The sequence below is a fragment of the Budorcas taxicolor genome, chromosome 12 (genome assembly GCF_023091745.1).
Source record: "Budorcas taxicolor isolate Tak-1 chromosome 12, Takin1.1, whole genome shotgun sequence".
NCBI lineage: Eukaryota > Metazoa > Chordata > Mammalia > Artiodactyla > Bovidae > Budorcas > Budorcas taxicolor.
This window is the reverse complement of record NC_068921.1, coordinates 16,509,037-16,653,215: the sequence shown is the minus strand read 5'-3', so window position 1 is coordinate 16,653,215 and position 144,179 is coordinate 16,509,037. Positions and strand designations below refer to the sequence as shown.

General features: G+C 43.4%; 2 protein-coding genes across 2 annotated transcripts; one reads left to right on the top strand and one right to left on the bottom strand.

The window, feature by feature from the left end:
* Positions 1 to 45,489: 45,489 nt before the first annotated feature.
* Positions 45,490 to 68,935, top strand: RUBCNL (rubicon like autophagy enhancer). The gene is made up of 13 exons (XM_052650250.1): positions 45,490 to 46,018; positions 49,817 to 49,899; positions 50,373 to 50,583; positions 52,702 to 52,803; positions 53,263 to 53,323; positions 54,079 to 54,211; positions 55,822 to 55,967; positions 57,648 to 57,712; positions 61,368 to 61,606; positions 62,921 to 62,982; positions 65,913 to 66,066; positions 67,252 to 67,342; positions 68,823 to 68,935. Exons 1-13 carry the CDS (start codon positions 45,490 to 45,492, stop codon positions 68,933 to 68,935), a joined length of 1,989 nt encoding a protein of 662 aa, XP_052506210.1.
* A 26,162-nt stretch (positions 68,936 to 95,097) lies between these two features.
* Positions 95,098 to 124,696, bottom strand: LRRC63 (leucine rich repeat containing 63). The gene is made up of 9 exons (XM_052650364.1): positions 124,603 to 124,696; positions 117,400 to 118,077; positions 116,900 to 116,968; positions 112,844 to 113,004; positions 107,861 to 107,959; positions 103,681 to 103,817; positions 97,731 to 97,814; positions 96,544 to 96,783; positions 95,098 to 95,341 (listed from the first exon to the last, which is right to left on the bottom strand). Exons 1-9 carry the CDS (start codon positions 124,694 to 124,696, stop codon positions 95,098 to 95,100), a joined length of 1,806 nt encoding a protein of 601 aa, XP_052506324.1.
* Positions 124,697 to 144,179: the final 19,483 nt, after the last annotated feature.

Below are 144,179 nucleotides of genomic sequence, written 5' to 3'. Positions count from 1 at the left end.
TTTTACCCTTCTGTTTGCCATGAAGTGATGGGACCGGATGCCATGACCTTAGCTGTTTAAAAAATTTAATGTAGTCATTTACACATGATGAAAAATACCAAGTATCCCCTAAACATACTCACCCACATTCTCCTTGCTGATGTACAGCAGCCAGAAAATACAAAAGTGTTTATTGAGTCACTTGGATTTGCAGGTTGATTGGAAGTTTCACTGCTTTTCTGTGATTATTGTGGCTACTCAAGATGATGGCAGAAAAATAGGCCTATATGTTGAAAGTCAGCAGGCCAGACCCTAGTCTTATCTCTACAGCTACTGCTGTGGCCTCTTCCTGCATGTGTGGTATGGCAGGAAGTGATCAGGGGAGCCTGGAAAGGGAAGCATTTGGAAGAGGATAACATTGTCAGATTCCCCAAATACTCAGGATAGGTCAGTATAGGACCAACTTATCTAGATAAGTTGGTATAGGACTGATAAGTGCGTGGGGCTTTTAGAAACAACTTTATTGAAGTACTGACATGGAGTAAGACATACATATTTAAAGCACATAATTTAAAAGTTTTCCTGTATTTATCAAAATTCTGGTGGTACAGGGCTGTCAGTCCTAATTTCATTTATTATTCAACTTTTACATTATGTACCCTGTCATCTTCTAGGCCAGTGATTTTCAAATGGAGTTTTATAAAAATGTCGATATCTAAACTTGATCTCTTTCTTACTGAATCTCTTTTCTTGATATTCTTGGTATAATTCCTGATACATTAGGTCTCAGGATTATTATGTTATATCTCAAGACTTTTCATCTATAAAGAGTTATACTCATTCATATTTGTAAAACAGATGGAGGAATCACTCTTCTCTTTGAGAATAGACTTCATCATCATCTGTAGAAATATTCTTGTTTAGAAACTGTTTTGGAATACAGGCATAGCTCACTTTATTGTGTATCACAGATACTGTGGTTTTTATAAATTAATAATTTGTGGTAATGGATGATTTGTGTGGTCAGATAATAGTTCGCATTTTTAGTGATGAAATATTTTTAATTAAGACAAAAATAAAGCATACAGATAGTTCTCACATATGTACACCCCCTAAAACCCTCACCTCAATGAAGCTAATGAGCACGTCCATCACCCCCCAGATTTCCCTCTGCTTCTTTCCCCTCCTCCCCACCCTCTCCTACCTGCCCTCCATAGAGAGCCACTGTGACCTGGTTTACATTTTCTAGTTTTATACAGCTGAAATCATACAGGTTTATATAAATAAAATCATAACTCTTTTTTTAATCTGGTTTCCTTATTTTGAGAATTGGCCTAATTATTTTGAGACTGAGATTCATCCTTGTTGAAGCATCTGTCAGACAGCTCTCTGTCTTTCTTCAGCCCTCACGCTCTCCCCCGCCTCCCGGTCCTGTCTCTCTTCCTTTTTGCTGAGTGGTCTTCCATTGTAGATATACCATGGATATCTGGATATATCTTTAGTGCTTTTTAAGTGTTTATATCCCAGTTTGTTTTTATTTATTTTTGTTTTGCCGTGCTGCGCCACGTGCAGGCTCTTAGTTCCCTGACCAGGGATTGAACCCAGGCCTCTGGAGCGGAAGCGTGGCGTCCTAACCACTGGATTGCCAGGGAAGTCCCTATCTCTGCTGAGCCGTCCTCCTGTTAGTGGACACTTGTTTCCAGTTTGCAGTTAATACAAATAAAGCTGTTTTGAATATTCACGTTCATGTTTTTGCATAAACACATGCTTTCTTTTCTCTTGGGTAAATACTTAGGCTGGCTTATACAGGTATTTGTATATTTAACTTTTTCAGAAACTGCTAAACTGTTTTACAAACTGATTGTACCATTTTTCCTTTCCACCAGCAGTGTCTGAGAATTCCAGTTCCTTCACATCCTTGCCAGCACTTAGTACAACAGGCTTTTTAACCTCCAGTCTTTCTTATATGTGTTCTCCATGAACTCTGACAATCAAATGTCTGATAACCTTCAGAAAACATCAGTGTTTTAACTGTGGACGCATAAATAAGACAACAGAGGGGGGAGACAAGGAATAGAGGCTGTTTTCAGAGACTTTGGTTATGAGGGCATGCTCCACATCCATGCGAAAATCCTGGATATACTTAAAATAGGTCCACTCTCCATCTGCATCACAACAGTTTAAAGTTTATTATTTGCTCAGTTCCCAGTATGGTAGTTAGGTGGGGACTTAGAGGATAAAATATCTCTTTCTTAATTTTACCAAATCATAAGGCCACATTGCTTCTTAAACAGTATCTAAGTATGAAAGTTGGATAAAAAAAATCAGCTGAAATTCCTCACAGTCCTTTCACCAAGCTATAAATATGTCCCATGTGTCCTCATCCTTTTCAACAGGGCACACCCACACGGATGACAAACAGGGAGGCTGGACAGGAGCGATGGAGACAGAAGGAGAAACAGATAGGGTGACCGGCCATCTGTCCCAGTTTGTGGGGACTGGCCCAGTTTTAGCACAGAACACCTTGAGTCTGCGAGTGGGTGTGCCGCTTCAGTCAGAGCGAGAGCAAGAATCAGATCAGTAACGCCTGAGGGCTTGGATGGAGGAAAGGCCATGTCAGGCAACCTCAGACTGGCTTAGGGAATGCTTCTCATTGCTCCCTAGAAAGGGGAAGCGTCGCTTTCATAAATCACCAGTGAGCTATGTGTGGAAGAGCTGACTAATGAATTCCAGCTCTGCTTGTTCTTCAAGTCAGATGTATGATTTTCCTTACTATTTAAACTGTGTGCCCTCCCCTTTGGCCAACAACATATAACTTACATTTCTTAAATGTGTATATCACTCCATTTCCTTGTACCTGCAAGCAGTTTTGTGAGGAGAAAAAAAATCGTATAGAATTGTGAGATAAGGGAGTCATGTTTGAGTGGAGACAGGAGTAGAACTACCCTCACGGGTTAAATGGAATTAGAATGAGCACACAAAAAAAAAAGAATGAGCTCAAAGCTGCAGTTCCACAGCTGCTCCTTTGTTGGGCATCAGCTGTTTTCTTTTCGGCTTCTCCATACCTTAGGGTGAATGGCTGCATAGTTAGGAGACACAATTATAGCTCCACCTATAAACTAAAGAGAATGTAAAACTCCCTTGAACTCCAGTTTGGAAAACCTCTGAGGAAGGACTCTGATTGGCCAAGCTTGGGATGCATGTCTTTGCGGCAGAAGATGGACGGGGGCACTGTGACTGGGACCCTTTGTTACCCCGTGGACGGTAGCCCACCAGGCTCCTCTGTCCATGGGATTCTCCAGGCAAGAATACTGGAGTGGGTTGCCATGCCCTGCTCTAGCCATCACAACAGGTGTGTGTAATTTCCAGGTCTACCTCTTTCCCCTTCCCCAGCTCAGTTGGCCAAGTGTCAGGAGACTCCGCATCTCATCTCCTGAGCACTAAGTTTACATTCTGAAAATCTGCCAGCATTCATACATGTCCAGACCTCTGCTTGCCTGTATAGACTGTTCTTACCACCGATAGCTCTACCTACTGGGTCCTCAACTGCACTGTGACCTCAGGTGTCCTGGCTGCACTGTGCCTTCTGCTTGGCGTATCTTCAGTTCAGTTCAGTCACTCAGTCATGTCCAACTCTTTGTGACCCCATGAACTGCAGCACGCCAGGCCTCCCTGTCCATCACCAACTCCCAGAGTTTACCCAAACTCATGTCCATTGAGTTGATGATGCCATCCAACCATCTCATCCTCTGTTGCCCCCTTCTCCTCCTGCCCTCAATCTTTCCCAGCATCAGGGTCTTTTCAAATGAGTCAGCTCTTCGCAGAGCTGCCTTATCTTAATCTCCCACCATTTGGCCAACCCTCCTCATTCCAGCACCTGCTCTGGCTGCTTGTGGTCCCAGGACAGCTGTGGAGAAGACAGCACCAATGTCAATGTCACTCTCAGTTTCTAGTCCTAAATATGAAGGGCTTTCAGAGATCTCCAAATGAGAGCTTCCCTCAGATGCACCCCAGAGTTTGCCAGTCACTGGATAGTCCATAGTGTTCACATTTCATCCTTGTTATTGTTCAGTCACTAAGTCGTGTCTGACTCTTTATGACCCTGTGGACTATAGCACGCCAGGCTGCCTGTCCTCACTACCTCCCGCAGTTTGCTCAGACTCATGTCCATTGAGTCAGTGACGCCATCCAACCATCTCATCCTCTGTCAACCCCTTCTCCTCCTGCTCAATCTTTCCCAGCATCAGGATATTTTCCAATAAGTCGGCTCTTTGCATCAGGTAGCCTAAGTATTAGAGCTTCAGCTTCGGCATCAGACCTTGTAATGAATATTCAGAGTTGATTTCCTTTAGGATTGACTGGTTTGATCTCCTTGCTGTCCAAGAGACTCTCAAGAGTCTTCTCCAGCACCACAGTTTGAAAGTAGAAGTTCTTTGGTGCTCAGCCTTATTTATGGTCCAACTCTCACATCCATATATGATTACCAGAAAAACCATAGCTTTAACTATACGGACCTTTGTCAGAAAAGTGATGTCTCTGATTTTAATATGCTGTTTAGGTTTGTCATAGCTTTCTTCTAAGGAGCAAGTATCCACAGGGATGATTAAAGTAGCCATTTGTTTCATATTCTTTTAAAAATTGTGGAATAAAACATGCATTCAGAAAAAAATGTATAAAGCACATATGTGGCATTTAATAATAATTATATAGCAAACACCCATATGGCTACCACCCAGATTAACAGCTAGATCATGAACCAGCAATCAAGGAACCCACTGAGGCTTCTGCCTAGTCATAACCTGTCCCTATCCCAAGTCCTACCAGGAACCACCCCCTGACTTTTGTGTTTATTTCTTCATTTTCCTTTATAGCTGTACCACTTATGTATATATCTCGAAAAACTGAAGTTGAGTTTTGTCTACTTTGAATGTCATATAAATTTAAACAGAACACATTTATTTTTTTATGCCTACTTCTTTGATGGTGATTATCTTTTCCAAGACAGAAAAATTGTTGTTGTCATTCTTAAAACACATTCTCCTTTTTTGCCGTTCTGCCTGTACTATCCAGATCTGATCTGGCAAGAAACACTTGCTGATTTCACTGTTGCTGATTTCACCGTTCTGTCAGTCCAGGTTTACCTTGAAATGTGACTTGCAGTTTCCAGGTGGAGTTGATTGGCATTTTCCAGATTGCTTGGTAGCAAACCCAGTTCCGTCACTTAGACTCTAAATCCCCACCGGCTGCCTACTACCCATCCCTTCAACCAAACAAAGAACATTAGATGCTTTCTGGCTTTTTTCTTTTTTTTTATCCACACCATGAGCCATGTGGGGTCTTAGTTCCCCGATCAGGAATGGAACCCATGCCCTCTGCATTGGAAGCAGGGACTCGTCCACCGGACCACCTGGGAAGTCACCTGTAAGATGCTTTGTTATCTCTGCATCTTCAGATTTGGAATAGTGTTCAATGACTTGCATTGGTACCTAGTATGTGAATGTACAGGGCTTCCCTGGGAGCTCAGATGGTAAAGAATCCATCTGCAATGCAGGAGACATGGGTCTGATCCTTGGGTCAGGAAGATCCCTGGAGGAGGAGATAGCAATCCACTCCAGTATTCCTGCCTGGAGACTCCCACGGACAGAGGAAGCTGGCAGGCTACAGTCCATGGGGCAATAAAGAGTCGAATACGACTGAGTGACTAAGCGCACACATACGGGGAAATATACAAGCTCTTAGTCTATAGACAAAGAAAGAGAATTCTTCAGGCCATTTTCCTGAGGTAGGAAAAGGATATTGATGAGTTGGCTAATCTTGGATTAATAACCACCAACCTGGAGCAACTAACAATCTCTTATGAAGAGAAGCTTTTCTCTAGGGCTTTAAAAGGGTACGCACTAACACATTTTGAAGTACCCCAATTCTAGAGTATATTCGTATCACTTAAAGAATATTAAGATTATATAATTCTAGGTTATAACTTTTTGAAAGTAGTGATGTGAGCAAGTGTTTGGTTCAAGCTGAAACTTTTGGGAAGCCTGCATGTGCAACTATATTTATGTCACACAATTTTATCAGTAGGACCCAAGTGTGTTCTCTGTTGCCATGAGTCATGAAAGTCTCGCCTCTTGTCATTGTTCCAGACATAGCTTTCTGTATCAATGGTGTCACCCAGAACTGACTTAAACTGAGTGTGGTCATTTTGAGGCAGAGAATGAAAAAAATAAAATGAGAAATTCAAAACCTCTTATATTGGCAATCAAGTCAGACACTTCCATTGTGGTTTGGAGAAATTGTTGCATAAATGCACCCACTGCTCCGAGCTTATTCATGCTCTGCACTGGGGCAGCCTGGGCCAGAGTGTGGTGGTTACAAAGGCCTGCATCAGCAGGTTCTATTTCTTACCCAAGCTCCCAGCTGCTGAGGTCTGAAGAGGGATCTGACTGTGCAATCTTAGCAAAACACTCTTTTTTTCTTCTTCTTCTTCTAAATTTATTTGGCTGCACCAGGTCTCAGTTGCACCACTCGGAATCTTCAGTTGCAGTATGCAAACACTGAGTTGCAGCATATGGGATCTAGTTCCCTGCCCAGGGATCGAACCCCAGCCCCTGGCATTGGGAGCATGGAGTCTTAGCCACTGGACCGCTAGAGAAGCCCCCAAATACTCTTGACTTTCAGGAATAAGAACCTGCAGCACAGCATTCCCAGGCCTACCCACATGCCCCAGTTTCCTTGCACAGCTGAAAATTCTCTCACCAATAAGATAAGGAATGGGTGAGATTAACTTTCACATACCCTTTTGTGGGCTATCAAATACAGGAAAAAAGAGGAAACGAAACACGAAGTTTATGATGACTTCTTGTTCTCAGACAGACTGCAAGTCAGGACCTCTCCTTCCTGAAGCAAAGACATCAGGTGGCTCCGTGCAGAGGGACATTGGATGACTGCAAAAAGCAACTGAAAGTTGTCTGCGTTAGCCTCGGAAGTGGGATCCTGTGGCTTCTGGAAACTTCATACAGCAGAATTTAATGTAAAAATACCCTTCAAAGGGCTTCCCTGGTGGCTCAGTGGTAAAGAATCCGCCTGCCAATGCAGGAGACTTGAGTTCCATCCCTGGTCCGGGAAAGTCCCTTGGAGAAGCAAATGGCAAGCCACTCAAGTACTCTTACCTGAAAAATCTCGTGGACAGAGGAGCCTGGAGGGCTACAGACCATGGCAAAGAGTTGAATGCGACTGAACAAGAGCAACCCTTCAAAGAGTCGGTGCTGGGACTTCCCTGGTGGTCCAGTGGTTAAGAAAAGTGAAAGTGAAAGTGAAGTTGTTCAGTCGTGTCCAACTCTTTGCGACCCCATGGACTGCAGCCTACAATGCTTCTCCGTCCATGGGATTTTCCAGGCAAGAATACTGGAGTGGGCTCCCATCTCCTTCTTCAGGGGATCTTCCCAACCCAGGGATCGAACCCAGGTCTCCTGCATTGCAGACTGACACTTTACTGTCTGAGCCACCAGGGAAGCCTCCTTCCAATGCAGGGAGTTTGAGTTCAATCCCTGACTGAGGAGCTAAGACCCCACATGCCTCCAGGCCAAAAGACCAAACCATAAAACAGAAGCAATATTGTAATGAATTCAATAAAGACTTTAAAAATGGTCCATGTCAAACACACACACACACACACACACACACACACACACACACACACACACATCAGTGCTGAGAGTTTAATTTCAGAGCTGATTTTACCTGTGCAACCTGGGAACACACCCAAGCGGGGGTGGGAGTTGCGTTCTCTCTGTCCTCTCCTTGGCTGCCATCCGATTAAGAAAAGAAAAATCCCAGCACAAAGTGATTAGATGTCCTTCCCTTCCTCCTGCCTCCTTCTCATCCCTCCCCCAAATTTCCTCTTCATTTCCGCTTGCCCTGGATAAAATCTAGTCCATGCACATCCCACTCCACCAGAATGTAGTACAACTTTTTTTGTTGTTATTACTGAATGAAAGATTATTTGCATTCTATAGCCCTGTATAAGTTTCAAAAGTAGTGTAGCTGGGTATATGGCTTCCTTTGAATGTTTTAGATAAGGATAAGGAGATGTTTGCAGTGATAGGGTTTTATAGTCAATTATTCTCACCCTTAGCTGCTCTATCAATAAGAGACTATGATCAAAATGAGCAGAAGCAGTGAGCAGAAGGTTTCTCATAAACCCATCCCTAGAGGGCCAGGCAGAGCTCACAGCTGGAGGTGGTGGGTACAAGGGGCTGGCATGAGGCAGAGAGTGGGGCTGGGGCTGATGGCAAAGCTGGGTGATGCCAGAAAAAGAGTTTTGATGAAAGAAAATCAATCGACACCTCACCTTTGAAAATAAAAGGAAGAGCTAGGTGTGTTTAGGATTTATAGGAAGAGCTTACATTTGTTAGGTTGTTTTTAAAGCTTTGTATTGCTTTTAAAAAAGATTTTAAAATTTTTATACAAAGGTTGTTTTCCATTTGCAGCTATTCCAAAATATTGGCTATATTCCCCCATGTTGTATAATGTATCACTGAGCCTCTCTTACACCCAACAGTTCGTACCTCCCACTCCCATTTTAACCCCTGAACTGCCCCTCCCCACTTTCCCGTTGGTAACCATTAAAGAAGGTGTGGTATATACGCACAATGGAATACTAGTCAGTCGTAAAAAAGAACGAAATTTTGCTATTTGCAGCAACATGGATGACTTTGGAGGGAGTTATGCTAAGTGAAATAAATCAGGTAGAGAAAGACAAATCCTGAATGATATCACTTATAAGCAGAATTTAAAATGTACATTTAACTTAGTTTGAGAATTCCTTTTCATTCAACGGCAAATACCAATCTCCTCTTACATTAAAATTCATTCGTCTATAACTCAGCACAGGCGAGAGGAATAGCAACAAATGGTAGGAGTTAGTTTCTCAAGTGAACTAATAATTAATTGACAAATGGGGCTTTATTATTTAGGATCCTCTGGGAATACGTGAGGGAAAAACTAAGTATGGGAATCAAGGTAAAAACTTACGAAGTGTTTATCTCCATAGGTAAATGCATCAGTCATCGTGTGACCCCCTTCAAGGCAAAGTTTAGGGACTGAAAAATGGAGATCTAGTCAAAGTACTTCTTTGCTGTCATTTCTTATACATCTTCCACTTCAGGTATTTAAACGATTACAGTATCCTTTGGCCTTTACCTACAGAAATAGAGCTTGACCCACCCTTTGCATTAAAAGACCAAATTCTATCCCCAGAAAGAGAATGTATATTAGGCAATACGTGAGATGCATTTCTTTCTTCCTATTAATACAAGATTCCCTGTGGTGGAACAATAATTTTATCATCTGAAGAAGTGAGTGTTGTGGAGAAGGAAATGGCAACCCACTCCAGTATTCTTGCCTGGAAAATCTCATGGACAGATGAGCCTGGTGGGCCAGTGTAAGGCATCGCAGAGTCATACACAACTTAGCAAATGAACAACAACCACACACAATCAGGCAGACTGTGATTTGGGGAAATAGTTCTTGATGGAAATGTGACATAAAATGAAGAGGGAAGTGACCTAGCAATATGGAATACAGAGTTTTGTAAGAAATTAACATTTGTGTATAGAATAATAATTGCAAATATTCAAACAATAAAGTCCGTGGCTAAAGAAAAAAAAGAAAAGAAGTGAGTGTTGGTTAAATAAACTGTGTATCAGTCGTGTGATGGGCTGCCACACAGTCACTCAAAATCAGGTCTTTTTCAAAGATATTTCATGAAGTGCAGAAATGTGTATGCTATAGTATTTTTAAAATGAATAATACTGTATGTACATTTCCTATTTGTAATATGTGTGTATACATATACATAAACATACATACATACATATGTATGCAAAAAAGATAGAAGTAATATAACAAAATATTAAGCATGGTGGTTTGTAAGTTGTAAGATCATGTATGGTTTAGAAATTTAGGATATTTTTTCATGCCAACTATCCTATGATGGATTCATTTTATTTAAAATCAGGGGGGAAAAATCCACATTTTGAATATTTTAAAGAATTGTAACACCCAGATTAAATAATATATTTTCTGGAGCCACCAGCGAAGGTGATTAAAGTAGATGTCATTAAGGCCAAGAAGATAAATTTCACTGTGTTGTGAACTGTTCCCTTTGGTTTCTGGGCCACGTGCTACAGAGTTGTCTGTAAAAGAAAAGCTGCTGAAAACTGCTGAAGAAGCAGGTCAAGCTCTTTTCCTTTAGAGGGTCAATGGCATGATCACGGCCAGGAGATAAGTGATGCCCAAGAATAACCTGAAGGTGCTTACTGGCTTACAACTCCATTGAACACCCTGCATAACTGGTGTTCTGGCACTGAGGGGATTCCTCCCAGGAAGTCTAGAGAGTGGTTTGGACTTGCACTCATGGTGTAGGCTCACACAGGAACTGCAGGAACCTGGTGGCCCTGCGCTGCACTTCAGCTCGACCTGGATCCACACAGAGCACTGCAGGACTCTGGAAATGGTGACCACGAGGATTAATGTGTAGTGACTCTATGGGAAATAGGAAAACTTTCTGTCCTATGAGTTAGATGCCTTTGACAGATGATTAGTTGTCTAAAATAAGAATAGGACTGTACTAAATGTTCATACTATCAAATTTTCAGTTTTAAACCAAGACTTAGAGAAATTAACCATCCTGTCCAAGAGAAAAAAAAAAATCCACATTATTTATCAGTTCAGTCGCTCAGTTGACTGTTTATAACTCCATGGACTGTAGCACACCAGGCTTCCCTGTCCATCACCAACTCCTGGAGCTTGCTCAAACTCATATCCGTAAAGCTGGTGATGCCATCCAACCATCTCACCCTCTGTCATCCCCTTCTCCTCTCGCCTTCAATCTTTCCAAGCATCAGGGTCTTTTCAAATGAGTCAGCTCTTCACATCAGGTGGCCAAAGTATTGGGGTTTCAGCTTCAGCATCAGTCCTTCCAATGAATATTCTGGGTTGATTTCCTTTAGGATGGACTGGTTGGATCCCCTTGCAGTCCAAGGGACTCTCAGGAGTCTTCACCACCACAGTTCAAAAGCATCAGTTCTTCAGCGCTCAGCTTTCTTCATAGTCCAACTCTCATATTCATACATGACTATTGAAAAACCATAGCCTTGAATAGACGGACCTTTGTTGACAAAGTAATGTCTCTGCTTTTTAACATGCTGTCTAGGTTGGTCATAACTTTTCTTGCAAGGAGCAAGCATCTTTTTATTTCATGGCTGCAATCACCATCTGCAGTGATTTTGGAGCCCCCAAAAATAAAGTCAGCCACTGTTTCCACCATTTCTCCATCTATTGCCTTGAAGTGATGGGACTGGATGCCATGATCTTAGTTTTCTGAATGTTGAGTTGTAAGCCAGCTTTTTCACTCTCCTCTTTCACTTTCATCAAGAGGCTCTTTAGTTCTTCTTCACTTTCTGCCATAAGGGTGGTGTCATCTGCATATCTGAGGTTATTGATATTTCTCCCGGAAATCTGGATTCCAGCTTGTGTTTCATCCAGCCCAGCATTTCTCATGATGTACTCTGCATAGAAGTTAAATAAGCAGGGTGACAATATAGAGCCTTGACGTACTCCTTTTCCTATTTGGAACCAGTCTGTTGTTCCATGTCCAGTTCTAACTGTTGCTTCCTGACCTACATATAGGTTTCTCAAGAGGCAGGTCAAGTGGTCTGGTATTCCCATCTCTTTCAGAATTTTCCACAGTTTATTGTGATCCACACAGTCAAAGGCTTTGGCATAGTCAATAAAGCAGAAGTAGATGTTTTTCTGGAACTCTCTTGCTTTTTCCAGGATCCAGCAGATGTTGGCAGTCTGAGCTCTGGTTCCTCTGCCTTTTCTAAAACCGGCTTGAATATCAGGAAGTTCACGGTTCACATATTGTTGAAGCCTGGCTTGGAGAATTTTGAGCATTACTTTGCTAGTGTGTGAGATGAGTACAATTGTGTGGTAGTTTGAGCATTCTTTGGCATTGCCTTTCTTAGGGATTGGAATAAAAACTGACCTTTTCCAGTCCTGTGGCCACTGCTGAGTTTTCCAAATTTGCTGGCATATTGAGTGCATCACTTTCACAGCATCATCTTTCAGGATTTGAAATAGCTCAACTGGAATTCCATCACCTCTACTAGCTTTGTTGTTAGTGATGCTTCCTAAGGGCCACTTGACTTCACTTGACTTCACATTCCAGGATGTCCAGCTCTAGGTGAGTGTGAGTGATCACACCATCATGATTATCTGGGTCGTGAAGATCTTTTTTGTATAGTTCTTCTGTGTATTCTTGCCACCTCTTCTCAATATCTTCTACTTCTGTTAGGTCCATACCATTTCTGTCCTTTTTTGAGCCCATCTTTGGATGAAATGTTCCCTTGGTATCTCTAATTTTCTTGAAAAGATCTTTAGTCTTTCCCATTCTATTGTTTTCCTCTATTTATTTACACTGATCACTGAGGAAGGCTTTCTTATCTCTTCTTGCTATTCTTTGGAACTCGGCATTTAGATGCTTATATCTTGCCTTTTCTCCTTTGCTTTTGGCTTCTCTTCTTTTCACAGCTACTTGTAAGGGCTCCTTAGCCATTTTGCTTTTTTGTATTTCTTTTTCTTGGGGATGGCCTTGATTCCTGTCTCCTGTACAATATCATGAACCTCCGTCCATAGTTCATCAGGCACTCTATCTATCAGATCTAGTCCCTTAAATCTATTTCTCATTTCCACTGAATAATTGTAAGGGATTTGATTTAGGTCATACCTGAATGGTCTAGTGGTTTTCCCTACTTTCTTCAATTTAAGTCTGAATTTGGTAATAAGAAGTTCATGATCTGAGCCACAGTCAGCTCTGGGTCTTGTTTTTGCTGACTGTATAGAGCTTCTCCATCTTTGGCTGCAAAGATTATAATCAATCTGATTTCGGTGTTGACCATCTGGTGATGTCCACGTGTAGAGTCTTCTCTTGTGTTGTTGGAAGAGGATGTTTGCTATGACCAGTGCATTCTCTTGGCAAAACTCTATTAGACTTTGCCCTGCTTCATTCTGCATTCCAAGGCCAAATTTGCCTGTTACTCCAGGTGTTTCTTGACTCCCTGTTTTTGCATTCCAGTCTCCTATAATGAAAAGGACATCTTTTATGGGTGTTAATTCTAGAAGGTCTTGTAGGTCTTCATAGAACCGTTGAGGTTCTATGAACCTCGAGGGACTCTCAAGAGTCTTCTCCAATGCCACAGTTCAAAAGCATCAATTCTTTGGCACTCCGCTTTTTTATGGTCCAACTCTCACATCCATACATGGCTACTGAAAAAACCATAGCTTTGACTAGACAGACCTTTGTCGGCAAAGTAGTGTCTCTGCTTTTCACATCATTTATACTCAATTGCTTTGTGTCATTGACCCAGAACAACAGAACACAGTTCCTTTCCTAAAAGTATGTGGAGGAGGAAAAAATGTATTGAGTAATTACTATATTTAGCTGCTGAAACAAATGTTCCTTTGTTAAAAAAAAAAAAAAGACATTTATTGGGACCCATTACCACATTACCAAGTTACTCATACATCTCAGCATAAAAGTCTGTGAAAAACGATGATGTGGATTCAATAAGAGCGAAATGCCCTGAGGTCTGATGGACAGATACCACACCAGTCAGGCTTTATGAGCTGATAGATGGGAAGTGACTGGCTTTTTATGACAGTGACTTGGGGAGAGAGAGCAAGCCCATAGGGAAATCTGTGTTTCAAACAGATTATGTGGTTTATGATTTCCATTTGGATTAGGGGGGAAAAAGTCAATGGACATAGGATAAGTAGAAATGGCCCTTTTATCCCTCAAAGTATAATCTTTTTGATGCTTTCAGGAATTTTATTTTATTTATTTTTAATAAGCATAGTTGATTTACAATGTTGTGTTAGTTTTAGGTACACAGCAAAGTGATTCAGTTATATATAACATGTATCTATTCTTTTGCAGATTATTTTCCCTTTTAGGTTATTATAAAACCCCCAAGTGCAGTTTTATTCAGGGAAAAGAATACATTAAAATGGACACCCCCTTTTGGCCTTTTTCAACAGTATCAATGGTGACCAAGGAAAATGCGCATACAGGTGTGTGTGTGTATGTGTGCCTACATGGCTAGTGAAATAAAGAGCTCACAAAAGTTTGTTTTAAAAAGCTAGCATTTATTAATTTCTTACAGTGATCAGAAACAGTACCACACATATCTTAAAACATTATCTCATCTAATATTCATAAAGACCTATACAACAGGTATTTTATCCTCCTTTACAGATGGAGAAATTAAGTCATAATGAAATCATCAGCATTAAGAATCAACAACGTTTTGAGTGTTTACTATACAAGACTATAGTAAATATTCATATATGAATTTTAATCTTCATATTCACTGTTTTGAATTAGATACTCTTCTCACTGAGCATTTATGAATAAGCAAATGGAAGCTTAGAGACCTTAAATGTCAGGTCTAATGTCAAACATACATCATTTGTACTATTATTTTTTTATCCAATTAATAATAGGAACTTTATTATAAGATCTTCCCACAAACTGAACTATTCCCAAGTGCAATTATAAGATTTTTATCTTATAAAATCTCATAATTATATCCCACAATTTTAAGGATTTTATCTTATTTGCACGTTATGTTCATAACTGCAGTTCATTAAAAATTCCAAACCTGAAGGCTGTGAATTCGACTTTACAGCTGCATCAGGTATAATTTAGAGTCAGTCGCTCAGTCGTGTCTGACTCTGTGACCCCATGGACATTAGCACGCCAGGCTTCCCTGTCCTTCACCATCTCCCGGAGTTTGCTCAGCCTCACGTCCATTGAGTTGATGATGTCATATAGTGTAGTATATACTATTGATTACTCTCCTTTCTTGATTAAAAAAAAAAAAAATTAGTCCCCTTTAGTCCTTGGCCTATCTCTGTGAAATACATTCCAAAATCAATAGACAAATTTGGGCAAGTTACTTTTCCATTGATGATCATCAGTGAACGGCTGGGATAAGGAGGATCCCATATCCTCAAACTGGCATCTCAGTCTCTTAAAGGTGTCCATTTTTCTGTAGTTTCCACAATAATGTGATGTATACTAGTGTTTGGGACACTGAGAAGCTCAGACTCTAGGAGTTAAGGAAAGTCTTTAACAGGAAGCCTTTGGGGGTTGAATCTTATGGAGTCTGAGTGTAAGGTGAAAAGAGAGTGTAACTCTGGAGCATCAGAGAGGTCTGATCGTCCCCTGAATAGTTAGCTTCCCCACTCCAGACCTTGTGCTAAGATCTGGATGTCTAATGCTATGTGCTAAATGGTTTTAGTATTAGGTCTGTTTTGCAGATAAGGGAAGTAAGGCTCAGAGAGAAGTATTTTGCTCAAGGCATATAGCTGGTAAGTGACAAAGAGGATGGGAACCTACAGATGTTTGCCTCTGAGCCCCAGCACTAAACACCCCACTCAGCGTTTCCAAAAAAAAACAGGAAGACTGCTGACTGAGGAAGAGAGACTGGGCTTAGATACCGACCCTGTTTCAGCTTGTTCTTATTAACTTTGAAAGGATTTAAGGAGGGAACCAAAAGTCATAAGGGGAAGATGAGGATTTTTGGAAAAAACTAAAATGAATAAGGTGGTGTGTGAAGTCAGTAAATCAAATTTTAGCTTGGAAAAAAGCAGTTACCGTGATAAGAGATCAGACTTTCCTGATTAAGACTCTGTGCTTCCACTACAAGGGGGACTGGTTCAATCCCTGGTGGGGGAAGTTCTGCCCGTTACACGGTGCAGCAAAAAAAAAAAAAAAAATAATAATAATAATAAAGAATCATGATGTTACAGGGCTTCCAGAAATTATCTACTTTATTGTCCTATTTTTCCGATAGAGAAATCCAATGTACCATTGCACAATCATGGTCTTGCATTTTATTTAAAGACTTCCCCAGAACTACCCACCTTTTAATATTAGTAAGTTCATCCTTACGTCTGATGGTGAATCACCTGCTGAAAAAAGTTTGAACAAAGCAAGATCATCCCTCCAACAGCTGGGAGGGTCCCATGACTCAAGTCATGCTGACACCCCATCAGGAGCTCTGTGCACTGAGAGGCGGTTTTCTTTCCATCCTATGGCCTTTTTAGGGGGATTCTAAGAGCACAACTGATTCCTCTTTTTTGTTCTCTCTCTCGTAAATCATGAGTTGGGAAAGGTCTGGTATTTTGCAATTGTCATGCAGCCATGAAATCAATGTGAAATGTAAGGCTTTGTGTGTGTGTGTGTGTGTGTGTGTGAGAGAGAGCATCTGGATCCATCTGAGTAGTCATTCACAATACCTTGTGAATCTCTAATAAATGAAAACCACAGCTGATACAAAAGACAGCTAAATTGTAGGTATTATTGAATATATCATTTCAAATACCATCATATCTTTTATGATTAGTGCTTCTTATGTCCTGATTAGGTAATCTCTGTTCACTTTCAAATCACAAAGGTATTTATTCTTCTGTGTGAGAGAGCTTCCCATGTGGCTTAGTGGCAAAGAATCCGCCTACCAGTGCAGCAGACACCAGAGAGGCAGATTTGATCCCTGGGTCGGGAAGATCCTAGGGAGTAGGAAGTGGCAATCCACTCCAGTATTCTTGCCTGGATAATCCCATGGACAGAGGGAGCCTGGTGGGCTACTGTCCATGGGGTCACTAGAGTTAGACACAACTGAGCAACAGAGTACATAGAAATGCAAATAGGATTGAGCTGTTACCAAATCATATTTGAGCCCTTCAATGACTACTTTAGACAGGAAATAGGAGAAGGCAATGGCACCCCACTCCAGTACTCTTACCTGGAAAATCCCATGGGCAGAGGAGCCTGGTAGGCTGCAGTCCATGGGGTCGTGAAGAGTCGGACACAACTGAGCGACTTCACTTTCCCTTTTCACTTTCATGCATTGGAGAAGGAAATGGCAACCCCCTCCAGCATTCTTGCCTGGAGAATCCCAGGGACGGCAGAGCCTGGTGGGCTGCTGTCTATGGGGTCACACAGAGTCGGACACGACTGAAGCGACTTAGCAGCAGCAGCAGATAGGAAATAGAAAAGAGAAGAAGGCTTCATATGTGTTAAAGTAAATCTGTAGCCATTTAAATTTGAGAAGAAAGAAAAAACAGAATCCCAAGCATATAAGCTGATGTGGAGAATTTGAGCTGCTTTTAGAATTAGGCCCATTGGCTCTTGAACCAAACCCATATGGGCAAGGTAGCCTTCCTTCATGGATTTTCCAGGTAAGTGTGATTAACTTCCATTGTTCTCTTTCCAACAAAAGCAAACTAGTAAATGTTTAAGTAAGTTTTTATACAATTTTTTATAATTTTATAAATTCTATGATTACAAATCAGAAGAAGTCATTTATCAGACAGTCTCTTAATAACATATTTAAAGAGATTGCAAACCTCTCTTGAACTCCCGGCTATGCTTTTTTCCATCTTTTTTCCCCAGAAGTGTTATCTAATAGCCTATTATAATTGTGTTAGGGCCAGCTCCTCCGAGAGCTCTGCTGCTGTGATGTGATCCAAGGGATCCAAGACAGGAGCCTTCACTCATCAGAGTAGTGAGAGCCGATGCACATGTGTATCTGGGTTGATAGAGGTGATGAGGAGAGGTTAATTTGCACAATGGGATTCAATTCCCCTTGGTAGTGAGTTAAAAAAAAATTGTGGTTACCTGGATACCCCTGAAAAAGTAGGCTGTGAACTTTTGGAGAGCATCTCCTTACACCCTAAGGAGTTAAGAGCATTCTAGAGCTGGAGAGAAGCATCCACACCCTGCCTTTGAACTTAGGGCACTCCCTGGTCACCATCCTACTGAATTAACCTAATAGGCTGGGGAAGGACCGATGTGTCATTATGTCAAGGAGATGCCCACAACCTGTTCCTAGGGCTCATTTCTGTCCTGTGTGCTTGAGAAGTGACTGAGGTTGAAAGTTTAATTTTTTGATAAGAATTAGCCATTTAGAGACTTGCCTGGTGGTCCAGTGGCTAAGACTCTGAGCTCCCAATGCAGGGGGCCCAGGTTTGATCCCCGGCCAGAGAACTAGATCCCACATGCCTCAACTAAGACACAGCACAGCCAAATAAATAATTCTTATTTTAAAGACTTGTGACTCAGCTGGTAAAGAATCCACCTGCAATGCAGGAGACCTGGGTTCAATCCTTGGGTTGGGAAGATCCTCTGGAGAAGGGAAAGGCTACCCACTCCAGTGTTCTGGCCTGGAGAATTTCATGGACTGTATAGTTCACGGGGTCGCAAAGAGTGGGACACGACTGAGAAACTTTCACTCACTTCATTTTAAAGATATAGCCATTTTCTCTAGTACTCTTGGAGCAAGAATGCTGTATTCTGATACAATTACATTCAGTTCCACAGATGTTGGCTGAGCCCTCACTGTGTGTATCAAATACTGTGGAAGCCATGGTCAGTTGAGTAACTCAAAGTGGTGGCAAAAAGTGGTATTTGGAGAGAGGGGATGCTTGGGTGTAGATTCTGGGTATAATGAGTTGGAGGGGAGGGGGAAAGGAATTCAATGAAGTGGGGGTGGGGGTAGAGAGTTATGAGAGGGATCACCTTTGACCACACTCAAGAAATGCCAAGAAAGGGTTTGACTTGGGTTGTAATTGTTGCCTGTCAAAATGAGCTTAAGCATGTTACCTTCCCTCCTTAAGTGCAAGCATTAGTTGCTCAGTAGTATCTGACTCTTTGCTAACCCATGGGCTGTAGCCTGGCCAGGCTCCTCTGTCCATGGAATTCTCCAGGCGAGAATACTAGAGTGGGTGGCCATTCCCTTCTCCAGGGGATCTTCCCGACTCACGGATGGAACCCAGGTGTCCTGCACTGCAGGCAGATTACCTCCTTAATCCTCCTGAAGTCTCATCTTGGGAAGATGATTCTATTGAGAGAAAAGGGAACGGAAGCTCATCATCGTATACCCTCTTCTTCATTATCATCATCACATGATTATAACCAAGCAGGACCCTATGGTTGGATGGCATCACCGACTCAATGGACGTGAATCTGAACAAAAACTCCGGTAAGTAGTGAAGGAGAGGGAAGCATGGCCTGCTGCAGTTCATGGGGTTGCAAAAAGTTGGACAGAGCTTAGCGACTGAACAACAACAAGGACCCTATGGGGCCTTCTCAGGACAGACCCCCCCAAACACACACCCCCAGTATTCTCTGCTTTAGCTCCTCTCCGGAGTACCTAGATAATAGTACCTGATGGACATTTCCTGAGCTGTTTTTCAGATGGGAACCACCTGCCCCCTCAAATGGAGAAAGTACTTGCTGACCATGAGCACACAGCCTCAGGCCTCCTGGAGCGCAAGGACTGATAACCCCTGTGATACCACCTGACTGTCTCACCATCAGCCAATCAGAGAATCGTGCACAAGCTGATCACTACCTTGCGACCTTCTCCTCACCTGCCCTTTAAAAATGCTCTGCCAAAATCTTTGAGGGAGCTCAGGGCTTTTCAGGGCATGAGCCACCTCGTCTCCTTGTGTGACCTCGCAATAAACCTTTCTCTGCCCCAGATTCTGACGCTGCAGTTTGTCTGCTCTCACTGTGCACAGGGGCACACGGACTTGGGTATACATTTTTGCTGTAGTGTGACTGGCATCTGCCATGTGCGATTCTAAATGCTCTTCACATGTTACTTCCCTCTCACAGCTTGAAAAGTATATGCTGCGAAGTCACTTCAGTCGTGTCCGACTCTGTGTGACCCCATAGACGGCAGCCCACCAGGCTCCCCCGTCCCTGGGATTCTCCAGGCAAGAACACTTCCTTCTCCAATACAGGAAAGTGAAAAGTGAAAGTGAAGTCGTTCAGTCGTGTCCGACCCTCAGTGACCCCATGGACTGCAGCCCACCAGGCTCCTCCGTCCATGGGATTTTCCAGGCAAGAGTACTGGAGTGGGGTGCCATTGCCTTCTCCTGTATATATTTTGATAATAATAGCTGCTGTTTGTCGGATGCTTCCTGTGTGCTAGGTGGACACCATGCTAAATACTTTACATTTATCATTTCATTTATACTATACAACGGTGTATATATGCCCTATATTGACAAAACAAAGGCTGGAAGAGTCCTGTGTGTGTCTCTGCACTCTCAATGTAAAGGAACCTGTTTATTTATTTGCACCCTTCCTTCACATCCCTAAATTAACCAAACCACAACACAGTGATCATTTCTGAAGAATGTGAAGTTGTTGGTTTGGTGTCATCCTCAAGAGTTCTGGAGAAATCTATCCTGCTCAAGACAGCAGGAAAAAAGAATTTCAATTCTGTTTGGTTACTAAGTGTACGGAGAGCAAAGACAAGACAGAGAGTTCTGAGCTCAAAGTGCAGAGAGTCCGAGTAATTGTCCAGAACAAATGAAGCGCTCAGAATGAATGACTAAGGACATTGCCACAATGTTCTCTGCTCAGCCTATTAGATCACCCCAGGAAAACACACAGCTATTTTTGAGGATGGAAAGGAGCTTTGTGTGTGCCCTCCAGCTGCTCTCTTGCCTTCTGGTAGGCTCTGAAAAAAATCCATGATGCATGCAGACAAGCGATTCTCTTCCAGCCTTTGCTACTGAAAGCATGGTCCACGGCTCAGCAGCCCTGGCTTCACTCAGGAACTTGTTGCAGCCTCTGGGGCCCCACCTGAGAACTACTGGATTGGAATCTGCATTTTATGTAGATTCAGGGTAATTCCTACACACCTGAAAGTTGTTGTTCTGTCGCTCAGTCTTGTCCAACTCTTTGCAACCCCATGAACTGCAGCACTCCAGGCTTCCCTATCCTTTGCTATCTCCCAGAGTTCGCTCAAACTCATGTCCAATGAGTCGATGATGTCATCCAGCTGTCTCTTCCTCTGTCGCCCCCTTATTCCTCCTGCCTTCAATCTTTTCCAACATCAAGTTCTTTTCTAATGACTTGGCTCTTCACATCAGGTGGCCAAAGAATGGGAACTTCGGCTTCAGCATCAGTCCTCCCAGTGAATACTCAGGTCTGGTTTCCTTTAGGTTTGACTGGTTTGATCTTCTTGCTGCCCAAGAGACTCTCAAGAGTCTTCTCCAACACCACAATTCGAAAATGTCAATTCTTCAGCGCTCAGACTTCCTTATGGTCCCACTCTCACATCCGTACATGACTACTAGAAAAACCATAGCTTTGACTATATGAACTTTTGTCAGCAAAGTACCAGTTAGGAATGATGAATATACAAAAGAGGTTTCCTAGCTCATAGGAGCCTGGTAAGTGTGAATGTGGTCAGGTTCAGGGCATTAGCTCTGCACACAACTCAGTTTGAGAAGCACATCTCTTCCCAGGAGGGCTCTTGAGTCAGCAACTTGCAACTGATGACATTTTCCAAGGGACCTTTTTATTTACGGACTTCCCTTGTGATTTGAGTGGTAAAGAATCTGCCTGCAATGCGGGAGACCTGGGTTCGATCCCTGGATTGGGAAGATCCCCTGGTGAAGGGAAAGGCTACCCACTCCAGTATTCTGGCCTGGAGAATTCCATGGACTGTATAGTCCAGGGGGTTATAAAGAGTCGGACACGACTGAGCGACTTTCACTTTTTTATTGACCTTTGGTTTGACTCTCGGACAGCAACTTCAGCTCCAGAGAATGACTACAGGACTCTTGGGAGCCCTTCTTAGCTGACCAAGTGTTGTCATGATTAATTGATACGCTCTACTTGCCTTTCCTCCTTAAAAAAGGCCTAATGTTTAGTGCTGGAGGTGATATGGTGTCAGCTGTGTTGACAAGAATGTCACAAGCTCTTCCACCAGCCTGAAGAGCTTCCACACGCCTCAGAATAGAAATGAAGCTTCCTCTTGCAGAGGCGAAATTACTACTGGAGATGGAGACTAGGCATTGATTTTTTAAACTGAATCCACATTTTCCCTGTAACTGGAAAAGAGAGCCGGTCATTCTCATCACAAACTCTCTGTTACTTCAATTCTGTATAATTTAACTACAAAATTTTTGATAGAGGAGGCATTCATACATAACTGGAGAGAGATAAGGGTAAGCCTTAAATTTTTTAGACTATCATCAAAAATACACCAGTTATGGCTCACAGTCTCTATATTTTGCCAAAAACTCATTGATTCACAACCTATTTTTAACAGTCTGTATTATGTTTAGAGGGCTTTGATGATCAGAGAAGGGGGAAAAACATTGAGCTATCTTCAGGGGAATCCAGGAACCAATTTGGCAGGGATACCATACTGTAACTCCAGGAATAGTGTTCATCAGTGTGAGTAAAATCACTCAGTCCCTTGGGGTCTGTACTAGTTTCTGCCTGCTCATTGTGATAGTAATAGTTCCCTATCATAGAGCTGTAGCAGTCTCCTATTGCTGATTCACACCATCAATAATTTAGTGTTTTAAGGGACTACTCTGGTGGTCCACTGGGTGAGATTCAGCACTCCCAATGCAGGGGGCCCAGGTTCGATCCCTGTTGGGTATATGATACTGCACACTGCAACAAATACCGAAGATCCCACGTGCCACTACTAAGACTTGGTGCAGCCAAAATAAACAAGTAAATACATAAACATTAGGGAAAAAAAGAATTTAAAAGGATACAAATTTGCTGTTGCACAGTTTTGGAGGTCAGAAGTCTAAAATTAGTCTCCTGGAGCCAAAATCAAGATGACAGCTCGGCCACAGCAGCACTCAAGCTCAGTAGCTGTGGGGCACGGCCTTAGTTGCTCCAAGGCATGTGGGATCTCCCCAGACCAGGGATTGAACTCGTGCTGCCTGTATTGGCAGGTGGATTCTTAACCACTAGACCACTGGGGAAGTCCTCTCATTGGATAAGTCCAACCCACTCTATCTGCAACCTAAACTCCCCCTTGCTGTGCAACATAACTACATCCTAATCCCTAATCTGGGGACTAGGGTGTGGACATCTTTGGGGGACCATCATTCTTCTGGGGCTTCCCTGATAGCTCAGTTGGTAAAGAATCCACCTGCAATGTGGGAGACCTGGGTTTGATCACCTGGGTTGGGAAATCCCCTAGAGAAGGGTACTCCAATATTCTGGCCTGGAGAATTCCATGGACTAAGAGTTGGACACAACTGAGAGACTTTCACTTTTCATTCTCCCTATCAGAGGATCTGATTTAATCTGAAGAAATTTCTTGGAGATTTATGTATAAGCAAGAATGATAATTTATTACTATTTACTGTAACACACATAACTTTGGGGGAGCGGAATAGGTGGGAACGCCCATGTTGGCTGATCAGCAATCTCCTTTCCCTGTAGGCAAATTGACACAGAGAATCAATTTTTAAATAAAGATAGCTTGAGGAGCATGAAATCAGAACATCAAATTAAGCTGAATGATTTTAAAGGCTATTGAAATGAATTGGTGAGAGAGAAGATGTTGGTTGGATCCATCTGTGTTATAATAGAGATATAACTTCCACTCATCCATTGGTATTCATTGTACTGGTACAACACATGTGTTTTAATTTTTAAATTTCATGTGGCAAAATATTGAGAAACTCAGTTGCTGCGTTCTTACTGCTTTGCAGAAAAACTTGAATGAATGAGATCACTTTTTACTTACCTCCTTGAAAAGGACGGGCCGGGATTTAAGTCCCCCAGGGCAGAATTAAGAGGTTTATATATTTGGTGTAATTGTGATTTTGTCATGTGATAAGCAGAAAGGCAGGAGTCACCTGAGTGGGAACTAGCTTCCTCAAGAAGCAGCTAAGAAAGAGAGGTTTTGTTTTGTTTTCTCTGTTTTGAATGGAAAAGACATAGACAGCCTGTGTGAGAGAGGCAGATTCTCTGAAGGGGCATTTGGTTGCTAAATAAATGCATTCCAAAGAGTTTGGTGAAGGAGTCTTGCACCAGTGTTTGGCAGAGAGTGATGGAAATTTCCAAATTAATAGACTTCAGAGCGTGCAATGAGAGGACTTCCCTGGTGGTCTAGCGGTTAAGAATCTGCCTGCCAATGCAGGGGCCAGGAGTTCAATCCCGGGTCTGGGAAGATCCCACATGTCTTGGAGCAACTAAGCCCGTGCCCCACAGCTGCTGGGCCCGAGTGCTGAAATACTGAAGCCCTTGCACCTGGCGTCCGTGGTCTTCAGCAAGAGAAGCCGTTGCAGTGAGAAGCCCGTGCACTGCAGCTCGAGAGCAGCCCCTGGAGAAAGCCCTCGCCAAGTAACAAAGGCCCAGGGCAACCAACAATTAAAGGGGAAAAAGCAAACAAACACGCAATGGCCACGATGCAACAAAGACCGGAAATCTTCCCTCGGATGTTACGTAAGCATCTGGGCTCTTGAGAAACTCTGGGAGGAAACAAGTCTCTCCGCCACATGACAGATTTTTCTTCCCACTTATTCCAGTGGGAATACCCAGTCCAACTTACTTTACTTTAAAGAAAATTTTAGAAAAATAAGGTAACTTTGTTATGGTAACAGAATTATGGAGAAAATTCAATGCAAGCCATACAGGATTTTTCTTTTTTTTCTAGGTGTTTTAGCCTTCTTTTTAATCAAATAGTTCATGGGGAAATGACTTGAGGTATTGTCTACCCTGGGCTAGGAGGCTTCCACAGAAACGGATGCAGTGTCAGGCATGAGACTGGGAAGCAGGTGTGCAAAGATGTGGCTTGAGATACGAAGGTAGGAAAATATGAAGAATTCTCCCAGAGCAATTGGTGAGCCTTTGTGGATCTTAGGGTAAGTGAAGCAGGGGTGAAAATGAAGTGAAAGTGTTAATCGTTCATTCTTGTTTGACTCTTTCCAACCCCGTGGACTGTAGCCCACTAGGCTCCTCTGTCCATAGATTTCCCAGGCAAGAATACTGAAGTGGGTTAGCATTCTCTTCTCCAGGGGATCTTCCCGATCCAGGGATCGAACCAGGGTCTCCTGCATTGAAGGCAGATTCTTTACCATCTGAGCCACCAGGGAAGCCCTGAGGCAGTGGTAGAAGAGACTGAAAACTGGGTTGAGATCACAGTGAAGAACATTTTCAATGTTGACTAAGACACTGAACTTTGGACACACCAACTGTCCCCGAACATGGGATCATCTTAGCTGAATGTCTTCCTCTTTTGTAAGACGGCATTTAACCCACACCCCATAAGCCACATGAATAGTTACAATTTTTCTGAAGCACCTAAAACATATGAAGCACAGGACTAGGTCCTGGGGAGGAAGCAACATGAGGAAAGGAATTCAGAAATGAATAAGGCCCCCTGGGGCCACAATCTAGTGGGCAAAACAGAATACTAACAACTTAATTTTTTTTAGCACTAATGCAAACAACTGTTTCGGTGAGAAAGCCTTCTCTAGCGATCCGAGAGGGAGCCTTGGGGTACCGGACCCCCCAGCCGCTGCCCCTCGCACTCATGCGAGACGTCAGGTTTTTATGTATACCACATTTTTTGTCATAAAAATAGACCGCAGAACAGGGGGAGCTTCCGGTTCTACTCGTCCAGCTAAGGGCGTCTTCAAAGAGGAAAAGCAGGACCTGTGTAATGAAGACAGAGGAGGAGGAGGACTCGGGGACAAGAATTTCTCATTATCTGTCAGACAAGGGCACAGTCCCTCATCCTAACATCTCAGTAGAACACGCTGACCCTGCGGATCAGGGTTTGCTTGAAGCTGCCAGACTGCCGTGTATCTTTTGTCTTAACTGCTTCGGTCACTTGAAAGTAAAGAGGCTCTTCCGGGGGTGTGGCATCTCTGTGAGCCTCACAAAGCTCTGATTTGAACATGGCAGGGCTCTTCGTCCTTCTGAATGGGGGACGTGCAACAAACAACCTGAAAGTTGGGCTGTGGCATCTCTCAATGAAAGCAAAAGAGAGAAGGTTTGTTAAAATTTAAGAAACTAAGACCCAGGGGTCAGAGCCCCTCTCTTAGTGTATTGCTCTTACCTGGTCTTCCACTCCGGAGAAGTGTCACATTATGACAGTAGATTTTCTCTTTTCCTTTTAAAATATTGTATTTATTTTTTGGCTGAGCCACTAGGCATGAGGGATCTTAGTTTCCCAACCAGGGATTGAACTCACATCCCCTGCCTTAGAAATACAGAGTCTTAACCATGGGCCATCAGGAAAGCCTCGTGATAGTAGATTTTCAATACACATGTATGTATTTATTATAAAATACAATAAAATAATTATAAAATGCAATAAATATTAAAATATTTTATTATGGTAAGATATGAATGTGTGAGTGCTCAGTCGTGTCCGACTCTTTATGACCCCATGGACTGTAGCCTGCCAGGCTCCTCTGTCCATGGAATTTTCCAGGCAAGAAGACTGGAGTGGGTTGCCATTCCCTTCTCCAGGGGATCTTCCTGACCTAGGGATCGAACCCATGTCTCCTGAACTGGCAGGTGAATTATTTACCACCACGCCACCTGGGAAGCTAAAATAACCTTTACTATTGAAACTATTTCCCCCTTTTCAGTCTGTTTTGACTGAATATTCAAAAATCTTGGAGTCCAGTCTCACCGAGTCACTTGGCATGAAGTATAAATCAAAGAAGATAGCAAGTTGGACAATCTTTGTTAACCATTTTTTAAGACTATAATTCAGTGGCATTTAGTTCACTTGTAATAATGTGCAACCAGTTATCAGCACCATCCATTTCCAGAACTTTCTCAGCATCCTAAACGGATGCTCTGTACACATGAAACAACTCCCCCCCTCCCCCTCCCTCAAGACCTGGTACCCTCTGTTCTACTTTCTGCCTCCATGAATTTGCCTATTCTAGCTTCCACATGTAAATGAAATCATACAAATTTGGGGTTCTGTGGATTTAAAAAAAAAGTGGGTATCTTTCAGGCAGACAGACGGGAGGAAAAGAAAGGGAGACAAGCCAAATGCCGCTTTCCTTGGCTCTTTCACTCCCTGGCGCGTGTCCTGGCTTCACTCCCACACAGGATGGTCCCTCCTTCCCTGCACGTCTGCGTGGCGACGGTGCCCATGAGGCTCCTCCTTGCAGCCCCTTCTGCCGTCCATCTCAGCTCGTTTCGTTTCCTTCCTGTTTTGTAAGAGGCTGATTTCCCCTTGGCCGGCTCTGTCAGATGAGCTCAAAGGCAGGGTTGCCTTTCTCCTGCTGGCACAAATCCCTTCTTGTGCAGCCTGGCTGGGTTGGGGTGGGTGGCTGCCAGGCTTCTAGTCTCTTCCGAGGGCGCCCTGGCCACAAAGGAACTTTGTGTGTGTGACCACCGGGTGCTGGCGGGAGCCCGGCCGGCTGAAGCGGTGAGTCGTTCCTGGTACTCGCTTTCACTGCCCTTGAGACCTGGGGCCTGGGGGGCACTGCGACCGGGAAGAAGACCTTCTCCAGGAAAAATAAAATCGGCCTCTGCTTCTCCTGCGTGGTTCTTGGTTTGTAATTACCTGTGACTTTCATAGGATGAGGCAGTCGAATCCTGGACTCAGATGTTAGTACACACCCCATACCCTTTTCCTTCTTGATTTAATTTAACGCAAGAATCCTGGAATGGATTGCCATTCCCTTTTCCAGGGGATCTTCCCAACCCAGGGACTGAACCTAGGTCTCCTTCATTGCAGCCAGATTCTTTACCACCTGAGCCACCAGGGAAGCCCATATACCTCTCTGTGCTGCTAAGTTGCTTCAGTCGTGTCCGACTCTGTGCAACCCCATAGATGGCAGCCCGCCAGGCTTCCCCGTCCCTGGGATTCTCCAGGCAAGAACACTGGAGTGGGTTGCCATTTCCTTCTCCAATTCATGAAAGTGAAAAGTGAACGTGAAGTCGCTCAGTCATGTCCGACTCTTAGTGACCCCATGGACTGCAGCCCACTAGGCTCCTCCATCCATGGGATTCTCCAGGCAAGAATAACTGAGTGGGGTGCCATTTCCTTCTCCAATGCATGAAAGTGAAAAGTGAAGGTGAAGTCGCTCAGTCGTATCCGACTCTTAGTGACCCCATGGACTGCAGCCTACCAGGCTCCTCTGTCCATGGGATTTTCCAGGCAAGAGTACTGGAGTGGGGTGCCATTGCCTTCTCTGATATACATCTCTACCTGTTAGTAAAGATGATTTAAAATTGGCTTCAGAGGGAACTGACAAAACCATACCATCTTGGTCTAAAATCTCCTAGTCTCCCTACAAGAACACTGTCCTTACCTGGGACTCAGTTTGTTTATTTGTTTTTTGCTTTGTTTTTTTGACTAATAGACTCTCTGATTTACTTTGCATGACATTGGCCTCCTTCATTTCCTTCTTCTTCTGTGTCTTGCTAGTGACTGGGTGGCAACTGAATACACAGTTTCATGTTAGATACCTGCCTTCAAAGCCTGACTCTGCTACTTCCTAGCTGTGTGACCTTGGGCAAGTAACTTAACCTAGCTTAGCCACAGATCCCTCCTCTGTGAAAAGGGAACAAATGATTTGTTATTCTCAAGGATGTTGTTAGGACTGCTGAAAATAATTAGGAAAAGTATCTGCTGCATACCAGACTCAGATGTTGGTAGGCACCCCATACCCTTTTCCTTCTTGATTTAATGCAAACTGTTCCCAGCCGGCATTCAGTGGACTTGAGTTCCTGGGACAGAACACCAAGCATCCCGAGTTCTTTTAGGTCAGGCCAATCTAGGATCGGCAAAAGTGCAGTGTGTGCTAAGACGCTTCGGTCGTGTAGGAGTCTTCCTAACCCTATGAACTGTAGCCCGCCAGCCTCCTCTGTCCATGGAATTCGCCAGGCAGGAATATTGAAGTGGGTTGGCATCGCCTCCTCCAGGGGATCTTCCCAACGCAAGGATCCAACCGGGTCTCCTATATGTCTTATATTGGCAGGCGGGAAGCGGGTAATTGATAGCATGCACTCATTTGGCTCGTGATCCTGATTCTCACTTAGGGCTTCATCCGAGAACCCACGTCTACGCGGCGCTGCCCCTTAACTACTCCATGGCAGGCTGCACCTAGGAGGGGGGTGTTCCGAAGAGACACCCGGCAAATAAAGCCCCAAATACCTGCGACGTGGTTACACAACCTGGAACTGACAAAGGGCAAAGCCAAAGAACCTAAAAGGAGTGCGATGCGGGTTTGGTTTTACCGAGCAGAAGGGCCTCTTCTAAGCAAGCCGGGACTGGCTCACCTGTGTGTTGTTACCGGGCAGGTAACTGGGAGATTCTTTCCCCAAGAGACGCTGGGGGCGCTGCTGGAGCGCGCTGAAGCTCCCCGGGGGGGTGGCGTGGGACGTGATGCATTCGGCCGTAGGAACTGTCAGGGCTTGGGTTTCTATTTGTGAAAACTTTCTGTATTGGTTGGTTGCTTCTCCCCAGCCTCCCCCGCGATGCGCTGTGCTCCCCGCGGCACAGCTGTGATGGGACTCTAAACCCTGGCTGCCAGCGGACAAGGACGATTAGGTTGGACGGATGCTGACCGTGGCGTCCTCCGGCTTGGGTTCCGCGGGGTGCAGCCGGCTGAGGTCAGAGAGACGTGGCTCGCGCTCCGGGTAAGTTGCAGATCCCCGCCAGGCCCACAGCTTGCAGCGCAGACTTGAAATCAAATTGCTAAGATCATCATTTCAGGCAATTGTACTGATGCTAGAGACCACCCGTCTGGGACTCGGGTTGGGCGTGGACGTCCGCCAGATCTGTGATGATCTCGTTTCCACCCCGGAAAGCGCGGTTCCATCCGAGTCCCCCGGCTAGGGGTAGGGAGGGGTTTCCGGAGGCAACCAGGCGGAGAGCGGGGGAGTGCATAGCTGCTCCGGCGGACCCCAGCCCGCGCCACCCGGGGCCCGGGGTCGGGAGGAGAGCAGGGGGCCCGCGTTCCCTCCAGCTCGCCTCCGCGTCGCCTCCCAGCGAGCAGCAGGCCGGGAAGTGGCGCTTCGCTCCGCTGGAGGCGTTTCTCCGATTTGCTGCGGGAGCCCGGGATATTTTTGGCTGGCGCGGGGAGATGTGGGCGAGGGGCGGTGTCAGGGCGCCGCTTCCCCCTCGTCGCCCCCTCTCTCGGTCGCTGGGGGGCGCAGTGACCTCGCCACGCCGCTCGGAGCCGGGCCCGTAGAGGAGCCGACGCGCGGAGCCCAGCTGGCTTTTCCACCGCTGAGGTGAGCGGAACCGGGCCGGGGATGCAAGGGCCGCGGGAGGCGGGGGAGGGCGAGGAGGGCGGTGGGAGGGGTGCCAGAGAGGCGTGCGCAGAGCGGAGAGTGCGCGGGAGGGGGACCCCAAGATAGGTCAGGGCAGTGCTGAGTCCCCCCGACCCCGGGAGATCTTTGCGGAGTAGACCTGCAAAGGGATGGGGTGCGGGGTGGTGGGAGACCCTGTGCTCGGCTTGGGTCCGGAGGGGCGCAGGAGCCGGACCGCCAGGCACCGAGGGCGCAGAGCGGACTCTTCGGGGAGCGCAGAGCCTGAAGCGGTCCCGGACGCCGAGTGGCTTTTCTCGGTTCCACAAAAGCGCGTACCCAAATGGCGAGGGCCCCCCAGAGGACCACCTCCCCAACACACCCCAACAAACTACTGGCACAGCCACTTTCTGCGGCTTAACCGAAGTAGGTGAGAGCCCCAAAGCGGCACACCGGGCTTCTCTTCGGCCGAGCGCCAGGTGTGGGATCCACCTGCTGAGGTTGCGGCGGGCACCGCCAGCTGCGTTTCACCCTCACCCTGCCTGCCGGGTGACCGCGCGGGAGGTTTGCTACCGATCTCCTGCGGAGTTGATGCTGTCAGCTTGGGGAATGTAGAGAACCTTCCGAAGAGGGGTCATTTAGCCTCAGTGGGAATGAAGACCCAAAGGAAAGGGGATGATCAAGCGCTGCCCTGTGTTACTACAGTGCAATTTGAAAGGATCTTTAAATAGGCTTGCAGGCGAAAGTGCAGAGGACTGGGGTTCAGCCTATTTGGGTGTCTTGGACCCTGTCCTGAAGTCGAATAATAGCAGGGGGATCTCGACAAGTCAGGAAACCTCGTTGAACTTCAGTTTGCTCGCGTGAGACGTGGGAGGATCGGAGGTGCTCCACCTCCCTGGGTGGTTTGGAGGATAACAGAGGGAGGGTGGTGTTTTGAAAAGCATCACCTGTGGTTTCTACAAATTTAGCATTGCAGACCACACCTCCTTCCTGGCCCCTAACCGAACCTTTCTTGTAGCGATGATAAGGACTTTCTCAGCAGCGCGGGAGTTTTCCTGGTTACCTGCCCGGGTGAGATGTGTCGATTTCTCAATCTCTTGTTGCAATTCCTCTTCACGGCACAGAGCCAGTTACTCTGCCCAACAGAGTGTGACGTCAGGGCATGGGAACTTTGCTTGGTTCATCAACTCCTTTAGGACGTGTACAAAGTGGGGGCGGTTCTCGGAGAGTTGAGGAAAGTTGAAAGTCGTTGTGGAGGCTGGGTGAGGGGGACTTGGAGGTTTTTAAAATTTTTTATTTATTTGTGGCTTTGCGCGGGTCTTCCTGTGTGCAAGCTTTCTTTAATTGCAGCGAGTCGGGGCTACTCTTTGCTTATTTTAGCTGCGTTTGGGGGCTTCTCATTGCAGTGACTTGTCTTGTTGCAGGACACGGGGCTCTAGAGCACAGACTCAGTAGCTGTGGCCCGCTGAACTTAGTTGCCACGTGGCATGTGGGATCTTTCCCCATCAGGGATCCAACCAGCCTCCCTCATTGGCAGGGAGATTCTTTACCACTGAGCCACCAGAGAAACCCCTGAGGGGTTAGATTTGATTGGGCATGTTTTCTGGGAGATCAGTTAGCTCCAAAAACATTTTCTGAAGTTGGAGTTCTTGTTTTCTGACAGGGGAAAATTCTGTCAGAGCCAAGGGTAGACATCCAAGAATAAGCATTTTAATTCGAACATCTTCAGAGGAAGATAGGAGCTCTGGAAATGTTTCTTACACAAGTCACACACAGCACACTATAATAGCAGGGAGGAATCTGAACAGTTTCTCTTATTACTAATTTTAGATTCCTATTTCTAATACTGAAAGAGATTTGCATGGTTGGTTGGTTGCCTTACTGTTAAAATTTAAGCAGTCCTTTTTAGATAAGCATGTCCAGCCTTCCAGAGATTATAAACGTGAGCAATACTAGAGCCCTTCTGTCATATTTTATCTTTTTATGATACCAAATAGGACCTCTGATTGGCTTTTGCATTTTAACTAAAAGGAGTTGAAAGATGACTCATTTAAAAGTTTGGGAAATACAACTGAGACTGTCTTACACAGAACTGTAAATCTTATAAAATAACCCTGATGGTGATAATAAAGCCAACTTTTAGACTGTTGTGTGCCAGACTCAGATATGCATATTACAATCCATTTAGTTCTCACAACCATCTGTAAAGAAACTGAAGCACAGAGAGGCTGAGTGCCTTGCCCAAAGTCACACAGTGAGCAATGAAGAATTTCTCTTCGATTGGCATAACAATTATATTTGATTGGTACTTTTTTTCTTCTTCTTCTTAGCATCTGCACTGGGTTTTTCTCCCAGCCGGGGTGAGAGAGACTGAAGGCTTTGGAGCAGGCATCCAGGATGCTGAACTAGTTGCCAAATTGCTGTGTGGTCTTTATTTATTTTTTTATTTTTTTTGGCTGTGCTGGGTCTTCATTGCTGCTCCCCGGGACGGCTCTTCAATGCGGCGCGTAGGTTCTTGTTGTGGTGGCTTCTTTTGTTGCCGGAGCATGGGCTCTAGGGCTCACCGGCTTTCGTAGTTGTGGCCCTTGGGCTCAATAGTTGCGGCCCATGGGCCTACCTAGTTGCTTCGGGGCTTGTGGCATCTTCCCAGATCAGGGGTCGAACCTGTGTCTGCAGCATTGGCAGGCGGATTCTATACCACTGAGCCAGCAGGGAAGCCCTGCTGTGTGGTCTTTACTTCCTTTTTCTGATCCTCACTTTTCTCATGCACAAAACCGTGCTAATAATCCTATTTTGAGTGAATACTTTATTTCTCACTGGAACATGGAGTGTGAACTGGAAAGAAATACTTCTCAGGGTATAAAGGGAAGTTTCAGAGTCCTGTTTTTGTCAGCTGTAACAAATGACTGGCAGATGGCAAATAAGTAAAAACTACACATGGTGTGATTCGCCCAGCAATTATGTTTGAAAATTGTTTTTAAAAAAGTCTTTAGTTTCTTTTCTTAGATCCTTAGCATTACCGTCATTAAAAGAGAAATGCAAGTTAGACCTCAAACGTTTTCTGGCAGGGAGCATTGAATGGCACCTAGGGCCAACTCATGCTTTTCTGTGGTTGATTTCAGGTGATAAAAATTGGAGGGTGGAGGGTTTTGTTTTTTTATCCTTATATTCTTCTACATTCTTTTATTCCAACAAGCTATAGTGGGTCAGAGAACAACTAAGTCCTGAAAATATATGTAAATTACTCCTGTGTTCTCTCTTTGTTTGGAAATTGAGGATGGCCACTTTAAATCTGGTAGGTGAAGAAACTTGAACTTCTGAATATACTTACTTTTAAGGGCATTTTTTTTTTAAGTTTGCTTTTTTTTTAATGTGGACCATTTTTAAAGTCTTTATTGAATTTGTTACAATATTGTTTCTGTTTTATGTTTTGTTTTTTTGGCCTGGAGGCCTGTGGGATTTTAGCTCCCCAACCAGGGATGAACCCACATCTCCTGCATTGGAAGGTGAAGTCTTAACCACTGGGCAACCAGGGAAGTCCCAAGGGTACTTTAAACAATATGGTTCAATTGTCAAATCATTTGAACTGTCTATGACCTATATAAAATCTTTTTCTGGGGCTGGGGTTCTCACTGTTAATTTCGACTCTGGTCTGTATGGAGATTTGGGCTGGGGGAGGTCACCATGTCAGTGTTACCGATGTTACCGGGCTCCCAGCAGCTGCTCCATGCTTGGTGACTGAGGATCTTCTGGAGAGATGGTTAAGTCCATGAGATTTAAAGGTCTTCCCTTCACCCCTGTGCTGCTGAGGATAAGAGTGTGGACTTGGAGCAAGACTAGCCTGGGTGGGAAACTGGCTCCGTTGACTGTGCCTCAGTTTCTCTTCTGTAAAATAAAGATGGTGTGGTCATATCTACCTCATAGGTTGTTAGGAGGATCGAGAGTGTGTGTGTGTGTTTAGAAAGCTTAGAACCATGTCAGGCATATAGTAAACGCCCTCCAAGAGTTAGTAATGAATGACTGCTAATGGGTAAGCAATCAGAGGCGAAGTGCTGTGGAACACAGTAGGTCAGTAAATGGGGATGTGTACACTTGGAGGGATGCAGCTTTTAGAAGGATGATGGGGAATGTCTCAATCCAAAGGTAAACTTGAATAAGATCAGGATGGGGGTGGGAAGAGGAGGGTAGAAGGGTGTAGGGTGCAGAGGGGTATAGAGGCATTGGTTGTAGAGATGACAGGTAAGGAGGAAAGACAGGCAACTCGGGTACACAGAAAGACATAGCACATGTTGAAGGTTGGTTGGTTGTTTTTAACTTGGGGATTGTCTTATGGAAAATTTCAAACAGTAAGTAGAGAGAACAGTCCACGTGCCCTCCTCCCATCTTCAACAGTGATCAGTGTGGCCCATCGTGTTTCATCCATATCCCTCCCTGGACCTTCCCGCTGTATTATTTTAAAGCACATTCAATAAATTCTGTCAATTCTGAATCCTTCTGTATATGTTTCTGAAAGATAGGCACTTAACCGAACACGACCATGATACCTAACCTCTCTGACTTTGCCGGCCAATAGAATATAAATTGGGACCAGGAGAAGCTCCCCTGCAGTGCTGGTGTGAAGAGAAGGGTGGGCGCCTGGAACCCTCAGTGCAGACAAGCAGTGCCCCGGAACTCAGCCATCGCGCCGGTGGCCTTGTCGTTACCGGCCCTTGGGGTTTTTTCCCGCATAGTTCAGTCTTGGCATTCTCACTTCTTCTTGCTCTCTCCCTTCTCCATACTAACTTTCGGCACATTTATTCCTGCTGCCTTTGTCTAGTCTCTGTTTCCCCTTGTAACTTTCAGTTCCATTGTTCTCGGCCTGACTCTCAGCTCATGCTCCTTTGATGCCCGTGGTCCGCAGAATAACAGCATCTCTTTCTAGACCTTTTGGAAGGGAGATGGCCGTGGCCCATTTCATTTTTTCCAACAGCATTATTGAGATGCAGATAGAATTGACATCACATACATTCACCCATTGGAAGTGTACAATCCAGTGGTTTTCCTATCTTCACAGATATGTGACAGCATTCGCATAGTTGATTTGAAAACATTTAGAACCCCAGAAAGGTATTTTTACCTGTCGCCCCTATCTTCCCATCCCCCAAAGGAACTGCTAATGTACTTTCTGTCTCTATGGGTTTGCCTATTCTGGGCAATTTCGTTTATTCATAAAGAAATAAGAAATATTTTTGTCAATGTCTTCTTTCACTTAGTAGGGTGTTTTCAGGGCTCACTCATATTGTAGCATGTATTAGTACTTCCCTTCTTACTGTGGCTGAACGATGTTACACTGTATGGCTGTTTGTCTGTCCAGTTGCTCAGTTGTGTTCAACTCTTTGCGACCCCATGGACTACAGCATGCCAGGCTTCCTTGTCCTTCACCATCTCCCAGAGTTTGGTCAAACTGATGTCCATTGAGTCGGTAATGCCATCCAGCCATCTCATCCTCTGTTGTCCCCTTCTCCCCCTGCCCTCAATCTTTCCGAGCATCAGGGTCTTTTCCACTGAACTGGCTCTTCACATCAGAGTAGCATCCTTTATTCATTGATCAATGGACATTTGGGTGGTTTCTACTTTTTAACTGTTCTGAGCAATGCAGCCATTAACACTCATGTGTGTATAGAAATAACAAATCACTGTGTTGTGTAACGGGAACTAGCGCAGTGTTGTAGGTCAACTATACTCCAAAGACACATTTTAAAAGAGGACATCAGACATTTGGTTGCCAGTGATGACAGTGGAGGGGGCGGGGAGGGAAAACTGGATAAAAGCCGTCGAAGGTACATACTTCCAGCTCTAAGATAAATAAGTACTAGAGTTGTAATGTGTAACAGGATGAATGTAACTTACACTGCTGTGTGTTATGTGTGAACGTCATCAAGAGAGCGACTCCTGAGCGTTCTCATCACAAGGAAAAATATTTCTTTCTCTTTCTTTAATTTTGTAACTTTATGAGAGGATGGATGTTCACTAAACTTACTGTGATAATGGCTTCATGATGTATGTAAATCAAATCATTATGCTGTACCCGTTAAGCTCAAATATATCCCAATTTAAGAATATTTACATGTAAGTTTTTATGTTAACATATACTTTGGTTTCTCTTGGATATGTAGCCAGGAGTGGGATTGCTTGCCCAAATGGTAACTGTATGTTGAACCTTTTGAAAACCTGTCAAACTGTTTTCTAATATGGCTCCCCACTTTATTGAATTGGCCAAAAAGTTCATCTGGATTTTTCCAACCCAATATTTGGTCTAAACAAGATGGTCTAAAGCCATCTTTCAAGTACAGATACCTAGCCTTACTTTGGGTAAATTTTTATATTAATATTTTTCTAAGTCTTATTTAATTATCTAATTATATTCATGTATAAGTCTTTTTTTGTTATTGATTTTTGTATGTAAGATTTTGAGTAAAGCATTACTTGAGCAGTGGTCCCTAAAGTGGAAGTTATGCACCTTTAGGGTACAAGATGATTCATTGGAAAGCGAGAACAAAATCCTATGCTCTTGGATCTGTTTCAATAATGCTTTATAATTATACAGTGTATTAGAATATCTGTGCATATGTAAGATTTATAAATAAAAGTCTTATACTGGAGATGTAAATGCAAAGATGTTTTTTCAAACAGGAAGTCATATCATAAAATTCTGGGAACAACTGTTCTAAAGGCATGGGATCAAATATATGCAGCTGTGTGGTTCTTAATCCCATGCTTTGTGACACATCTGATGGGGAAATTCTTAAAATTACTTTGCTAAGGAAATTGAAAATATCCTGCTAATTTCAGCCCACGTGGAACACGTAAATACCAGGGGAAGGAGCTTTGCATCAGGTGTCAGATTTTTATTTTTGTTCTGCTTCTGCTGATTGCTAATAGACTTTGGGTGAGACCCTTGATGGGCTGCATTTCAGTTCCCAGATTGCCCTAAGAACACCTGAGATATCATAAATGTTCATTGTGCAGAATGAGAGTGTTAAGTGTGACGTGTGCCGTGACCACAGGGGAAGTCAGTCATTCGTGCATCTTGGGCAACCCTGAAGTCTTCTTAGGCAAATATCTGGAGCTCCTTGACCTCTGCCCTGCCTGGGTCTTCCCCTTCCCACCCCACCCTGCTTTCTGTCCTTCCTCTGTGTTCTTCTGACAAATGACTTCACGAGTAAGGGTCACTGCCAAGGTTAAGCTGCCCAGAGAGGAGTCCGGTGGCGCTACCAGCCACCCCTGCAGGCTGGTACTGCCTTACCTGTGCTGTCCTCCTGAGAATGCAGCGCATGCGCAGTGGAGGTGCAGCTGTCTGCAAACTGCAGTTGACTCGGGTTCCTGGCCCCTGACACGGAAGCCAGGAAGTCTCCTTATTGGGCATCTTGATGATTTCTGGATGAGCTGTGATCGCTGGAGTCTGCAGATGCCCTGGGGGGATATGAGCCTTTGTTTAAAGTCAAAACACGAAGGGAAGTGGATACAGAGAGATAGGAAGAGGTTCTGGGGAACTGTCTTAACCAAAGGGCTCACGTGCAGTGGCTCAAGATCGGTTCAGTCTCTGCTTGCTTCTGTCTCCTACTGGGCATGCTCACTAAGACACCACAAAGCCGCAAGGAATGAATGTGACCTTTGACGCTCAGCTCCTGTGTGCGATTTCTTTTCTCTAACATCCTCTGTTCTAGGGAAATTGTTGGCAGCCATTCGAGGTCGTGATCTCCAGTTTCTTCTACTGAGTGATGCCTGTTCTAGGATTCCTTTCTCAGGAAACAGAAATAGCCAACATAACCATGCTTAGGTACTGTTGGTGAGTTTGTTCATTCTTTTATTCATACACTCAATGTATTTGTTGGGCACCTATCTATTTTGTGCCCCTGTTCTAGATACCAGGGGCAGAGCAGTGATCAAAATAAAAATTACATAGCTGATTCATTCATTGTACCGCAGAAACGAACACAGCATTGTAAAGCAATGCTTCTCCAATTAAAAAAACCCAACAACCTGGGGACTTCCCTGGAATGGCTAAGACTGCATTCCCAATACAAGGGAACTAGGTCCTACACGCCCCAACAAAGGTCGAAGATCCTATGTGCTGCCACTAAAACCCGGCGCAGCCAAATAAATAAATAAAAACTGCCCTCAAAGATTTTACATTCTAGTGGGTGTTAGTCATTGAGGTTAAACAAAATGATGATTAGTGGTGAGGAGTAAGGAGAAAAAAAAAATAGAGTTGCCAAGGGGGAGAGGAGCTATTAGGGAGGGGCAGTTGCCATTATTTATAGGGTAACCAGGGAGGCCTATCTGAGAAGATAACATTTAAGATGAGCCTTTTCTCTGATGCTCCCAGCAATGTATTCAGGTACTAGTTAGTGCTGAGGCAGAGAAAACCCCAAATCCTAAACCTGACATGCTGTGCCTATTCATCGAGTATCTTTAAGATTGTTAGGGGTATTAGCTGCTAAAGTTGTTTATCTACCATCAAAATGCTGGCTGCTTGGGCCTCCCTGGTGGCTCAGATGGTAAAGAGTCTGCTTGCAATGCAGAAGACTGGGTTCCACCCCTGGGTTTGGAAGATCCCCTGGTGAAGGGAATGGCGACCCACTCCACATTCTTGCCTGGAGAATCCCATGGACAGAGGAACCTGGTGGGCTACAGTCCATGGGGTTGCAGAGAGTCGGACACAACTGAGTAACTAACAACGTGGTCTACTGGGCTTTTGTGAGGTCACTCTAGAGGTCATGGTGGCTCACAATGAGTCATCTTCCCCTCTTGCAAAGGTTGCATCTTTGGAGTGGATGTGGTACCCCAGCAGTGGCCCTAGTGATGCAGTCATGCTCTGTGGGACCACTGAGTCCAGTGCACAGGGACCTTCCAGAATGGTTTAGGGTGGGTGGGGGAAGTCCTGGAGTCTCTTCCCTGTCTAGGGCCTTTGCTGGTGCCCATGTGTTAACTAGTAATCTGGCCTGTGTTTGCTCTCAAAAGGAAAATCCCAGTAGAAATGACAGTAAGCTTTGCAACTAAATTTCTCTTCCTGTAATATGTGGTTGGAGATTGATTTTTATCTTTGCACATAAGCATATCTGATCCAAAGGAGCTCATTTATGACAGTGGGAAGGACTTTGAGAAGATGCTAGTCATTCCTTAGATTCAGATTATCTACTGCCAGTCAGTACCTGAGAGGTATCAAAGTATGTGTTTAGTCCATGTCCCCCCTCTGCCAGTATGTAGGCTACTGGAAGGCAGGAAGCTTATCTTAGTCACCACTATTACCCTCGTGCTACCAAAACAAAAACAATGCCAGTCATGTAGTATATGGTCAATAAATATCTGTTTAGTTGAATAACAGATTGTAAGCAGTGTGGCAATAAGCAACATAACCAGCAACCATTTCTTGATAGCTCACAAATCATCTTTGCCCCAAAGATCAAGAGATGGAGATGATATCTTCTCACCAGGAACTGGACTTTGTTTCCAGTCATTGCTGTACCCTCTGTGTCCATGTGCCTCTCAGGGAAACTTCTGCTCCTTAATGAGTGTTCAGCCTGGCTTGCCATCCTTTCCCTGCCACTCCCCAGCTGTGACCTGAGATATAGCTTGAATTTCTGTGGTTCTATTCCCGCTCTAAAATGTTCTTATTTTATAACCTGGCAGAGCCAAGATCTGCAGGCTCTTTGTGTGAAACAAGAACATCTTTCTAGAAGGAAGTAGTATAAGCACCTGCTTCTGAAAATGACTTTTTATAAGAAAGTCTGTTTTTGCTCAGTGCAGTTGTTTCCATATCTGAGAGGCTCATAAATAACATCATTCTCTTTGAGTTATTAACTTTAATCTGTTTATAAAAACACAGGGATCACACTATTACTTACCATATGATTTCTCAGCTGTAGTCGTCTCTCACACAGAAAACTAAATATGATGTGTAGAAATATGAGAATACAACATGACTTACATAGCTTCATTCTTTGGGAAACAGTAAGATTATCATAGGTCATGGGCTCAGAACTAAAATTAGAAGTAGTAAAAGAAAAGATACAGTAAAGGAAAATCAACAAAAAGCAATACGAGGATGTTCATTGCTATATATTTTATTATAGTAAAAAACTGAAGATAAATTTTCATTAATAGGAATATGACTAAGAAATGATGATACATTTATACCCTAAAAGTGCTAAGATAGTTAAAAAAAAAGGGTATGTACCCTCAAGACACATTATTGAGAGAAAAAGAAAGTATATTTAGCATATGTCCCGTGTGATCACATGTATAAAAAAGAAAACATGCCATGTCTTCTGATCTGACGTGTGTGTTAATTCATAGATGATCTGGAAGGAATAAAATGGTTGACAGTGTTATTTCTGGGACAGAATTGGGGTTGGTGGGGCTTGGTGTGATGAGAAGGCCTCACTTTTTACTCTAGACTTCTGTGTTTCGGGCATTTTATAAAACCATAGTCATGGTGGGCTTTTTTTTTTGTAATTATAACACTTGAAATTACTGGAGAGGAGAAGATGTGTGACAGAGAAAAATTGGGGCACAGGTGGGATTTGAGCTCGGGAGAAGGAAGATGAAACACTTCAGATAGTGAGAGCTGGCAGTTTATCGCCAAATCCTGTGATATTTTGTGACTGGTGATCTGGAGCTTGTGTTCTCAAGATGGCATATATATACACATTCAGTCCAGGCCAGTCGCTCAGTTGTGTCCGACTCTTTGCGACTCCATGGACTGCAGCACGCCAGGCCTCCCTGTCCATCACCAGCTCCCGGAGTTTACAGAAACTCATGTCCATTGAGTCGGTGTACACAGACACACACAGACACACACACAGACACACACACAGACACACACACACACACACACACACACACACACACATATGTCTGTCTGCCTATCTCCGGCATCAGTCTTCCTTGGTAGCTCAGTGGTAAAGAATCTGTCTGCTGATGCAGGAGACGTGGGTTTGATTCCTGGTCTGGAAAGATCTCCTGGAGAAGGAAACGGCGAGCCACTCCTGTATCCTTGCCTGGGAAATGCTATGGACAGAGGAGCCTGGTGGGCTACAGTCCACGCGGTCACAAAGAGTCGGGCACGACTTAGAGACTGAACGTGTCTCCTGCATCACTCCCAACGCTGTGACCTAGAATGGAAGACCCCCAAATCAAGAAAACCCACAGATTTTTTAGAACGATTTTCACATTGCCTTTTTGGGTCTATTTGTAAGCATTGGGTGAGAAAAACTTCGTATCGTTAGGAATCAGGGGCTCACTTTCATCTCTGATGAGAAGGTCTGCCATGACAGTCGAGCAGGTGTATCAGTCACAGAAGCCTTTTCTCTAGCCTGTAACTCTGCGTTCACTTTGTTGATTTGTTCGTTCAGTCTGTAGCTCTTATTGAGCCCCCATCGGCCACTCTGAGACAAGGCCCCTGCTTTCCTGGAGCTTCTAGTCGGGGGTGGAGCGGTGGCCAAGGATGACAGGAAGCAGCCGGAAGTGAGAGCTGCTGTGCTGAAGATTAAGCAAAGTGGTGTGATAAGGTGTAACCAGGGCGCTGTGTGAAGAGAGGTGGTTAGGAAAGACTTGTTTGAGGAAGTCATTCATAAACCCAGGAGTGTATAAAACAGGAAGGTGTCAGACATGTGGTCATTTGAGGGGAGAGTGCCCCAAACAGAGGGACAAGAACAGAAGGTGAACAAGAGCTTGTGGGAGTCAAGAGCTTGCTTCGTAGCTGGGACTGACAGAGGGTGGACAGGCCAGAGAAGCCTGCTGTCGTGCGTGGGGAACAAGGTAACGATTTTGGATTTTATTCGGGATTTAATGGGAAGCTATGATGGGGTGGGAGTTGTTAACTTTTAAAAAATGCAAAAGAGAGAGTTACAAGTTGTTTTATTTTATATAATTTTATTTATATTTATATAATTATATAATTATTAATATAATTATTGATATAATTTGTAATCACATAATTTTATTTATATATATATATATATTTGGCAGTGCTGGGTCTTGGTTGCCGCACAGGCTTTTCTCTAGTTGCGGCCCTTGGGCTCAGTAGTTGAGTTCCTGGGCTGTAGAGCACCAGCTCAGTGGGGCGCACAGGCTTAGTTGCTCTTCAGCAGGTGGAATCTTCCCAGACTAGGGATCGAACTTGTGTCTTCTGCATTGGCAGGCAGATTCTTTACTTCTGAGCCACCAGGGAGGCCTGTCAGTTAAGTTTTATTTGAGGTGAAATGAGGGGTCTCGCCTGGGAGACAGCATCTCAGATAGCTCTGAGAAACTGCTCCAAAGAGGCAGGGGGAAGCTCAGTATATATGTGATTTTAGTGATGGGAGATTATATGCAATCAAGCACATATTTTCCCAAAAGTTTTCTGCTAGTCTCGTGATGCTTTCTGCTAGTCACGAGGAAGAGTCATCACCATGAAGGATTTTAGGGCATTTCTAGATGTGAGGAGATATTTGAGTTGGCTCATAAAATCAGCTCCTGAAAATATCTAACTATCTGAAGACCTATCCTGCCAGTCCTGCTCATCCCCGGGAGCACAGGGTGCCTCATTTCTGCTCTCCACCCTGAACCCCTTCAGGGGGTGTTGAACATCAGTAGCTTCAGCGGCACATGTTTAATCCTTGTAGAGGTAGACGACAAGTGCCAGTTTGTAGTTGACAGGGTCAGATAGGGGATTGATTTGGATTTATAAAAGATATCTCTGAATAACTTGATTATAAGCAGGTGAGAGAAGAATCAGGGAGACCATTGGGCAAATGGTGACTTAGACCAGCTGGTAGCTATAGATGTAAGCCCGTTGTTGTGCTCAGTCACGTCTGACTCTTTGTGACCCCATGGACTGTAACCCGCCAGGCTCCTCTGTCCATGGGATTTCCTAGGCAAGAATACTGGAGTGGGTTGCCATTTCCTCCTCCAGGGATCTTCCCCACCCAGAGATCGAACCTAAGTCTCCTGCGTCTCCTGCATCGGCAGGCAGGTTCTTTACCTCTGAGCTACCGGGGAAGTTCAGGAATAAGCTTGCTGGTGGGTTAAAGATGGAGAGCTCTGGAAGATAGGGTCATGATGACTCCTAGATTTGAGACTTCAGCAACTGGGGGCGGGTATGTTTCCTGAGATGGGGAAAACCAGGAAGAAGCAGATTGGGGCGCGTTGTGGGGGTGCAGAAATCAGTGTTTCTTTGGATATATCAGGTGTGATGCCCCTAGACAAATGTCAAATAAGCAGTAGGATACACTCTTCTGGAGTTCAGGGGAGGTCAGGAATACAGGTCTATGTGGGAGTCACCTGTATACATAAAGATGATGTTTAAAGCCCTGGAACTTTATGAGGACCAGAGCCTTGCTCGTTGAAGTGTACCCACGGACTTCACCCTTCCTTTAGGCTCAGTGTCCAAGCAGACACCTTCACTGCTAAACCTTCCCCTTGCCAGTCTCGCAGTGACTGTTGAAGGCTGAACTTTACAATGTGAGGGACAGCAGCAGAGTGTTAGGAAGACACACGTGCTGGGCTGTAATTAGTGACGAGAGTGCTTCTCGTCTATGTCGCTTGCTCTCAACATTGTAATCATTGCCTAATTTACTAATGCTAACAATGGAGCTAAAAGCGAGTGGACTGTTTTAAAGACAGCATCTAGATCACAGTGTGTTCTTTAGATATTGTAAGCAAATCATAAATTGTTATTGCTTTTATAATCTAAGTAAGTTTCACAAGCTCTTGTAAAGTTATACAAAACCAAGTTTTTAGTGCTGTTGGTTGCCCTCAGTTTCACATGCCATGGGTCCACTTTGTTGAAGTACGACCACAAACTAAAGAAAAAGCAGAAACATACATATACTACCATATGTAAAATAGATAGCTAGTGGGAACCTACTATAAAGTGCAGGCAGCTCAGCTCAGTGCTCTGTGATGACCTAGAAGGGTGGGGTGGGGGTTGGGAGGAATAGCCAAGAGGGAGGGGATATATGTATACTTATAGCTGATTGACTTCTTTTGTACAGCAGATACAACATTGTAAAGCAATTATACCCCAATAATAATAATTTAAAAAACTATAAAAACATGTCTTTACTCCTAGGCAGCATTCCCATTTTGGGTTTGACATTTAATTTTGAAGTAATGCCTGGGATGTTTTACATTTTGCTGTTTTAGTTTTTTATCAGCAGTATCCTTATATGACTTTCAGTTCAGTTGCTCAGTCGTGTCTGACTCTTTGCAACCCATGAATCACAGCACGCCAGGCCTCCCAGTCCATCACCAACTCCCGGAGTTCACTCAGACTCATGTCCATCAAGTCAGTGATGCCATCCAGCCATCTCATCCTCTGTCGTCCCCTTCTCCTCCTGCCTCCAATCCCTCCCAGCATCAGGGTCTTTTCCAATGAGTCAACTCTTCGCATGAGGTGGCCAAAGTACTGGAGTTTCAGCTTTAGTATCAGCCCTTCCAATGAACACCCAGGCCTGATCTCCTTTAGAATGGACTGGTTGGATCTGCTTGCAGTCCAAGGGGACTCTCAAGAGTCTTCTCCAACACCACAGTTCAAAAGCATCAATTTTTCAGCGCTCAGCTTTCTTCACAGTCCAACTCTCATATCCATACATGACCACAGGAAAAACCATAGCTTTGACTAGATGGACCTTTGTTGGCAAAGTAATGTCTCTGCTTTTCACTATGCTATCTAGGATGGTCATAACTTTCCTTCCAAGGAGTAAGCGTCTTTTAAATTCATGGCTGCAGTCACCATCTGCAGTGATTTTGGAGCCCCAAAAAATAAAGTCTGACACTGTTTCCACTGTTTCCCCATCTATTTCCCATGAAGTGATGGGACCAGATGCCTTGATCTTCGTTTTCTGAATGTTGAGCTTTAAGCCAACTTTTTCACTCTCCTCTTTCACTTTCATCAAGAGGCTTTTTAGTTCCTCTTCACTTTCTGCCATAAGGGTGGTGTCATCTGCATATCTGAGGTTATTGATATTTCTCCTGGCAATCTTGATTCCAGCTTGTGCTTCTTCATAAAAAGAATTATTTTTTGCTTTGAAACCCCTTTCCTATCTCAGTGTCATATCCCTTACATTTGCTGCTAGTTTTATGGCCAACTTATTGATTAATATTTTACTTTTAAATCTAAGTGGAGTTTACTGTGTTGTATAGGGAAAAGTCCAGACTCTGTTGAAACATGAAGTTTCTTTGCTTCCTCATAAGAATGTGGAGTTAAAAAATATGATTGAGCCCTTGTTTATGGTAAATGTTTCTCACTCATTGCAGATAAGCTCTCCAGCCCTCCAGCAGGCCATGTGGTGAGTTCAAGGTCCAGTCCAACAGCACAAGGGAATTCACACTAGCCCTGAGCCCTGAAGATGGTGTCACAGTCTTCGGGCCGGCAGGACTCACCTGTGGACCCCTGGGAAGGGGTCAGCGATGACCCAGACGACACTGACAGCTTGCCCAGCCTCCTGGACACTGAGCACCCCTCCTGCCCATCAGACATCAGGTTCACAAGGCACAGAGCTGCCTGGATTAACCCCCCATGTGTGCAGCAACAGCTGCAGGACGCGTCCCCCCAGGTGCTCCCAGTGGGGAACAGAGAGAGCCACACTGCGTCCAAATCTCCCTTGGGAGCTTCACCCTTATCTCTTGGGGACTCCGTGGTGGAGACATCACTGTCGAAGGGCACCGTGGACTCCGTGGGCAGCTCCTCTGCCCGGGGCGCAGCTGGCAATGGCAGTGACTCCGCTGTTACCTCGAAGGAAGAACGGGCAGTGCTCCCAAGACACTGTCCTCACACGTCTCTCATCACCAGCTCCAAGACTGTATCCGGTCCCCCATGTCCTGAGGATGGCAGGGCTTTTTTCAAGCCTTCCCAGCTGACAGCTTCTGCTGATGCAGGTAACTCTAGTTTGGACTTCCACCCTTCCTGTCTGATCTCACACCTGCTCTTGCTTGGGGCTGAGGCTGAGTGTTCCTCATGAGGAAAAGGCTACCGGTTTTCCAGGATGCTCACCAGCCAGGGCACCAGCTCAGTTCCTAACGTCTTTAGCCCAGCCACTGGGAGGGTCACAACTGATGGAGTCAAGAATTCCCTTTCTCCTGAGTCTGCAGGAGAACTCAGTCAATAATCAGTGTCAGCTGTCATCTTAGAGCACCAGAAGCGCTCAGCATTTAGCCTGATGGTGGAAGGTGGTCCCTAGAGAGTGAGCCCCGCTTCACACCAGTGCTCCTGTGGGAGAGGAACACACCTCACCTGTTAGATTTACCTGGACAGAGTGTGACTAGAGAAATAGTAAGGTTTAAAAACAGGAACCACAGTTCCTCCAAACAAGCCAAAACTTTTTTCCAATTAAAACCAAGTCTCCCATTGCTCTAAGGTCAGGCACATATTTCTAAAATGCCAAAATTCTGAAACCCAAGTAATCCATGCCAGATGCCACTCGAGTCAATAAATTAAGCTATTCTTATTATTATGATTTGTGGCTTGCTTAGTTAATTTTAAATATTAATTATTCTATATTCACACTCTGCATTAAATTGTATTTTTGTTGGAATCCTAGTTCAAATAGTCAAGGAAGTTTTTTATTTCAAAGCAATTTAAAAGCTGCCTGTGTGTGTGTGTGTACACTCACGTATATTTATTTCTCATTAGCAGAAACCAGTCCTCTCCCTTTCCTAAGATAGGAGGTTTATTTGTTCTACAAAACTTTTGAAAACTCAAAGATGGTGACAATCTTTAACATACAATTTAAGAATAAGCAGATTCTGGACAATCTTTTCAATGAGCTAACTTGGAGATAAGAACCAAAGTTTGAGCAATATAGCACAGTCTGATGGCATGCGTGCTCAGTAGCTCAGTCTGATTGCAGGCCTTTTTTTCTTTTTCGCTCACCTGCCTGGGTAGTTCTCAGGAAAAAAGTGACTTACAAATTTAGTGGTTGAAAACTGAGAAGTTAGTCTCCTTCTTGATTGTCTCATGGGAGGGTGAGAAGAAAAGAGAGAAAATTGAAGGTCTTCTTTCCCACAGACTACCACCATGACAAGTTATAAAGAGAAGATGATCTTTAGGGCCTAGTGAGCTGCTGCTGCTGTTGCTAAATCCCTGCAGTTGTGTCCGACTCTGTGCGACCCCATAGATAGCAGCCCACCAGGCTCCCCCGTCCCTGGGATTCTCCAGGCAAGATCACTGGAGTGGGTTTCCATTGCCTTCTCCAATGCATGAAAGTGGAAAGTGAAAAGTGAAATTGAAGTCGCTCATTCGTGTCCGACTCCTAGCGACCCCATGGACTGCAGCCCACCAGGCTCCTCCATCCAAGGGATTTTCCAGGGAAGAGCACTGGAGTTGGGGTGCCATTGCCTTCTCCGAGGGTCTAGGGTACCCCTGCCCCAAATAACTTTTTGTGTTCCTGCACAAGAAGTTGTTCTGCAATTTAAAATTATCCTTTCTGGGACTTCCCTAGTGGTTCAGTGGTTACAACTTTCCAGTACAGAGGGAGCAGGTTAAATCTATGCTCAGGAAGCTAAGATCCCACATGCCTCTCATCTTAAAAACAACAACAAAAAAAACATAAAACAGAAGCAGTATTGTAACAAATTCAATACAGACTTTTAAAACATGGTCCACATCAAAGGACATCTGTAAAGAAAAGTAAATAAAATTATCCTTTGTCCCAGAAAGAAAACAAACATACCAGCCCCTTTTGTCCAAAAACAGTGACTCTAGCAATCTAAGTACCTTTAAAAAACCACTCCGTTTTTTTGGCCATCTGTCTTAAACCTGGCGAGGGGATTCATTACACGGGCTTAAGGAAAAGAAGTCCCCGAGTGATCTGGTTCTTTCTTTGGTGTAGGGGCAGCAATGGGCAGAACAGGCATTTGCCATTATGAGGCATTTTCCTGGACCTGCTGCATCTCAAATGGCAGTAGCGGGGGATTTCCTTTCTTAGATTAAATGGGAGGGAAGCACAGCTGAGCCTGTCTGCATTTCCTGAGGCTGTAAGAAACAATTCCTTTTGTTGGCATAGGATTTACACATTTACAGTGCTTCTACATTCCTTAGCTCCTTCAGTTTCCTAATAAAATGACTATCCTAATTCCTAGGATGAGGAAATTTTACTGTAGAGACACAGCTGGTGTGTGGAGAGCTGGAACTGGAAGCCACTGCCTGATTTTTCTCTGCATTTTCCCCTCTATCCTCAGAGTCCCCAAGCCAGGACCTGTAACCAAATGCCACCAGACTTCTGATTTTACAGATAAAGCTGTGTTTTTTTGTTTTTGTTTATAGCTGCTTTCTCAGGGCAATGGCAGAACCGAGTGATCATTGCAGCACGTGCTGTGTGGCCCTCAGGTCCTACATTTACTCCATAACCCTTTCTAGAAAAAGTTTGCCTACCCCAGATGGCTTCTGAAGCTAAGAGGCCCAAAGTTTTCAATGGAACAGGGGAGTTCTCGAACACGAGGCAAGGAAGGGGTTATGTTACTGAGTCCAAACCCACTCTGCCCATCACACAACAGGTCAATTAACTGAGAGATGAGGTGTTGAGGCAAGGACTATGGCTTTATTCAGAAAGCCGGCTGACCCAGAAGATGGCAGACTAATGTCTCAAAATAACCATCTGATCAGGGTCTGGATGCCAGGTTCTTTTATAGAACAGAGATGGGGGAAGGGAGGATGTAAAGTACAAAAGACCATTAATCTTACAAATATCTCCTGGAATGGCCAGCTTCCAGGAAGGAATGTGTTAATTTTTTCCTTCCTATAGCCATCCACTGGTGGACGGGGGTCCTGGACAAAAGGCATTTTGGTTTAACATTCAGGCAGAGGGGCAGGGTTCCCTGAGGCAGGCCATTCATTATGTATGGACAGTATCCTTTTAGTGAACCAAAGCAATAGGGAAGCACAGGTTAAAGCAAAAGAAACAGATCCATCATGGAGTCAGTTTTTCCCTGCAATAGTTGGAGGAATCCTGCTTGCCTGTGTGTTTGCCACCCCAAGAGCTTTGAAGCCGTCAAGGCATCTGTAGCACTCGGTTCTGATTCATCAGGTTGGCACAGCAGCGCTTATGGATGCCACAGAAATGTTTTGCCTTATGTGCTGCAATCAGATATCACATGACAGACCTCATTTTTGTCTTGGTGGCGTTCATTGCCAGTAACGGAGTGGCTTAATAAGGATGCAGAATGGATGAGTCAGCCGAATATAATCTCTGCAGTTTCTTCTTGTTTCTGACTAGGGGAAGATCATTTTAGAGAAGCGGTGCTGACCTTTTTCAGATAGATTTTGTTACTGTAAACAGGAAGTTTTAGGACATTTGCAGTGAGTTGGAGGAATGATCCCGTAATTCTTAACGGTCCTGCTTCCAGACTATTCCTTCTCACCTTCCATCTCCTGTAGGTAGTTTCCATGTTTCTTTTCTCTTTCCCCTCTTTCCTCATTGCTCTCCTCTATTCCTGTGGTTCTCCCGTGCCTTCTCTAAGGATTCCTCTCAAGTTATTCCAGTAGCTTCTTGCAGAAATGATGACCCTCTGCCACCTACAAGGCCTTCCATCAGAGGAGTCTTTCTTCTTGTGTCATCCTATTTTATTCTAGAATTGTGCTAATATTTTAAACATTTGAAAGTCACTCCCTAAAATTGTTTTCGTAGATAAACTTTGAATTTCTTTTTCTCCATTTTTAATAACTTGCTGTATTGGCAGATGCTGTTCAAGTTGGCGGAAGAACTGTTTCCTCAAATTCCTTCTCACCAGAGGCATTCATTCTCCCTGTTGATGTAGAAAAGGTGAACATGGCTTCCTTCTTCTTTTTAAAACCACCAAGAGAGTTAACACTTCAGAGTATGCCTGTTCTGATTTCGGTCTGTAAACTTCACTGGAGGAGGCATGGCAAATAAGTTTCATTTCAACATTTGACTGGTAGGGTCTGCCCTCAGCTGGGAAATTTTCCATGATTGGTGAGTAATGTCTGCCATTGCAGCACCACCAATCTAGGGTTTAATATCACAGGAAATTCAACTTGCGTCATCTTTTGGTTGCAGTGGGCTAAATCTTCCACCTCTGGAAGATATGGGCTATTCTTGATGTAATGACCTATGATAACACAGTGAAATAAATATATGTCTATGCATTAACTTCACTTAAATATAACTTCTTGATTTTTCAATCTAATACACCCTCAGTCGGGGGGGGGGGGGTAGGGGGAAACCAAGTTGATTATGCTTGTGAGAATTTTAACTGATCATCTTTGCCTCTGCAGGAAAATGCCCACTTTTACGTTGCAGATATGATTATATCAGTCATGGAGAAAATGAAGTGTAATATTCTAAGTCAGCAGCACACAGAGACCTGGAGTACCGAGGAGGCCGGCAGGTCACTCGGCAATGATCAGGCGGACTTGGAAGGGACCTTTTATACCCACGTAAAGCAGGAATCTGGGTCTTCCGCTTCGTCTGACAGTGGCTATGAAGGTGAGTGGTGGGGGGGTGCAAATATGAGGAAGCTTTCTGCTGTATTCTCCCCACACATCTGCCAAACCCTGTCCTTCTGGAGTAACCCGATGATCCCCGCCATTTCTGCCACTTGGCTTGGAATTGGTCATCATGTGCCACTCAGTTGTGCAATCCACCTGCTTTTTCTTAGGCTCCATCCTGCTTTCCTCTTCCTCTGTCTTGTCACCCAGCATTCCTCTTCTTTATACTGGCTTCCTTCCCCACGTTGTTCTCTTTCATTCATCCTGGTAACAAGGAGTCCGTGATGCACTGGGTATCCGCAGATGTTGGGGATCCACAGGTAGGGCTTTGCCTGAACTACTTTGTGAATATGTGTTGAATCATGTTTAACTGAATTTAAAAAAAATGTTAATATATTAAATAAAAATTTAAAATATTTCTACCACCCAGATAAAAATTTGATCTTTTCTCAAGTATCACCCTTGTGACATTTATGGTCATAGAGGTTACTTCATGAGGTAGAGCAGAGTTCAGCAAATTGCAGCTTGATCCAGACAGTGTTAAAAAGGCAAGCAAACAACTGCGCAGTATCAGCACGCACCTCACATGGGGTGAGCAATGCTTGCTGGAACTTTACCAGTTATATATACTTTTGTGCCTGTACCAGGTTGTAAAGTAAATTGTATGTTACTGCTGATCATGATCAAAAGAGTGTAAGAAACACAGAAGTGGGTGAAACTGCCCCCATTTAACCCAGGAGGAAACCAAAGTTGAGAAATTGATATCCCCCAGCTAGAACGGTTTATCAGTGATCACATTTTTTCAGTGAGGGTGTTTCTTGAAGTAACAGCATGATTTGCAAAGTCTTCTCCCAGTTATTTGGCATTTAGGTGGCTTTCAATATTTTAACACTTTAAATGGATTTTAAAACTCCTTTGTGATCACAACCTTCCTTTTTCACTTTTTTTTCTCTGTGTGTGAAGACGTTCTTAGGCTAATCCTCCAAACTGGTATTAGGGATAGAAAAGCATGAACATATTTGTATTCGTGTCTTGGAGGTCCTGTAGCAAAATACTACAAATTAGGTGGCGTAAGACGGCAGAAATGGGTCCTTTCACAGTCATGGAGGTCACAGGTCGGCTTGGAGTTGTCTGGACGCTTGGTTCCTTCTAGAGGCTTTGAGGGAGAATTTTTATCCCTGCCTGTCTCCAGACTCTGGGCAGTCGCTACTGCTCCTGGCTTGTAGAGCGTCCCTCCAGTCCTCCATGTTCACAGGATGTTTGGTCTCTGAGTATCCGTGTCTGTGTACAGACTTCCGGAACTCTTTTTACAACATCACTCACATTGCCTCTAGGACTCACCCTGATCCAGCGTGACCGCAGCTTAACTTGATTACAATGACCCTATTTCCATATGAGGTCATGTTCACAGGCACTGGGTAGGGGGCATTTAGGGGAACAGATTCAACCTAGTGGGCTCCCCAGGTGGCTCAGTGGTAAAGCATCTGCCTGCCAATGCAGGAGACACAGGAGACATGGGTTTGATACCTACTCCAGTTACTCTTGCCTGGGAAATGCCATGGTGGGCTGCAGTCCATGGGGTCACGAAGAGCTGGACACCACTGAGTGAGTGAGCACGCACACTCAACCTAGGACAGAGTTCGTGTCACCTGTACTCTTTTCCTTACTGTGAACACCAACAACAAAACATTGTTTCTCCTGTCTCTTCCGTTTGTTAAACTTTGTCTTGTGGAAATTTCCAAACTTCCATGGAAGTAGGTAGAACACTCCTATGGACCCCAATAGACTCATCAGTCTGTTTCACTTAATCTTGTGAACATAAGAACAACACAAAAATAGCTCCCTGCCCTTTTTATTTTAATTGGAGGATAAGTACTGTACAATGTTATGATGCTTTTTGCCATGCATCAACATGAATCGGTCCCAGGTATACATGTGTCCCCACCATCCTGAACTCCCCTCCCACCTCCCTCCTCACCCCCTGACCTCTCTAATTATTGCAGCTGAATTTTAAAAATTCTTTTCAAGTCAACTCAGCCCTTTCATTCCTCCTTTTCAGTTTAGCCGGGTGTTGCAGGTTGGACAGTCATTTTTTCTTCTTCCTTTCTTCCTCTAGGTTGCGCTGTGTTACAGGTCAGCCCAGTGGTTGAAACACCTGCTTTCTCTGAGGTGACGGAAGAGGACTGCAAATGTGACTTCGATGACTTTGTTTTCGTAGGTGAGATTTGGAAACTCATGGGCCGTGATGGAGGCACCCTCCCCCACACACCTGATGACAGGCATCACACACAATATGTGATAGTGTCATTCATGGAAACCCCTCCCCAAATCAGATTGTGTCCCTGATATTAAAAAAAATGTGATGTCTTGATATTAATCTCTCATCTCGTGTAGGTTTGAATGCAAAAGCAGATACCATTAGGGTCTGATATCTGTTTGGCCCTCTCCATTATATTTTGGTGAAATTTCAGATAAGCATATTTTAAAATCCCATCTGTAGCCTCATAATAGCTGTTGTTTTATAACAGAAATGCAAAAGAACCTGAAGGATGGCGATCTGAAATGATTGGTCCTTTCTGAGATGTAGGCAGCTAGTTTTGTTTTCGTATCATATTGACTATGGTTAAGAGAAACAGACTAAAAGCCCTCCATTCCCTTTTCTTCAATTTTCCCACAGAACTTGGAGATTTCAGCAATACCACAGTGCCCTGTGGATGTTCCTCCGACACCTCTAAGAGGTATCTACCTCCCACTTTCATCAGCACACAGACCCCTGGGCCATCACACCAGGCCTCAAATTCAGCCAGTTCCGATAACAGGGATCACTGTTTAGAAGTGAAACAATCACCACGGAAGTTTCTACAGTGTTTCTAGAGTGTTTGAAAGACTTCTGTACACATTCTCATTTAATCCTCCTGGGTGGTATGGGCAGGGGTTTTAAACCCAATTTGATGGGTGTAGAAACTGAGGTTCAGATGAGAAGTGCTTCTGGACACCATGCTGTTAAATAGCAGCGGGGGAACTCCAACTCGCTTCCCAGTTTGCTCAGTAGAGAAGAATCTGCCTGCCAATGCAGGAGACGTGGGTTCAGTCCCTGGGTGGGGAAGATCCCCTGGAGAAAGAAATGGCAACCCACTCCAGTATTCTTGCCTAGGAAATCCCATGGACGGAGGAGCCTGCTGGGCTGCAGTCCATGGGGGCACAAAAGACAGGGCTTGAACCCAGGTCTTCTGACTTGAAACCTGGTCCTCTTCTCACCACCCCTCCCCACCTTGGTACCCTCAATAAACACAAGCTGCTGTGTGGGACGTGGAGGGATTGAGTTAAGTAAGATGACCACTGGGGCGTGGTTGATGCACACATGGTCTGCCATGTGTCACCTCCTCTGCTTTTTTTGAGGGGGGAGGGGAAATAGTTAAAAACCCTCAGCAAAAGACCCTTAACACACTTTTTATGAAAATAATTTTCCATGTTTGCATCTCTTACATTGCAGTGTCATTCATGAGCCAAACTTCAATTCTGCTGAGCTAACAGCCAAAGAGTTATACCGCGTATTCAAGAAATGCTGGATGCTGGCAGAAGTTCATTATCAGCTGGCAGGCTCTCTCGATGCAGCTGGCTCCATAGTAAGTCTCAACAGAATTTGATCTTCAGTTCTTAAATTCTCATTTTGCCTGCTTCCACATCAGAGGTTTATGTGTTTCCTTGTATGGCTGCTGGGCGTTAGGGGAGACTCGAAAAGAAGGATGAATCTGATGTTTATTGGGCATTTGTAATGCACCAGGGCCTGTGCTCAGCAATTCATGTCTTAATCCTCACATATCTCCTGTGAGGTAGATGCTATTGTTAATTTAATTTAATTGATTTACTCGTTTATTTATGGCTGTGCTGGGTCTTCATTGCTAGGCACAGGTTCTTCTCTACTTGTGGTAAGCCAGGGCTAATGCAAGGGCCTCTCATTGCAGTGGCTTCTCTCGTTGCAGCGCATGGGCTCAGCAGTTGTAGCTCACAGGCTTAGTTGCCCTGCGGCATGTGGAATCTTCCCGGACCAGGGATCAAACCCATGTGCCATGCGTTGGCAGGTGGATTCTTAACCACTAGACCACATGGAAGCCTGTTATTTTAAGTTTAGGTGTTAGTTGCAGACCCTCAGCAGGGCTGCTCAGTGGTAGAGCAGGAGTCGAGCCCCCAGGCTGCCTCATTTGAAAGTCCAGGCTGGTCCCCTTGTGGAGCCCTCTGCCCTCCAAACAGGCAGCTCACTGCAGGCAGAGGATGGGGTGGCAGAGGCTGTAATCGGGTAGGAGAGAAAGCACGCCGGAAGTGCAGGGGAGGCGGTGTTCCACGTCATCAGGGGAACCTGGAAAGGCTGAATGGAGATCTCAGGACTTGAGCCAAGTATCAGGCCAGGCAGAACTGTAGCAGGTCAGGTAGGAGTGCATGAAGGGCACTCTTGGCAAAGGAGCAGCTGGAGTAAAAATGACTGGGAGGTGCCTGGTGCTTCTGGGTTTTGGTTCTTTTGGCTGCGTCATCTTAGTTCCCTGACCAGGGATCGAACCCTTGCCCCCTGCAGTAGAAGCACAGAGTCTTCACCACTGGACCACTGGGAAAGTCCCCATGGTGTGTTGAGCAGAGTCATTTGATGTAGTTGGAGAACATGTTTGTGGGTAGTGGGGTATGTTTGGGGGAGGGTTCATCTTAATCTTCCTGGGAAATAAGGCTCAAAAGCGGCCAAACTGTGGAGATGTAGACGGTAATCGGAGAAGTCTTGATTTTAGATGCTAAAAGGAAAGTTTCATGGTCAGAGGTGGGGGTGGTGTCTGCACCTGTACAAGCTGGGCAGTGTCTGCAGAGAACAATTCCTGGAGAAGGGGATTCAGATCCACAGCGTCTGTCAGCTATTGACTAGGCAGGGTGAGGCTTCGGCTTCTGCTAGGCAGGAAGGCATTCCAGTTCACACTGACCTACTTACAGTAATTCGCAGTCTGGAAACAAAAGAACTAACTAAAAATACCGAGCAGAGTGATCTCAGCTGGGTGGCGTCTGAAGCAGTTCTCCTGCAGAGGGTTTTAGACACGGAGACGGCTCTGGCCAGGTTCTGTTATTCACTTAAAAGCAGTTTTTATTTTTCAAGGTAAAGGTTAATGTTGAGAATACATCTGAACGTTTCTTTGGTTTCAGTTCCTGAAATGTGCTTGTTTAAGTTGCTCCTGAATCCTCTTCTGGGTTATTTATGCAGGTCGTAAATGAAGAGCAGGTCCAGAAAGACTTTGAATCCAGCACAGATGTCGTCCAGGAAATTAAACTGAAGTCGAGGATCAGAGGGACTGGAGACTGGGCGCCCCCTAGGTTTCAAATCATATTTAATGTTCATCCACCACTCAAGTAAGTCTAGGTTGCTGCTTGGACCACCAGTCCAGTTAAAACAAAAGTTGTGGTGCGTTCCTTCTGTCTCTTCATGGAGATGGGTGAAGGCAAAAAATAAAACACCAAGGGACAAAGGAAAATTTGTTTTAGGAAAAAGAAATTTGGGCACATTTTTCTGACTTAGCTTTCTCGGCACCCCATTTATAGTGGGCTTTTGGTCTCTAAGTTTTGACACGTTGAGAACGTAACTATGTTTCCTTAACTGTGAACATTACATAACAATTGGAAAGTAAACAGGCTGATATTAAGTGGCTAATGGTGAACCTTAAAAATATCATACAGTAATTTTAAGACTAGACCACTATTTTCCAGGGCAATGTGAAATAAAAAGTCAGTGAATTCATTTTTTTAAAGGAAAATTCCATCTTGAGGAGAGCTCTTGTAGTTAGAAAACGTGACAGAATGCAAATGAAATCATCTCTGTTCTCTAAGAAGTAATACAATTCTAAAAGACAAACAAATAAGATGGTGCAAAAAGGATATAGATATATATAAATATATACAATAATTTAAAGTAGTGCTGTGCTGAGTTGCTCAGTCATGTCTGACTCTTTGTGACCCCATGGACTGTAGCCTGCCAGGCTCCTCTGTCCATGGAATTTTCCAGGCAAGAACACTGGAGTGGGTTGCCATTTCCTCCTCCAGGGGATCTTCCTGACCCAGGGATGGAACCTGCATCTCCTGCATTGGCAGGTGGGTTCTTTACCACTGAGTCACCTGGGAATCCCATAATTTAAAGTAGTAGTTTATTTATTCTGAGAGTATATGACATTGTAGACAAAAGGATATATTAACCAAATGCATTTTTTTTTCATTTCTCTTGGTTGGTATTTAATACAGTGTGCAAACTGCAGAAGGGGCTGGCAATTGTCATTGCCAGTGCCCCACAGAGGTGCCGTATATTCTTTTTTCCTCTTGGGAGAGTATGAGGAAGTTCTCTGGGGCTGCTTAGGGAGAAGAGTTCCCTCTCCAAGCCTTAGGTGGGGTCACTTCCCTTGACGTGGATTGTCTTTCCTCTGGGATTTTTCTGGGTTCTCTCTAAAGCACACGCATTTTTTTTTTTTTTTACCACGCACACATATTTTTACCATGCATTTTTACTTTGGCCATTTTTGCTGACCTTAAACTGTATTAAAGTGTTACAACTTTCTCCATATTGCCAAATCCCATATGGAATTGCAACACAAACAGTTAAATAGAAAACACTTCAATATTCTATCTATCACCAGAAATCTTTGACAGCATTGTCTTACAATACCTCATATTCATCTAAATGTCCCTGGATCCATTTGTGAACTTCCCAAGCAAGTTTGGGGATGGTGTCTTGTCCCCCTGAACCTCCTCCCATGTATTATATGCTAGTTCTCTCAGGAGCGAGAACTCTGTGATGCCCCATAAGAAGTCTCTAAAGACTCTTTGGTGGAATGGTTATTTGTGATACTGACTTCTGCTTTGGTGGAAAGCTGGAAAGCTCTGTTCTTGGGAAAGAAAAATTCTGTTTCTTTCCCAAATGAAAAAATGATAAAATTAAGCCCTCAAGCTAAGAAGAACATCCCCATGTTAATTTCTCTTCCAATCAGTGAAAAACGCTCCGTTGGCCTTTTCTGAAATATAACTCTTATCATTTTCTGTCCTCAGGAGGGATCTCGTAGTAATAGCCCAAAATTTTTTCTGTGCTGGCTGTGGAACTCCAATAGAACCTAGTAAGTATGGATATTGGGTTGCTTACTTATTAGGCAACGACATTTTTACCTTAAAGCATAAATATTGGTATATTCATTTCTCTCAAGTACATGCAAGACAATATACACAGCAACAAATCTTTTGTTCAACAGTGATTTGATTAATAAGCATATGAATGAAATTTACATAATTTTATACTCATACTCTTACATTTTTAAATATCATAAGTAAAAAAGCCCCCCAAATAACCAATTTCAGATTTCCTATTTATCTCTCTATACATCCAAAGAAAGTTGAGCAGTTTGCATCATTATTTTTTTAATATTTTTTAATTGTCATGAAAATCACATAATATAAAACATACTCTTGTTGTTGTTCAGTCGCTAAATCCTGTCCAGCTCTTAGCGACTCCATGGACTGAATTATGCCAATCTTCCCTGTCCTTCACTATCTCCCTGAGTTTGCTCAGATTCATGTCCATTGGGTCAGTGATGCTTTCTAACCATCTCATCCTCTGCCACCCTCTTCTCCTTTAACCTTCAAACTTTCCCAGCATCAGGGTCTTTTCCAATGAGTCAGCTCTTCACATCAGGTAGCCAAAGTATTGGAGCTTCAGCATCAGTCCTTCCAATGAATATTCAGGGTTGATTTCCTTTAGGATGGACTGTTTGGATCTCCTTGCTGTCCAAGGGACTCTCAAGAGTCTTCTCCAACACCACAATTCAAAGGCATCGATTCTTCAGCACTCAGCTTTCTTTATGGTCTAACTCTCACATCCATGCATCACTAGTCCATCCACATTAGTCATGTATGGATAAAACATACTATTTTAACCATATTTAATGGTATAGTTCAGTGGCACTAAGTATATTCACACTGTTGTGCAACTCTCACCACCACTCATCTCCCAAACTGTTCACCTTCCTAAACTGAAACTCTGTCCCCATTACACTGTCCCCATTCCCCCTTCCCACCTCCTATCCCCCAGCCCCTGGCATCTACCAATGTACTTTCTGACTCTATGAATTTGACTTTTCTTGGTACCTCACGTAAGTACAATCAAATAGTATTTGTCTGCACTTCATGTATATTGTAAGCTGAAGCTGAAACTCCAATACTTGGGCCATCTGATGCAAAGAACTGACTCATTGGAAAAGACCCCGATGCTGGGAAAGATTGAAGGCAGGAGGAGAAGGGGACGACAGAGGATGAGATGGTTGGAAGGCATCACCAACTCAATGGACATGAGTTTGAACAAGCTCCGGGAGTTGGGAGTTGGTGAAGCACAGGGAAACCTGGCATGCTGCAGTCCATGGGGTCACAAAGAGCTGGACATGACTGAGCGACTGAACTGAATGTATATTGGAATACATATTTAAGGTTAACTTAATGTATGTCCTACAAATAGACTATACCTTCTTTTTGGGGGGTTGGAGATTGGGATTGACGTATGTATACAACTATAAATGAAGTACATGACTAGTGAGAACCTAGTGTATAGCACAGAAAGGGGGACATGTATTGTTTTTATGAGCGATGCCCACAATGAGAAGTTGTTATAGTCATTTCATAACACTGCCCTCTCTTTGGTGAAGAGGCCACTGTGACCTGCACTGTGACTGCCCATTCCTTTCCGACTCTCATCTCCCAGCTCTTGCCCCATTGGGCATTGAGCTCAAGCCACATGGCCTCCCTGCTGGTCCTTGAAGGTGACAGGATCACTCCTGACTCAGCGATTTGTCAGGATCTGTGCTTCTCTCTCCCTGGAGTGCCCTCCCCTGGACACGCCCCACCCCACCAGGGCCAGTTCCCTTCCTTCCTTCCCATCTGCACTCTCAGGTCTTCCTTAGCTGCCCTATTGAAACTCCACCTCATCACCCTCTTGGCCACAAACACACACATACACTTGATATTCCCCTTCCTTTTTGTTTTTATTCAAGTCCTCATCTCCCTAAAATACTCTGTCTTATTGATTTTTCGTACTATTATCTGTCTCTCACTAGATTCTAAGTTCCATGAGGACAGATACATGGTTTCTTTTTAATTGACTTATTAAAGTATACTTGCTTTACAGTCTTATGTTACTTTCTGCTGTACAGCACAGTGAATCTGTTATATATTTACATATATCCCCTCTTTTTGGAATTTCCTTCCCATTTAGGTCACCACAGAGCACTGAATAGAGTTCTCTGGGCTATACAATAGGTTCTCATTAGTTACCTCTTATATACATATTACCAATATTTGGTCTGTGTTATCCATTGCTTTATCTCCTGCTCCTACAAGTATGCCTGGCACACAGTTGGGACTTGAAAGATATTTGTTAAATGATTGGATGGCTTACCTAGGACCTAACCAGACTCCTCTGAGAAAGTTTGAGGGAGTGGCCTGAAGGCCTAGAACATCAGGTTTCATCCAATCAGAAAGGCGAGTTGCCCAGTTGAGAGTGGGAATCACTTATTTTGCTGTGAGAGCATCCATAGGTCTGACCTGTGGAAGCCTGCTGCTAAGTCACTTCAGTCGTGTCCGACTCTGTGCTACCCCATAGACAGCAGCCCACCAGGCTCCCCGTCCCTGGGATTCTCCAGGCAAGAACACTGGAGTGGGTTGCCATTTCCTTCTCCAATGCATGAAAGTGAAAAGAGAAAGTGAAGTCGCTCAGTCGTGTCCGACCCTCAGCGACCCCATGGACTGCAGCCTTCCAGGCTCCTCCGTCCATGGGATTTTCCAGGCAAGAGTACTGGAGTGGGGTGCCATTGCCTTCTCTGTGTGGAAGCCTAGGAAGAGAAGATTTGCTGTAAAGGGTTCCCTTGGCCTTCGATAGGTGTTCTGGGATGGAGTAAGACTTTGAGCATCTCCACCTTAAGAAATAAAAGCAAAAAGCATAAATCCATCTGAACTTCCTTCTGCCATGCCTGACATGCATCACAGTTGGAAGCGGTTTTCTTTCAATGACTCATCTTCCCAGCTAAAGTCTAGTGGGGACCATATCTCTCTGGCTAACCACTGTATCCTGGTGCCTCAGTAAATATTGAATGTATGAGTCTGAAACTGTGAAGATGTGTGACCATGATTCCACCAACTGTTAAAGTACCTCCCAGAGTTTGTTCAGATGTGAAGACGTAGGTGTGCAGTGTTGATTGGAATGTGGTCCTTCCCTCATGGAGCTTGCTGACAGGATGTCATCAGCCAAGTAAATAACTGGGTGATACTTTCAATGAAAGAGAAAGTCAAGAATGCTATGGTTTTTATAGCCAGGGAACTTAATCCAGGTTTATTGGCTTGGGAGTGGAAGGGCTGTTTTGGTGGCTTCAGGACAATTAGCCTGAAGAGATTCGGGCTTGTCAGTCTTCCTGCCAAGTAGGAGGTTGGGTCTGAACTCCCACCAAATGCTCAGACCTTGAATCTCGTGTTCTGTTGGCCAGGTGTCAGTTTAAAGGCCCATCTTCCAAATCCAGGAGTGCTGGAGGGAGGGTTCTCTTTTCCAACATCCGTTCCACAGAAGTGAAGCTCATGACTCAGGGCCTCCAGTGTCTGCTGTTCTCCCCAGCATGGCTCCAGCAGCATGAGGACAGCCATCTTGAGTCTTGGGCCGGCGTTGGAGGCAAGGGCGGGGCGCGGGTGGGTTTCCGGCCTCAGGTGACCCGGTGCTCATCGTCCTGTGCACCCCGGCAGAGTTCGTGAAGCGGCTCCGGTATTGCGAATACCTGGGGAAGTACTTCTGCGACTGCTGCCACTCGTACTCGGAGTCCTGCATTCCCGCCCGGATCCTCAGGATGTGGGACTTCCGGAAGTACTACGTCAGCAACTTCTCCAAACGCCTGCTGGACCACATATGGCATGAGCCGATCTTCAACCTGGTGCACGTCAGCCACGGCCTGTACACCAAGGCCAAGGAACTGGACAGAGTGAGGGTGAGCAGCCGCCTTTCCTGGGGGAGGGAGTCCAGCGGCCTAAAGGGCCCTGCGGCAGTAAGTGGACGTCTTCCCCGGCTCCAGGGATCCAGACAGACCCTTTAAGGGGCAGACTTGCCATCCAGCAGCTGGAGCTTATGCTTCAGAGACCTTCTCCTGCTTCGGCTCTTTTCAAAGCCCCATACCCAAGTCTTACCTTTATGCCTAGCTTTGTTTGTACCTAGCTTTTGAATTTTATTGTCTTTTAAATGGGGCTTCCCTGCTGGCTCAGTCAGTAATGAATCTGCCTGCATTCTTAGAGACCAGGTTAGATCCCTGGGTTGAGAAGATCCCCTGGAGAAGGAAATGTCAACCCCGTCCCAGTATTCTTGCTTGGAAAAACCCAGGGATAGAGGAGCCTACTGGGCTACTGTCCATGGGGTTGCGAGGATGGGACACAACTTAGCAACTCAACCACCGCTGTCTTTTAAAGAAAAATTGTGTGTGTTTAAGGGTACCTGATGACTGGATGTATATATATACACACAGTGAAATGATTGATAGTCAAGCTAATTAACATATCCATCCCCTCACAGGGTTACCTGTCTGTGTATGTGATGAGAACATCTGAAACCTACTCTCCTAGCAAATTTCCAGTTTTTAATACAGTCTCGTGAATTATAGTCATCATGCTGTACATGAGATCTCTAGACTTATCCTTATTGTTTAGCTGTTGTTCAGTTGCTAAGTCGCGTCCAACTCCTTCGTGACCCCATGGTCGTATCCTAGGTAACTGTAACTCTGTGTCCTGGACCAATTATCTCCCCATTTCCCCAGCTCCTCAGGCCAGGATCCACCCTTATAGTCTGTGCTTTTATGTATTTGACTTTTTTAGATCCCCTGTATAAATGAGATCAGGCAGTTTTTGTCTTTCTGTGTCTGACTTCACTCGCTTGGCATAATGTCCCCCAGGTACATCCATGGTGTCTGCAATCACAGAATCTCCTTCTTTTGTACATAGTTTGGTGTTTTTTAAAAAGAAGGCCCTCAACATTGTGTAAGCTTTAGACTCCCCAAGACCTGGGTCCTTCCTGGGCCCTCTGTAGATCTCTGGACTCAGTCATGGGCCCCTTTATAGACTCTATAGACTGTGCATTATATGCTTTATATATATGCACAGTTGATATGCTTTATTGACTGCGCATTTCAAAGGCTTATTTTCTAGAGTTATAGCATTTCAAGGTTAGAACTAACATTTAATTTTGACTTATGCATTTCCAGTGTTACTTATCACGTTACACTTTCCCCCGCCCCCTGTTTGGTTTCTCACATTAGGAAATCCAGGAGCAGCTATTTCATATCAAGAAGCTATTGAAGACCTGCAGGTTTGCTGAAAGGTACTGCTGCAGGCTGGGCTGGGCTGGGCTGGGCTGGGCTATGAATGGGAGGTCTGATAACCTCCACACTCTTTGTGGTCCATCTCCACCAGTGCAGAGTGATTATCTCATGCCTCTCCTTGGGGATGCAGACACTCTCTTGAATGGTGCTAAACGTTCTTACTCACCACCAGGGAATTTAACATGTTAAGAAGAATGGACCAGTATAAGTATCAAACAACCCTAGCCAGTGGACTTTTATTATTATTATGAAAAAAAAAAAAAGAAAGTGAAAGTCATTCATTGTGTCCAACTTTTGCAACCCCATGGACTGTAGCCCACTAGGCTCCTTTGTCCATGGAATTCTCCAGGCCAGCATACTGGAGTGGGTAGCCTTTCCCTTCTCTAGGGGATTTAAGTTGTGATAAAATACACATAAATTTACCATCCTGACCCTTTTTAAGTGTACAGTTAAGCAATGAGGTACATTCATGTTGGTAGGCAACCATCATCACCATCCATCCACAGAGCTCTTTTCATTTTGTAAAACTGAAACTCTTTACCCACAGTAGTTCTCCATCCTCTGTTCCAGCCTTTGGGAACCACCATTCTCTGTTCTGTCTCTATGATTTTGACTATTCTAAGTACCTCATATGAGTGGAATCATACAGTGTTTATTGTTTTGTGCCCGGGTTTCATGTAGCATCATGTCAAGCTTCACTCACACTGTGGCCTGTGTCAGGATTTCCCTTGAAAGGCGGAGTGATGTTGAATATTCATACATTGTCTGTATATCCCATCTTTTGTTGATTGATCCACCCATCTTGGGTTGCTTTCTTTTGGTTATTGTGACGAGTGCTGCTGTGTTCATGGGTGTACCAGCGCCTTTTAAAACACTATGATAAAGAGGCATGTCAACTTTTATTGGCTGTATTATATTCTGTACTATGATGTGGTATTCATTTAAGTATTTTCCTGTTACTGAACACCTAATACATTTAAAGTATCTTTTGTTATCAAAAAAAAAAAAAATCACACCCAAACACTAAGCTTCAGCTGAATCTCTGACCACATCCATAGGTATGTCCTGAGGATGAGCTTTTGGAGGCCGTGGCCATAAAGGCACAGGCATGAATTCATTTACCAGAGATATTTTTAAGAGGAGGAAAAACAGCTTACTCAAGGAGTTAGGATTATTTGTTATAATAGGTGAGGTCATAGTGTTAGTCTCTCGGTTGTGTCCAGCTCTTTGTGTCCCCATGGTGTGTCCATGGCAGTCTCCAGGCAAGAATACTGGAATGGTTGCTATTCCCTTCTCCAGGGGATCTTTCCGACTCTGGGATTGAATCAGGGTCTCCTGCATTGCAGGTAGATTCTTTAGCACCTGAGCTACCAGTTGGGATTATAGGTTTTTAAAAACTTTTCTCTTTTAAAGCTGCTTTCTGTTTCTGATCCTTATTTAATGATGCACTACTTCTGAATTACATTTCTTGGGGAGCAGCTTGTCCTTTATAATCATTTTGGCCTTGAACTCTACCTCCTGGCTTTGGGGTGAAAAATTAGTTTCTCCTCAGGGCCTCAGTTTTCTCTGTAACATGTAACAACATCCACAGTTCTTACCATCTGCAAAAATGTCTTGAATATCCACTCTGTGCTTCAGATGAAAAAGCCACAGGACACGTGTTCAGAGAGAGTCTGGGGAGGAAGTCAGCATGGAGAGATCTTTGCCAAAGTGCATGCCTGTCACTGGTGCATGTGCTTCTGAGGGCACATGGGGGAGGGGCAGCAAGTAGTTTTTAAGGGACAAGGTGGGAAGGCGGGCAGACAAGGCTTCCTAGGGACAAAGCCAGAGCTTGAAGAGCAAGTCAGAGCAAAAACAAGGGTTCAGGGACCCTCTGGCTGAGAAAATAGTGTGAGCCAGGACCACCCGTTGCTGGGCAGAGAATTAAACTGGGTTTAGCATCCCTAGTATTATCAGTATTGGGCTTTCCTGGTAGCTCAGACGGTAAAGCATCTGCCTACAATGCGGGATACCCGGGTTCGATCCCTGGGTTGGAAAGATCCCCTGGAGAAGGAAATGGCAACCCATTCCAGTATTCTTGCCTGGAAAATCCCATGGACGGAGGAGCCTGGTAGGCTACAGTCCATGGGGTTGCTAAGAGTCGGACACAACTAAGTACCTTCACTCACAGCATCCCTAGAGCATCAAGTTCAGTGTAGGCTTGGGAATGCAGTGCATGGTGATGCTGCTAACTGACATAGGGGGTTCAGAAAGAGATCGGGGGGCTTGGAGAAGATTACCTACAGTTCTGAATGCCCTTGGGACATCCAAGTGCCTTTAAGCAGCCCGCACTTGGATTGTGGTTGTTGCTTAATTGTGTCCGATTCCTTGTGGGACTGCAGCCCGCCAGGCTCCTCTATCGATGAGATTTCCCAGGCAGGAATACTCGAGTGGGTTGCCATTTCCTTCTCCAGGGGATCTTCCCGACTCACTTGGATGCTTGCGTCTTAATATCATGGCTGGACCTGAGGTTTGGGAGTCATAGCATCAATAACTCTTCCTGGGATATCCATCAGTCACACTGATGGACTTAAAATTGAGCTGGAGTTGAATAAAGTGGTCATTATTATCTCAGTACATGTTGTCAGGACTCAAAAACCAAATTTTAAGTTTTCTTTCACTCAAAGTGTACATGGGCAGCTGTCAGAGACACTTTTCTTATTCAGCTTTTTGAAATCATTATTTACGGAATTTTAACTTCCTGGCTTCCAAGCAAAACTTGCAAAACGTAAAGTAGGGAGTTAACTTGTTCCTGGGGCTATTTTTTTTCTTTAAGTTGAAAAACTTCAGTTTTGAGAGCCAGGAAAAAACAAACCCTCTCCCAGTCCCTAGTTCCTGCCCCGACCTGTGTGGGTGGGTTTCTGATTTCCTCTGGTTTTCTCTCCTGAAGCACATTAAAGGAGTTTGAGCAGCTGCCGGGACACTTGACGGAGGCGCTCCACTTGTTCTCCCTGGAGGACATGGTCAAGGTCAAGAAAGGGCTGCTGGTGCCCTTGCTTAAGGAGATTCTGAAAGCTTCCCTTGAGCACGTGGCCAGCTGTGAGGTGAGATCTGCTTCCCCAGCGGGCGTGCCCTGAGCTGTCCTTTCTTCGGCCGATCCTGGCCAAAGATTTGCACTTAGCTCCTTTATCCTCACAAGCTGAGGAAAGTGCCAGCAGCACGTTTCATTGCCGTAGTTTAGTCACTCAGTCGTGTCTGACTCCTTGTGACCTCACGGACTGTAGCCCACCAGGCTCCTCTGTCCATGCGATTTTCCGGGCAAGAGTGGGTTGCCATTTCCTTCTCCAGGGGATCTTCCCAGTCCATGGACTGAACCCACGTCTCCTGCATTAGCAGGCGGGTTCTTTACCACTGAGCCCCCAGGGAAGCCCCTGCACTATTTACAGATGAGTGAAATGAGGTTCAGAGCTGTTCAGTACCAGACCAAGAGTGTCCTGCTGGTATGTAAGCCTGGGCCAAGCGACTGGTCGTCTGAGCGCCCAGCCCGGCGTGTGGCCTCCCTCCATTCTTGTCTGCTCTGATGTGCCAAGTGCAGCCACATAGACTCAGGATCCAGTGGAAACAGGAGTTCTGTGTCTTCACGGACTGATGAATTGCAGGGGAGCTCCCAGAAATAAAATGGGATCATTTAAGAACACGTGTTTAAAATCATGATCTTTCTCTGGTGCCTCAAACTACCTGATGCAGTTGTCCAGACAGAACGGACGCACATTTATTGCTCTGACCCATCCACTGTGGCAGGAGATAGTATTCTGTTCCTTCTAGAGGCTGGAATCACAGACACTTAAAAAACGATGTTTTTGAAACTATATATCATTAGAATGTTTGTATAGTGAAAGGAGATTACCGTCTTGGCTTATAGAATACCAAACTGAAAATTTTCTTTCATCTGGCATAGACAGGCTTTTTAATTGTTACTTGTATCCATGACATTCAGTGGCCTTCTGCAAATATGATATGTGGCTTATGCCTATCTTTTGTCCTGTGCAGTGTTTCATTTTGACTTGTATGAAAATTGCAATTCACAGATTTATATAAACCTTTTAAATGCAGAAACTTGTTACTTCCACAGCCAATTTAGGGGATTTTAGAATAACAAATTTCAGTACCTGGGGCGGGGGAGTGTGGAAATCTGGTGTTTATAGAGTTCTATGAAAGTGGAACCCAGTTTCTCCATTAGGAGAAATGTTACTCATGAAGACTCTCACTTTTGACTCCTATTCTTACAGCTGTGTCAAGGAAAGGGCTTCATTTGTGAATTTTGCCGGAGTACAGCTGTCATTTTCCCATTTCAGACTGAAACGTGTAGAAGATGTTCAGGTATCTTAATACCATAATACCGTAAGCTTAATAGCAATATTATAACATAAGCGCAAAGTTTCTTAACTTAAGCAGAAAATTAACTTAAGCTTGAAACTGAAAGTCGCTCAGTCGTGTCCAACTCTTTGGGACCCCATGGACCCATGGAATTCTCCAGGCCAGAATACTGGAGTGGGTAGCCTTTCCCTTCTCCATGGGATCTTCCCAACCCAGGGATCGAACTCAGGTCTCCTGCATTGCAGGCAGAGTCTTTACCAACTGAGCTATCAAGCTTAATAACAGCTTAATAACTAAAGCATAGTGTTATTTCCTTAAGGTATAATGATGCTAGTGTGTGCTTCTCTGTTGAATTGGAGCTGATAAAGTTTTGGATGCACAGGGAGGAGGTGTGATGGGGCAGGGATAAAGGGTGATGTCTCAGGGAACAGAGTTCAGAGATAGGAGGTGGCCCTGTTTGACCTGTCCCCCAGTTCTTCTACATCAGGGCAAGTTACAGCTGCACCTGTTTTGTAATTGAATCACAGTCAACCCCAAGTTCACTCCAGGGGTCCCCAACCTCTGGGATCTAATGCCTGATGATCTGAGGTGGAGCTGATGCAATAATAATAGAAATAAAATGCACAAAAAATGTAATGCACTTGAATCATCCCCAAACCATCCCCCACCCTGACCCATGGAAAAATTACCTTCCACAAAACTGGTCCCTGGTGCCAAAAGTTTGTGAACCACTGCCCTAGGGTTAGTTCTCAGGCTCCACACCCACGAGGGTACGAAGGCCACAGGACTGGGCCAAGGAAGAAGGCTCGTTGCCATGAAGGCTCAGGGCATCTCTCAGAGAACTATAGAGCTGAGGTGGATTTTCAGCATTTTCCCAAATTAGGGACAGAGAGCCAGCCAGGCCTTTAAACCTCATATTGACCAGTCACTGGATGTGGCCTGCGACTACCAAGGGGACATAACCTTGATCGAGGCAGCTCTCTTTAGTTAGGGCCATTTCCAGAGAAGGGATGTCACCTCCTGAGCCATCAGCCACCAGCCCTCCTGGCACCCATGGTGGATGGTCTTTGACCGGATCTGGGAGGCACTGCAGTCCACTACCCAGGCTCTCTCAGCCTGTTTCACTGGTCCTTATGGCCTTGTTGTTGTTTTTGTTTAGTTGCTAAGTCATGTCTGAGTCTTTGTGACGTCATGGACTGTAGCCTGCCAGGCTCCTCTCTCTATGGGATTCCCCAGGCAAGAATATGGAGCAGGTTGCCATATCCTTCTCCAGGGTATCTTCCCGATCCAGGGATGGAACCCGTGGATTCTTTACCACTGACCCGCCAGGGAGGCCCATCCTCATGATCTTCTGGGGACAAATCCTCTTGTCTTCAAGGGACCTCTTGGCTTTAGGTCCTCTCTCCCCAGGCTGGGGATGAGTGTCTTACATATTTGAGAAACCAGCTACCCATTTGCTGACGGCTCTCCTCCTTGCTTGCAGTGTGCAGAGCTTGCTTTCACAAGCAGTGCTTCCAGTCCTCCAAGTGCCCCCGGTGTGCGAGGATCACAGCGAGGAGAAGACTTCTGGAAAGTCTACCCTCTGCGGCGACATGATGTGCTTGACTATAGCGAGAAAGACCTTGAAACATGCCTTACGATCACATCGCTCATGTCTCCTGTTGATAACATTGTTTTGACTATTGTCTATTAAGAAAAAAGATGACCAATATTCTCTTTATTATATATATTTAATATTTTTGGAGACTGCGGATTCTTTGTTATTAAAAGTAGAGTTGTTACTGGTGCCAAAGAATGCTCAAACAACCGCACAATTGCACTCATCTCACACGCTAGTAAAGTGATGCTCAAAATTCTCCAAGCCAGGCTTCAGCAATACATGAACCATGAACTTCCAGATGTTCAAGCTGATTTTAGAAAAGGCAGAGGAACCAGAGATCAAATTGCCAACATCTGTTGGACTGTTGAAAAAACAAGAGAGTTCCATAAAAACATCTATTTCTGCTTTACTGACTATGCCAAAGCCTTGGACTGTGTGGATCACAATAAACTGTGGAAAATTCTGAAAGAGATGGGAATCCCAGACCACCTGCCCTGCCTCCTGATAAATCTGTATGCAGGTTAGGAAGCAATAGTTAGAACTGAACATGGAACAACAGACTGGTTCCAAATAGGAAGAGGAGTATGTCAAGGCTGTATATTATCACCCTGCTTATTTAACTTATATGCAGAGTACATCATGAGAAACACTGAGATGGATGAAGCACAAGCTGAAATCAAGATTGCCAGGAGAAATATCAATCACCTCAGATATGCAGATGATACCACCCTTATGGCAGAAAGTGAACAACTAAAGACCCTCTTGATGAAAGTGAAAGAGGAGAGTGAAAAAGTTGGCTTAAAGCTTAACATTCAGAAAACTGAGATCATGGCATCTGGTCCTATCGCATCATGGCAAATAGATGGGGAAACAGTGGAAACAGTGGCTGACTTTATTTTTCTGAGGTCCGAAATCACTGCAGATGGTGATTGCAGCCATAAAATTAAAAGACGCTTACTCCTTGGAAGGAAAGTTATGACCAACCTGGACAGCATATTGAAAAGCAGAGACATTACTTTGTCAACAAAGGTCTGCCTAGTCAAGGCTATGGTTTTTCCAGTGGTCATATATGGATGTGAGAGTTGGACTATAAAGAAAGCTGAGCGCCGAAGAATTAATGCTTTTGAACTGTGGTGTTGGAGAAGACTCCTGAGAGTCCCTTGGACTGCAAGGAGATCCAACCAGTCCATCCTAAAGGAAATCAGTCCTGAATATTCATTGGAAGGACTGATGTTGAAGCTGAAACTGCAATATTTTGGCTACCTGATGCAAAGAGCTGACTCATTTGAAAAGACCCTGATGCTGGGAAAGATTGAGGGCAGGAGGAGAAGGGGACGACAGAGGATGAGATGGTTGGATGGTATCACCGACTCAATGGACATGGGTTTGGGTGGACTCTAGGAGTTGGTGGTGGACAGGGAGGCCTAGTGTGCTGGGGTTCATGGGGTCGCAAAGAGTCGGACACAACTGAGCGACTGAACTGACCTGAACTGTTACTGGTGATTTTGTTTACAAATGTTCAATGTTTTTGCTGCTACTGGTGTTTTTTTAAGGGTTTTTTTTTAATACTTCTTAACTTGTATTTGAATGGTTGTATTTAGCTAATGGTGGATCCTGTTTTTTATGAATTGTAACTGACAAGATGAATTACTCAGTTCCTATTCCTATAAAGCTTGTTTTGTGAAAGGAATTGGTACTTTCAATGAAAAAAAAACTGCAAGCAAAAATCTGTATTCTCAGGCTTTGTTTCTGACCTAAATTCCATTTTGTAACTGTATCATAGAGACTTGACTTCTCCCAGGGTTTGTGTCCGGGGCATGCTTCACTTTTGCAAGTTACATGTATGTATAGATGAGTTTTGAGTTGCTTAACAGCGCATGGAGGTGCTATTTGAAGTACTTGCCTCTAGATGGCGCCCTTCAAAGGGGACAAATCAAACCTCTTGTCAACTGTATTCCACAAAGTCAGGGCATGTGTGGGTGACTAGAACTTTATCCCTGCCTTTCAGAACTTTGTCTTGTAGATATGAAATTGAACATAAAGTAGTTGAAAACGTAAATAAGCTATTTACTTCTTCAAATACAGGGGAAATGCTGTTAATGAACAATGTGATGCTAGTAATAACTACAATCACAGACATTCCATTAACAAGGTTAGGTGAATCACTGAACCTTTATGAATCCCTTTTTCTTGTTATTTCTTACATTTGCATGCTTTCTTGAAACTTGTGAGGTTATTTTTTCTTCCACCTCCTATATACTTTATCCTGCTTGAGAAAGAGCCCTGGGGCTGTGTCCCTTCTCAGCACATCTTTAGTCTGGAATGTGGTGTCATATCCCCGGGATTCCCAGGCCCTAAGAAAACCTGCTCGGAATGAACTTGTCAAACATTACTGCTGCTGCTGCTGCTAAGTCGCCTCATTCGTGTCCGACTGTGCGACCCCACAGACGGCAGCCCACTAGGCTTCCCCGTCCCTGGGATTCTCCAGGTGAGAACACTGGAGTGGGTTGCCATTGCCTTCTCCAATGCATGAAAGTGAAAGTGAAGTCGCTCAGTCGTGTCCGACTCTAGCGACCCCGTGGACTGCAGCCCACCGGGCTCCTCCGTCCATGGGATTTTCCAGGCAAGAGTACTGGAGTGGGGTGCCATTGCCTTCTCCAATGCATGAAAGTGAAAGTGAAGTCGCTCAGTCGTGTCCGACTCTAGCGACCCCGTGGACTGCAGCCCACCAGGCTCCTCCGTCCATGGGGTTTTCAAACATCACTGGCAGGCAGTAAAGTGGGACAGGTGGTTCCCTGGCCCCACCCAGTCCTGTGTGTGTGGGTGTGTTTCATTCAGTGGGTTAATATTGTTGTTTAGTCACTCAGTCATGTCTGACTCTTTGTGACCCCATGGACTGTACCCCGCCAGGCTCCGCTGTCCATGGGATTCTCCAGGCAAGAATACTGGAGTGGGTTGCCATTCCCTCCTCTAGAGGATCTTCTTGACCCAGGGATGGAACCCACGTCCCCTGCATTGGCGGGTAGATTCCTTACTGCCGTGCCACCGGGGTAGTCCTGGGGTGAAATTGAGTCCATGGAAGAAATGAGTGTCTCTTGTGAACCTGGTATTCTCTCATTCTATCCATGTTTTCTTGTCCCATGTACCTCTGCCAAAGCAGGGTCCCTTTTCATTATTTAAGCTGGGTCTCTTTTAAATAGAAATTTAGGCACAGATGGACAGGGAAGCCTGACGTGCTGCAGTCCATGGGGTTGCAGAGTCAGAGATGACTGAGCGACTGAACTGAGGATAAGAGAGATGAAATTTAAGACGTTTTATTCCTTTAAAATATTTTACTTATTTATTTGGCTGTGCTGGGTCTTAACTGCGGCATGTGGGATCTAGTTCCCTGACCAGGGATGGAACCCAGGCACCCTGCATTGGGAGTGAGGCGTCTTAGCCACTGGACCACCAGGGAAGTTCTGATAATGTTTTAGTCTTACCCATAGCTTACATTCCCTCTTAGGAACTCAGAGTCCGAGGGACATGTTGATATTCCTGAGAACAGCTCCACGAGGTTCATGTCGTTATCTCCTCTTTGCAGGTGAGCACACTGGGACTTAGAGAAGAGAAATAACTTCCCTAGGTTCCCACAGGTAGTGTATTCTGCCTGCCTCCAAAGACTGTGTCACAGCCTCCACTTATTCCGTGGTCTGTTTTGGAGATGATAACAACAAAACTTTAACTTGTAAGCGCTGGTCACCCTCAAGTTGGTGGCATCGTGCCGAGAGCATTCTCACATCCTTCCCTTGTGTTTATTTATTGCAGGAGTTGCTGTGGCTCACACACTGCTTGAAGGGCTCTGCGTTCAGGCTGCCATGTCTGTAAGGCACTGGTGAGTGTGTGGGTCTGTGTGAGTGTGTATTCGTGCTTGCGCACAGGTGTGTGACACAACTTTTGTTGAGGAAGAGCGCACAGGCGCTACCCAGGAAGTGATACTTGTGAATTTTTGTTTTGAGGAAGAGTGTAGCCATTGGAATAGCCAGTCTACAGATTTGACTGGACTGTGGTTCCTCCCAGCCATGGTAACAGAGGCTCTGTCTCACTAAGGCACCTGCTGGACAGAAAAGTGGGCTGAGCTCACGTGCAGCATCTTGGAGGAAGTAATTTGCTGTGACTTTTCTGGTTGTTGTTTGGTTTCTAAGTCGTGTCTGTCTTTTGCAACCCCATGGACTGTAGCCCACCAGGCTCCTCTGTCCCTGGGGTTTTCCAGGAAGAATACTGGAGCCGGTTGCCATTTCCTCCTCCAGGGGATCTTTCCAACCCAGGGACTGAACCTGAGTCTCTTGGGTCTCATGCATTGGCAGGCAGATTCTTTACCACTGAGCTACCTGAGGGGCCCTTGTTGTGACATAGGTTGCTCTTTAATAGGATATACTCCTTGCCTGGTTTTCCCATGTGATTCTTCCTCGATTGCCGGAAGGAAGATGAAGACCTGGCGTTTCTCATCAGACCATGGCCCACTGTGGGGCACCCAGATGCAGAACCCAGATCCCAGTGATTAACTTTCTGCCTTTGTATTCTTCACTTGGAAAATTCCAGTAACATATGCTTTACGGTCCGATGCTCTGCAGATAGGGAGTTATACCTTCAAGGCACATGGGGTGAGGAGGGTGAGCCATCCCAAAGATATTCTGGTGTTTTGACTTGGGTGAGAATCTTTGGCTGAAACTATGGACCAAATCCCACATCTGCGCTTCCTACCCAAGTGACTCTGACCACACTACATCCATGACCTGAGCTGTTTGGAAATAAGGGGATGATAACAGTGTGTAGTTGATATGAGGATCTGACATGAAAACAAATCATCCAGCAGAGGGCTGACTGACCCCAGGCGGGAGCTCACAGGCAGGAACCCAGCTGGATGAGCGTCGCGGTGGGCCTGGGGTGCGAGGCCCCTGGAGGGCCCGGCAGAGGCCTCACATGACGCAGAGAAGAGCTCAGGACTGGCTTCAGCTCTGTGGTTAATCTCTGGGATCCCTCTGGACCGGAGAGCTGCCCCTTCATGTGTGACGAAGCAGGGAAGTGTGTTTTTCAGTTTTAGGCTGAGGTTTTCCAGCTGTGTTTGCACTCCGCCTCCCATGGCACAACTCGTGAACACACTGTTTGAGTTTCTGGTGAAGTGAAAAAGAGAACTCTGCTTCTCCTTCCCAAACCAGTTGGGGAATTATTTCAAGAGAGAGGTCCTTAATTGTTTGTTTTGAGGGAACAGCTCACAAGGATGTTGACAATGAGGCGTTGCAATGCTCCCCCACATTCCCCTTTGGAAAAGACCTTGAGAAGTCTCATGATGGAGGCTTCCTGTATGTGGCATCTGGCTGCCCTGAAGCCCACTGCGCCATGGTGACTGGGACTGAAGTTCCCAGCTCTCCCCTGACACGCTCACAACGTCCCTCTCGGTGAGAAGAGGAAGCCGGTTGCAAGGAGTCTGTGGGATGCGTGAAGTCACCAGCCCTGCCATCTGGAGCCCTGGGCCTGTAAAGCCTTCCTGCCACACCCAGGCAGGGACAGAAAAGCTTCTAACTGCTCACTGGGAAGCATCCCCTTCTCACCTGCCTGAAGTGAAGTGAAAGGTCCAACTCTTTGTGACCCTATGGACTGTAGCCCACCAGGCTCCTCTGTCCATGGGATTCTCCAGCAAGAATACTGGAGTGGGTAACCATTCCCTCCTTCAGCAGATCTTCCCAACCCAGGGATCGAACCCAGGTCTCCCACACTGCAGGTGGATTCTTTACCAGCTGAGCCACCAGAGAAGCCCAAGAATACTGGAATGGGTGCCCTTCTCCAGGGGATCTTCCAGACCCAGGAATTGGACTGGGGTCTCCTGCATTGCAGGAGAATTCTTTACCAGCTGAGCCACCTCCCTTCCCCCACTCTTGTTCTCACCTGCGGTGCCACTCACTTTAAACAAGTTTCAACATTAAAGGGAACTGCTGTATAGCACCAGGAGTTCACTTCCGCGCTCTGTGGTGACCTAGAGGAGTGGGGCCACGTGGGAGGGAGGGGGTTCTCGGAGGGAGGGGATACATGTATATATCTAGCTGATCCACTTCATTGTGCAACAGAAACTAACACCACATTGTAAAGTAACTATACCCCAATTAAAAAAAAAAAAGCCATTCCATTGGCCACTTGTTGAGCGGGTACTGTTGCCAGGCAGATAAAGGTGACTTTGGGAAAGGGCTGGACTCCAGACTCCAGTTACCCGGATCTGAACCCCTTTCCCTGAACTCGGTTCATTATGGGCCCCACGAGGATCAAACAAGAGTACCTTGTCTTCCCACTAAAAGGGGGAGACCCTGGGGATAGCTTCTCAATCAAAAGTCAATAGAAGATGGCTTATTAGTAGCTGGTGGACAGTCTTCATTATATCAAGGGACTGGACAATGGCTCCCATTAACCATAGGCCTATAAAACAAAAGGAAAGATGAGTTCACAGCTTGCAGCGCGTCCACCAAGATCTGCTCTCCTCCTCCTAGATACACTGTCCTAGCCTCATGCATCTGGTTTAGCCAACGCAGCCAAAGAGGGGCCAGTGAAATTCAAGTGGAGGTGATGCCACTGCTTCCGGTCCGGCCTTGAAACATCCCGCCTTTCCTTCCACTCCTCTGTGCCCTGAGACCCCTCTCTGACGTTTAGCCTGAGAGGAGAGAGCTAACCTGGATCTGGAGTGTTTGTTTTTATACATGTGGATTGGTGCTAGGATGTAAGAGGAACAGGTGGGACTGTGGGGGAAGGGTGGCTGTGGCCCCCAGCCTTCCCTGAGTTTAGCCCATTTCCTTTAACAAGGTTCTGTGGTGTTCCAACTAGACTCCCCTGTCCCAAGGATCTCAGCCTCACGTGGATACAAGCTGAACTCACCTACTTACGACTATCCCCTTAGTCTTCCCAACTTCACTAAATTATGCTAACAAGTCAGTGTGTTCCCCCAGTTCTGTACCAACTTCAGAGCTGGGGGCAGGTGAGGACTTCAAATGATAATTCTTTCTACCCACGGCTTTGTCTGTGTTAACAGCACTAGAGCCTTGGATATCTGGAGAAAGGAAGAAAAGGAATACTTATTGCGCCTCTGTTATGTAGTAGAAGTAGGGGCTTCCCAGGTGGCTCAGTGGTAAAGAATCCACCTGCCAATGCAGGAGACACAGGAGACATGGGTTCAACTCCTGGTTTGAAAGATCCCAGAGTAGGAAATGGCCACCCACTCCAGTATTCATGCCTGGAGGATCCCATGGACAAAGGAGCCTGGGGAGCTACATTCCATGGGGTTGCAAAGAGTCAGACATGCTGAGCAACTGAGCACACTTTCTAGTAGAGACGGAGATTTTCTGTTTTAAAATGAATGGCCAGAAATTCTCTCTGGCGAAATGACTTTGATTCTGTGCCATAAATAACAAAAAGTAGACAGGCATGCAGATGTCTGTGGCCTGAGCTTTCCTTGCCAGGAAGAATGGCAAATGCCAAGGTCCAAATATGCCTGCTCTGTCCCCAAACCAGATGCTGACTGGAGCAGCCTAGGCAGTGGTTCGAGAGCAGTCAGGAGCTAGATCTCCTAAGGCTGCAGAGGCCATGGGAACGAGCCCAGATTTAGATCTATATGAACCTGGAGCCCATTGGAGGATATATGAAGGGGAGTAGCATGCTCTTTGTTGTTCAGTTGCTAAATCATGTCCGACTCTTTGCGACCCCATGGACTACAGCACCCCAGGCCTCCCTGTCCCTCACCATCTCCCAGAGGTTGCCCAAGTTCATACCCATTGAGTCGGTGATGCCCTCCAACCATCTCATCCTCTGTTGTCCCCTTCTCTTCCTGCCTTCAGTCTTGCCCAGCATCAGGGTCTTTTCCAGTGAGTCGACTCTTCATATCAGGTGGCCAGAGTATTGGAACTTCAGCTTCAGCATGCTCTGGTCTACATTTAAAAGTGATCACTTTGGAGAAGGGTGTGCTTAGGGGAAGACACAGTGGCTGGGTGATCAGTTGGAGACCATCCAGATTCAGGGAAGGGCTCAACCTGCAGTGGTAGCAGTGGGGTTGAAAGAAGCTGATGGTCTGTTGTCCAGACATCACTGTTGTGATTAAGACTTCAGAGTATACCTGTGCTCAATTGTGAGAAGAAATGCAGTAACAATTGTGTCTTTGGCCGTGACCACAGCTAGGCATCGACTCAACACTTCAGGAGAGTGATTTAAATTGATCATCTCCTCTCTCCCTTCTTTGTTTTTATGACTGTTAACATTGTTTTGCTGCTGCTGCTGCTAAGTCGCTTCAGTCGTGTCCGACTCTGTGCGACCCCATAGACGGGAGCCCACCAGGCTCCCCCATCCCTGAGATTCTCCAGGCAAGAGTACTGGAGTGGGTTGCCATTTCCTTCTCCAATGCATGACAGTGAAAAGTGAAAGTGAAGTCGCTCAGTCATGTCCGACTCTTTGCGACCCCATGGACTACAGTATACCAGGCTCCTCCATCCACGGGATTTTCCGGGCAAGAGTACTGGAGTGAGGTGCCATTGCCTTCTCCGAATGTTGTTTTAGGAAAGAGAAAAAAGTATCAGCCCATCTCTACAGCAGGTGGCAGTCTTGCTTGGAGTTTGAGCCTCAAACAATGACGCATGTGCATATCAAAGCTACCAAAATCCACAGTACTTCAAGCCAGATTTGGTGTCTCCATAGGAAGAGAAGCAGCTAATCAATAATTATCATTATCTAGAAAATCACCCTTTAGGAAGGTGGTCGATCAGAGTATAAACATGTCATTTTCACTAAGGATAACATGTCACCTTTTTATAAGGAAGAGTTGGTTTTTCCTGCCTTTCCAGTCATTACAAACCAACACACCGCACCAGGAGTGTTTCCTGCTAAATCTTCACTGTCTTTATCTCTTTAAAGGTGGGGCTCCCAGGGCTGTTTTTAGAGCTGGGGTGTAGGGTATGGGTGCCGGACAGCACAGAGGTTCAGAGCCTCAGACCTCTTGGGTTTCAAAGCTGGCTCTTACTAGCTATGACCTTGTACAAGTTATGTACGGCTTATGTCTCAGTTTCCTCATCTGTAAAATTAACATAATAGCAGCATCTGCCATGTGGGGTTGTTGTAAAGACTAAATGAGTAGTAAGTGTGAAATATGGGCTTCCCGTGGTAAAGAATCTGCCTCCCGATGCAAGAAATGTGGGGTTCAGTGTTCAGTCCCTGATCCAGGAAAATCCCCTGGAGAAGGAAATGGCAACCCACTCCAGTATTCTTGCCTGGAGAATCCCATGGACAGAGGAGTCTAGCAGGCTACAGTCTATGGGGTTGCAAAGAGTCAGACAGAGCTTAGCAACTGAACAACAGCAAGTGTAAAGCCTGTGAAACAGTACTGGCGCACGGAGGTGACAGCGTGATGTGAGTGACAGTGAATGTTGTCGCTATGGCGAATATGCATTTCAGGGGTGGGAGCAGCTTTGCGGTGCACCGAACGCTCATCACCCCAAGCCAGGGACAGCTGCCACAGAAACCTCCTCTCCCCCAAGGGTAGAATCTAGGTGGTAGAAACTTCAAGTTGGAGTGGACGGAGAGGCATGAGGTGTGTCTCTGCTTTTAGAATGGACTACACGCTGAACTCGTGGAGGGGCAGTGCTCAGTTGCTCAGTTGTGTCTGAACTCTTTGCAGCCCTGTGGACGGTAGTCCACCCGGCTCCTCTGTCCATGGAATTTTGTCCATGGCATTCAGGCATGAATTCTGGAGTGGGTTGCCACTTCTACCCCAGGGAATCTTCCCGACCCAGGGATCAAACCGTCGTCTCCTGCATTAGCAGGTGGATACTTTACCACTAGCGCCACCTGTGGAGAGGCAGAGTAAAACCGAAATTTGTACCTGGTCCAACCTCCCGCTTCTGTGAAGTTCTGGTCTCAGAAAGCACAGTGGTGCCCCCTCTGCCAACGTCCCCTGACTCCCCTGCCATCTATACCCTAGTCCTAACTGCACATTCAAATCAGCCTCAATAAATGGAAATCTGCCACCATTCCAAAGGTTCTGCAGGGAAAGAAAGCGTGAGATGCAAACTTTGCCCCAACACTACCACTGTCACGAAATCCATGAGGAAAAGGGACTATTGGAGAATTCAGTAAGGAAAGGGGACTCTTTCTGAACTTAGCCTTTTTCTTTTGTTTGAAAAACAGAAATTCATTACGGTAGGACCTTGACCATAGGGTCAACCATGAGCTGGTCTGTCCCTCAGTGAGTGTCCAAATGCTCTGGATCCATAAGCTGCCTCAATAAGAGAGGAAAAAACATGTCCAGTATTTGAGTAGCTGTGAAGCAGCACCCTTATGGCAGAAAGTGAAGAGGAACTAAAAAGCCTCTTGATGAAAGTGAAAGTGGAGAGTGAAAAAGTTGGCTTAAAGCTCAACATTCAGAAAACGAAGATCATGGCATCTGGTCCCATCACTTCATGGGAAATAGATGGGGAAACAGTGGAAACAGTGTCAGACTTTATTTTTTTGGGCTCCAAAATCATTGCAGATAGTGACTGCAGCCATGAAATTAAAAGACGCTTACTCCTTGGAAGAAAAGTTATGAGCAACCTAGATAGCATATTCAAAAGCAGAGACATTACTTTGCCGACTAAGGTCCGTCTAGTCAAGGCTATGGTTTTTCCTGTGGTCATGTATGGGTGTGAGAGTTGGACTGTGAAGAAAGCTGAGCACCGAAGAATTGATGCTTTTGAACTGTGGTGTTGGAGAAGACTCTTGAGAGTCCCTTGGACTGCAAGGAGATCCAACCAGTCCATTCTGAAGGAGATCAGCCCTGGGATTTCTTTGGAAGGAATGATGCTAAAGCTGAAACTCTAGTAGTTTGGCCACCTTATGTGAAGAGTTGACTCATTGGAAAAGACTCTGATGCTGGGAGGGATTGGGGGCAGGAGGAGAAGGGGACAGAGGATGAGATGGCTGGATGGCATCACTGACTTGATGGACGCAAGTCTGAGTGAACTCTGGGAGTTGGTGATGGACAGGGAGGCCTGGCGTGCTGCGATTCATGGGGCCGCAAAGAGTCGGACATGCCTGAGCGACTGAACTGACTGACTGAAGCAGCACCAGTGAAAAGACAGTGCTTCACAGAGCTGAGTTAGGACTGTCCCCTGATCCCATCCCCAGCCCATCCTGCCAGCATCGCTTAAGAGAAGAAGCTAGGCTAGTCTTGAAGCCCAAAGAACCAGGGTTTATTTGGAAACTTAGTTTTCACACACATCACTCAGTTACATGACAGACATGAGCAAGTCACCTCACTTCCCCAGGCCTTCATTTCCGCTCCCATAAACTGAGCATAAGTGAACCAAGTCGGTGTTTCCAGAAGTGAATTCCCTGGAACATTAGTCCTTTGAGTTGCTCCATGAAGAAAAGAGTTCTATGGTCTAAAGCTGTAATTTCAGTCTTGTCCCTCTGGAAACAGCTGGCCATGTCTGGAGATAATTTTTTTTTTAATTAAAAAAATTTTTAAATTTATTTTTTGGCCACACCACACGGCATGTGAAATCTTTGTTCCTCAAACAGGAATCGAACCCATACCCCTTTGCAGTGAAAGAATGTTTTCCTATCCACTGGACTGCCTGGAAAGTCCCTGGAGATAATTTTGGTTATTAGGACTTGGGAATGGGGACTGTCCTGGCATAGAAGCCAGGGATGAAGCCAGGAATGCATAGAACAGTCCCCACAACAAAGAATTATCTGGCGCAGAGTGTTATAAGGTTGAGGAACTAAGATATAATGAGGGTGCTCCCTCGTCCAGTGGCAACCCCATGAAGTGGGTTGCCATTTCCTCCTCCAAAGATATAATGAGAAGCCCTGATCTGAGAGTTTGAGGTTTATGGAGCACATCCCATCACTTTCTTTATCCACACATAATAGCACAATGAAGACAAAGTGTTAGTTACTCAGTCATGTGCAACTCTTTTGCAACCCCATGGACTGTAGCCCACCAGGCTTCTCCGTCCTCTGAATTCTCCAGGCAAGAATACTGGGGAGTGGATTACCATTTCCTTCTCCAGGGGATCTTCCCGACCCAGGGATCGAACCCAGGTCTCCTGCATTGGCAGGCGGATTCTTTACCATCTGAGCCACCCTTGAAGACACAAGTGTCACCATAAATTTTTTTTCACCCCGTGTTTCATTTGATCATGGAATATTCTGCCTCCCCACCCGCACCATCACATACCCACAACCTTATTATCCTCATGCAGAATGCCCTCCAGATAATGGGCCACTGGGGGAAAGGCTGGCAAGACGATCTCCAACGTGGTTTTCCAGTTTCAAAAACATCTGAAGGAATTTTCCTCTGATGAGGCCTCTGAGGCCTCACGCTGAGTCGTGAGGACAGCTCTTGAAATCCCCCTCCGTGAGTTGGGCCCCTCTGTGACCTGTGTCCCGCGTGACTTTGGACTGCTGGCTTCAGCCCCAGGTTCCTCGGTTTCCTCTGCTCTAAGAGGAGGTAACATCCCCATCACCGGGCGCCCTCGCTCAGGGAGCTCTCAGGTCAGCGTCACCCATTGTCTATAAATTTTGTTTATTTCCTCAAGGCGCTGAGATGCCAGATCTGCCCGCAAGAGGGCGCAAGGCACACGGTTTTTGCCTCAAAGCGTTTTCAAATCCATTTGGAAGGCCCTGCAGGCAGTTTTGCCAGAATGCGCCTCCTGGGTCAGATTTCTCCTGAACGACTGAACCACGGACTTGAGAGCCGGAAGTGTGTGTGTCAGTCACTCACTCATTGTCCGACTCTTTGCGACCCCACGGACTCTCCAGGTTCCTCTGTCCATGGGATTCTACAGGCGAGAATACTGGAGTGGGTAGGCATTTCCTTTTTCAGGGGATTTTCCCAACCCACGTCTCCTGCAGGGCAGGAAGATTCTTTACTGTCTGAGCCAGAAGAGACCCTGCAAAGGATGGGATGCGACCACCAGATTTTGCAGTTAACAGCCACAGAAGGCTAACTGTGAAGCTGGTGAGAGTGACTTGCAAAACAGCAGAGTGGCAGGGAACCGACTCCAGGAACATTCTCTGTGGGGTTGGATGGCCGGGCAGAAACAGTGTTTCTGGAAGGAAAAAAATAATGCATCAAGTGGGTTAACAGCATGTGAAGCTGAAATGAAAGGATGCTGCTGGTGTGTGACTGTGTGTGTGTATGTGAGACAGACGTCGAAAAAAAGAGGAGAAAACACCAGATTCTGTACTGTTCATTTCCTCTGGACCAGCTTGGTGGTGGTTTAGTCGCTCAGTCATGTTCGACTTTTGCGACCTCATGGATTGTAGCCCACCAGGCCCCTCTGTCCATGGGATTCTCCAGGCAGGAATACTGGAGTGAGTTGTTACTTCCTTCTCCAGGGGATCTTCCCAACCCAGGGATCAAACCTGCGCCTCCTGTATTGCAGGCAGATTCCTTACCACTGAGACTTTTGGAGGACTGAAGTATTCAAGACTACATTTGACACACTGAGCTTGAGAGTATCTTTCACACCCACAGCCCCTTTAAGGGACATTGCTCCATCCCCCCACCAGGGGTTCAGACACCCGTACTTTGTCCTCCTCCCTCCTCTCCAGCCGCACCTGACCCCAGGTGTCCAAGTCTTCAACTGGCTGGGACCTGTGGTTCATTGCCTGGTGGGGTGGTTGAGCTGGGTCCCTTGTTCCCTGAGATGTAAGTTATTAAAAGATAGAGGTGATGAGCGGTGGGAGTTCCAGGTGACAAGTCACAAGGCGAAAAGGGGGCAAGGGTGGCCTGAGTGACCACACCAGGCCAGAGGGTGAGGGGAGAGGACAGAGGTGTCCCAGAGCCGTGCACACACCCCGAGAAGCAAAAGTGCTATGAGAGGGGGTGAGACCACGTGCCAGGGGAGGGCTAAAGGAGATGGAGGGCTACTGCAACGTTCTGTCCTCCGTGTTTTCTCAGAGCCAATTGTTTGGGTCTTTAGGCTGCCCTGAGAGTTTAGAAAAGGCAGAGGAACCAGATCAAATGGCCAACATCTGCTAGATCATGGAAAAAGCAAGAGAGTTCCAGAAAAACATCTATTTCTGCTTTATTGTCTATGCCAAAGCCTTTGACTGTGTGGATCACAATAAACTGTGGAAAATTCTGAAAGAGACGGAAATACCAGACCACCTGACCTGCCTCTTGAGAAATCTGTATGCAGGTCAGGAAGCAGCAGTTAGAACTGGACATGGAACAACAGACTTGTTCCAAATAGGAAAAGGAGTACGTCAAGGCTGTATATTGTCACCCTGCTTACTTAACTTCTATGCAGAGTACATCATGAGAAACGCTGGACTGGAAGAAACACAGGCTGGAATCAAGATTGCCGGGAGAAATATCAATAACCTCAGATATGCAGATGACACCACCCTTATGGCAGAAAGGGAAGAAGAACTAAAAAGCCTCTTGATGAAAGTGAAAGTGTAGAGTGAAAAAGTTGGCTTAAAGCTCAACATTCAGAAAACGAAGATCATGGCATCCAATTCCATCACTTCATGAGAAATAGATGGGGAAACAGTGGAAACAGTGTCAGACTTTATTTTTTGGGCTCCAATATCACTGTAGATGGTGATTGCAGCCGTGAAATTAAAAGATGCTTACTCCTTGGAAGAAAAATGATGACCAACCTAGATAGCATATTGAAAAGCAGAGACATTACTTTGTCAACAAAGATCCGTCTAGTCAAGGCTATGGTTTTTCCAGTGGTCATGTATGGATGTGAGTTGGACTGTGAAGAAAGCTGAGCACCAAAGAATTGATGCTTTTGAACTGTGGTGTTGGAGAAGACTCTTGAGAGTCCCTTGGACTGCAAGGAGATCCAACCCGTCCATTCTGAAGGAGATCAGCCCTGGGATTTCTTTGGAAGGAATGATGCTAAAGCTGAAACTCCAGTACTTTGGCCACCTCATGCGAAGAGTTGACTCACTGGAAAAGACTCTGATGCTGGGAGGGTTTGGGGGCAGGAGGAGAAGGGGACAACAGAGGATGAGATGGCTGGATGGCATCACTGACTCGATGGACGTGAGTCTGAGTGAACTCCGGGAGTTGGTGATGGACAGGGAGGCCTGGTGTGCTGTGATTCATGGGGTCGCAAAGAGTCGGACACAACTGAGTGACTGAACTGAACTGAACTGAGAGTTTAGTGGTAAAGAATTCACTTGCAATGCAGGAGGCACAGGAGATGGAGGTTCGATCCCTGGGTTGGGAAGATCCCCTGGAGGAGGAAATGGCAACCCACTCCAGAATTCTTGCCTGGAGAATCCCTATGGACACAGGAGCCTCGTAGGCTACAGTCCCTGGGGCCTCAAAGAGTCGGACACGACTGAGGGACCGGGCACACACGAACTAGTTTCCTACAACTAAATTGCTTAGTGAAAGTAAAGATTTGAAGGCACTGTCAGATTGGAAATCTTATGACAAAAGCGACACTGACGGTGTGTGTATAGAGTGAAATCATATTGCGTGGGAGCCTGTGGGTGTATGTGCAGGCTCAGCGGGCACAGCCTTCCTCCCCTCCCCCTCCCTCCCCCTCCTCCCCCCCTCTTCGCCCTCCTCCCCTCCTCCCCCTCCTCCCCTCCTCCCCCTCCTCCCCTCCTCCCCCTCCTCCCCTCTTCCCCCTCCTCCCCCTCTTTCCTCCTCCTTCCCCTCCTCCCCTCCCCCACCCCTTCCTGCTCCTCAGTCTCTTCCTCTTTCTCTTCCTCTTTCTCCTTTACTTTCTCTTTCTCTCCCTACTTCTCCTTCTCCTCCTTGGCTCTAATACCTTCATTTTTAAAATCTTTCATATTTTGAAGTTGTTTCCGAATTACAGAAAGTTGCATTCTGCTGACCACCTGCCCTGATAGGTTCAGGGCTGACCCCCTTCTGTCATTAAAATTTGAGCTCAAACATCACCACTTTGTGGCTCCCCAGGGGGCGCTAGTGGTAAGGAACCCGCTTGCCAGTGCAGGAGACAGATGTGTAAGAGACTCGGGATTGGTCCCTGGGTTGGGAAGATCCCCTGGAGGAAGGCAAGGCAACCCATTCCAGTATTCTTGTCCGGAGAATCCCATGGACAGAGGAGCCTGGTGGGCTCTGAGTTGCAGAGTCGCTGGACACGCAAAGGACATGACTGAAGCGACTGAGCCCAGCACAGCATATCACCCCTTTGAGACACCTCGTCGCTCTCACCTTCTTGCTAACTCGAGTAAAGGGAATTTATATAAGGATACACAGGGCAATCGGGGAGGGTGAAGGGATCAGTGTTGCCTAATTGAGTCAAGGGGTTGGCAGGTTTTGCGCAAGGACACTCCTGCTAAAAGTGGGGGTTGGAGGGCTATGAGGAAGGACCCGGAGCAGCTAGCTCTGGGAGTAAGCACAATATTAGGTAAATGTGGGCCACTTGCTTGAAGAAGTTGTGAGACTATTAATCATGTCTGTGGGCACATGGGGAAAAAAGTCACCACGAGGATAAAAACTCTGTTTGTTCTGGACATGCACCACAAACAGGCATCATGTCTCAATGTATCCTGCTTGCGCGGACTGCGAAACTGGACTCAAGAAGCGAACCTGCAAACCGCTCCAGAGCCACGGAAAGCTCTAGCACGCATGCATGTGCGCGCCCTCAGTCGTGTCTGACTCTCTGTGACCCCATGGACTGTAGCCCGCCTGGCTTCTCTGTCCATGGAATTCTCCAGGCAAGAATACTGCAGTGGGTTACCAATTCCTTCTCCAGAGAAAGTGCTAGAGCTGTGGCCAAAACAAATGCAAGATTTTCTTAACCCAGGGCTCACTGGGACTCCCACTGAAAAAGCAACCCTTAGTAAAGATGAGTACAATTAAAAAATAGTCTACTCAAAAGAGGAAATTAGGGACTTCCCTTGTGGTCCAGCGGCTAAGACTCCACACTCTCCAAGCAGGGGAGCCAGATCTGATTGCTGGACAGGGAACTAGACCCCACATGCCACAACTGAGAGTTCTCATGATGCAACTGAAAACAAAATATCCCGTGTACCATGGCTAAGACCTGGTGCAGCCAAATAAATAAATAGTTATTTTAAAAAAGAGAAAATCAGCCATTATGAAGGAGAGTTAGCAAACATAATAAATAGGAGATTAACACGCTGAGAATGTTAAAGAACAGAATAATCTGAAAGAAACCATAAAATAAACATATTTATCATTATAAATATGATATTTTATAAGTTTAGAAATTTTACAGTTTTTAATAAGCTTAGAAATAGAAATAACAGCATAGATGCCATGAAAAAGAGCATTAAGAATCAAATAGAATTTCTAGAAGTAAGGCATTGAAAACAAAAACTCAATTAAACACCATATTAGGAACAGCTGCAATACTGGAGAATAAAGTTGAAGAAATTATCTTGAATGCAGTACACCAAAATAAAGAGATGGAAATGCACATGAATAAAAGTTCAAAGACACAGAAAACTAAATAAGAGATTTTTAAAAATTGCATTGGGAAAGAGGGCTCAGAGGGAAGGGGGGAGGGACCAATGAAGAGCAATGGCTAAGACATTTCTAGAAAGGAGCAGTATGCAGCCTAGACCTGAAGATGCATTTTGAATGCCCAAGCTTGCATGTAAGTATGCGTGCTCAGTCTTGTCTGATTCTTCGCAACCCCATAGATTGTAGTTTTCTTGCCTGAAAAAACCCCATGGACAGAGGAGCCTGGCAGGCTACAACCAGATGGTCGCAAAGAGAGGGTCGTGACTGAGCGCGCATGCTGAAGGGCCAAAGTTGCCTGCTGCGTGGGACCGTGATGTGGAGGATAAGAAGGGGCTTTCAAACAGACAGGTGGGGTCATGTTCCAGCTCCGTCTCTTATTAGAAGAATATCTTTGGGGAAACTACTTAAATTCTCAAAGCCTCAGTTTCTTATTTTGTAAGCATTCCAAGTGGACGTTTGCTGTGTGGATTAAAGACACAAAACTAAGGTCTCTGATGTTCCCTCTTGGGGTAGGCAGAATAACGGTCCCCCAAAGACGCCTTGGTCCTAGTCCTCGGAACCTGTGACTACTGTTACGTCTCATGGCAATGGGAAAATTAAGGTGGGCAGGCAGAGTTAAGGTTGCTAATCAGCTGATCTTGAGATGGGGAGATTATCCTAGATTATCCAGGTGGGGCCATTGTAATGAGGACGTGCGTGCTAAGTCGCTTTAGTCCTGTCCGGTTCTTTGCGACCCCATGGACTGTAGCCCGCCAGGCTGCTCTGTCCACAGGATTCTCCAGGCAAGAATACTGGAGTGTGTGGCCATGCTCTCCTCCAGGGGATCTTCCCAAACCCAGGGATCAAACCCGAATCTCTCATGTCTCCTGCACTGGCAAAGCAAGTCCTCTACCCCTAGCGCCACCTGGGAAGCCCTGTGATGAGGACAACTATCCTCATAAGGCACAGACAGAAGAGGAAAACTTAGAGATGCCGGTAAGAGAAAGAATCATTGCTGGCTTTGCAGACAGAAGGGGCACTGAGCCAAGGGATGAAGGCAGCCTCTAGAAGCTGGAAGAGGCAAGAGAACAGTCTCTCTAGAGCCTTCGGAGGAAACACAGCCTTGCTGACACCATGACTCTGTCCCTAAACTCAGTGAGACTGTTTCAGACCTAAACGCTTCTGAGCTGTACGATAATGAAATTGTGTTGTTTTAAGCCACTGATGAATGGTACTTTGTTACAGTAGCTGTGGGAAATGAATATACCTTTCATCAGAGCATCATTCCTGCTTGCTTTTTTATTTTTATTTATTTTTTTTTTCTGCTTGCTTTTTTAAAAACATAGTTTTATTTGTTTGGGCTGTGCTGGGTCTTCTTGCTGCTCTCTAGCTGAGCTGCGTGGGCTTCTCGCTGTGGTGGCTTCTCGCGGTGGAGCACAGGCTCTAGGGCGCAGGGGCTTCAGTAGTTGGGGCGCGTGGGCTCAGGAGTTGCGGCTCCCAGGGTCTAGAGCACAGGCTCAGTAGTTGCGGCGCATGGGCTTAGTTGCTCTGTGGTACGCGGGGTGTTTCCAGACCAAAGATCGAACCCGTGTCTCCTGCACTGGCAGGTGGATTCCTTACTACTGAGTCGCCAGGGGAGCCCTATTCCTGCTTTCTTAAAGCAGTCTTTACATTATCTTTTGGAAGACAGAGCTTTTTGCAGGACGCACCTCATAGTGTTATCTGGGGGTAGAATATGCTCTAACAAAACCAGCCAAAGCAGAAAGCCAGCTTCTTTTTGGGATGTAGCTTCTCTTCTGTTGCTTCTCAATTGCTTTTAGCTAGTTTGTTAGAAAACAATGGCTTCATTTGGGAGTCATCCCACTTGCGAATTCAAATGTACTCTCAAATAGCTGATAAGCCGATTTTTTTTTTCTTGCCTGATTGTACATTTTAGTTACAGCGGCCTTCTCATGCTGCATCAGACACTGTTTGCCAGGAAAGGATTGAGAGGGTGTCAACTCTGAGGTTACGCGGTGCCTGGCAGGGGTGGCAGACGGTTTGTGATCTCTGCCCCTTGCAACATTCAACATCCTGTTTGATGCAACCCTTTGATGCAGCGTGAAAGGCAGCAAGCGCCTCTATTTGACCCACTTCCTTCTTCTCGAGCACAGGTATTGGGATTTGCATATTTCATAGCCGGGTCTTCATTATGTCGCATAAAATTCTTAGCACGTGGAGACACCACAACATGACCATTGGCAGTGATGAGTTTTTATTAAGAAAGGAGAAAATGCAGAGTGAGGCTCAACCTAGTTTTGACACATAACTTGCCCACTTACTTCCATTCACATGGGTCTATCGCCCTCAGCTTCTCTGGTGACACCGATGCTGGTGGGAACCCACTGGCTGTTAAGAAGAGGAACAAATTTTTTTTCTGGTTCTTCAGTATAAAGGAGCTGCTTCTGTTTTTGGAACAAGCTCTGGAAACGTGGGATACTTTAAGCTTCCCCCTTTTCTAATTTTTTTTTCAAGAATAAAACAACTGAATCTGGCTCCAGGTAAAATAGTGAAGCATTTAATTCCTTTCCTTAGGATTTGTACCGTGTTTGCCTGCCCCAAAAAAAGAAAGATTACAAAAGTAAACTAGTAGAAAATGGGACATTTTTAAGAGAGAGTTAAAATAATCACAACAAAGCACCCGTTTCCCCTACCAAGTGATTATATATTTTAAATGACAATTCTCAGTGTTATGATGAGTATGTGGTGGAAAAGATGATGTTGACTGCTCGTGTGTACAAGAGTGGGGGCACGAATTTTCCAGAAAGCAGAGTGACTTTCTGTATTAAGAGCCTTCAGCAAGTTTATACATATATATATATATATGTATCTGAAATGATACTGTTCAGAATATACCCTTTTTAAACTCATCCTTTCAGTTTCCTTGTGTCTAAAATAGAGATATTAACAGGGACTATTTCATAGAGTGATTTGAGAATTAACTTATGGAAAACTAGCACACAAATGTATGCTTGACAATTGCTAGGCATAATTATTGATGAAAAACTAAGAACCTTTTCAGATAAAAATCACCAATTTTTACAATATGGTGTCCTGAAAATTTGGAGTATTGTTACTCTATGTTCCAGAGCAAACCTAAATACCACTTTAGGATGAGATCTCTGGTCTACTCCCTGCCCATTCACTTCTGGAAATAGGTCTCTTTAAGTGTCTCAAAGCTATGTAAACTGGAACTTTCAATTTAATTCAGACATATTGCCATAAAAAGGGGTAAGGATTTCTTCGACATGAAACTACACATATAAGTTTGATGGATTGCTTTTAGGGCAGTCTTCGTGTTCTGAGGGAGCATTCTAGCGAACACTCAGAGCCTGAAATTGTTTCATGTGAGCTGATAAAGCTTTCTAAGCGGCAGGTTTGTAGGATCAGGCTCTGGATCCCTTTGAAAGTTTTCAAAGGTCTTTGAAGACCAGCCTTCTTGGCCCCCAAGGAAGGGAGGTTCAGATTAGCCTTGGCTGGTAATGATGGGGCTGTGGTTAGGATGAGCAAGTCAAGGCCTGCTGTGAAAGAAAAGAGAATTCGGCTGTTTTGGAAGGGAGTACAGTGAGTGTCCAACAGGAACTGCCAGAAAATAGGGAAGAGAGCATTGCAAGCAGTGTTTCCGGAATGGAGAGCTAGGTGCCTGGCGCTTGAGAAAGAGGGAATGGTCAGAATGGGGAAGGGCTGCCTGAAAGCAAGAGGAGGGCAGACTAATCGACTTGTCCTGGGTCCTTCTTAGGGAACTTCTTATGCACCTAGAAGCCACCTTGAATGGTGTCTTCAATCACGGACCCTCAAGCCTTCTTCACACACTTGGAGACTTCTGTCCCCTCCACCTCTGAGCTGGGTATAGGGGAAACCTGGGCTTCACCTGCCCTCTGCTTGTCAACTGAAAGATTAGATCCTCAGGCTGGGATGGTGCTTAATGGTATCCCCATTACCATTATAAGGTGATTTGTTGTTGTTCAACTGCTAAGTCGTGTCTGATTCTTTGTGACCGCATGGACTGTAGCATGCCAGGCTCCTCTGTCCTCCACTCTCTCCCAGAGTTTTCTCAAGTTCAAGTCCATATATAAGGTAATATGGTTTTCCTATTTTAAAAACCTATTTGTCTTTTACACAGGACATGCTCTCTGCTTGCATCCACTGGGAAATACAAATAGCTGTAATTCCATTTGCACTGTAAAAAGGGGGTCAAAGAGACAGAACCCGTGGTTACAGATCAGAGGAACAAACAGCCTCTGCTATTATAATGGAATGAAAGCAGCTGCAATCTAAATTCAGGGTCGTTTGAGGGTTCTTTGAGAAGTTGCCGAAAGGACTACTAGAGATCATTTGGGGTCTCTTTCTCAGTGTTCTTGCCAAGTGGAAAGGGAAAATGCAATTGGAAAGTTCCGGTTAAGACAGTTCTTCCTATGACACATGATGTTACAAAAAAGTGCCCTTGTCTGCATGCTGTTTCAAGGACTGTCTATTATTGTGCTTTTTGGGCCAAGAGAATCTTCAGTTAAGGTCAACTGAAAATCTGGTGTCTGAGCATATATCTCCCAATTAGATAATGACTTTTTGTAACTGTCTCTGTATCTGCCCTAGGCCTTATGGAGACTATTGATCTGTGTGCTGGGCCAAGTTTTGCATTACTATAAATTACATGGGTAATTCTTACTTTTTAGTGCCTCACTCCTTAAATTAAAAGTTTATGACCGAAGCAAGAGTGACTCAGGGATCAAAAAATGCAATTAGTGTGCATCTCTTTTTAGTACAAAAAAAAAAACCTTCTACAACTTAAAAACTATATGGATTGAGCTAAAAAAAAAAAAGTAAAGGAAGAAAATCAAGCTGATGATTATCTGTACAGTTTTAAATTAGCCCATGGATCTTACTGAACTTTTAAAAATTATGTTAGGTGGCCTGAATTCCTGAGAAATATGCCAGTTGTCCCCATAAAGTTCCAACTCTGGCTTCTGCAGAATTTCCTACTGTCAGCTTTCTGTCTTTGAAACAGTAAAAATTTAACTGGTTCAGCTTTTCCAAGTGATCAACATATTCAGGCTTCCCAGGTGGCTCTAGTGGTAAAGAGCCAGCCTGCCAATGCGGAAACGTAAGAGACGTAGGTTCGATCACTGGGTCGGGAAGATCCCCTGGAGGAGGGCATGGCAACCCACTACAGTATTCTTGCCTGGAGAATCCCATGGACAGAGGAGCCTGGCGGGCTATAGTCCATAGTGTCGCAAAGAATTGAACATGACTGGAGCGAGTTAGCATGCATACAAACATATTCAGCCATTGTTAAGGAGGGTCAAACAACATTTCAAAACTGATGAGACATTTTGAGGAGACTTATCCTTATTCTTCTCACACTCTGGGTGCCAGGAAATATCCTTTTCGATTGGAGAAGCAGCTGGGGTGGAGATTCTCTCAGAAGGGACCCTGCACGCATGCACTGTCCATGGGGCCACGAGGGCCCAATGGTGAGGGCACTGCAGCTGCTTTTTTGAGCAAGTGGGACCCAGCGAAAGCGGAAGCAGTGGCCACGGGTTAACTCGACCCTTTCTCCGCACAACCCTTTATATCCACATCTGAGGACTGTTTTTTTTTTTTTTAACTTTTTACTATTCTTTCATTTATTAGTCTGCACCAGTTGCAGCATGCAGGATTTTTAGTTGCAGCATGTGAACTCTTAGTTGCAGCATGTGAGATCTAGTTCCCTGACCAGGGATCGAACCTAGGTCCCCTGCATTGGGAGCGAGGAGTCTTTAGCCACTTCCACCACCAGAAAAGTCTCGAGAGCATTGCAGATGAAGCACATGGTGCTCATTATCTAGTAGGTGCTCAATAAATCACTGACGACTTGAACTCAGCTGGAAAACATTAGTGTGAAAGTCTTATTTAAATAATAGTGAATGTGACTATTATTTATTTTCTTCCTCCCTTACCAAAAACAAACAAACAAACAAACAAAAAACACCCACTAATCTTCAGGTCTCACTGGAAGTATGAGCAAGACCTGTTGAATCCTTTGACCACCCACATATATATGTTCCCCAACCACCATTTTCTGGTCAAATATATAGCAATTCTTATTGGTGGAGAAATAGAAATTTCCAAAACATGTTAGAAAAAGTGGTTAGGTAGTCAAAATGGGCTGGCATTCTTGATTTGTGGAGGTATGGATTTCTGAGATTAATTGCTCTGGGAACATTTGCATTGCTGGCCTAGCCAAAGGAATCCTATTTTAAAGATTAGAAGGGCTTAACTAAGCACATCTTGGAGAAAACAGAAAGAAGAATCAATTTTCTGTCATTAATCTTTATATCATCTCCCCCTACTCAATGTAATGAAAACAACAAATAAAAATAATCAGAGATCCTCAACTGACATTCAATCAACTGGAAGCATCACTGTGTCAAGAAGTTTAAAATCTGTTTTAAAAAACAAGCCATAGGACTCCCCTGGAGGTCCAGTGGCTGACTTTTCCTCCCAGAGGGCACTAGTGGTAAAGAATCCCCCTGCCAACGAAGAAGGTGCAAGAGACTCGGATTCTATCTCTGGGTCAGGAAGAGCCCCTGAAGTAAAGGAGTAGCAGCCCGCTCCAGTATTCTTATCTGGAAAATTCCATGGACAAGGAGGCTGGTGGGCTACAGTCCATGGGGTTGCAAAGTCAGACACAACGGAGCATGCATGCGTGAAGTGTGAGCAATCCATTGCAGTCAGCAGGGGCTCCATCCCTGGTTGGTGAGCAAAGATCCCGCATAACTTGTGACCAAAAAAACAAACATAAATAGCAGAAGCAATAGTCTGACAAATTCAACAAAGACTTTAAAAGTGACTCAAATTAAAAAAAAAATCTTGAAAAAACAAAAACCCCAAACATAACTCTCTTGAAGGCAGACATCATGGAACAGAAGTGACGACTGGGCCGGGGCTGAGGAGCCACATACTGATATTAAAAGTAAGAGCTACCCTTTTCTGAGGCCTCACTCTGTGCCAGGTCCCATATTAGGGACCTTAGCAGTCCTGTACTGAGTGGAGGAGCTTTGGGCCTTTCACCTTTTCCTGGCCTTTTTGGAAGGACGGACTCTGAATCTCGGCTTTGGGAGGGGAAAGAATCGACTCCTTTCCCCCAACCAGCCCTGCTGCATGGCAGCTGCCCAAGTGGTGGTGTCTGCTGGCCAGAACAACTCTGCGCATATATGTGGCCTTCCAACCAAGCATCAGCCCTCGCTGCCAGAAAGTGGGATGACAGAGAGGTTGGGGAGGGATGGATCATTACCAGAGGAGGGTGTTTGGGCTGTGGAGTGCTTGCTCACCACAGGACACCTGTCTGCCCTTTGTGAGCAAGCCAGAAGGGATCTGGCCCCCGAGCCTGCAGGCAGCAGAGCCCTGGGGGTGGGGGACCACCTGGAATGCTCATCGCAACTGCCCCAGCCAGGGCTGGAGAAAGCCCTGGAAGGTGAAGCTTCCCCGCCCCCACCTCTGCTATCTCAGTGACAGTGAGTGACCCAGTGGAGAACCTTCAGATGTCATTCATGGGGTATTGTAAGAAGGGCAGTATATGCGGGTCAGATTATCAAGAGTCCAGGCTCAGGGTGTAGGACGGCAGGAGTATGAAACCCAAAGTACTGCCTCTGTGGGCAGGTTATGGTTAACCTGGTTAAACAGTGACACCAGTGAGTGACCTCTGACCAGGAGACATCACACACTCCTTAAATTCTAAGCAGGGGACTTCCCTGGTGGTTCAGTGGTGAAGAATCCACCTGCCAGTGCAGGAGACATGGGTTCGATCTCTGATCTGGGAAGATCCCATATGCTAGGGAGCAACTAAGCCTGTGTGCCATATAGTTGTATATATTAAAATAAGTTCATCTCATCAGGTTTCATTAGAAATAACATTTTAGTTTTAATTGCACTTAAAAGTTATGCCATACATGAAACAATTCTATGCCTTTCTTAAATTGTTTGTTGTATCAAAATGCCTTTACCTTCCTCTTACCAAATACTAATTTCTAAATCCTCAAGTTCTACTGTATGCATATGTTGCTTTGCAATGTAATTTTGTACTTATATTTTCTTGCCGGACCATTACTGAAGGCCTAATGAATGCTGACATGGGCCTATGGATTCAGGCTTTATGAGATGGTGGTCAAGATAATTGAAAGGTGGTACCAATTTTCTAAGAGCCTGGGTAATGAATTCAAACAAGTAAATGTAGTATTGGAATTAATCCTTTATTCCCCAAAGCAATCCACAATTAAGACAGTTGGCACTGGACAAATTTCCACAGAAATGCACGAATATTGAGAACCTGGCTGCATGACTTTGAATCCATATAGGCTCAAACTCCTCTGATGACTTTGAATTACTATCGTATCCCTGAGAATGGATGCATACAAAGACCAATTGTAAGATGAATCCTTTTTGCAAAGGATTTTAACATTTTTCTTTTTATACTAAACACGCTCTGAAAGACATTTTCTAGATCTTTTTCGAAATCCTCAGACTTTTTTTTTACTAATCCTTCTCAAAAAAATATTCTGAAAAGATTCCCTAACAATCACAAAGTTTCATAAGGAGCTAGGATTACAAAGAGGATTCATGTGAGAAGACATCTCCACACAGAACCTGTACTCTTAAAGACATGAATGATTGTACACATCGACTTTAATGGTTTTTAAAGTGGAATTCATAAGTCATTGTAGGATTCATCAATTCAGGATTTAGAGATATTCTTTTTTCAGGAACATGATCGAAAACAACGTTGCTTTCCTTTACTTTCTTATAGCAGGAAGAGGAACAGACATAAAATATAACAGGAAGCTGTGTTACTCCAAAAACATCGCAGGATCGGATGATGCGAAAACCTTCACCGAACATTGGACCGTGACACCACTCACATTTGGATGTGCTGCAATGAAGGAAACATCACTGTCTACTAGAGGAAAGACATTTTGCTTGAGGCTATGTCAGACTCAAAGCAGTATGAAACATGGCCTTTCTCATTATTGATCTTACCCTCTCTCTGAGGATTTGACATGCACAAGTGAAAAAGTAAATGCTAAAAAAATCTGTACAAAATAATCCTAATTTTCTAGAACAGGAAAGTATAGCTTTAGAGCAAGAAAGCACCCTAAGGACAATTCCCACAAAATGTGTATAAAATAATCCTAATTTTCTAAAACAGGAAAGTATAGCTGCTCCTATTTAACATGTGACCACAGGGAATTTTCCTGTATTTTCCAAATGTTTTATAATAAATACGTATTATATTTATCACTCAAAATAAATATATATGTCGTTTTAAAGATAAAGGGACTATTATAACCTAGCATAGGATTAGTATCCACATGTATATATTCCATGTCTGTGAGATCCATATATATTGCACAGTCCATGGAGTCACAGAGTCAGACATGATTGAGCACACATGCACGCCGGCATACTTTTAAAGGCTCACAGGTCAGTTAAAAAAAGACACCGGCTCATTAGTACTTTTAACAGTAGCACATGAACGGACTATTCACAGAAGTAGAAATTTGAACGTCCAAGAACCTCCAGAAAAATAAAGATTCTCAATTGCATTAGTAATCGGGGAATACAAAACAAAATAAAGGAATGTGTTCAGTCATATCTGAGTCTTGTGACCCCCATGGACTGTAGCCCACCAGACTCCTCTATCCATGGAATTTCCCAGACAAGGATATGGAGCAGGTTGCCATTTCCTCCTCCAAGGGATCTTCCCAACCCAGGGATTTGAACCCAAGTCTCCTGCATTGGCAGGTGGATTCTTTACTGTTGAGTCACCAGGAAAGCCTCTAGTGGTTCACAGAAAAGACTTAACTAAAACTGTATAGAAGTTGCCAGCTACATCTCCACAATCTGTATCTCACCTTAGATTTAAGTAATAGCTTGAGAATATTGGAAGATAGGCTGAATTCAAACTATATTATTATGCCAGAAAAGCCAGAAGGAACAATCTAAAGACTTGCATGTGTGGTGTGGTGTGAGGTGTGTGTGTTTAACTCTAAAACTATCATCTGGCCCTATAATAAACTGTATTTAAAAGCTTAAAAGTGTATCTTGGTAAAAAGGACTTCAGAATTTGCTCACCATTTTAGTAACTTTTGGATTTCCACTGGGATCACATTATAATATTCATGTAGATTATTCTTTAGAAAGAACAAAGCTGTAATTTGAGTAAGATGTTGTGGATTATTCATAGAATTCTCTTTCCAAAAAATAGGATTAGTGAAATTATTCTCAAATAGGATTTTTTTCAGGTTAAGCTTTAAAATTCCATGTGGGAAACTAGTCAGTTCATTTCCATCAACCATCAATTTTTCAAGTGATCTGCAAACAAAGGAAATCATATTTTAAAAGGAAAAAGTAGACATCTGTCCCCGTGTGCCCCAAAATTGGTATAAAACTTAGTAGTAATAAAATATGAGTGTCAAGTATTTCCTTAAAATCCAGAGATTTAACTTAAAAAGCAACCAACCAATATATTATGCAAATAAGTGCATTTGTGTGAAGGGTAGCGGTAAAGCACATATTTTGTGCGACAAGTCATCACTATGGAAAGAGAAATAATCATAAACATAGAAGAGTGAATGTTATACTAAATAACGTATAATAGGGATACAAAGAAAATTTATTTTCATAGACAAATTCAACATCAACACATACATTTTGTTTCATTCAGGTGAAAAGTCTCAACTATTAGTTGAAGCAGCAATGGGGGGAGACAGACCACTGTGTTAGGTGAAGCTTTTATAAAATATTAAGGAGAACATGTGTTTATGAATTTTAGGGAAGGAAAGAGAGCCAGTAATAGACTTGGAAAATTCAGTGGAGTTCCAAAATTAACAAGGGTGGAAAAAAAAGAGAACAAATAGCATCTTGAAATTTAAAAATCTCCAAAAAAAAAAAGGAAAGAAAGAAATATGAAAAGGAGAAAGTGAAAGGACAGTAAATACAATGCTAAACAGAAGGCAAAAAATTAAATATATCAGCCATAACAAATATGAACAGGCTGAATTCTTCTATGAAAATACAAAGATTTTTACACAGGAAATTAAATAATTGGTCAAAATATTAGAAAAGCAGAAATAAAATGATCAAATTTTACTAAAGATAATTCTCCTTAGAAACCAACTAAAATCTAGTAAAAGGCATTCAGAGATAAGATAATATTTACATAGTTTGATTTTTAAATGAATGTAAAGAAGTAAATAGCTTTATTTTGCTCTGTCCTTAAGGGGCATATGTCTTATGGGTACTTACTACTTGCAAAATACCTGAGTTTCTGGATATCATTTGGAATAAAAGCAATACTATTGTAGGAAATATCAAGTTCCTCAAGATTATGCAAGCAAAATAGCCTTTAATAGAAAGAGAAAGTGAATTGTAAAAATGTTTATATGCTTATCATTACTGGATATAAATCATTTCATTCCTCAGTTAGTAGGTAGAAGTACAGAGAGAAATCATATATTTTTAAGATCTTGAAACTTATACAAATAGACTTTTGTTTCCATTATAGATGGTGTAATTACAATAATTGTCCTAAAATAATTCATCTATCCCTTAAGACTGATTAGAAATGTTTGGAGTGGTTAAAGCCCCATCTAGAAAAAAAACCACCTGAGAAATTCCTTGTGCTCAGCGGTGTCTGACTCTTTGAGACCCCATGGACTGTAGCCCGCTAGGCTCCTCTGTCCATGCGGTTCTTCAGGCAAGAATACTGGAGTGGGTTGCCATTTCCAAGGGATCTTCCTGACCAGGGATCAAATGTCCTGTCCCCAGCATCTCCTGCATTGGCAAGCAGATTCTTTATCACTGTGCCCCCTGAGAATATGCTGAGAAATTCTTAACAATATTTAAAAATATGTATTTATTGGTTGCTGTATTAGTTTCCTAGGACTGATGGAACAAATTCTCACAGTCTGGGTGGGCTTAAAACCACAGAAATTTATTCTCTCACGGTACAGGAGGCTGGAAGTCTGAAATCACGGTATCAGCAGCGTGGGTTCCTCTGGAGGCTCTGAGGAAGAAGCCGTCCCTTGCCCCTCTCCTAGCTTCTGGGGGCTGCCAGCAGTCCTTGGGGTTCCTTGGTTTGTGAAGCATAACTCCAATCTCCATCTCTGTCTTCATGTGGCCTTCTTATGAGGACACCACTTATTGGATTTAGAGTCCCCTCAAATCCCACCCTAATCAAGTATGACTTCTTGTTAACCAGTTACATCTGCAAAGATCCTATTTCCATATAAGGTCTCATTCTAAGGTTCTGCATGGACATGAACTTTTGAGGGACACCTTTCAACCCAGTGCAGTCTCATTAAGACTTTCCTAGTGAAATATCCTTGATTTTTCCTTCCATTAAGCGAAGTATGGTGCTCAGTCACTTCAATCGTTTCCGACTCTTGAAACCCCATGGACTGTAACCCACCAGGCTCCTCTGTCCATGGGATTTCCCAGGCAAGAATATGGGAGTGGGTTGCCATTTTCTTCTCCAATTAAGTGAAGAACTTAAAAGTAAGAACCAAAGAACACAAAGGCTAAGGCAGAGAGCCCTGCCTGGAGGGCGGAGGTGGGAGTTGCTTCCTGAAGACTGGAATGGAAAGGCTGAGTATGACATTCACCAAAATCCCCAGTAATTATCCCCTCTTTGTGAATGCTCTTATCAAATACCTTCCTGTTTTCCATAAAGATGAAAAGTTACTTGCATGATTATTAACTAAAGCACCATGAGCAGAATATTTCATAACTTCCTACTATTTTTGTGTGGATTGCAATGGTCCTCATGATCTGTCCCCAGGCTACTCATCCAGCTCACCCTATGTTCACATACAGGCCAGGATTTATTTGCTAAAATTCCCTGAATTAGCCCAGTTCTCACATATCTCCAGTTCCCCCAAATGGACTCTTTGATAAATAGCTTCCTTTTTTAAGTCTTGACTTGGAAGTCAACTCTTCCAAGGAACTCTTCCTGAATTTTTCAGACTAGGTGAGCAGCCTCTTCTGTGCTTCTCTGTTTACCTCTGTCAGAGAATTTGTCATGCTGTGTGACAAATGTCTGTCTCCTAAACAGTGACATTCGGGAGGCCAAGGATTCAATTTTACATTTCTATATATCTAACACTTTGCATGGTGCCAAGCACATCAAAAGTACTTCAGTTCTGTTCAGTTCAGTTGCTCAGTCGTGTCCGACTCTTTGTGACCCCATGAATCGCAGCACGCCAGGCCTCCTTGTCCATCACCAACTCCCAGAGTTCACTCAAACTCACGTCCATGGAGTCAGTGATGCCATCCAGCCATCTCATCCTCTGTCGTCCCCTTCTTCTCCTCCCCCCAGTCCCTCCCAGCATCAAAGTCTTTTCCAGTGAGTCCACTCTTCGCATGAGGTAGCCAAAGTACTAGAGTTTCAGCTTTAGCATCAGTCCTTCCAAAGAAATCCGAGGGTTGATCTCCTTCAGAATGGACTGGTTAGATCTCCTTGCCTACTTAGGAAATCACAATTGAATGAAAGGCATGGTGATTATTGTTCAGTTGTGACCCCATAGACTGCAGACACCAATCACTGTCTCCCAGAGTTTGCTCAAACTCATGTCCATTGAGTCAGTGATGCCATCCAACCATCTCATCCTCTGTCACCTCCTTCTCCTCCTGCCCTCAATCTTTCGCAGCATCAGGGTCTTTTCCAATTAATCGACTCTTTGCATCAGGTGGCCAAAGTATCAGAGCTTCAGCTTCAGCATCAGTCCATTCAGTGAATATTCTGGATTGACTTCCTTTAGGATTGACTGGTTGGATCTCCTTGCAGTCCAAGGGACTCTCAAGAATCTTCTCCAGCATCATAGTTCGAAAGGCGTGGTGATCCTGGTTAATTTTAAATCATTTGCTCTGAGAAATGAATGAGATCAAATAGAAAAGCAAAAAAAAAAAACAAAAGACAAACATTTTCAGTTCAATGTTCATCTTAGACTTTTTTCACCTCTGGAAAGAAAATATTAACACCATCTGTTCCAATTTTTTATTTATTTAAAATTATGTTATTTCACTTTTTTACCTCAGTAAGTTTCTAGAATCATTTTGTCTTCCTTTATTTCTTTAGTACAGGCAAACTAGTCTGATCCAAGGCTTTCATCTTTGATGATATATTCCTGTTGATAGTGATGTTTAATTGGGCTTGTAGGCAGCACTGAGAAAGCTAATTAAGAAACTTCATAGGCTCTAGAGATGAAATTTATCTCATTTACATAGGATTTTAGAGAGCAATCTGTTGTAGAGATCAGCCTGTTTAAAAATCCTCAGTTTGGTCTGACAATCTATACCCCACCAGTAACAAATCTATCACAATTTTTAGGATGTATAGAATGTTTTACATTTATTTCATTGTTTTATTTATCAGCACATCATTGAGCAATGAGCTACTTAAACCAGAGCCCTGGTGATGGCTTGGAAGACTGTGCCAGCATTAATAATTGCATGTAATAACATCACACTGCCATGGAAATATAACTGTTACTTATTGAGAGGCTGTCATGTGTTCGTGGCAATTTAGGATGATCTTAGTGGTCACTGGACCACTGCATTGCTATTAATATTATTTGCAGATTTTTAAAAATGGAAGCTATAAGAATATTAATAGTTTATCCAAGTTAGTATGAAATCAAACATACCACTCCGTTCTTCAGATATATGGGCATAAAGTAATTCAATCCCTATCTTTAATCGATAGCAATAAGGGAAAAGAAATTTGTGCATTTCCAGAATCAGCTCTTACTTCAGGTATGAAGTAAGTATGTTCACAAGCATGTTCTTAGGTTCTTTATTTCAAACAGCTTCTCTCTCCCAAAGAAGATGCTGGTTAATCAAATCAAACTGTATCAAAAAAGCAAGGCAAAACTTTCAGTCTGTCAGTTAAAAGTGGTAATTTTCTATGTCAATTTTCTCCTGTTATCCACTGAGAAAAAAATTAAGATTTTTTTTTAACCTTTGTTACAGTCACGCCTGCATGACTTCAGAGGGTAAGTTGTGTGTACATACGTGTATATGTACACACAGAAACAATTATAGACATGTCTGTACACACAGATTAATATACTTCAGGTACTTATCTCTGGCCACTGAGAGTGTCTACAAGCATTATCATTCCAGTAGCAACTGGACTATCCAGCACCCAGATCTTGCTTTTTAAATACCATCCTCCAACTAAAAAGGAAACAGGATTTCCTAAGAGAAATGGCGGATTCTCGTGTCAAGGCAGGGCAAGGCACTACAATTTATGTTACTCTGGAGATATAGAGGAGTCAAACAAAAATAAAACCCATAATGCAATATCTTTACTCCCTTAGGATTGATTCTTTCTTTATTAATACATTTTATGTGTGTTTCATATATTTTATATGTTCACTTCAGTTCAGTTGCTCAGTCGTGTCCAACTCTGCGACCCCATGAATCGCAGCACGCCAGGCCTCCCTGTCCATCACCAACTCCCGGAGTTCACTCAGACTTATGTCCATCGAGTCAGTGATGCCATCCAGCCATCTCATCCTCGGTCGTCCCCTTCTCCTCCTGCCCCCAACCCCTCCCAGCATCACAGTCTTTTCCAATGAGTCAACTCTTTGCACGAGGTGGCCAAAGCACTGGAGTTTCAGCTTTAGCATCATTCCTTCCAAAGAAATCCCAGGGCTGATCTCCTTGCAGTCCAAAGGACTCTCAAGAGTCTTCTCCAACACCACAGTTCAAAAGCATCAATTCTTCGGCGCTCAGCCTTCTTCACAGTCCAACTCTCACATCCATACATGACCACTGGAAAAACCATAGCCTTGACTGGACGGACCTTAGTCGGCAAAGTAATGTCTCTGCTTTTGAATATGCTATCTAGGTTGGTCATAACTTTTCTTCCAAGGAGTAAGCGTCTTTTAATTTCATGGTTGCAATCACCATCTGCAGTGATTTTGGAGCCCATAAAATAAAGTCTGACACTGTTTCCACTGTTTCCCCATCTATTTCCCATGAAGTGATGGGACCGAATGCCATGATCTTCGTTTTCTGAATGTTGAGCTTTAAGCCAACTTTTTCACTCTCTGCTTTCACTTTCATCAAGAGGCTTTTTAGTTCTTCTTTGCTTTCTGCCATAAGAGTGGTGTCATCTGCATATCTGAGGTTATTGATACTTCTCCTGGCAATCTTGATTCCAGCTTGTGTTTCTTCCAGTCCAGCCTTTCTCATGATGTGCTCTGCATATAAGTTAAATAAGCAGGGTGACAATATACAGCCTTGACGTACTCCTTTTCTTATTTGGAACCAGTCTGTTGTTCCATGTCCAGTTCTAACTGTTGTTTCCTGACCTGCATACAGATTTCTCAAGAGGCAAGAGTATTATATAATACTTATATGTATAAGTATTTTTACACAGTAATGATATAATTTTTTATATACTTTTTAATTTTTTTAATGACTGAATAGTTTTACAATGTATGAATATAGATCTTGTTGGATTGTTAATGGCAAACAATGCTAGATGAACAATTTTATAAACAAATTTTGATGTACATTCTTAATTACTATAAGAACCCTCTTTTGCAAAACATTGTTCAACTCTTTAAGAGTCCCTGTCTTAACTCTTTGCCCTTAACTTACATTCAGTTTGTTAAACTCTAACTAGAAGAAATACCTTGTTTTGGCATTTGGTTAGGGTTTTGGTTCAAAACTTTCATTAGGAGTTAAACAGTTACCAGTCCATACGTGGAAAAAAAAAATCCATCTCTTTTATATCCATATGTCAACATTCTTATTGGAGTTTAAAGGATCTGAGATATCATACAGGTAGATTCTCAGTTTATAGATTAGGAAATTGAGGTCTAGAATGGTTAAGTGATCAAATACAGAGTTCTCAATTTTAAGGCTAGAATTCTTAATTCCAAGTTCAGAGTTCTTTCCATATCCAAAGAGGCTCCCCAGGGATAGGTATAAGGCTCTCCCCCGAGCTTCTTTAGATGACTTCATCCACACTCAGATAATGCGTGTCTAGTTACCACCCCCACATCAATTGCCATCCATGTAGCTTATAGGTTGTTTTTTTTTAATAAGATAAAAAGAATCAAGTCCCCTAACGGGAGCAGAAGAATTATTATCAAATGGCTCAAAAGTAGCTAGCTGCTTTCAAAAGGGAGATTGATCATTTTCTAAATTATAAATTCTTTATTTTCTGTGTTTATAATCTCAGACTATCAACCTTACCCAGGTGGAAGAGTGGTAATCAAATTAAAAGCAACATTCAAAGATTTAAGGAGCTTAAGTTGTTGAATTGTAGAAGGGATTTCTTTGATAGGATTATTTCTCAGATTCAGTATTTGCAAATTTTTAAGACAATATATCTAAGGAATAGAAAAGAGAAATAAACATGAGTAGAACAATAAACCCTTTGAACCAAAGCAGAAAAATCAGTAGCTGACACTCATTTTTCTCAATATATCACATATCTCAATAAGTACCTTTGCTAAGCCTTCAAAATAACTAACCCTCATTCATATCTATGATCTGGTGAGATAGTGCAGCTACTATATTTATATATCCTTGACTCAAGGATGTTCCTTTTCTAAATGGGGAGATCATCCTGTTTAATCAATCTCCTGGTTTCGTAAGAAGCAACTATGCAAAGAATGAGGAATGTAAGAGATACCTGTGTGATGTATCTTCTCCTATACTTTTACTCTTAACCTCTTTGTCTCTTTCTCTCTTAAGGGTATCTACTTTAGACAGAATATCACCGGGGCTTGTCTTTTTAAGTCCAGTCTGACACACTGTAGTTTTTGATTGGGGTGTTTGAATGTATTCACATTTAATACTACTATTGACATGGCTGGGTTTACATCATAGTTTAACTTGCAGTGTTCCATATGTCTTGTCATTTTTGTTCGTCATCTACTGTCTTTGTCTGCATCAACTGAGTATTTTAGAGTATAGCATTTTAATTACTTTAATGATTTTTTTCCCCACTATATTCTCCCCAGTTATTAGTGATTGCTCTAAGCCTGGTAATATACTCCTTGACTTATCAGAATCTACTTCAGATTTACACTAATTCCAGTGAGATATGGAAATGTTACTGAATAGCTCTATGCCCTCTTCCTTTTTTGTACTATAATTGTTATACATACTACATTCATACATGTTACAGACCTAACAATACATTATTTAATTACCACTGTATGTGATTTTGTGGCTAAGAGAAGAAAGGAGACCAAGTAAATAGTTGTATGGTTTGTTACATTTACCATTTTTGCTTTTACTTTTTTCTATCCTAAACTATTTCAGTAGGCTCTGTCCTCTGCCAGCATCTACCACCTTGAATTTTTCATGAAACTTGTAATGAATCCAGTCACCACATTTACGCCAGCCTCTGGTCTTCTATTCACTTATTTCACACTAAGATAATAACTTGGCATCATTTGCCTGGCCCTAGTAAAGCACCTCCAAGTCTGGATATTGCCATTTTCATTGGAATATTTTATCTATAGCTATACAACACGGATCTGCCTTTTAATGGCAAGTTCTACTTATTTCTATCACTTTAAAAATGAGCACTTTATATTTTACAACAGAAAATCTCCCGTACAGTTATACATTTTAGTGGTTAAAGTATTCTTTGACAGATCCATATGTCTCACATATAACTTGTTTAGAAGAAAGGTTAAAATTAACATGAAGAACTAAGATCCCTATACTCCTCAGGAATTCTTGTCATTTTTGTCTTAGTCAAATTAAGCAAACTAGTGTGACATACTCAAAAAGAAAAAGTAACTCTTCTAGTAAAAATAATAACACAGTTGTTGTTGAGTCGCTAGTTCAGTTCAGTTCAGTTCAGTCACTCAGTTGTGTCCGACTCTTTGCGACCCCATGAATCGCAGCACGCCAGGCCTCCCTGTCCATCACCAACTCCTGGAGTTCACTCAGACTCACGTCCATCGAGGCAGTGATGCCATCCAGCCATCTCATCTTCTGTCGTCCCCTTATCCTCCTGCCCCCAATCCCTCCCAGCATCAAAGTCTTTTCTAATGAGTCAACTCTTCACGTGAGGTGGCCAAAGTACTAGAGTTTCGGCTTTAGCATCATTCCTTCCAAAGAAATCCCAGGGCTGATCTCCTTCAGAATGGACTGGTTGGATCTCCTTGCCATCCAAGGGACTCTTAAGAGTCTTCTCCAACACCACAGTTCAAAAGCATCAATTCTTTGGCGCTCAGCCTTCTTCACAGTCCGAATCTCACATCCATATATGACCACTGGAAAAACTATAGCCTTGACTAGAAGGACCTTTGTTGGCAAAGTTTCAACATGCTATCTAGGTTGGTCATAACTTTTCTTCCAAGGAGTAAGCGTCTTTTAATTGCATGGCTGCAGTCACCATCTGCAGTGATTTTGGAGCCCAAAAAATAAAGTCTGACACTGTTTCCACTGTTTCCCCATCTATTTCCCATGAAGTGATGGGACCGGATGCCATGATCTTCGTTTTCTGAATGTTGAGCTTTAGGCCAACTTTTTCACTCTCCACTTTCACTTTCATCAAGAGGCTTTTTAGTTCCTCTTCATTTTCTGCCATAAGGGTGGTGTCATCTGCATATCTGAGGTGATTGATATTTCTCCCGCAATCTTGATTCCAGCTTGTGCTTCTTCCAGTCCAGTCTTTCTCATGATGTGCTCTGCATATAAGTTAAATAAGCAGGGTTGAGTTGCTAAGTCATGTCCAACTCTTTGTGACTCCATGGACTACAGCAAGCCAGGTTTCTCCATCCTTCACTGTCTCCCAGACTTTGCTCAAACTCATGTCCATTGAGTCGGTGATGCTACCTAACCATCTAATCCATGGGACATAGTGAAGAGTTCTGATAAAATGTGGTCTCCTGGAGGAAGGAATGGCAAACCACTCCAGTATTCTTGCCATGAGAACCCCACGAACAGGATGAAAAGGCAAAACACAACATTATAGAGAAATTATGAAAATGTATGTTTTCAATACTGCATATTTGAAACAGAAAGCAAGTCAGTTTGCTGGAAATCAATTTGCTTTAAAAGTTAATATTCTAGAAATCAATTCATGAAACAGTAAAATACCCTATGACCAATTAAACAATGACTAAGCCATCACTTCATGGGAAATAGATGGGGAAACAGTGGAAACAGTGTCAGACTTTATTTGTTTGGGTTCCAAAATCACTGCAGATGGTGATTGCAGCCATGAAATTAAAAGATGCTTACTCCTTGGAAGGAAAGTTATGACCAACCTAGATAGCATATTAAAAAGCAGAAATGTTACTTTGCCAACAAAGTTCCATCTAGTCAAGGCTATGGTTTTTCCAGTGGTCATGTATGGATGTGAGAGTTGGACTGTGAAGAAAGCTGAGCGCCGAAGAATTGATGCTTTTGAACTGTGGTGTTGGAAAAGACTCTTGAGAGTCCCTTGGATGGCAAGGAGATCCAACCAGTCCATTCTAAAGGAGATCGGTCCTGGGTGTTCACTGGAAGGACTCATGCTGAAGCTGAAACTCCAATACTTTGGCCACCTCATGCGAAGAGTTGACTCACTGGGAAAAGACTCTGATGCTGGGAGGGTTTGGGGGCAGGAGGAGAAGGAGACGACAGAGGATGAGATGGCTGGATGGCATCACTGACTCGATAGACGTGAGTCTGAGTAAACTCCGGGAGTTGGTGATGGACAGGGAGGCCTGGGGTGCTGTGATTCATGGGGTCGCAAAGAATCGGACACGACTGAGCGACTGAACTGAACTGAACTGGACTGAAAGACACAGAAAACATAATCTGTCCTGAGCTTCCCTGGTGGCTCAGATGGTGAAGAATCTGCCTGCAAGTGCAGGAGACCTGAGTTTGATCCCTGGATCAGGAAGACCCCCTGGAGAAAGTAATGGCTATAATTGTCCTCATTAGTCATAATAGCATATTTATATAAAATGACATTGAATTACCTCTTCCCATATCTGATTATCCTTGGTATGTTTACTGAGCAGATTATCCTAATTCAGCCTATGATAATTAATACTTGTTACAACATCATATTACCTGGTCACTAAAGATCGTCTTTAAAGCTTCCAATTAACATAGATAAGGTATATCTTAGATTTTATTCAGAATCAGGAAAAAAAATAATTTGACATGCATTGTTTAATTATGAGAACATATTTGAGAACCAGACTATAACACAGTCTTTGAGGATTTTGTCATTAGGACTTCCTAAGAAAAATGTACTATACTTTTGGTACTTTTGAAAGTAAGCCTTTTTGGGTGCAATCCAAAATACATTTACTTTACAGTAACTCCCAGGTGCCATAAGTGTCTATTTTAAACTAATAATTATTATAAATAGTAAGAAATTATGATAATTGATACAATAATAAAATGGACTTACTTCTGTGGGGAAGTCACAGATGTTATTATATGATAAATTAAGATATACCAACTGGAAAGCCAAAGGTGTTAGATCTGGACAATTTAGGAGAAAAAAGCCCTAGAAGAAAGTGACAAGAGAAAAAGTTAATTATTTACCATGCACAAAATATTTTATACGAGAGTTTAAAAAGATGAGCATTTTAACCTTTCATGATAATAATTTCTTAAATATGCAAATAAACAAAATAGAAAAACTACCAAGTACTTATGCATGTAATAAATACAGTGTTATATGTGTGACAGGCATTATTTCAACTAATAGCAAGCAAACACTTGTTGACTGTCCACTACATGCTGAAATAAATATATTTTATATTTAATTCTCTTTACCCCCTATTTTTCATGTCTCTACTTCTATTTCTCTGTTATCTTTTTATTAATCTATCTAAGATTTTTTTAACTGCCTAAATATGCTAATTTCTGACTTAGGAAAATGTATGCCTTAATTTGGACTAAAATTTTTCCATTTTATCACAGTTGTTGTATTTATTGGGAAAATATTGTTCGTATTATTTTGTTATTTTCTATTTTAATGTCTGAGAAAGTGTGATGATTTCTCCTTTTTAAGTTTTGAATTTGGTGTTTAGAGTTCCTTTTTTTCTTAATCATATCATGGATTTATCAATTTTATTAATTAATTAACAAAGGGTATTATTGATCCATAGTTTTCTTGTGGTGTCTTCAACTTCCTACGATATCTGGGTTATACTGATAGCATAAAATGTGTTCTGGATTGTGATATTTTTACTTAGTAAAAAATATATTTGGTCATCTGAGAGACCGAAATACATTTCTTATATACAGTTGCACTTCATCCATGGTTCCTGGCTACTGGCTCCCGGAACCCTTGGAATTTCCTAGGCAGTAAGAGCAATGGGAGCATTTTTTGCCACAGTAGTTATTTCCTTATCTTCAGTTCCTGAAGTTGTTTCAGAGCCATGAAGGCAAAATGAGTGTCTTGTTATTCATAACAACCCCCTTTATAGCACAACTGTCTTTATGTAAATGCAGTAACTTTTGAAAAGCTCCTAAGGATGGAGACTGGTTATCAGTGGAACCCACCATGTGATTAGAAGGTTAGAACTTTCAATCTCCTCACCTCTGAAGAGGGGGACAATTAAAGACTAAGCTCAATCGCCAATGGTCAAAAATTTAGTCAATGATACCCATGAATGAAGCCTCCATAAAACCAGAAGAACAGAGTGTGGAACGTTCCAGGCTGGTGAACGCATGGAGATTTGGGGAGAGCAGCACCTGGAGAAGGTGTGGAACCTCTGAACCCTTTCTTCATATCTTCCCCTATGTATCTCTTCATCTGGCTGTTGATTCATATCCTTTAATATCCTTTGTAATAAGCCAGTAATCAAGTAAGTAAGTCGCTTTTCTGAGTTCTGTGAGCCACTCTAGGAAATGAATGGAAGCCAAGAAGCGGGTTGTGAGAATTTCTGATTTATGGCCTGTCAGTCAGAAGTATGGGGCTTCCCAGTGGCACCAGCAGTAAAGAATCCTCCTGCCAGTGCAGGAGACGTAAAAGCCGCAGGTTCAATCCCTGGGGTGGGAAGATCCCCTTGAGGAGGAAATGGCAACTCACTCCCGGATTATTGCCTGGAAAATCCCACGGACAGGGGAGTCTGGTAGGCTACAGTTCATGGGGTCGCATAAAGTCCAACATGACTGAAGCGATTTAGCATGGATGTGGTCAGAAGTATAGGTAACAACTTATGATTGGCATCCTGAGTTGGAGGGGGTCCTTGGAACCTCCAATCTGTAGCTGGTTGGTCAGAATCGCAGGTCAACATCCTGGGCTTGTGATTGGTGTCCGAAGTGGAGGGCAGTCTGGCGGGACTGAGCACCTTCCCTGTGGAACCCAATGTTATCTCTGGATAGATACTGTCAGAACTGAGTAGAACTGTAGAACACCCAGCTGGTGTCCAAGAATTGTTTTGTGACGTGGAATTCCTCTATTCAGCAGTGGAATTGGGTTGTGTTCCTACCTCTTTTATTTTCTGGAAGTTTTAGAGAAGGATAGATGTTTATTTTCCTTTAAACAATCAAAAAAATTCACCCATGAAGCCATTCGGTCCTGCATTCTTTGTTTGGAAGTTTTGATTATTTATTGAATCTATTCACTTTTTAGGTGTCTGCTCAAATTTCTAGTTCTTGTTGAGTCAGTTTTGTTAATTTGTGATTTTCTAGAAAATGTTTCATTTCATCCAGGATATTTAGTTTGCAGGCATATAATTGTTCCTACTGTTCTCTTATAATACCATTTACTTCTGTGTTTACTTATAATCCCATTTACTGAAGCCAGTAGTAACTTTTCCATTTTCATTCCTGATTTTATTTATTCGTACCTTCTGTCTTTCTTTTTTAGTCTAGCTAAAGGTCAACTTTGTTGATGTTTTCAAAGGACTAACTTTTGGTTTCTTTGATTCTCTTGCTTTCCTATTCTGTTTCATGTATCGCCATTCTAATCTCTGTTGTTCCCTTCTTTCTGCTAATTTTGGATTTAGTTTGCTCTCTTAATCGAGTTCCTTAAAGTACAAAGTTAGGTTGTTGATTCGAGATCTTTCTTTTCCACATATCTATTCCCCACACATAGCAGTGTATCTCCCAATATCAACATTTCACACACCAGTATGTTTTGTTATAATCAATGGGCTAACGTTGCTATTGTTCAGTAGCTAAATCATGTGCAGCTCTTTGCAACCCTACAGACTGCAGCATGCCACGCTTCCCTTTCCTTCACTATCTCCGGGATTTTGCTCAAACCCATGTCCATTGAGTCGGTGATGCCATCCAACCATCTCATCCTCTTTTGTCCTCTTCTCCTGTTCTCAATCGTTCCCAGCATCAGGGTCTTTTCCAGTGAGTCAGCTCTTTGCCTCAGGTGGCCAAAGTATTAGAGCTTCAGCTTCAGCATCAGTCCTTCCAGTGAATATTCAGGGTTGATTTCTTTTATGGCTGACTAGTTTGATCTTTTTGCAGTCCAATGGACTCTCAAGAGTCTTCTCCAGCATCACAGTTTGAAAGCATCAATTCTTCAGCTCTCAGCTTTCTTTACGGTCCACCTCTCAAATCCATATATGACTATACAGATCTTTGGCAGTAAAGTGATATCTCTTCTTTTAATACACTATATGGGCTAGTCACAGCTTGTTTGTCAAGGGCAAGCATCTTTTAATTTTGTAGCTGCAGTCACAGTCTACAGTGATTTTGGAGCCCAAGAAAATGAATTTGTCACTGTTTCCACTTCTTCCCCTTCTATTTGCCATGAAGTGATGGGACCAGATGCCACGGTCTTTGTTTTCTGAACGTTAAGTTTTAAGCCAGTTTTTTCACTCCTTGTTCACCCTCATCAAGAGGCTCTTTATTTCCTCTTTGCCCTCGGCTATTAGGGTGGTATCATCTGCAGATTGTTGATATTTCTCTTGGTAATCTTGATTCTAGCTTGTGATTCATCCAGCCCAGCATTTTGCATGATGTACTCTGCATAGAAATTAAATAAGCAGGGTGACAATATACAGGGAGCCTTGACGTACTCCTTTCCCAATTTTGAACTAGTCCTTTGTTCCATGTCTGGTTCTAACTGTTGCTTCTTGTGCTGCATACAGGTTTCTCAGGAGGCAGGTTTGGTGGTCTGGTATTCCCATCTCTTGAAGAATTTTCCACAGTTTGTTGTGATCCACACAGTCAAAGGCTTTAGCGTAGTCAATGAAGTAGAAGTTTTTTCCTGGAATTCCCTTGCTTTTTCTATGATCCAACAGTTTGATCTCTGGTTCCTGAACTTTTTCTAAATCCAGCTTGAACATCTGGAAGTTCTCGCTTTACATACTGTTGAAGCCTAGCTTGAAGAATTTTGAACATTACTAACATTAGCACTAGTCTAGTCAAGGCTATGATTTTTCCAGTGGTCATGTATGGATGTGAGAGTTGGACTATGAAGAAGGCTGAGCGCCGAAGAATTGATGCTTTTGAACTGTGGTGTTGGAAAAGACTCTTGAGAGTCCCTTGGACTGCAAGGAGATCCAACCAGTCCATTCTAAAAGAGATCAGCCCTGGGTGTTCACTGGAAGGAGTGATGCTAAAGCTGAAACTCCAATACTTTGGCCACTGATGTGAAGAGTTGACTCCTTGGAAAAGAACCTGGATGCTGGGAGGGATTGAGGGCAGGAGGAGAAGGGGACGACAGAGGATGAGATGGCTGGATGGCATCACTGACTCGATGGACATGAGTCTGAGTGAACTCCGGTGTTGGTGATGGACAGGGAGGCCTGGCGTGCTGCGATTCATGGGGTCTCAGAGTCGGACACGACTGAGCGACTGAACTGAACTGAACATGAGCATATCATTATCAACCTAAATCCAAAATTTATGTCAGAGTTCAAAGTTTGTGTCATATATCCTATGGGTCTTGACAGATGTATAATGAAATGTGTTCATTATGATAATATTAAATCATACAGGATAATTTCACTTCCCTAAAAAACCTCTTTGCTCCTGCTGTTCATGCTTCCCTCCCTTCCCCCAAAACCATTATAAGCACTGATAGCGTTACTGTCACCATGGTTTTACCTTTCTAGAATTTTGTTGTTGCTATTCCTCGTTCACTCCATTACTACCTCCTTGGCATCCAATTAATTTTTTGTAATCTGTCATGTTGATTCCTTTCTCATTCTCTTTTGTGTATATTTTATAGACAGCGCCTTAGGAATGGTTACCATGAAAATTAAATTGGCATCCTAAGTTTAAAACATCTAGCTTGGATTGATACCAAGTTAACTTCAAGAGAACACAAAACTGTTCTTACTATGCAGCTCCGTCACCCCAACCGCTTCATGTTGTTCCTTCAATACCATGGAGAGTAACCTAAGTTAGGAAACCTAAAGAAAAAATATCTGACAATACAACAGGAAATTGCCATTAAAAGTACCAAGCATACCTTCAGATTAAGTGCATTTCTTCCATGAACTTGACAGTTTATTATGGCCAGGTTGGTCATGGCTAGTATTGTTTCATAGTGTGTTGCCACAATAGTCTTGAAACCTTCACCTTGTACGACAGGTACCACTGTAGGATCTGTTTTTTTAGATTTAATGCTACCTAAATAAAACAAAACAAACGTGAAACATAAATGTGTCATCACTTAGAGTGAAACCTAAAAGGTATTTGTACTGTAACAATTATTGCTGTCGTTGGTTAGTCACTGAATCATGTCAGACTTGTTTGCGACTGCCAGGCTCCTCTGTCCATGGGATTTCCCAGGCGAAAATACTGGAGTGGGTTGCCATTTCCTTCTCCAGAGGATCTTCCTAACCCAGGGATTGCAGGCATCTCCTGAGTCCCTCGCATTGCAGGTAGATTCTTTATCAACGAGCCACCAGGGAAGTTTCTATGATAGCAGTGAAAAGTGAAGATGTTAGTCACTCAGTTGTGTGTGACTTTTAGGAACCCCATGGACTGTAGCCTGCCAGGTTCTTCAGTCCACGGAGTTCTCCAGGCAAGCATACTGGAAGAAGGAGCCATTCCCTTTTCCAGGGGCTCTTCTTGACCCAGGGATCAAACCTGGGTCTCCTGCATTGCAGGTAGATTCTTTACTATCTGAGCCACCAGAAAAGCCTGGTAAGTCAACAGAAGTAGGTTACCTAGATACATCCTTTGGAAGAGATTCCTTTAAATCTTCAAACCTCATGTTCAAGATTCCCTACAACCTTCATCCACCCAACCTCAGTTGGTTCTACTGACCAAACTTTTTAATATCAGATAGCACAGTTGTCTTTCAAAAAAAAACCATAAGCTAATAGATTTCTACCTCAATAATTTAGATTCCATCAGACTTTTATACTATATATAAACATATCTGATTTTACAATGAATTAGACAAACAACTTGCTTCATAAAATGAAGACAGGGCATCATATAAACATATCTCAGATAGAGATCACATCCCAAGGCGCAACCTTGCTTTTTCCTTAATATCACCTTGACACATGATTCCAATACCCTATGTAACTCGGTTTGAAGACCTCACACAGGGAAAGGAAAATAAAAACCTAAAACTCAGAAGTAGCCAAACAGCAACCACCTGCATTTACTTTATCATGATCCTTGTGAGTTTCACCTTTCCTCAAGAATGGTCTACTCAAGGGATTTCCCTGGCGGTCCAGTGTTTAAGACTCTGAACTTCAAATTCAGGGGGTGAGGGAGTGCTGGTTCAGTCCCTGGCTGGGAAACTAAGATCCCACATGCAGCTTGGCCAAAAATAAACAGAACTATCTTTAAAAAAAAAAAAAAAAGGCCTATTTAAGCAGACACCCAGGAGTGGCAGGAAGATATTTTGAAATATATTTTACATTCCCAGCCATTTTTGCTGTATTACTTGCACCAACAAATTTTATCATCTCAGTAGCTCTTATATTATGCTTCAGTAAAAAGAAATGGGGCATGCTAGACCAGAGAAAACAATGTTCAGTTGTTAATTTCTAAAATAGACCCACTTCAGGTCAACAGATGTGAAAGTTAGCCACAGAATGAAGATGTATGATGTGATACAGAGATTCCTTGTCTTGTGGGAGGGAAGAGAGCAACAGGAATGGAGAATGAGTGAAGACATAAGTCTGCGGCCTGCTTTCTGTCCAACCACACTCATGGCTAAGCTCACACAGTTGGTTTCTGATTGAAAGCTAGGGAGATGGAGGTGGCAGAGGTGGTTAGAAATTCCCTGACAGATCTCTGAAGGATCTGAGGATGCTAAAACTCACCTGGAACTTTTAAAGAGGGAAACATCAGAGAGGAATAAACTCTGTAAGTTAGAGATGCTAACCTGATTTGTTCAGGCCTATGACATGGAGGGGCTTCTCAGTGGTTCAGTGGTAAAGAATTCGCCTGCAATGCAGGAGATGCAGGAGCTGAGGGTTCAATGCCTGGGTCAGAAAGATCCCCTGGAGAAGGGAATAGCAACCCACTCCAGTATTCTTGCCTGCAGAATCCCGTAGACAAGAGCCTGGTGGGCTACAGTGCATGAGGTTGCAAAGAGTCGGACACGACTTAGCAACTAAGCACACACACGCATGTGACATGGAGGACACCCAGAAGGTGATTTATGTCACAGATAGGGACAGGAGCGGCTAGAAGGCTAGCGTGCGCAGAGAGCCCTGTGGTTGCTACAGTTAATGATATTATACACATATATTTGAAAGTGTATCTGAAAGTTGCTGAGAGAGTAAAGTTTAAAATTTTCATCACAAGAAAAAATTGTGAAGGGATGGATATTAACTAAATTTATTGTGGTAATCATTTTACCATATATTCATGTATCAAATCAGTGTGCTGTTCACTTTAAATGTATACAGAGTTACATGTGAATTATATCTCAATGCAACTGAGGAAAAAAGAAAGTTTTATGGTTGGAGTGTTCTTCTGTGTAAAGTGTGAGATTGAAAAGTGTTAGTCACTCAGTCGTGTCCAACTCTTTGAGATCTCAAGGAGTATAGCTCGCCAGGCTCCACTGTCCATGGGATTTCCCAGGCAAAAATACTAGAGTGGGTAGCCATTCCCTTCTCCAGGGGATCTTCCCAACCCAGGGATTGAACCTGGGTCTCCTACATTACAGGCAGGTTCTCTACTATCTGAGCCACCATCTCCTACTAAACACATCCATTGAATCACTAAATTGTTATATTATGCTTCCTGTTCTAAAATTTTATGTGATTATTTTTTAAAAAAAAATTTCAGTTCTCTGATAAAATTCTCCAACTATTTTTTTTCAACATAGTAATCACAATTATTTTAAAATCCTTGTTTGAAAATTCCAGTATCTGAATGTGCAATTCTCATCCTATTGCCTGTTTCTTTCTACTGAAAACCAGTAGAAAGGTTAAAACCTTTCTACTAGTAGTAGGATAAAACCACATTTTATCCTATTTTTAGGATGTTGAAAAAAAAATTGTGATTTTACAATTTAAAGCTGGACATGCTGGATAACAATTTTAAAGGGTCTGGATAATATTTTCTGTCTCTAGGTTTTCTTTGACTGGACAGGAATTATCACTGTGATTTATCAAGGATTGGTTTTGAGTTTTGTAGGGGATAACCTATTTTAGTTTTGTCCTTTCTCCTCAAACACCATTCTTATTCCCAAGGCATGGGTCCTCTGGGTCTTCAACTGAAAGCTTACCAAAGCCCTTCCACTTCAACAGAGCTTGAAAACTTTAAGAATTGTCTCCTGTGCAACTGGTAAAATTCATGCTCACTTAGTTAGCGTCTCAGCCGATGTTTCCTGCTGTGTTCCTTAGTGCGTCGTCCAGCGCGCACCCAGTTTAGAAACCCCCAACACCCTTAACACCCGTGGGTCTGTTTCTTCTGCTTATTCTTTCTGCTAGCTCCCATTCATTTTGTCTTTCTTTGTGTACCTGAAAACTGTGAACTGTTAACTACACATTATTTGTGAAATTGTTTATAGAAATAATGTGAGGTGTAGGATGAAGTAATCTTTCTTTAAACGTGAGTTTTCATTTGTTTCTGCCCGGTAACTAAGGTCAAAACACTTAAAACAGTGCTGGCACATGGCAAGAAGCTATCATGATGCCATATCAGTCTTTCCCACCCAGATTAAGAATACTCTAGCTTTTATGATCCCAACATCAATACAAAGTTGGGTTTATAGTCAGCACTTTAAAAATAGTAGCTGGGGATTTCTGTAGTGGTCCAGTAGTAAAGACTGTGTTTCAAATACAGAGGGCCCGGATTCGATCCCTGGTCAGGGGACTAGACTCCACATGCTGTAACTAAAGATCCTGCATGCTGCCCCCAAGACCCGGTGCAGCCAAATAAATTAAAAAAAAAAAAAGTTGCTGAGTAAATAGTTTAAGGAAATGATAATGAGGTGTGACATATGTGTGAATCACACACATATACACAAATGCACAAAATCACAAATACTTCCATGGTGAGAGAATCATACATATAATTTTTTAAAGAACAATATAGACCTATTTACCTTCATGTAGGCTCAGCATGCTTTGCGTTGGGACAGTTTCTATATGTTCATGTTCTGTTACACGGCTTTCTAGAAAAAAAATTAAAATAGGCCCATGGTTAGATGTGCATGAAATTTCATGTTGAGGATGGGTTATCCGTGGAAAAAAAAAATGCACCCAGGAAGGCATCCATCTGCACTGGCATTCTGCTTCTAGAGTTCATCAAAACCACCTTATGGAGGCCCATTTTCATTCCTACTGCTCCTTTTTATGAGCTTCTCTGATCCTTTGAAAGGCTTTATCTGGTTCCCATCACCACCGTCGGGGGTGGAGTTTCCAGTCTGTCCTTGGCAGACATGCAAGGTGAGGATTTCTGTCACTGCATTCTGCCCCATCTATTAAGCATACAGGCGAAAAGGAATCCCACCATTCTATCCTGCAAACCCAAGGAGGAACCACCATGTGCTGCCTTTGCGCTACTTGACCCCATTATTACAGACCATCTCCAGACTGGATTTACCTATCACAGACTGTCTTAGAGGCTTCCTCGGTAAAACTGGTGACGGTATGAGCGTGGGACCTGGGAAATCAGTAATAGTGAGTGTCACCGTTCGGCTGTGTACACGGCCAGACCACTGACTCGCGGCTTTCACAGGCGTGGTCCTCGGTACAGGGATCGGCACTGTTGAGCTTAAACGCAACAGGGGCTGCTTAAAAGTATAGATGTTGCCCTCTTGTAAAAAGTGCTCAGAGTGAACCTCTTTGAGCTTGGGACTAGGCACTGAAGGAGTGGCACTTGGAACTCTGGAGAACTCCGAAGAGAGAATCAGAATGTCTTTTAAAATGCTGGTGTAAATGTTTTGTATTTTTAATGGCCCTTCTGATTTCTCTGCACCTTCCATTTTGCTTACTTCTTTCCCAAAAACCCGAGCCGAAGCTGAACGACACCTGGGGAAAAATATGGAACCAGTAGCAGTCTCTGGAATGTGCCAATAGACGTGCTTAGAAGACTTTTTAGTTGTTGAAACAGTCATCACTCTCCGTTGCACATGATGATCGAGGAAGAGGTTTTGAATACTGACAGGGGTTTGTGCTCGATCCCTTGGAACGACAGGAAAACTAGTTTTATCTCTTTCAAATGAAGCGGTTTTTTCTTGGATGAAGTGTACACGTGGTAGGCTAGTTTCACCAGTCCCAACTAAACCAGAAAAAAGAAAGCAGAATTAGATTATGTTTATCAAGGTGTCAGGAGAAAAACTATTAATGTATTAGCATTCATAGCTTTTTTCATCCACTCACCCTCCCTCACCTTCTTAAGATGTTTCGGTATATACTCACTCAATTATCAGGACTTCTGTTTAGCTAACAGGGATAAAGTTTGAGTGAACAACTGGAGAACTGAAAAGGCTAAACTGTGTTAGAGTATGGAGCTATTCTTGGAAGAATAGAATGGATGAAGAGCATGACATAAAGGGAGATTTTTGAACAGTTGCCACTAAAATCTCTGGCAATATAGAAAGTTAAAATGATTTGAAGTTGGGCTGTTTATTATTTATCATTCTCTCTTCCTCATTTGTAACTTCTTTGAGGAAGGATTTACATTTCTTTTCCAAGCCAGATGTCAGACCAAGGTGTCTTTTGAGCATGATAGCATCCTGATACTGGCTAAAGGTACCACAGGTTCATCCGGGTTACAACCAGAAGTATTCTTTTCTCTCTTAGGTCCAGAAAATGCAATGTGCCTGCATTCTTAGGGACTTCACTACATCGTATTATGCTTTCTCTTTCTGATGTGCTGGAATGTTAAACGACGTTTTTGTCTATTGTCTCAGTTGAGCACAATAAATGATGAGGACTTCAGTATTCTAATGAGATAATAGATTCATTAAGGCAAGATTTGGCCAAAGAGATGGCCAAAGCAAGTCCAACTCTGTTGTTCATACATGAGAGATGGCAAGAGGCTGATCTGTATTTGTAGAGGGGATTTTCTCTGAGTAGAGCTCTTGGAGTGTTTTGTGTTTTCCTGATCTTCCTCTCCTTATGGTGTGTGAAAGAAGGATTTATCCCCACTTCCAACCAAGTTAGGGTCTAAATCATCTATAGAGAACAGAAGTGTATGCCACAAGGAGAAAATAATATCTCACCACTCCCTACCATGGTTTCCCCACCCTCATACACCCACGGAGTAATAAAAATGATTCGGCCCTTCTAGTGCTGTATCCCAACTGCAGAAGACAAGAGAATCCTTAAATCTACTTGACCTCTACCCCCTGGCATTTGGTGGGGGGGAGGGGGAGCAGTGCAGAGACTCAGGACTGATGGTCACCTTCACTCTTAACTCCTTAACTCTTCCTCACCCATAGCCCCCACCTATGAAAATACCAGAAATTACGAGTGAGGCAAGAGAAGCAAAAGAACAAGGTATTTCTCTGGGCTTGTATAAAAATTAGCAGACCTAGTCTGAGTTGAGTGAAAGGCCAAGGCTTAACCGCATGCAAGATGAAAATATCGATTTAGATTGGACTTGTGGTTTAATAGGATTTCCCTGATGGCTCAGACAGTAAAGCGTCTGTCTACAATGCGGGAGACCCGGGTTCGATCCCTGGGTAAGGAAGATCTCCTGGAGAAGGAAATGGCAATCCACTCCAGTACTATTCCCTGGAAAATCCCATGGAGGAGGAAAATCCCACAAGAGGAGCCTGGGAGGCTACAGTCCATGGGGTCACAAAGAGGTGGACACGACTGAGCGACTTCACTTCACTGTGGTTTAATATCTAAAAATGAGACGAGGCTAATAGATGAAAGTGACTAGAAAAGCCTTGGGAGAGAGATGTCACATCTGATAAAGGGCTTGTATCCAAATAAAGAGCTCTTAAATTCAACAAATAAGAAAAGAAGCTAGGACTTCCCTAGTGGTCCACTGGCTAGGACTCTGGGCTCTCAAGATAGGGGGACCAGGTCTGATCGGTGATCAGGGAGCTACATCCTGCACTCTGCAACTTGCGGACAAATGAATAAATACTTTTTTTTTTTAAGCCAATAAACATAGATACTCCAGCATTCTTTTGATTAGTGTTAGTATGAGTATCTTTCTCTGTCCCTAAGATATACCCATTCGAATGCAGAGTTCCAAAGAATAGCAAGGAGAGATAAGAAAGCCTTCCTCAGTGATCAGTGCAAAGAAATGGAGGAAAACAATAGAATGGGCAAGACTAGAGATCTCTTCAAGAAAATTAGAGATACCAAGGGAACATTTCATGCAAAGATGGGCTCAATAAAGGACAGAAATGGTATGGACCTAACAGAAGCAGAAGATATTAAGAAGAGGTGGCAAGAATACATAGAAGGACTGTACAAAAAAGATCTTCACAACCCAGATAATCACGATGGTGTGATCACTCACCTAGAGCCAGACATCCTGGAATGTGAAGTCAAGTGGGCCTTAGGAAGCATCACTACAAACAAAGCTAGTGGAGGTGATGGAATTCCAGTTGAGCTCTTTCAAATCCTAAAGGATGATGCTGAGAAAGTGCTGCACTCAATATGTCAGCAAATTTGGAAAACTCAGCAGTGGCCACAAGACTGGAAAAGGTCTGTTTTCATTCCAGTCCCAAAGAAAGGCAATGCCAAAGAATGCTCAAACTACCACACAATTGCACTCATCTCACACTCTAGAAAAGTAATGCTCAAAATTCTCCAAGCCAGGCTTCAGCAATACGTGAACCATGAACTTCCAGATGTTCAAGCTGGTTTTAGAAAAGGCAGGGGAACCAGAGATCAAATGGCCAACATCTGCTGGATCATTGAAAAAGCAAGAGAGTTCCAGGAAAAACATCTATTTCTGCATTATTGACTATGCCAAAGCCTTTGACTGTGTGGATCACAATAAACTGTGGAAAATTCTGAAAGAGATGGGAATCCCAGACCACTTGACCTGCCTCCTGAGAAATCTGTATGCAGGTCAGGAAACAACAGTTAATCTGGACATGGAACAACAGACTGGTTCCAAATAGGAAAAGGAGTACATCAAGGCTGTATTTTGTCACCCTGCTTATTTAACTTCTATGCAGAGTACATCATGAGAAACTCTGGACTGGAAGAAACACAAGCTGGAATCAAGATTACTGGGAGAAATATCAATAACCTCAGATATGCAGATGACACCACCCTTATGGCAGAAAGTGAAGAAGAACTAAAGAGCCTCTTGATGAAAGTGAAAGAGGAGAGTGAAAAAGTTGGCTTGAATCTCAACATTCAGAAAACTAAGATCATGGCATCCGGTCCCATCAGTTCTGTTCAGTCGCTCAGTCATGTCTGACCTTTTGGGACCCCATGAACTGCAGCACGCCAGGCCTCCCTGTCCATCACCAACTCCTGGAGTTCACCCAAACTCATGTCCATTGAGTTGGTGATGCCATCCAACCATCTCATCCTCCGTCATCCCCTTCTCCTCCTGCCCTCAATATTTCCCTGCATCAGGGTCTTTTCAAATGAGTCAGCTCTTCGCATCAGGTGGCCAAAATACTGGAGTTTCAGCTTCAACATCAGTCTTTCCAATGAACACCCAGGACTGATCTCCTTTAGGATGGTTGGATGTCCTTGCAGTCCAAGGGACTCTCAAGAGTCTTCTCCAACACCACAATTCAAAAGCATCAATTCTTTGGTGCTCAGCTTTCTTTATAGTCCAACTCTCATATCCATACATGACTACTGGACAAACCATAGCCTTGACTACATGGACCTTTGTTGACAAAGTAATGTCTCTGCTTTTTAATATGCTGTCTAGGTTGGTCATAACTTTCCATCCAAGGAGTAAGCATCTTTTAATTTCATGGCTGCCATCATCATCTGCAGTTATTTTGGAGCCCAAAATAAAGTCAGCCACTGTTTCCACTGTTTCCCCATCTATTTCCCATGAAGTGATGGGACCAGATGCCATGATCTTCGTTTTCTGAATGTTGAGCTTTAAGCCAACTTTTTCACTCTCCTCTTTCACTTTCATCAAGAGGCTCTTCAGTTCTTCTTCACTTTCTGCCATAAGGATGGTGTCATCTGCATACCTGAGGTTATTGATATTTCTCCCAGCAATCTTGATCCCAGCTTGTGGTTCTTCCAGCCAAGCATTTCTCATGATGTACTCTGCATATAAATTAAATAAGCATGGTGACAACATACAGCTTTGACATACCCCTTTTCCTATTTGGAACCAGTCTGTTGTTCCATGTCCAGTTCTAACTGTTGCGTCTTGGCCTGCATACAGGTTTCTCAAGAGGCAGGTTCAGGTGGCCTGGGATTCCCATCTCTTTCAGAATTTTCCACAGTTTATTGTGATCCACACAGTCAAAGGCTTTGGCATAGGCAATAATGCAGAAATAGATGTTTTTCCTGGAACTCTCTTGCTTTTCGATAAGCCAGAGGATGTTGGCCATTTGATCTCTGGTTCCCCTGCCTTTTCTAAAACCAGCTTGAACATCTGGAAGTTCATGGTTCACATATTGCTGAAGCCTGGCTTGGAGAATTTTGAGCATTACTTTTCTAGAGTGTGAGATGAGTGCAATTGTGTGGTAGTTTGAGCATTCTTTGGCATTGCCTTTCTTTGGGACTGAAATGAAAACAGACCTTTTCTAGTCTTGTGGCCACTGCTGAGTTTTCCAAATTTGCTGACATATTGAGTGCAGCACTTTCTCAGCATCATCCTTTAGGATTTGAAAGAGCTCAACTGGAATTCCATCACCTCCACTAGCTTTGTTCGTAGTGATGCTTCCTGAGGCTCACTTCACTTCACATTCTAGATGTCTGGCTTTAAGTGAGTGATCACACCATCGTGATTACCTGGGTTGTGAAGATCTTTTTTGTACAGTCCTTCTATGTATTCTTGCCACCTCTTCTTAATATCTTCTGCTTCTGTTAGGTCCATACCATTTCTGTCCTTTATTGAGCCCATCTTTGCATGAAATGTTCCCTTGGTATCTTGAATTTTCTTGAAGAGATCTCTAGTCTTGCCCATTCTATTGTTTTCCTCTATTTCTTTGCACTGATCACTGAGGAAGGCTTTCTTATCTCTCCTTGCTATTCTTTGGAAATCTGCATTCAAATAGGTATACCTTTCCTTTTCTTCTTTGCTTTTCCCTTCTCTTCTTTTCACAGCCATTTGTAAGGCCTCCTTAGAAAGCCATTTTGCATTTCTGCATTTCTTTTTCTTGGGGATGGTCTTGATCCCTGTCTCCTGTACAATGTCACGAACCTCCATCCATAGTTCATCAGGCACTCTGTCTATCAGATCTAGTGCCTTAAATTTATTTCTCACTTCCACTATATAGTTATAAGAGATTTGATTTAGGTTATACCTGAATGGTCTAGTGGTTTTCCCCACTTTCTTCAATTTAAGTCTGAATTTGGCAACAAGGAGTTCATGATCTGAGCCACAGTCAGCTCCTGATCTTGTTTGTGCTGACTGTATAGAGCTTCTCCATCTTTGGCTGCAAATAATGTAATCAATCTGAATTCAGTGTTGACCATGTGGTGATGTCCATGTGTAGGGTCTTCTGTTGTGTTGTTGGAAGGGGGTGTTTGCTATGACCAGTGTGTTCTCTTGGCAAAACTCCATTAGCTTTTGCCCTGCTTCATTCTGTACTCCAAGGCCAAATTTGCCTGTTACTCCAGGTGTTTCTTGAATTCCTACTTTTGCATTCCTGTCCCCCATAGTGAAAAGGGCATCTTTTTTGGGTGTTAGTTCTAAAAGGTCTTGTAGGTGTTCATATAATTGTTCAATTTCAACTTCTTCAGAGTTACTGGCCGAGGCATAGACTTGGATTATCTTGGTATTGAATGGTTTGCCTTCATAATGAACAGAGATCATTCTGTCGTTTTTGAGATTGCATCCAAGTACTGCATTCATACTCTTTTGTTGACCATGATGGCTACTCCATTTCTTCTAAGGGATTCCTGCCCACGGTAGTACTTATAATGGTCATCTGAGTTAAATTCACCCATTCCAGTCCATCTTAGTTCATTGATTCCTAAAATGTCGATGTTCACTCTTGCCATCTTCTGTTTGACCATTTCCAATTTGCCTTGATTCATGCACCTAATATTCCGGTTCCATGCAATATTGCTTTTTACAGCATCGGACCTTGCTTCTATCACCAGTCACATCCACAACTGGGTATTGTTTTTGCTTTGGCTCCATCCCTTCATTCTTTTCTGGAGTTATTTCTCTGCTGATCTCCAGTAGCATATTGGGATACCTACCAACCTGGGGAGTTCCTCTTTCAGTATTCTATCATTTTTCCTTTTCATAGTGTTCATGGGGTTCTCAAGGCAAGAATACTGAAGTGGTTTGCCATTTCCTTCTCCAGTGGGCCACATTCTATCAGACCCGCCCGTCTCAGGTGGCCCCACACGGCATGGCTTAGTTTCATTGAGTTAGACAAGGCTGTGGTCCGTGTGATCAGATTGGCTAGTTGTCTGTGATTGTAGTTTCAGTCTCTCTGCCCTTTGAAGCCCCCTCTCAATACCTACCATCTTACTTGGGTTTCTCTTACCTTGGATGTAGGGTGTCTCTTCATGGCTGCTTCAGCAAAGCTCAGCCGTTGCTCCTTACCTTGGATGTGGGGTATCTCCTCATGGCTGCCGCTCCTGACCTTGGACGTGGAGTATCTCCTCTCGGCCGCTGCTCCTGACCTTGGGCGTTGGGTAACTCCTCTTAGCCGCTGCTCCTGACCTCGGACATGAGGTAGTTCCTCTTGGCCGCTCCTGATCTTGGATGTGGGGTAGCTCCTCTTGGCCACTCCTGTGCCGCGCATCCGCTGCTCCATCACTTCATGGGAAATAGATGGGGAAACAGTGGAAACAGTGTCAGACTTTATTTTGGGAGGCTCCAAAATCACTGCAGAGGGTGACTGCAGCCAGGAAATTGAAAGACACTTACTCCTTGAAAGACAAGTTATGACCAACCTAGACAGCATACTAAAAAGCAGAGACATTACTTTGTCAACAAAGGTCCGTCTACTTAAGGCTATGGTTTTTCCAATGGTCATGTATGGATGTGAGAGTTGGACTATAAAGAAAGCTGAGCACCAAAGAATTGATGCTTTTGAACTGTGGTGTTGGAGAAGACTCTTGAGAGTCCCTTGGACTGCAAGGAGATCCAACCAGTCCATCCTGAAGGAAATCAGTCCTGAACATTCATTGGAAGGACTGATGCTGAAGCTGAAACTCCAAAACTTTGGCCACCTGATGCGAAGAGCTGACTCATTTGAAAAGACCCTGATGCTGGGAAAGATTGAGGGCGGGAGGAGAAGGGGATGACAGAGGATGAGATGGTTGGATGGCATCACCGACTCAATGGACATGAGTCTGAGTAAACTCCAGGAGTTGGTGATGGACAGGGAGGCCTGGCATGCTGCAGTCCATGGAGTCGCAAAAAGTTGGACATGACTGAGTGACTGAACTGACTCATTTTTATATTTAAAGGGAGTTTCTTGCAGACAGTATGTAATTAGCTCTTGTCTCTTATCTACTGTGATAGTTTCTATCATTTAGTTGGCATACTTAGACCATTCACATTTTAACAAATGACTGACATTGCTGACTTAACATCTGCCTCATTTGTAAAGTTTTCTATTTGTTGCAGCTGATTTACTGTGCCATCTCTTTAAAAATCTTGTGTTCTTCTTCTGTCTTTTCTGGTTTTAGTTGAGAATTTTATGAGTCAGTTTCTATCCTTTGGTTTCATTCCTCTGTTAGCATATCAGTTACACTTATAAAATTATTTTAAATGCTTGCCCTAGAGTTTGCAATAGATATTTACAATGAGGCTAAGTCTACCTTCAACAAACACTACACTGCTTATTGGCGATGGTTAGTATCATTTAACATTGTAGTCCCAATTCTTCCCTCCATTCCATATAAAATTGCTGTCATCCATTCCACTTATCCCTGTACTATACTCACCTAATATATTGTTATTATTATTGCTTAGATTAGTTACCTATTAGATTGAGTTACCTATTAGATTAGATCACTTTTCCTTTTCTGATACTGTTCTTTTTTTAGGCAGACCTGAGGTTTTTTTTGTTAATCAAACAGTGTGTAACACCTTCTCTTACTAACCAATTTAAATCATTTTCTTCTTTCAAAGTCTAGCTTAAACCTTGTATTAGATGGCTAAAATTCAGGGTTTTTCTGTAAGATATTACCAACCCAATGCAATCCACCTGTCTTGATTAACACAATCCATACTTATTGTTCTCATTAATTAACTCAACAAACACTTAATACCTCCTCAGACAGTAAAGAATCCACCTGCAATGTAGGACACCAGGGTTCGATCCCTGGGTCAGGAAGATACCCTGGAAAAGGGAATGGTTATCCACTCCAATATTCTTGCCTGGAGAATCCCATGGACAGAGGAGCCTGGTGGGCTATAGTCCACGGGGTTGCAAAGAGTTGGATACAACTGAGAGACAAACACTTTTTCACTTTTTCACATGTGCTAGCTGTACACATAGTGCTGAGAGTACAATTACACAGCAGAAATCTTACTGCCATCAAAGGTCTTGCAATTTAATATAGAAAATAGGCTTCCCAGGTGGCGCAGTGGCAAAGAATCTGCCTGCCAATGCAGTGGACTCAAGTTCGATCGCTGGGTCAGGAAGATCCCCTGAAGAACGAAATGGCAACTCACTCCAGTATTCTTGCCTGGAAAATGCCATGGATAGAGGAGCCTGGAGGGATACAGTCCATGGGGTCAGAAGATAGTCGGACACTATTTAGTGACTAAACAACCAGTCTTCTTGCCTGGGAAGTCCTATGGACAGAGGAGGCTGGCGGGCTACGGTCCATGGGGTTGCAAAGAGTCGGACACAACTGAACAACCGATACTACTAGGCAGGTAAAGTTATACTAGAGAATAAGAGGTCAGCAGAGGGTAGGTCAGGGATACTCTGGGACCATAAAGGAAAGTACCCTGACTGCATGCAAAGAGAAGAGGTGCTTAGGGAAATCTGCCCAATGAAGATGATATCTGTTTCTCAGTTCAGACTTCCCTATTTTTGGATACATTTCTCCATTATTTCTATTTTTTTTCTTTTAGAATGTTAAAATTCTACTTTTCCAATAGACTCTTCTGCCATCAAAAACTATACCAATCTCCTCTATAATTAAACATATTTCACTTCACTTTTACTAATTTCTCAAGCCTTAGCTCATGTCCCATTGGTGCCCCAGGGTTTCTCACATTTATGAACTGCTGCTGTCTGTACCATTAATTGGACATAAATTCGATGCTGCTTTGTATTGTTATTTTAGGTTCTCATTGTATGCATATCAATACATACAATAGAGTTTAACTAAAGGTCTTGAAAAGTCCTGAAAGACAGGGACCAGATTTATGTCATTAATTCTCTACAGCATTTAGCATTGTATACAAATCGTACATATTTATTTCAATTTTATTTCAACACTTGACTACTCATTTTTACAAATTGTACGTCAGACATTTTAGGTATTTATTCATTCATTCATTCAACAAGTATTTTGAATGCCTATTACATGCAAAGTACCCTGCCAAGAGCCTTTGGGGACATAAGATTAATAATAGTCAAGGTCACTAACTATCCGAGTTGCCGATGCAAGATGATCCATCCCTGCACTCCCCCTCCCCACCCCTCATCCCCACCACAAAAAGAATTATCCAGCTCAAAATGGCAATAGTGAGAAACTCTGTGCCAGATGATGAACTTCAACAGAAAAACAAATAGAAAACTACAGCCAAAGAATTGGTAGTGAGCAGTATATCTATATAACTGCGGGTATTACTATTATACAACAGATTATAAATGCAGAAATATAAAACACTGTAGAAATATATAGAAATGATATAACAAAAGTAGGTAGGAAATGTGGGAAAGAAAATTATATATAACATAGGTGTATTGACTCACACATCTTTTATGACCATGCATCAATAGGATTTAGCACTGTACATCAAGTTATAGACTAAGCATTTTTAATATGCTTATAAATGTTGACACTAAAATAATTTATATAACCAACTAAAATCAGGTGATAGAAGAGAATGAAAAGGGGGAAGAAAAAGATGTATGCTAATTTTATCATTGCTTATCAGTAAGGAGTCAATATATACCATATACAGAAATAGAGGATTAAGAGTATTATATAACGTTATACTCATAAGTGGCTCTCCTTTACTTCATAGCATTTATCACAGGGTAATTTTACATTTAATTGTATGATTGTTGTGTCTCACCAAAGGGTAACTAATAAAGAGAATTGGCAGGGTTTGTTTTACTCAATATTATATCTCCAGTTCTTAGCACTGTGCTTATAAATACAGTCAATTCTCATGATTCAGGGCAGTTCTGTTCTCTAGTCTCAGTAAGCACTGAATTATCCAACACTGAGCTATTACTTCTTGGGGAAATACAGGGTCAGGTTCCTGCAAGCCTCTGATCTCAACATTATCAGCAACCAATCAATACACACAAGCTTGTTTTATATATCTTCCTATTTAAAGACACTTTAGATGGTTGATTCATCAACACTGAACTCTCAGCCAACAACACTGTAACTCAGGCCTGAAGGAAGATTATCTAAAGCATATGTTCTCTCCAGAAGGCACATCATAGCCTTCTTGTACTACACTTGGGGGCTATTTTAGACAATTAAATCACCAACCCAAAGTACAGAATTGAGAAATTATGGCACTATTTAGACCGGAAAGGTGGCAGTTGTTTATGGGAGCTAAAACAAGAAGGCAGAGCAGCATCCTTTCCCACCACCGTTGGGAATATGTATGCTTTCACTGCCCTGGCTGTATCCAAGAATTACCACATACACCCTCTCGCTGCACACAGGCTCACTACTATAAAATAGGAGGAGAAGAGCTCCATATACTGCTCCAAGGTGTTCTTCATGGTATATTTTGAAGTTAAAAAGACAAAACAGTACAATGTTCTGGGTTGGGGATTACAAATGGATTCTAGCAGTTAGGTAAATTCACTCCTACAGAATCCACAAAAAATGAGAATCAACTGTATTTGTAATTTGAATTAGATGTTACCATATTACCCCAAAATCTGTAAGTTGTAGTCATTAGTGAGTGTCTTTATATTTATATTTATTTATTTGGCTGCTGCAACATGTGGGGTCTAGTTCCCTAACCAGGAATCAAACCCTGGGGGCCCTGCATTATCAACTTGGAGTCTTAGCCACTAGGCCACCAGGGAAGTCCCCAGTGAGTGTCTTTACTGTGATGCTGAACTGTGCAGGTTGAGAAAATTCTATGAAAAACAAAAAAAGCTAATAACATATCTAATACACATACCTGCATGGAGTTTCTTCTGACATAAAGACAGCTTAGGGAGATTTGGAGGTAAAGGTCTTCGAAGAAGTTGTGGGTGTTTTTGCATTTTAATAATAAGCACTATTTGTCACAGCTATGGGTGAAGAACTTAAAAGTTTTTGAATATGTTTCAATTGCTGCTGAAAAATTCATTCGAATCCAGATTAAATCCTAATGAAAATCAATTCCGTGCTAATACTATACTGAGTCCAAGCAGAATTCTATAAAAGAAAAAGAGGGTAAGAAAAACAATTCCTTAAGTCTTGTAGAATCTAGATAAAATTTTGTCTTATAATTAACACAAAATTTAAAAATACATAGACTATTACCAATCAGGACCATCTTAAAATTTCACGTGTTAACCAAAAATCCAGTCTGGCAGTGTTATTTCAGCTAGTAAATACTGCTTTTCCAGAATGGTAGAAACGACACTCATTTTTTCTCCTACCTCCAAAATGTTATCAATTTATAAATTTGGGAAGAGTTTTTCGTCAAAAAAGGTGAGGCAGTCCCTCCATGGCCCCTGAAAATCCACAATATCTAACTCTTGACGAAAAAGTTGTTTTCTTTCTGTAATAACGACTTATTTTAAAGTCAGTCACTACAGTTGGGCCATAACTATTTAACCCCCAAATAAAACGCCTTCAATATAATGAGATTTTCTACAATCCCAGTCCCGATTAGTACTGTTTAGAAATGATGCCTGAAGATCGAACCAAATATCGTGTGCTTCGTCGGGACAGTATCAAAAAGCCTGGCACATGGCTATTCCGTTGACAGTCTAGACGGGTACGCCCCGGAGCACAAATACCCCTCCAAAGATGACTTGGCACGCAAGCTCTCACGATCTGCTCCCTGGTAGTGAATCCCCCTTGATGCTCGTAATTTCCCGTTCTTATTTTTGGAAGAGGTGCTTGGAAACGTTGGACCCCTATGCTATCCTTTAGGGCAATCAGCTGCTTTTCAAAACAATCAGCTTTTCCTTTTTTAATCTCCTCTTCCTGGGAACGGAGGCAGGGTAAGGTGAAGTGAGGTCGCAGGTCTTCTGGCGTGATGCTGTCCCGAAAGAAAGAACCCAGGTCACCTTCACCCGCCGGCCAGGTGGGGCCAAGCGGACAAGTCTCCTGGCAACCAATACCCACGTCCGGTCTGCCGGGCGCGCAGGCGCAGGAGGGGAGGGCGGGGCCGGGCGGGGCGCGCACCCGCCCGCGGAGCCCAGCTCAGCTGGTCCCGCCCCACCGGGCGGCGCGCGCGAAGCCCTCTAGCCTTCGTCGGCCGCTGTGCGGGACTGCAGGAGAAGCCCGCTCCACGTGCACCTGCTGTACGGAACCCCGTGGTGACAATCGTTATTACTGCTTTTATTCTTAATGACAGTGACCACTATCATGTATTTACTTTTCTCACTTGCAAGATGCTTAGCTCGGGTATCTAGGGTCCGGGCTGGTGGGCTTTCGTCCTGCACTTCTGCGCAGCCTTAGTCGCCTGGCTGATTTTGCAGGGCTCCAGAATAGCGAGCATTCTGTTTCTTTTCTTTTAATGCAACCTGTTTTGTCTTCCTGATCCTTTAAAGTTCTTCGCTGAAGAGGAAACGTGTAGAAAGAAATAGGGCATAAAGGATCGAGCGGGCTTAGAAAGAAACCCATTTCTCACTGCCCTTGTTATTTATCCTGATTCATTTCGTGATTTGAGTCCTGTGTCGTGGTGTTGATGAACCTGTCTGTACAGTGATCGATGCACCTTGTGTGTTTGCATGTATGTGCATACGTCTCTTTGGAGATTTGAGGGAGAAAGTGTGAGAGAGAAAATTCATTAGGTAGGTGTGTGAATCCCAACTCAGAAAGTAAAGTAGATGGAGTTTCCTTCCAGTCTTGTGTTTTGTTGTGCTTTATTTCATAAATGTAGGAACTTTAGTAACAGCTGTTGGAAGATGAGACTTGTGTGTAAATCTTTGTAACTTTAGGGATCTTTCAAGATTTACCCCCTAACCACTCTTCCTTTTTCTCTGTAGGAACAAGCATATATTTTTAAACAGTCAATTTAAAAAAGTGGAAAAGTAAAAAAGTATTTAATCAGATTCTGGGAAATATTCTGCACCTTGTTTTCCTTTGCATGTGGTTTCTTTTAATTTTGAAATGGCTATGTCCCGATTACACTGCTGCCCCAGACCATGAATTTATTCCATTTTTGTCTGTGTCCACTGCATAGATGAATTAGCTTCTCAGCAAGATGAGAGAGTTGACAAGCAAATCTGATTTGCTAAATTTGTCTCAAGTAATATGTGTTGTGCATATTTTGTAAGTGTGAAAGATGTTTATATTTTTACCCATAAAAAAGGTTTATGTTCCAATAGATAGAGTCGGGTTTCTATCCTCTTGGGGCTTCCCTGGTGCTTCAGATAGTAAAGAATCTGCCTGCAATGCAGGAGATATGGGTTCCATCCCTGGGTCAGGAAGATCCCCTGGAGAAGGGAATGGCTACCCACTCCAGTATTCTTGCCTGGAGAATCTCATGGGCAGACGAGCTGTCGGGCTAGAGTCCATGGGGTCGCAAAGAGTTGGACTTGACTGAGAGACTAACACTTTCACTTTTTTTCCCTCTCTGTCCTCATAAAAGTTGTTCGAACTGCAAGAACTTGTGACATTAAGTTTCACCCACCAGTGCTTGGCCTTTGAAATTTATGCTTAGGATTGCATAGTCAAAAATCAAAGCGATATGCTATCAGTAGTTTTTTAAAAAACGCTTTGTCACACATGGAATCAGGCATTAGGCTTCATTGCCTGCAGATTTCTTCTAGCAAATACCAGGCAGAAACTAGGGCTGATTAATATGTAACCTCCAGAGGTGTGAATATTTTGTCTTCCATTGCTTCCTACTTCTGTTATTTAGGATGCAATGTTTAGGCAAATGAGATTGTGATTATGAAAATTAAATTCATGGCTTGGTTTTATATGTATGTATATATATATACACACATATATATCAGTTTTTCTAACACAAATTATATGCTTTATCTATGGAAATGATGTACAAGTGCAGGTCTGATTTAGAAAGTACACATTACATTCAGTTTGGGTTCTTTTATTATTTTTACTTAATTTATTAATTAAAAAAATTTTTTGGAGAGTATTGCTACCTCAATCTCCTTTTTCTCCTTGTTTTTGTTGAAATAGTCATGTCTCTTTAAATAATACAACTCCCTCTTTGAGTTTAAAGGCTTCCTTTACCTGATGTACAGTACAGGCAGCCTTTTGATTGTCCCATTAGCTTTGCAATTTGGCAGAACTGTGCGATGAAGCTTGACAAACTGAACCACAACACTTTTAACAGATTGTGTTCAGGAGGCCACGGTGATGGTGAGTGCCAAGGTTGTGTACATCCTGCATTTCTTTAAAAATGTTGCTAAAAATGAGATAAAAGCCTTATGCACAGGCAACCTTGTACACCCTGCAGGTAGTGCTATTGATTTTCTAATGAGTGGGGGATACTTGGAGGATCTCAGATTTGCTATTGGTGAAAGGACTCAGCTTTGTTGGAATGATGTAGAAACTGTTGGTAGAAATTTTCTGTTTTCTGTATAAGGCTCTGTTAATTTGTTTTCCTTTTTAAAAGGATTGGAGGTTTCTGGAATAGTTTGGTCAGTGTAAATTTAATTTAGCATTTTACTTTATGGAAATAATGGCAGTGATTTTTATGTTTATGCTCATGTTAATTCTTAGACGTTCTTTTTAAAAATGAATAGTTAATTTTGAGAGCACATTGGGTAAACCATTAAGTCTCCAAGGTAAGCCAAGGCACAAAAACGCTTTTGAGAAAGAGGTATTTTCTTGACCTGAGTTATATATATATACTAAAAAATGTCTTTACTCTTTTTATCAGTCACAGTGGCTTAAACATATACTTTTGTTTCATGTTCTTTCATTCTGCTTCATACAGAACCATTTTGTATTTTCTTAAATGTTAATAAAGATATTTTAAAGTAGCTTTTTTATACCTCTTCTATCTCATGGTAAAGAGTCTGCTTGCAATGCGGGAGACCTGGGTTCGATTCCTGGATGGGGAAGATCCCCTAAAGAAGGAAATGGCAACCCACTCCAGTATTCTTTTCCAGAAAATCCCATGGATGGAGGAGCCTGGTGGGCTGCAGTCCATGGGGTTGCAAAGAGTTGGACACGACTGAACGACTAACACAAACACAAACACATCTTGTTGCACAAGCAAACCTTCATTTCTGTTCCTAATTAATTTTTAACCAGTTATTTAGTTTTTTCTTGTTGTCTTTCAGGATGATAGTCCTGGGATTTTTTTTTTCCAAAAAAAATTATTAATAAGGGAAGGTCATACAACCTGCATCACAGAATTAAAAAAAAAAATCCCTAACATAATGAAAGAACAATGTCTATCTGTTTTAAAAGCACATTCATGAATTCAGCCATTCATTCCAGAATGATTTATTGGAAATTATGCGTAAAGCTCTTTGCTAGGTGCTCAACTTTAAACTTTATGAAAACAACAGGTGATTCATTGGGAAGCTTTATAATTTTAGACATTAAAATGACATTTTAAATCTTTTCAGAGGCTTTATTTATATATAGTTACGACAACTTGAAGTTTTTAAATTTTTAAACATTTTTTATTACGTTGGTCAGGTAGAATAATGTTATTTAGTCACACTACCTGGAATACTCAGAAATACTTCTGTATTTCCTTAGTTTCAGTGATTGTTTTAGACTGTGACCTGGTGATATTGCGCATGCGTGCATGTGTTGCACGCATGCTCAGTCGTGCCTGACTCTTTGCAACCCCGTGGACTGTAGCCTGCCAGGCTCCTCTGTCCACGGGATTCTCCAGACAAGAATACTGGAGTGGGTTGCCATTTCCTTCTCCAGGGAATCTTCCTGACCCAGGGAGCAAACCCATGTTTCCTATTGTTCCGGTATTGGCATGCAGATTCTTTACCACTGAGCCACCTGGGAAGCCCTTCCAAGGATATTAGGCATCTGTATATGTTGTATGATTGTGTCCTTCACCAGAAAAAGGTAAATAATATTTGTTTTCCTTAAAGTTAAGTTGACTAAGCATTGTCTTTCATTCTGTGAGTAATGAAATGTCAATGGTGGTTACTTACCATGTGGAAGGGACTCGTCTAAGTGTTAATTTTATGTTGTATCTTACCCCAGAGTTCTCATGTTAATTGAAAATTCTGTTATTTGCACCAAGTGTCAACCAAAAGCAGCATAGCTCAGCTCTGCTGGGTTCAGATCCCTGGCCGCTGCTTGATAACTCTGTGCCCTTGATCCAGCTACTCAACCCCTCTAAGCTCCTGTGGTTTCTTCACCTGTGAAATTGGGGTAAAATGGTACCTGACTCAGCATATTGTGGGGATTTAAAGAGAGAACTGGGTCAAGGACTTAAGTTCTTGCAGGGTAGAGCTGAGTTCTCATTAGATGCTAGTGATTAAAAACAAATGGCTCAGGTTTCCCGTCTGTGTTGTCCCTGCTTTATGTGATTATAGTTGATGTTAACTGAAGTTATTTGGAGGGTTCAAGGGTGACTCCTGGGCATTTATCCATAAAATATCACTCTTGGTGTGCTAACATCTCTGATATGTTGGTGAAAGAGGTATGCAGTTAGATTGTTAACAAATGCTCCAGGCAGGGCCCTCTGTTCTGTCATTGGTCTGTATACCCCTCTGGGCTGTGGAGCAACCATGGGACAGCTCGTGCCTGACAATGTCCTAGCAGTGGCGTGCCTTGACCCGTGTCGTTCAGGTGAGTTGAGTCCGTGAGTTGCCATCCGCATGGATGGAACTGGACCTAATCCATGATGAGTGTCAACCAGTGACCCAGAGATGAAAGCTGCCTTGTTCTCCATGTCCTCCAGGCCAGCTGGCGAGCCAGACAAAAGTGGAAAAGCCCAAAGAGCTGCAGAGTGACCCTCTTTGGAATTGCTAGAGGGAAGGATGTCCTGAAAGCATATATTTTTCTGTTTTTTTTTTTTTTTTAACCTAATGTGTGCTCCAGACTTTGGGAAAACAATCTACTGATTCCTTGGGACCTTCTAGGGTTTAATACCAAACTTCAAAGTCACATGCAGTTCCCATGAGGTGTAGAAGTTCCTTGGTCTTGGTTCAGTCCTCAAAAAAGACCTCTAGCATTTAGAGCTGTAGGTGAGCAGAAATGCTTTGTAATGAGCTTACTCTTCATTCTAAGGCAAGTAGCAATTTATGATCTTAAACAGTAAGTATGGTGGATTCGTTTTTCAAACCTATCGTTCTGTTTTATGCCCTTGGTCCTAAGTGGTGGTGTTGGTTAGTCGTCAAGTTGTATCGGATTCTTTTGCGATCCCATGGATTGCAGCCCGCCAGGCTCCTCTGTCCATGGAATTCTCCAGGCAGGAATACTGGAGTGGGTTGCCATTTCCTTCTCCAGGGGACCTTCCTGACCCAGGGGTCGTACTCACGTCTCTTGCACTGGCAGGATTACTTTACCCCTGAGCCACCAGTGAAGCCATGTTATGCCGTCTGTCCTAAGTGTTGCGTGGCTTAAATTGTGTGCAGGGACCGTGGGTAGGGAAGAGCACCGGTTGCCTGGACCTGTCATAGTGCTTGATATGTTCTGTGTTGGTGAGGAACTTTTCACTTGTTACACCACGACTGGTCACACAGAAGCATCCCTTCTGTTTCAGTATCACACGGCAAGTTTAGTTTGCTTTTGACAGTTTAAGGTTTACAACAGTCTCAATCACCCCACCTTTATGCTTTCTTTTAAAGATTTTTTTTTTTGGATGTGGACCGTTTTTAAAGTCTCTGTTGAATTTGTTATAATATTGCTTCTATGCTTTGGTTTGTTGGCGGTAAGGCACATGGGATCTTAGCTCCCAGAAGTTTTGATGTCGAACATTTTATCAGGATTGAAATCCATGAGTCCCAGGACGTAGCTTCTTTCCTCACCCTGTTCCTTCATTTCCTCTGCCAGTTATTCCAGGTGAACCAATACCCTCCAATGGGAGACATACGGTGTCCAGCTCTGTTCAGGGGCTTTAGGGAAGACAGATTAGGGAGCTTTATTCTTCCCTCCACTGCAGTTCCAAGCACAGAAACTACCCTTTTAATCTGTTTGACATGTTAATATATGGCTCTGCTTAAGACTTGCTTTAGAGAAGGGGTTCCGTAACTACAAGAGATTTTCAGCAAACCACCAAATAGCATGAGAGTAAGTCTGCGCTCCTGCTTCTCGTTAGAGGGTACCTTGTCCTGTGTTATGGAGACCTTGCATGCCATTTCTGGTGGGGTACTTCCCTTGTACCCAGGAACCCCACACCCCTGTCGCTCCCCAAACCACCTGTATCAGACCCATCCCGAGATACCTTTAGTCACCTCTTCTTCCAGCAACATCTAAGGAAACCAGACCATCCCCTTCTTCCCCAACCCCCACTTCCCAAACCCAGACTCCCTACATTGAAAAGGATTGCTTCCAGAGGATTTGTACCTTTGCGTATCACTTTGCTGAAGTGATTCCTTTGGGGAGGAGAAAAAAACATCTCCTCACTTTTGCTCTCTGCTTCTTCTCAGCACATAGTTGTGAGGCATTTGATGTCCCCAGTGAAGGGAGATGGGGTCAGTGAGAAGCTGAGGTGATAGACCACAGTGATTGAAAGTGGAACCACGTGTGTAACAACTCCATTGCACGGTAGGAATTATTTCGTTAGGAACAAGAAGGACCGGTTTTGCTAATCTCGTCCTGTGAGCTGTAAGAGGAGCTGTAATGAATTAGAGCAGCTGTGATTTTTAGACCCACACCTGAGGACTAGACTTGGTCCAAAGTGTTTTTAATACATGTCTTTTGGGAATTCCATGGTGATCCAGTGGTTAAAACTCTACACTTCCACTGCAGGGGATAGAAGTTCAATCCCTGGTCAGGGAACTAAGATCCCACAAGGCATGTAGTCTGGCAAAAGAAAAAAAAAAAGTATTTTACTTATATATTATTTTCAAGAGGAAAAAGTCATTTTCAAAGAGAAGTGTTTTCTATAACATGTGGAAACAGAACAGCGAATGCTTCAAGAACTTGCTCTAGTAGTGAATGGTATGTCTATGAAGAGGTCAGAATTTTTCTGAGTTAACCATTTGTGGCTGGAGGATGAAGCAGCCTCAGAGGGGAAGGACTTTGGTTGAAATGCAAGTGAGGACTGTGTCTCCTGCTTGACCTCTAGGACTCCCCCAGATGACCTCTGCCCTCCAGGAACATCTGCACAAAGATGAACAGGCACCTCTCTGCCAGGTGCCTCATAATACCTCTCTAGGAAAGGACAGGCTTTTGATGGGGTCTGGGTGAAGCACAGGAAGTTGGAGGTACCACAGCCCCAATCAGAGATAAGATCAACATCCTGTCTCCTAAAACAGTAAATTGCCCTTTATAGGGTTTTATACATTGGTTTTTAAACAATGGGTATGTTTGTTGAATGTGCGATCGATGGTGAAATAAGAAATACCTTTACTGAGTCACTCTAGGAGGGCTCCATCCTCAGGCTCCATAGGAAGAGCCATTAGAGCTGTAGGGATGGTTGTCGTCTGTGTTATCCATCTAGAAATTTTCTAAACCTGAACTGGGACTCAGGGGGCTATTACTGCCTCCCATGGTCTTCTTCTGAGAACCTGTTTCCTCACCTCTAAGCCGCCTTCCATATTCATGCTCTGAGGTTCTATGACTAATTTACATTCATGAGCTGTTATTGATCAACTAATCAATCGGTGTGTGTGTGGATGGTCAGTCACTTCAGTTGTGTCCAACTCTTTGCTACGCTATGGACTGTAGCCCACCAGGCTCCTCTGTCCATAGGATTCTCCAGGCAAGAATACTGGAGTGGGTTGCCATGCCCTCCTCCAAGGGATCTTCCCAACCCAGGGATTGAACCTGAGTGTCCTGTGTCTTCTGCATCACAGGCGAATTATTTACTGCTGAGCCTTTGGGGAATCCCCAATTAGCATGCATAGCTAAATAATTATTGAATATGTTAATACTTTCCAGCATTGACCAGTATTTTCCAATATTCAATACAGTTATACCAATATTGGTATATTTCCATATGCTAGTCTTAGAGTAAGAATGTCTATAAATCTATTTGATTTTCAGGTATTAGACTGGGTAATGTTATTTGCCATTAAATAACATCTGTTAAGCTTTGGTGGATGGAAGCACTTGAGTTTGATATTTCTGTGATTTAATGAACAAAAATATGTGTCTGCTTTATGGATTTTGATCAGCAGCTCTTCCAACTTTCATATTTTTAATTGAATGTTTTAATTACAAACTGATTAATGCTTACTGGGAAAAAATAATACAGAAGGATAGAAAATAAATGTCTTCTCTGTCTTCTCCCCAATCCTAAATGTTTGGTGTGTAATAGTCTAGAATTTATATATATATATATGATGTATATAATAAATAACTTTTATGTAAAGAGATTATATTATCTATAGTATTTGGTAACTTAATTTTTTACACCTGATATTTTATCTCAGCCATCTTATGGGACAGTACAGACCTACTTTACTCTTTCCAATCCCAGACTTTGATTTTTCAGGCTCAGGAGTCATGAAATTAATGTATGTTTATTGCCAAAAAATCAATTATACAGATTAAAAAAGAGAGAAGAAAAATTTCCTGTAATTCTTTCAAATAGCAATAACTACTGTTAACAGTTTGATATGATGTATATAATTACTTTGCCAACAAAGGTCCGTCTAGTCAAGGCTATGGTTTTTCCAGTGGTCATGTATGGATGTGAGAGTTGTGAAGAAAGCTGAGTGCCGAAGAATTGATGCTTTTGAACTGTGGTGTTGGAGAAGATTCTTGAGAGTCCCTTGGACCGCAAGGAGATCCAACCAGTCCATTCTGAAGGAGATCAGCCCTGGGATTTCTTTGGAAGGAATGATGCTAAAGCTGAAACTCCAGTACTTTGGCCACCTCATGCGAAGAGTTGACTCGTTGGAAAAGACTCTGATGCTGGGAGGGATTGGGGGAAGGAGGAGAAGGGGACGACCGAGGATGAGATGGCTGGATGGCATCACGGACTCGATGGACGTGAGTCTGAGTGAACTCCGGGAGATGGTGATGGACAGGGAGGCCTGGTCTGCTGTGATTCATGGGGTCACAAAGAGTGGGACATGACTGAGCGACTGAACTGAACTGACATAATTAAAAGTATTTTATATACATGTACACACACATATATATATTTTTTTAAATTTTAAAATATTCTGCCCCATTGCTATTTTATAACCTTACTGTTCTCTCAAAAATTTGAGAATTTTTTTTCATGTTACGTATTCCCTATTTATCTTCTAGAAGTCTTGATTTAAGCACCCACCAGTTGTATGTAAGAATATTTATTTTCCTTCAGTCTAACTGATCCTGGGAATTCATCAATTTGTTAATCTTTGCTACTCTAATAGGTGGGAAGTAACATCTTATTTTAATTAGCATATGATTGTTAATGACCTTAAACATCTTTTTCTCTGTTTATTACTAAATGTTTTCTATTATAAATGACTTCTTCTAGTGTCTTGCCTACATTTATATTTTAGTATTTACTGTTCCCCCTGGTGATTTTGAAGGGATCTGTGTGTGTGTGTGCATGTGTGTGTATACCTAATGTACCCAGTTTATCTACCACAGCTATTTAAGATGAGATATTATATATATTTGGGCCCCAAAGCCAAACAAGCATGGTTTGAGTACCATCTCCACCGTTTACTAGCTGTATAACTTTGATCAAGTTTCTGAACCATCTGACTGTTAATGTCCACATCTGTAAAACTGAGGCAGTAATGGTGCCTCCCCTACGGGGCGTTATTGTGAGAATTAAATGAGAATGTCCTCAAAACTGACACCCATTCTCCAGAACTAGAAAATCTACACCTTAGCCAATGAAGTGTCAAGGAAGTTGATCATTAGGCTGGGTGAGAAATATATGAATATTGAACAAAGTATTCTCTCATGGACTTATTTTTTAAGGATGCAAGGAAATGATTCATCAAGATGATATGCCAACATCAGACTGTACCAAACAACATAATTTCTAAATGCATTGAAAAAACAAAAGACCAAGTTACAAGGAGATGTTATTGATAAATTCACTTCTAAAATGGGGATCTTTTAAAAACACGTTTCTCAGTAACTAAGAGATTGAGCAAACAAAAGATTACTAAGGATATAGAAGAATTGAACAACCCAATTGATGTTTGATCTGACAGGCATTTATAGATAACTGTATCCAGTAATCAGAAAACACACAGTGTCTTCAGTACACAAGAAACACTGACCAAGATTGATGCCTCAGTTCAGTTCAGTCACTCAGTCGTGTCCGACTCTTTGCGACCCCGTGAATCACAGCATGCCAGGCCTCCCTGTCCAACACCAACTCCCGGAGTTCACTCAAATTCACATCCATCGAGTTGGTGATGTCATCCAGACAGCTTATCCTCTGTCGTCCCCTTCACCTCCTGCCCCCAATCCCTCCCAGCATCAGGGTCTTTTCCAAAAAGTCAACTCTTCACATGAGGTGGCCAAAATATTGGAGTTTCAGCTTGAGCATCAGTCCTTCCAATGAACACCCAGGACTGATCTTTAGGATGGACTGGTTGGATCTCCTTGCAGTCCAAGGGACTCTCGAGAGTCTTCTCCAGCACCACAGTTCAAAAGCATCAATTCTTTGGCGCTCAGCTTTCTTCACAGTCCAACTCTCACAACCATACATGACCACTGGAAAAACCATAGCCTTGACTAGACGGACCTTTGTTGGCGAAGTAATATCTCTGCTTTTCAATATACTATCTAGGTTGGTCATAACTTTCCTTCCAAGGAGTAAGCATCTTTTAATTTCATGGCTGCAATCACCATCCCTACTTGGACATAAAGAAAGCCTCAGCAAGTTCTAAAGGAATATTCTTAGTCTGTTCTGGCTGCTACAGCAAAAATACCACAGACTGAGTGCCTAGTAAACATCTATTTCTCATAGTTCTGGAAGCAGGAAAGTCTAAGATGGCACCAGCAGATTCGGTGTCTGGTGAAGCCCATTTTCTGTTCCATAAGTGACTGTCTTCTTGTGCTTTTACGTGATGGCATGATGGAAGAGGCAAGGGAGCTCTCCAGGTTTCTTTTATAAGGGCACTAATCCCATTCATGAGGGTTCCACCCAGAGACCTCACCTCCGGAACCATCACCCTGGAAATTAGGTTTCAATATATAAGTTTTGAAGGGACATGGAAATTCAATTTATGATGAAGTTCTCCTAGTTTGGCTAGAGAGAAGTTGGGGAGGTAAGGCTGAAAATGTAAGTCTGGGAGAGACTTAAATATTGGGATCCTGACAGGCAGTAGAGAGTGACTAAAAGACTTGGAGCTGGGAATCCATGGTATCTGCATTAAGAGATGCATCTGGAATTGAGGCCAGCTTCCTCCCATAATTTTCAAGAGCTAATGAGAAAGAACCAGCTCCAAGTAAATCATGAGTTCATGTAAAGTGAAGGCCAAGCGATGCCATTGAAGGCTGCGGTAGTTCAAAGAAAGTGAAGCGGGAAAAATGAGGAGGACACAGAAGACAATGTGAGTGGTGAGCACAAAAGGACCCGCACCGCAGGGGATCAGCACCATGTTCATGAGGCAGTTTGATTCCAGAAAATCTCCACTAGCCTCATTAAAATGCTTAATTTGATTTGGTTCTGATTGTTTTGAATTTCATCTTAACCTGATTTTGGATTTATGTTTTAGGAATCTAATGGCATAAGCAGTTTATGCCAAGTTTTATGTTTGCTTTTTAATAAAAATAAAGACAACTCGCGACGTTTGGGACCATTTTTCCAGATTTTTATTCACGTTAGAGAAATTCTGGTCTCGTTGCTGCCACTCGTTTTACAGTTATGTAGAATGAAGTGCAGAATGGTGACTAATAATAATAGTAACTATAATAAGGATTGTTAGATATGACTTCCGTTTGGTGCATATGCTGTGTGGTGTTCATTTTGCTAAAGGCGCTCTGTGCATCCCTTCTGTGTACCTTGTAACTATGCTAGGTTGTGAGTGCTGTTTACTTCGCCTGTTGTGATGAAGAAACAGGCTTAGAGGAATTAAGAAGTTTGTCCAAAGGCACAAAGACAATAACCCTAGTAACTAGGTTAGGAACCCAAGCTTGTATAACTCCAGAGCATGCGCTCTTAATCACCTTCCTCTGCAGACTTCATCGGCCACACAGGTTGAAACTCAGTCAAAGTTAGATCCAGGCTCTCTTGACTTGTGATCTGGTATGTTTTTCATCTCACCCCTGGCCATTTCTTTGAGAGTATACAGCTGAAGCCACAGAGTAGCTCAAGATCCTGTTGCAGGAAAAATGTGTAATAAGGCACATCTACTTTATCAGAAGTTCAGCATATTTCACATATTTTCAGTTTCGTTTGGGAGAACCTTGACTTTTCAAGGGGGCTTCCCTGGGGGCTCAGCTGGTGAAGAATCCACCTGCAATGTGGGAGACCTGGGTTCGATCCATGGGTTGGGAAGATCCTTTGGAGAAGGGAAAGGCTACCCACTCCAGTATTCTGGCCTGGAGAATTCCATGGACTGTATAGTCCATAGAGTCGCAAAGAGTGGGGCATGACCGAGCAGCTTTCACTTTCACTTGATTTTTCATGGAGCCCCTGGCATGTTTTAATTAGGTATTTGGCACATCTTTTTTTTTTTCCTATGACCTGTAGTACAAATCAGGTGTTCAAGTTTGGGACAAGTTTGGGGGCTGATGTTGGACAGGGAAGCCTGGTGTGCTGCAGTCCATGGAGTCGCAAAGAGCCGGACACAACTTAGCGACTGAACTACAAATTGGTCCAATAAATATTTGTTAGATGGATGAGTGAAAGTCTAGAACATCTTTTCTACTTATGAACAGGTTAGATTTCAGAAGGCTGTTTTCAGATATGCTTATTTTTTTATAAAATATTCTTTTTTTCTTAATTTATTTATTTTAATGTAGGACAATAACTTCATAAGACTGTGGTGGCCCCTGGCACACATCAACAAGTATGCTTACTTAAGTCTGTTATGACAAAAAATGGATTTAAGAAGTATTTCCCAGAAGTATTTCCAATAAAGATGAGTATAAATCAACCAGTCTTGGAAAACTTTAAAATCAGGACAGTTGATCTGCTTTGATAATCAATCTGTCAAACATCTTTTTCTGTAATTGATTATCTTGATTTACGTTGAAAATCTATTGAGGCTGTTAACCCTTCTCTTTAATGGCATCTGCAGCTGTTCAAGGTTATAACTTGACTGAGGTCCTCACTTAATAAACCACGTTTTTAAATCAGCCCTCCACCTGCTCAGTACCTACTCCAGTGGAGATGTGTGGGGTGGAGGGAAAACCATGCAGAATGCTTATGTTTTAAAATCCATGATCACCTAATTGTCACCATTAATTACAAAGGAAGCAGTACCTTTACAGTGGAGGACCCTGGCAGAGGTCATATGCCCCATGAGGCAATGAGCTGAAAAGGACATCTCACTTTTGTCAGAAACACAGATCTGATTTAAATTGTGAGGAGACAGACAAGCCCAAACAGAGGGATCTTCTGTGGCTAGCCTTTTCAAAGGTGTCAGGGTGACGAAAGACAGATTGAAGACTTGTCCCAGATTAGAGAAGACTAAAAAAAACAACTCAATTAAATATGGGATTGTGGATTGAATCCTAGTCTAGAAAAAGAACATTCATACGACAGTTTGCTAAATTTGAGTTTTTTTAAAATTTCAGTAGTTTCAGTCTGTAGCTTAGTGAAGGTGGCTCTGTGATAACTTTCTGATATGGACACTTGTACTGTGATTAAATAAGATGCTAACATTTGGGGAAGCTGAGTGAGGTGCATATTGAACTCTCTTTGTGTCTTTTTTT

Coding starts and splice junctions, on each gene's coding strand:
- RUBCNL (XM_052650250.1), top strand. CDS start 45,490: ATGGTGTCACAGTCTTCGGGCCGGCAGGACTCACCTGTGGACCCCTGG. Junction 54,212..55,821: donor TCGATGCAGCTGGCTCCATA/GTAAGTCTCAAC, acceptor TTATTTATGCAG/GTCGTAAATGAAGAGCAGGT. Junction 57,713..61,367: donor TGGAACTCCAATAGAACCTA/GTAAGTATGGAT, acceptor GCACCCCGGCAG/AGTTCGTGAAGCGGCTCCGG.
- LRRC63 (XM_052650364.1), bottom strand. CDS start 124,696: ATGGAGCAGCGGATGCGCGGCACAGGAGTGGCCAAGAGGAGCTACCCC. Junction 103,818..107,860: donor TCTGTGACTTCCCCACAGAA/GTAAGTCCATTT, acceptor TCTATTCCTTAG/ATATATTGTCTTAAAAATTT. Junction 97,815..103,680: donor ATTACCACTCTTCCACCTGG/GTAAGGTTGATA, acceptor TTTCTATTAAAG/GCTATTTTGCTTGCATAATC.